General features: G+C 45.4%; 1 protein-coding gene and 1 long non-coding RNA gene across 3 annotated transcripts; one reads left to right on the top strand and one right to left on the bottom strand.

Moving 5' to 3' along the window:
* Positions 1-52,453: 52,453 nt before the first annotated feature.
* Positions 52,454-113,002, bottom strand: LOC149999208 (uncharacterized). Of its 2 annotated transcripts, XR_016513501.1 has the most exons (5): positions 112,911-113,002; positions 112,139-112,306; positions 92,600-92,728; positions 66,918-67,045; positions 52,454-52,530 (listed from the first exon to the last, which is right to left on the bottom strand). It is a non-coding gene; the product is annotated as an uncharacterized LOC149999208 (long non-coding RNA). The 2 variants fall into 2 exon arrangements; XR_016513499.1 differs by lacking the exons at positions 52,454-52,530; positions 66,918-67,045 and adding an exon at positions 88,145-88,403.
* Positions 113,003-117,741: 4,739 nt separating this feature from the next.
* PGRMC2 (progesterone receptor membrane component 2) lies at positions 117,742-133,018 on the top strand. Its single transcript, XM_090288595.1, has 3 exons — positions 117,742-118,184; positions 130,531-130,686; positions 131,827-133,018. Exons 1-3 carry the CDS (start codon positions 117,767-117,769, stop codon positions 131,922-131,924), a joined length of 672 nt encoding a protein of 223 aa, XP_090144721.1. The 5' UTR covers positions 117,742-117,766; the 3' UTR covers positions 131,925-133,018.
* Positions 133,019-144,179: the final 11,161 nt, after the last annotated feature.

Below are 144,179 nucleotides of genomic sequence, written 5' to 3'. Positions count from 1 at the left end.
TGTCATCTGGGTCTCTATAAACGCCAGCAGAGCCCTGCACTGTACAGAGGACACGTGTGAGTCTTGTCCACATCCTGCGGTCACAGCTCCTCCTTGGAATGTCTCCCTTGTAAAATAGTTTAAATAGCTAGCTGCAAGGAGAGGGGGGAGAGGCTGAAAATATGTGTACGAATTCTTGTGTCTCTGACGAACAACAGGCCAAGAGCAGAAACCAGGTTTTCCCTGATCTTAACTCATCCTCCAAAATCGCGCTGCTCATGGGTAACGGAGGGTGTTCGCCACGATGGGCCAGGTGGTTGCTTGTCATCAGCTTCGAAGGTACTGACCACCCCTGAACCCCACCAGAGTTCCCGGAGGATTTTTAACACCAAGACCTGATTTCCAAGTCACTTTGACACTTTAAATCAGGGAAAAGGTTGGAGTGCCAGGGCTACGTTTTCCCCCAAGTACACCTGGCAAGTATAGAAGGGCAGGGGACTGACAATCCCGAGACAAGTGAGGGTCACCCCATGTGCCACGGAGAATTGTGCCTGGAAAAGGGGTGCTGTAATCAATCTCACCTAAAGTAACCTCACAGGGTGAGCTCGCATATTCCTAAGTGGGCAGTCATGGTGGGTAGTCCTGCCCCAGACAGGTTTATTATCTTGCCTTGAGCAAGCCCTGTCCCTGGTTCCTGTGCCTGTAAGTTAACACACCCTTGAAATGCCGAGGTAACGCTCTTTTCCAGACCCCTCGAAGGTGTAACCACCCTCAAGGGAGCGCCTAATCTTGTTAACCATCATATACCTTGCTTTCTCAACCCTTCATGTGGTTTTTGGTGGGGTCCCTCCTTAATCCCAAACGCATAAAAGACACGGCAGCACTACCCTTCTGCGGAGCACTCGAGGCCTTGCTTCCTGGCATTGTTGTCAGTTTGGCTGCAGTCAAGTCATAGAAATTCTCTACAGGTTTGGGCGTCCCTTACACCCACAACATTCACCCGAGGGGCGGCTGGGCTGCTGCAGAGGAACCAGGACACAATGAAAACCACGAAACAAAACAAAAGAAACCATCGAACAAAAACCGTGAGCAGAACTGAAAGGCAAGCGTTGTTCTTACTTTCCCATTTCTGCTAACTTGAAACACAAGGGGCATCTGAAACCAGGGACTTAGGACACGTTTTGATCGTGATGTAGTATTTCCGCAAGTGACGTCCTTGCCTATGTTTTACGATCAGAGAAAAGGTTTCCAAAAGCCAGGTTTTTTTTCCTGTGGTGAAATCTCTAAGGTCTTCATTCTCGGCAATAGGCACCCATTCAATGACGCCTGCTATTGGTCAGGAGTTGAAGTGTTCTCCAAAACATTCAAAGAATTGAAGTAAGTCTCAGGATCAGGTATTAACCCTTCCACCCTCTGCCTCCACTAGGGTAACTCAGTCAAATTATAGTGTGTTAAGGAGACGTTTGGAGAATCAGCTACGTCACTGCCAAGGCCAGCACACTTGGAGTTCTTTCCTTCCCTCGCCCCTCTCCATCACGCGCTAGTTTCCAGGAGGGCCCTGTGTCCCGGTTTTCTACCTCGCAGGCCGTCCTTCCTCTCTCGGATTCCACACCCAACTCCGACAGGTGAGCATTTTCCCCACACCAAGCAATTCTGCCACATCAGCTGCGTGTCCGTCCTACAGTTCAGCTCAATTCCGACCCCATCTCCTTGGAGACAGCAGTGGATTCCATAGGTTAAGAGCTCAGTCCTACAAAAGTGACCCCATCGCCCACGTTCAGATGCCAACAGCAAGTCCAGGCTGTCACCGGGCTCCTTACCAACTATACAGACAGGAGATCCAACTACCCGCTTCTTGGATTTGATTTATTTGCTAAATCAGATCACAGAATTCAGAGGGACATTTTATTATAAATGGACAGAACTCTTTTTGCTTTCTTTTGACTATCTTTGGAAGACACTCAAGATCCTGTGATTGTTTGTCCCAGTGGGAACCTGACAAGATATTTGAAAGGATTTATAGCTTTATGATTTTTTTAAAATGGGGCAAAATTGGAAGCTGATATTCAAAGCCTAAAAGAATATGTCTAGGCTTTCTCCTCCAAGCAAAATATACCCCCATGGAAGGAAAACATCCCAACACAGGTGGACAGATGTGTCAGTCCTTTTGATATCATGTAGGCGGCAACCCAGTTCCTTGAGGATCCTTGTGTTACAAATCAAGTCTTTACAGGACCAGAGGTCTGGTTCCAGAAACTATTCAAAGTCCACTAACTCTTTTTAAAAAAATTGATTTCAGAAAGAGAAATGAAAGGAGAGAGACATTAACTTGTTGGCTGATTCTTGTATGTACCCTGGTGTATTGGATCATACTCTGACCAACTAAGCTGCCAAGCCAGGGCCAAAGTCCACTGATTCTTTCGAGAATTCCAAAGGCTTGCAGGCACTGCAAACATTCTGGCCTTAGGGAACAAAGGTCCTTCTTGGAGGGTTTTGCATTTTTTCTTTCTCCGTGCCAACACTACATGTGCTCTAGATGTGTGGTATTTTCTACCTCTGGATGGTATTGCCAAAATTAACTTGTAAAAAAGCTCTACTTAATTGGCTTAAAGAAAATTAAGTACTTATATAAATTAACTTCTCACAAATTATTATAGACACTAACCCAAATTAATTTCAGGTTCACAAAATCTGGGAAGATATTTGGTATTAAAGCTAGTTTGAGTTTGATGGTTTAATTAAAACAGCCATGTCTTTAGACTTATCAGAATTAAATACAATACTTCTATTCTACTTAGGCTTACTAGTGGTCAAATAAATGCATGTTATCCCTGTTACAAAATTTGTCAGTAAGAAAAATAAGTCAGTATAATGAAATTTTAATAATTTAAGTGTAAGTGTTAAGAACAAGTAAATTAGATAGATGTAAGTAGGATAGAAAGTTTTTAATGAACTTTTTAAATAGTTTCCCAAAATCTTTTTGGTAACCTGAAACCTTAAAGTTTTGCTAAGATTAAGCTAAATGATGGAACTTTATTAAACATCTAGATCATCTATAAAATACTAAAATATCGATTACTGAACATAGATTTATCTACTTTGGCTTCATTTCCCAGAGAAACTAAAGATATTTGGGACTATTAAGCATATTTTGTGCCATGCCAAGAAATTTTCTATGAGCGAGCCCATGATTCTAGAAATTATAAAAAGCACTTAGAAATCTACCAGTTCACAGAATGCTAATGGGAAAGACAGCTCATAATTGCTTATTTCTCAGTTTTCACTAGAAATTAAGTGTTCTTCAGGGTTAAGAATCCTAATATTTGTAATTAAAGCTACCAGCAATAATAATAATTTTAAAACCCTCTGTAGGTAAGGAAAGCGAGATGTGCATCTTTGGTAAAAGAAAACACGGTGCTTCCTGTCTGGGAAGAAAACACCGAATCTCTAGGCTGCATTGGGTCCCCTCCTATATGCTTCCTCTATCATACAGCACATTACAGTAATAGTCATTATTACATTATTATTATTTTGCTCTCTGTTAATTTCTTTGTGTCCCGATTTCCATTGTAAGCATGAGAGAGATACTCAACAAGATGATGAAGGAAGGAAGGAGTGAATCATGGCTCAATCATGGATTAACACACACACTGCTTTTCTTTTTCCAGGTCCAATTTGTTTCACCCCCTCAGGTTGCTCATAGTCCAGCAAGGGAGACAGAAATCTAAGTAGATCATTCTAGTATAAAAATGTCAGAGGATTCATGGACCCCCTTTAGACTTATCCAGGAACCCCATGTTAACAACCAATTAAATAATGAAGAAATGGACACACAGAGAGGATAAATGAAAGGACATCATTATCTGGTGACATGCAGTGTCAGAGTCTCATCAGAGGATTTGCTCTGCTTTATAAACTAAAGGCTGACAAAAGTAGGGCTACGCTTGCCCTGTGTCCTGACAGGAACCCACTAGGCAGCACCTTTGGAGAAAAGTCACTTGACCAGTTTCGAATCCACCCAGTCAAGGGCATGGGGAAGTAAGTGGCACAATGCTTTGCTGTAATCCTTTGCTTTTCTAGGATCTACCAACTTTGTAAATTAAAAAAACATTACATACTAGCTTACTATTCCTCTGGACTTTATCCACATAAAGCGTCAAGAGACTCTTCCTGGGTACTCTGCGCTCTGGCCATTTTCAAAGGGAAGTTTCCATCCGGCTCCCTGATCTTGCCTCCCTCAGTAGGTTTCTTTTTCACTTCCCCAGGTCCTGCTCTCAACAATCGAATTCCCAGGGCACAGCTCCTCGTTTCAAGCCTTCCCTTGACTCCAATCACCACTCTCCCGCATCACAAGCCCCTCCTCCCACGTAAGTGTCCCCAGACCATCACTTCTTCCCCTTCCCCAGACCAGGCCCAACTTCCCACCTTCCCCTCCGCCAGCTTTGGACCTGGGCTCGCCAAGCAGCAGCCTCTTGTCCGACCTCACACATAGTCTGGAAACCCACGTCTATTTCGCATCTATGACCTCTGTCTACGGTAAGAAAGAGTATGACACCAACACACAGCACTGGACCTGGGTATCTACACTCCATTCCTCTTTGCATTCAGCATGACCCCGAGGGAGCTCCCTCGCTCCATGGTTAGGGGCTCTCAAGTTAAGCTTCTGTGAGTGGCAGCGCCCCTTATTCAAATAAAATCTTAGTGCCACCAAACAACACTGAAGATACTGACATGCTCTGGCTGACGTGGGTGTGGAAGTTCCGAGCCCCCTTTGCCTGTCATTCCCATCACCCTGAGGGATTCTGCAGAGCCTCGAGGTGGAAAACCCATTGGGTCAGAGCACATCCTACTGAAGCCTCTGGACCAGGTTGTGCTACAGGCTGTGCCACACCAGGGAAAGCTGCGTGACAGGCTTACGTGGTCTGCTCCGGAGAAGGAGCGCCAGGGATCGGAGCCCCACTCCCCCGTTCACTAGCGTCGGCTCATTGGGCAGTTGACTCAGCCTCTCTGTGCCTCACGTTGTCATCTGAAGACAGGTCTCATAATGGTTCCTGCCGCTTTCCGTTTGCTAAGAGAATTAAATGAGATCATGGGCGGAGAGAGCTGTGAAGAATGGCTGGCTGACCCAGAGAGGTGGTAAATAACTGTTTGCTGCTATTATCTTCCTGAGTCCTACTCTGTTTCCCAAGAAGACCCGGGAGCAAAGTTTAAGTGACATAGCATAGCCCTTCTCCTATCCCAGAACACAGCTTGTGGCCAGAAGTCAGCACCGTCCTCCTTGTGCGTGACCTAGTGCATGACGTAGCAGACTGTCCCTCTGCAAACTGTGACTTGCAGTAGTACATGAAGTGGTAGCTCAGGACCCTAAAACGGGACATTGGCTTCATCGGGTAGAGTGAGTGGCCCCACAGAGGAGTTTACTTCCCGAGGTTGACGGCCGCTTTGGGTCAGGTGAAAGCGCATCCACAGCTCAGCTTTATCGCGGACACGGACTGGGTCACTGCGTTAAACTTGTGAATTTAAGGTTAGTTGGGAGATCAGCACAGCAGGTCTAAGAAATAGGGTCCTTGGAATGTTTCTGAATCTGTCCCCTGTTTATAGCTATAAACATGCCATTAATTTATGATCTTCCTTCTATAGGCTTCACCAGAGTAAGACGAACAGATTTTTCATTAAACCCAGAAGGAATTTGTGAGCAGAACATAAAATTTAAAGAAGGTTATACACTGGGGGGGGGGGGGGGGGGGCGGATAAAGTAAGAATAACGGCAACAGAAAATTAGCTGCTGAATCTCCAGAATAATGCATTTGTAGAAGTTGGTTTTAATAATACTTGCTATATTGTACTTTCATCTGTGGTCCTCCCGGCTAAGCGAAGACCCTCCCAAGGGAAGAAGGGGAGAGTCCTTTCTAAGCAGTGTAAATAGGTCTTTCAAATGAAAAACAAAAACAAAAAAAGCCGGAATGGCCTCTTCCCTGAGTTTGCATTTCCTTTGCCACCTCCGGCTCGCCAACCTCACAGGACCACACCGAGCGCAGACACTGCTGCCTCTCCCCAGCACCTGCTACCACCTGGAATGAGGATGGGGAGCCTGAGTCCCACCCAGCTGGCCAGGGCAGGAGAGGCAGGGGCAGCCCTGTCAGCGTTTCCACGCCCGGGCCTCTGCGCGGAGCAGAAGGCACTGGTGATGGTACAGTCCGCACGCCCATATCCCCAATGCCAAACCTCCAAAGCCCCGCAACTGAAAGCGTTTTCAATAATTACGGCACCAAATTTTGGGTGATAGCAAATGTGACCTTTCTGACATGCCACTGAGTATAGTGGTCATCGCCGGTCTCGCAGAGAGGGACGGTGCACTCACTCTGTGGTGAGAATACGATTGGATGTGCTTACGGGGGGCTGACCTAGGCCCCACCAGAAACAGGGTGTAACATACAGGATATATGCCATTTTAGCTTTCTAAAATCTGAGAAACTTTGGAATCTGAAACTCATCTGGCCCCATTGGTTTCGATAAAGGATGGCGGGCCTGACCCAAGTGTTCTGAGGTAGAAAGAGGTCTGAAAAGAAAGGACACAGTCTGGCTCTGCAGAGGCCACATGACTGGCAGACCTGCAGGGTGGATGGGGACTCAGAGGGAGCTGTCAGGGTTACCTCTGCCTGAGGGGCAGGAAACCAAACCAGCGCAGTGAGTGACAAAGATTAGTCACCAGCCATTGTCAGGGGGGCAGGGAGTTAGGAAACTGGTAAGAGAGGTGAAGGGGTTAACAGGTACTAATTGGTGGCAGTTACAGAAGAGTCACGGGGATGTAAAGTACAGCAAAAGGAATATGGCTGACAATACTGTAATAACTATGTGCGGTGCTGGGGGACCCCTTTGTAAAGTATACAGTTGTCTAACCACCTGAGCCTCATACAAAATACTACTGAATGGAAGTGTCATTGGAAAGTTAAAGTTTGTCACCAGCCACACTCTTTGACTGACTGCCCATCACTACCCAGCAGCCCGGGCGGAGGCCCAGGCAGGCACAGAACAGAGGACAGTGCCACCCCTGCCCGCCGAGGCCCCTCCGCAGGACCTGCTAAGTGCTGCCAGCAGCGCCTCACTGCACCTTTCACGCTCCGTCACCGTCTCTGCACGCAGAGCAGTTCCTCTCCTGGTCTTACAAATTCCATACGACTTGCCGCTCAGAATCCTCTGCTGGCGATGGTAAGTTTATAAAATCTAGAAACACCAAAATTAGTTTCATTTTCATTCTATGTTATTCTGGATTCAGATGGTTGGTTTTAACTTACGGCTCCATCACTGCCTAGTTATAGGGCTGAAGATGAGTTAGCTAATCTCCCGTACCTCAGTTTCCTCATTCCTGCAATAGGGATAATAGAACCTATCTCATCCAGTTGTTGAGAGGATTAAATGAGTTACTACTGCCCCGGCATCTTGAGTGCCCCCTAAATGTAAGCTACTGTTATTTCAGGTGTCTGCAATGTCTTCCAAATGACCTCCATAAGCTGATATTGCAGTTTTTGCCTTATAGGATTCCTCATATCTAAGTCCCTAAAAGGGCACCATTAAGACATTTGCTGGTCAATCATTCACTCGATATGAAGATAAAGGAGAAGACAAAACAAAACAAACAAACAAAAACCAGATGCATAGTCAAGACCTCAGCTACAACCTGCTTTCATGGCATCGATGGCTGCAACCGTCTGGTGGTGTGCCCAGTTTCTCTCCCTTCTCTTCCCTCCTCTTGCTCATTTGTTTTGAAACATAAGAAACGAAATAATAGAATAATAATAAAACATTTGATATACAAATTTCAAAATCAAACCATCAGGCAGGAACAAATCTATAAGTCCTTCATTGATATTCACATTTTTATTTTCAGATTATCCACCCCTTAAACATTAGTGCAGATAATAAACTCATAATGTCCAGCTCAGAATGCACTAAGAACAATTCATTCTGCATTAAATTGAACACCAACTGCTTAAGCGCTGGAACTAGAGAAGAAATCTTTCTAATGCTACATGGTTCCCTGAGGTCTCACAAAGCTGTTCCATCCAGTTGGGCCCAGGAGCAGGCACTCTGTGACCTTCCCCAAGACCTCGAAAGCAACACCTGTCTAAAGTGGCATGTGAGTCAGCCCCACCAGTGGGTTCATAGTCTTCCAGTGCATTTTCAGTGCCCCCCTCCCCAGGACCCATGGTTGCGGCGGGGAGGCTGGGAACCCCATGTACTCCCCCACTCCTCTCTCACCCCCTGCTCTGACCTTGGAACTAATGTTGGGGCCACTATGACTATTTTCCTGTTGTTAGTCCCAACCAGGCCAACCCATATATGTCTCAGTCAAATTCACCTCCACCCTATTTTATTTATCAAAAAAGTATTCACCAGAAAGAATGTCCAACCTAAGGCAGAAAAAAAAGAAATCACAGCTAAATGGGGGCATAAAGCTGAAGAGACTTGGGATTGAAAAACTGCCAGTTCTTACTGCTCACTTACTCACACGATGCGGGCTTACAGCTCCTGAAATCGTGCCAGGGCTTTGAAAATGAAAGCTTGCAGTTAGGGACAGCAGAGATCAGTCATGTGATAGGCCAGGCGATTTCCGTCACTGCCTTCCTCGGTGAGACAGCGCCCGGGCACAGAGGTTAATCAGTCAGAGGGCGTCCACCGCGGCCGAGGGCGGCAGGATCCGGCTGAGGCAATTAATCATTTAATTGCTTTTGATTCACCTTAAATGTCTTTTGAAAAGATAGTCAAGAAGAACATTATTGAACGGACATTTTAGACGATTTAATATAGATCTAATATACCCTTTGTGAACCAGAGACCACATGGATCTCTAGCCAGCTCTGATCAATGTGCTCTTGGCAACACTGACTGATACAGAGGAAGGAGTGACAGGGTCTCTGCTCCGGGCAGGAGAAAAAGCAGGTATTAAGGTATCGTAGGAGAGAACACATGAGTGTGAATGGAAGCAGGTTTTTTGTTTGCTAGGCTGTGGTGTTTTTTGTTTTGTTTTGTTTTGTTGGCTAAAGGATGGGTGACGAGTTGAGAGGGAACCCTAGAAACATGCAAACTGGATTTTCGGGGGCCTTAAGTGCTGAGATGAAAGACCCTGCACCTGATCTTTCAGGCGGCGGGGGCCACGGAAGGGTCCTGGGCAGAGACGGCGTGAGGAGGGAAGGGCATCGCGGTGGGCTCCATCGGCCCTGGGTTATAAACCCAGTGCTGACCCCATTAGCTGGTGTGAGCACGTTACGGCCTTTTTGGAGTCTCCCAAGCTGCACAATGGCAGCAGTCGTACCGTTTCCAGAGTTACTGCAACATGAGAAAACCGCATGTGACACACCCACCGCAGGGCTTAGTGCAGAAGTGCCCGTTAAGTTGGCGGTAGCTGTCACTGCTGTGGTGCCCTGCGCAGGCGCGTCAAAGGGGACGAGCCGGGAGGGCAGCGCAGAGGGGCCGGGACCAGACCGAGGGCCAGCAGGGAGAGGAGCAAGGAGGACACAGGACGGAATGCGAGGGACAGGACGAAGGTGCGGTCCAAGGAATCGGAGCCCAGGAAGGACCAGCTTGTCCAAAGCCATTTGACAGTGACTAGCCATGACCAAGGGGAGAGGAGACGCCAGAGAGACTCCATGAGTGGGCTGAGGAAAGTGGTCACACGAGTCAGAGAGCCACAACCTTCTGTGGGCATTTGAGATAAACAACAGCCCCGCCTGGTGTGGCTCAGGGACCGGCTCAGGGGACCGGCCTGCGAACCAAAGGGTCTCCGGTCCAACTCCCAGGCAGGGCACGCGCCTGGGTTGCGGGCTGGGGGCGCGTGAGAGGCCAGCACGCGCGGATGTTTCTCTCCCTCTCTTTCTCTCTCCCGTCCCCTCTCTCTAAAATAAATAACAAACATAAAACAAATGCTGAACACTGCGCGTAAATATCTACAACGCCTAGGAAAATAACCCAAACCGTATTTGCTGTCTGCACTGATCCCACTGAATTCTCATCCTAAGGGCTCCCCGGAGCACAGTGTTCACACCCGCATGACTGGGGTCATGGCAGTACTCAGCCCCGGACGCCAGGCGGGTCCTCGTCCCACACACCTCCGCTGTGACTCCCCACTCTACGTCCTGCCCCACGGCCGCCCAGCAGGTCCCTCGGCCCCTCCCGCAGGCCAGCAGCTGCCGCGCACTTCCCGACCCACCCAGCACGCCGAGGGCCCGTGCGCTCCCTTCCGCGCCTGCCTCGCGGGCCTGGGGAACCGGTAGAGAACCGCCAGGCACGTCAGGATGGCCGGGCAGCACCTAATAACTCATTGTCCCCGACGCTCTCATCACACACTATGTTAGACGTTTCTTCAGGAAGCAGCCTTAATAAAATTGTCCCACTGCACTCAGTGGGGATAAATATCACCGACTTTCACGTAAGGGGCCGCGGCCCCTCCACCCGGCACAAGCTTCTGTCCTCGTCTGGGTCGCCGCGGTTTTGCCGTGTCACCTCCATCTGATTCACAGCGGAACCAACCCACAGACGCTTTCCAGCCACGCATGTGCCCGCCAGGACAACAGGGGAGCCTTTACAGCCTATATAAATGGACTTTAATATTGCAGTACACCTTTTGGGACGTGTGTCTAATTTGTTAGAACAGGCGGAAAAGCTGACGAGCCACTTTGTGCCTTTTTTGGAGGCCTTGGTTTTGCACCAATGGCCCCGGAGAAGCACAGGATTGCAGTGTCTCCCGCGCGCCCACCCCCGTGCCCCCCACAAGAGTGCCCCCCTCCCCCCCAGAGCTCGCCCGACAGCACTTAGAGCGCCTCCTTACAAGACTACAAGGAGCTGTGCCTGCAGAGCTATCCCATCTTCCACTCGAGCGCTTTGACTTGAACGTCTCTAGGAAAACACTGGCTGTGAGTTAACGTCGTTTTATCATTAACTTCAGGACAAATGTCATGCTCAGCTGTCTCCATTTAGTGACCTTGTACTTCCTGTGCAGCCCGGCCGGCTCCAGGACAACAAAATCAAGGTGTAGTGTTCCGTCAGTAAAAGTACTTTATGCTTTTCAAAGGGCAGCCAGACAGACAACTGGTCCCTCAGGACTCCTCACAGCGTTCTCAACCCGGAAACAGCTGGCACGGGGCACTGAACGGCCCGCTGCGTGGCCGCGTCCCCGACGGCGCGCAAGTGCCTCCCTTTCCCAGCCGTCTTGGCTCAGAGGAGCAGAGACTGCGATCAGAGGTTGAAGATTCTACTCGCCTTTGTATCTCTGGGTCGTCGTCGGCAGCCGTCCGTCTCGAGAGACGATGGTGTAGCTTCTTAAGAGTCTATCTGCACCGCCGAGAATGGCTGTGCAGTCCGACTCGGGAGTGACACGGTATCTGTCTCCTCCCGTGTTGAATCGACATCTTACGATGACGCTGGAGTGTCCTCTCCAGTGAAGCTGAAGCTACAGAGCCTGGGCAGGGTGATATGGAGGGTCTGCTGTTGTCCATGCAGCAGACCCCCCCTCTCTTCGCAGCTGAAGGGTCCAAGGGAAAGACGGAGTCAATACAGCTTGGCTTCAGGTGCGCCGCAGGAGTTGCCGGTGTTGACTACAACGTCGAACCGCCTTAGGGACTCCGGCTCCGGATTTTCTGTCGGGGTTTACTCCCTTAGCCTTTCCCCTGAAGAGGTATGCCGCAAGGCAGCGGAGGTTTTTTGGAGTCAGAGTTTTCCTTCTCTGATGTGCCCTGACTGGAAGATCGAACCAGCGACACTTAGCTCGCAGGCCGACGCTCAATCCACTGAGCCAAACCAGCCAGGGTTGTATCTCTGGGTACCACAGTGGTATCAATGACACATGTCTGCTACTCCTTGAGGGCTACTATGGACTTCCTCCTTGGTCACTACCTGTGAGATGGGGTATCAGTATTAATCCCATTTTATAGATGAATACACTGAGCCTTGGAGAGTTTAGTTAACGGACCCAAGGCCAGACAGCTGGTAACTGGGAAAATCAGAACTCTAATCGAGGTCTCTTATACCAGAGTCAGGGTTAAAGGTCATTATAAACCGCCGGAAGAGTGACATCCACACGTCACTGTTCAGAAACACTCACTGGGCAATTCTAGCTTAATATTCACAGTACAGAAAAACACCTTGCTATGTGCTGCTGTTACTTTGACTCCACACACGCTTATGAGCATATAATGACCTTAACCATTTCAATAAAAAGTATATCAACCCTGATATTTATTGACTCCTTACTCTATAAAAGGCACACACCTAATTAATCACGAAATGGGGCAGCTGAATGTTGAAGAGAGTAGAATGTCCATTTTTCATGGTACCTACAGTTTAACTAGGTAGGGAAGCCCTAAATACATGCAATGTATACATTTAGGTGACATCAGAAAAGGCATCGCAAATCTCGATGAGATTCATTACCAGCTTAACAACACAGAGCAAAAGCGCTAGGGTGAGTCAGGAAAGGAAGACTTCTTTTCAAGCAGAAGTCAGGGAAGGCTTGAGGGGGTAACTGGCGGAGGAGTAGCACATGGCAAGGATGGAGATGGCTGGGAAATGGAAGGGGCACCCTGGAGAACTGAGAAGGAATCTCTGGAGTGGGTGAGCGGTCTCCAAGTCCGGCATCAGCCGCTGACTGACATGTAGCGTGATCCCAGAGGTTAAAGCAGTGACGCACCGTTAGAGACTGAACTGTGCCCTCCTAAAACCCACGTGCTGAAGCCCCAACCCCCAATGTGCCTGCATTTGGAAACAGGGCCTTGAAAGAGGCAATTTTAGGTTACATAAGGTCATAAGGAAGAACCCCTAATCCTAGGTCTTTATAAGAAGAGGAAGCGACACCAGAGATGCTCAGGCGCGGACATGATAAGAAGGGGCCACCTGCGAGCCCAGAACAGAGGCCCCTGGAGAAGCCAAATGTGCCGACGCCCTGATCTTGGACTTCCTGCCTCCAGAAGTGTGAGAGAAGAAATGTCTGTAGTTTAAGCCTCACAGTCTGCGGTATTTGGTCATGGCAGCCAGTAGCCTGATGCACACACCTTCAGCCATTTCACACACAACTGCTCTGCCCCAGCTGGACCTGCCATCCATGCTGCCCTTGGCCCTAACGGTCTCAGAGGGCTTGGATCCTGGAGGGGCAGGCTTCTGACCCAGTGGGCCACTCCCCTTGGTTGTCATGAAGGCCTCTGCTGCAATGCTTGGGCCTTGGAAACGAGCGGAAGGTGACTGAAGGCGCTGTATTTCAAATCCCGTCTGGTGAAGGACCAACTTTCAGATACATGATCCTACTGTGTGTGTTGAGCAGGCGGCAGCAGCCGCAACCGCAAGCGACACACCACGCAAATTTAACAACACCCTGTTCAACAGTATCCCCTGCTGGGGTGCATGGATATGGCAGCTAAGCTGTGTAGTGAATGCTGGGAAGTGTTCAGCACCCAGTTCTTGGGAGCGGGAGGAGTCCCAATTGGAAGATTTGCCCACATGTGTTATAAAAGTACCTCCTATCGTGGGTGATTGCAAGAAACTCACATGAAGTCTGTGAGCCACAGAGGGGGAAAGAAATATCTAGTCGGCTCTCTCTAGCCGGCACCACCCACCTCTAGGACATCACACGGGCAATGTCCAATTACTACAAAGTCTCTAAACACATACTGTTATTTGTTTTTTAATCCTCATCCAAAGATATGCTTATTGATTTGAAAGAGAGGGAGAGAGAAACATCAATCGGTTCCTCCCATATGCACCTCCACCAGGGATCCAACCCACAACCTGGGTATGTGCTTTGACTGGGAATCGAACCCACATCCTTTTTTGTTGTTGAGATTTTATTTATTGATTTTTAGAGAGTGGGAAGGGAGGAAGAAGGAGAGGGAGAGAAACATCAATGTGTGGTTGCCTCTCATGCACCCCCTATCAGGGACCTGGCTGGCAGCCCAGGCATGTGCCCTGACTGGGAATTGAACCAAGCAACCCTTTGGTTGGCAGGCTGGTGCCCAATCCACTGAGCCACACCAGCCGGGGTAAACCCATAAGCCTTTGGTGCATGGGATGATGCTCTAATGAACCGAGCCACCTGGCCAGGGCTCGTTCACTGTTACTTTTGCACCTCCCTCCTTGCAGAAGGCAGATCACACTTTGTATAACACTGACCCAAATTCCGTGAGTGTAAGAGGCCCCAAAGATGGTCCCCCCAAATCCCTTAGCTCACTATTTTATTAGGATAAATTCTGAACTCCCTACATTTCCAAGAAAACATTTTCAGAAGGGGTCTGTTTTACCCAAAATCAGCAATGAAAAATTGGCAGGTGCTCAGTCTTTTTTTTGTTTTAGGTTTTATTTATTTATTTTTAGAGGAGCTCAACTCTTCCCTTATTTCCCTCCTTTTTACTTTCCTCCATCTAGAAGTAGTATCTCAAAGACCTTCTCTCTACCTGCTCTTTTACTTTTCCCCTCCTCTTGTCCTCCCTCTCCTGAAAGGACTGTTCTTCCATTTCCCTCGCCTCTCTCGGGCATCAGAGTCAAGCACAACCTTCCCAATGGCCCACTCTTTCTCCTACCAGGTGGCTTTACTGTGGGAACGGGGTCCTAGTCCTCATTATAAGGAACAATGAGGGGATAAACCCACTTAGGGAACTCAAGGGTAAGACCCAAAGCAGCCAGCAGCTTTAAGGGGCCTGCAGGGTGAAGAGCAACATTAGCCCTCTCTCTCCTTGTTTGCCCAGAACCAATTTGGCTGGTTTCTTCTCCTTTTTTTTCTTTTCAGCACAGAGCCAGCCATTAGCAGAAGAGCCAAAGCCCGTGGCACACAGAAAAGGCATAAACAGCAATTGGAGTGGGAGTGACCAGCACTGAAGTCCAGACAAGAAGTAATTAGGGCTGGCCTTGGGAGGTGGCCATAGGAATAGAAACAAAAACACAGATACAAGCCATAAAACCTTATTGTGAAGTAAAACCAGTAAGACAGGACCACCAGTTAGAGATGGAACAGCAAAGGCAAGGAGGGACGCTGGCGCGAGGTTCTGCACAGCAGCTGCCCAGAGGAGTCACCTGAAGCTCAGGTCCTACGAGTTATTCAAACGAGGAGAAGCCTTTGCTGGCTCCAAGCCCACGGCACATAGACTAGAGTCTAAATTCCTCTGTAAGGACGGCTGTGAATTTATAACAAATTATCAGCAAGCTTGGACTCATTAATTCATTCAACAAACAGTTATTGAATAGCTACTGCATATTATCCTGGGTCAGGCCATCCAAAATGGGAAAAGGGCACAGTTCTTGGCTTTGAGAAGTTCAGAGCCTAAAGGGGGTAACCTTCAAATAAATCAATACACATACGGTCAAGCTCAGGTCACCACGGTCTCTTCACCTGGGAGCCTTGCTGGTTATTGCGTGCCCACCACATGCCAGACACTGCTCTTGGCCCTCGAGACCCAGTCAAGTTACTTCCATTCATTTCTCAATCGGACCCGCAGATCTACTGGTCTGGAACGGTCTGTGTAGACAGCTGAGGCCAAAGGGACCTCCCAGGTGGAGGCTGAAGACAAGGAGAGCCAACACCACTCCCGGAGCAGCCTAGAGCTCAGGGCTAGGAAGCGGGAGAAGAGCCAGAGCGGCCGGAGGAGTAACCAGAGAGGGAAGAGAACAAGTGAGCCACAGAAGCCAGGGCTGGCGAGTTTCAAGAATAAAGGAGAATCTGGAGCGTGCTCGGGGCGGCTGAAAGGCTAAGGGGAAGAGGAATGAGAACGGCACCGCACGGCCACCGATTCCCGGTGACTGATGGCCAAGATTAACGAACAGGCTGAGGGAGGGCAATTCGTGGAGAGGGCAGATTAAGGATGCCTAGCAGGGACTGGGCACAAGTGGAAAGAGGGGCCTTAGAGAGGAGAGCCATTTCTTCCCCCAAGGCCAGAAGAAGGAAAGGACGGACAAACATGCAGAGACACGGGGTAAAGTGAGTCCAGACATCAATCCCATCTTTGAACCTCAACTCTGCCACTTATTCCTGGTATCATAGTTGACAAGTAGCCCAAGCTCTCTGAGCTTAGTTTCCTCGTTTATGGTGGCCATAATAACACCCTTGTCACGTGGTTATAGGAAGGTGCTGAGAAGACAGATGTGCCGCCGTCCCCTTGCCTCACCAGTCTGAGGTGCATACGGGCTCATACAAATAAATTGCACTGGTCCTTGCCCCTATCTGCTCATACAGGACTACGGCCCTTTACAAAGTACCCTTGGAAAAGTGCTCATGAGCGAGCCCACCTCACGGACCCGCCGTGGGTCAGCAGAGCCTCTGCTGTCCCCGAACTGCTGCAGCTGAGCTCCAGTTCTGCTGAAGCAGCCTTTTCAGCTTGAACTAAAGCCCTTACGCAAGCCCGTCCGCCAGCCTCAGCTGGGGCCTGGAGAGAAACCCGAGTGACAAGCACTGGGCTGCTCCTGGCGTTAGCCCTCCTCTGCCCCAGCCAGGCTTGAGTCAGGCCCTGGGGCCTCTCTGTCCTCAGGATGAAGACCTTTCTGGTACACCCACCCCACCGACTTGCTAGATGCCCCCTGGGACGTATCAGTCCCAGCCTAGAGAACAGGAGAGCCTGGCACACAGCAGGGGCTCAAGGCAGCCCCCCTTCTCCCCTCATCCAGCCCCATGGTTTTATCTACACTTCCGGTTTGGAATATCCCTCTTCTCATCCTCGGTCACATCTGGGTGTGACCCAGATACGCAAAGATTAGGTTACACTGTATAGTGGTGAGGTGGTCAGTGCTCAGCCGCCAGCCACCTGGGAGGAAAAGCCGGACTTCTCAGTGTTCGCCAGTTTCCACGGTGTAAACACACCCACCATGGCTGATTTCAGTCTACTCACACGACATCAACTATCTCGCAAAGTTCCTGAATGTTTAACAATCCCTCGGCACACCGCTCGGCAGGTTACCCAGAAGGCTTGGCTGGAGGAGTTCTGAAGCAGCTCTAATGGGTCTGTCTGTCCGTTTAGTGAAACCCCATGCATATCCAGCTGCTGCTCTGTCAAGACAACAGCCCACCCCAAGTGCACTGCCATGGGAATGAATCGCAAAGGCGTCAAGTCTCATTTTGGGATCTTCCCTTACTTTCCCGTGGTCTGGGGAAGGATTGTATTTAAATGGCACTTGGGCATTTTGAGGGAAACAGACACACCCTGACTGGTGAAGTCTCAGGGATGATCAGTGAACAAAAACACTGTCACCAAGTAAGTAAACAGTGACAAGTTTATAAGATGCTGTTGGCAGTAGCTGGATTTCTCAGTGCTGAACACTTGGGTTGGGCATGGTGGGAGCGGCTGGTTAGCCATTTGTCAGGCAAAGTCAAAACAGCCCTACAGCTACAGCACAGAAGGCAGACTGCAGCTTGTCAGCATTTTATTTATGACTCTTAATTAGCAAGCAAAAAAGGAGGGAAGAAGTCCCCAGCTTGGGATATACATACTTAAACATATATATTTTGCCCAGAAATTATCTTTGTCAAAACAATTTAAACCCCCACAACCCTGAGAGGTAGATATTATAATGTATATTTTATAGACAGAAAAATCCATCCTGGAAGGTATGTATAATTATCCTAATTTTACCAGTGAAGGTTCAGAGAGGCCGAGTGATTTTTCCAAGGTAACACAGCCAGCTCGCAGCAGAGCCGGGACTGACCATCTTCAGACGCTCGCGCAGAGGCTCCTTCAGTCACACCACGGGCCCCTCTTATCCGGCATGTCACATAATCCTCCATGGCCTCGTTGACTACCGAACCCCTTACATTTGTGAATAGCTTCCTCGTTCTTATGGTTAGAATTGATTGTCTGGAAGCAGGGGAGTTTCTGAGTGAATGAGGACCGCTGGATGACTGACTGAGGGACATTGCGCCCTGCGTGCTGCTGAAGTCCCTGGGGTCTTACGACTGACAGAGTGCTATCAGGCAGAGGGCAGGGGATAACGAGGGGTCCCCACAGCCCGTGGGTCCCAAGTGACTCTAATCTGTGAAGAAGGAGTCTTTGCACAGCTGGGCCCCGCAGTGACTGAGGTATGGGGAGCGTTAGCAGCGTGAGCAGGCCTGGCGACTACAAACACGTGGGATTGCTCATGTCGACCATCTATTCACAGGCAGCTTTTAGAAAGGGTTGCATTGATTACTTCTGATCACTAATTTGACCAAAAAAGAAAGAAAGAAAGAAACCTGATATTTACTCAGTATAGAAAAAAAACATTTTATGATGTAAGTCATCTTCATGACAGGCTATTTTATTTCTTAATTCCTGTGAAACACAGAGGACCTAGTGTGTCTGTTTATTCTCAAGGGTCCCATGTCTCATGAAGAACGGACTGGAGGCCAGCAACGGCCAGGCTGTCTGCAGGGCATGGCCGCCCCTGCCGAGGGTGCCTGGGAGGATTGTGCTTCTCCAGCCCCTCCCAGTTCAGCATGGACTTACTTTGGCCAATTAAATACAGGCGGACATTTTGTGTGCTCCTCCTGGGTAGAGGAGTTAGTTAAGAGTTAGCCCCAGGTATCCACGCTCCCTTCCCTGCTGTGGAGATCCCAGAGGCTGAGGTGACAGGCTGCCTGCCCAGGGGGTCCCAGAATCACCACTGAGTTCTGGAAGGCGTAGCTACCACACCATAACTTCACCTGTCTAGGAGGGGAGCCAGGGGAGGACGTTAACTAAGGAAAAGTAGAAAGGGAGAAGTCAAAGGCTGAAGACTATGGGAACTTTGAATCCCATTGGAAACCGGGGACTCTGAGTGCCGGAAAACTCGGTTTTCAGAGGACTACGTTCTTCCTGAAGTAAGCAAAAGAAGGTGGAAGCTGGAAAGTTGGTCAAAATGTGTCTGTACCTTCAGGTTTCCAGATGATACAGAGGGTCTGGACTCCTCAGAACCTAAGAGGTAATCTAAACTGAACATGGCATTGAGATCGAGTCAAATCCACGGCAGTATCCACTGAGCACCTGCTCCTTACGTAACACTGTTCACCATTGCAGGAGGTGCTTAGGGGTAGATAAGCCCCTTCTTTCTTCAAGGACCTTACAATCTAATTAATGAGCGCAAGTTTAACACCAGGAAATGTCAAGTAATATATATATTTTTTAAATTCCTGGTATCAGTGATCAATGTAATGCCACAAAGCAGTGCAATTAGAGACCAGACTCACCATACAATAGAGACGTAGAAACACACCAAATAGAAACCCCTACAGATGTGCTGAAGGGGCGCCGTCACCGCTGGAAACCTAAGCACAGTTTGCCGTCAGGGCCTGTGGCAGAGACTGGCCGCAGCGGGAGAGATGGAGGGCTGCGCCGGCTCTCAAGGCCAACCACAGAACTCCGCAGGTTCTTGCTGCTCAGCTGGAAGAAACCAAAGGCAAATACGCTGCCTCGTGGGGCCTGCCTCGCTTTGCCACATGCCCGCAGTGTAATGGTGAAAGGACTCAGGGAAGGCCAAGGCCAAGAAACTGCAGCAGCTATCTGGCCGTCACAGCCCCTGGGCCCCCCACCCCCCCTGCTCCAGATGACTTGGCTCTGACAACCAAGGATGCTGCCAACTCACTGGGCAGCCGGTAAGCTGCTCATCGTTGCATATGTTATGGCACGTAGAGGTAGCACTTGAGAATCTGTCTGTGGATTCAAATATGTCAGCTCTTATTAAGGAAAACTTGATTATTACAAGGAGACCAGTATCTAATCCCACCTCCCCCCTCCCCCAGCCTGGCCTGAACAAGCCTGTGCTGCACAAAACTGCATGACATCATGGTTCAAGTGAAGGTTCTGTTCCCCTACCTCCAAGTGTCTAGGACCGTGGACAGTTGAGTGTAAATTACCACCTTCAAGTGATTCTCCAAGCTGATTGAATTATTGCAAAGGAGAAAAGAGGAAATGCCCATCTCTTCCTAGAGTTTGAGCAACTCAGCAAGGCAGCAGTACCCTGACACCAGGACATACAGCACCATCTAGCCTTTCCTTTGTACGCAGAAAGGGGAGAATGTCGGTCAGTGTCTTCCACGCCCACTGTCCTCCTGAAAGAAATAGCTGTGCCTGCTGTCCAGGCTGGGGAACAGCTGAGCAGGTCTTTCATAAAGGTGGCCGGGACTGCCAGCCATAGTCTGGCTCATCTGCTGGGAGGTCTGGCCTCCAAAGCTCTGTCCAGACACGGACTATGTGGTGATGTGATGAACTCAGCCAGTGAGTATCTCTTCTTCTCCCGCTTCTCTTTCTGGACATTGAATGGGAAGTGCAGGGAGGACCGTCGTTGAGTCACCAGTGGGAGCAGAAGCTGAGAGAACGGCACGGGAAGCACAGGCCACGTAGGAGAGCTCTGGGACAGAGGGTATGCGAGCGCCGGAGTGAGAACGAAGCAGGAGAAGTGAGCGGTGCAAAGGCGCACAAGCCGAGAGCTGTGCCAGGCTGGGGGCGGCAGCTGTGGCGGGCACAGACCCCCAGTCCCTGGGAGCCGGGTGCTAGAAGGGGCTGCCACAGCTGAGCTGCACTAGACCCGCGGGGCCCAGCTTGCTCGCGGCCTCCCAAAGCCTGGTCTCCCACAACAGTGCTGCCTCCGCAGCCTGCCAGTCGGCGGGGCTGCTCAGTGTCCCGCTCTTGGCCTCGAACCGCCTCGCGCTCATGCAGAGGGCCGGGCTCTGCAGATTCCCGGACCTTGGCCACCAGCCCTGGGGCTCCCTCAGCCACCTCGCCAGGTGCTTTTCCTCCCAGGCATTCGACACTTAGCCTGTCAGGCGAGATCCTTACCTATCTGTGCAGCTTTTGATGCTGCTTTCTCGACAGCTATTTATTCTGTGGGGTATTTTTAGCCTGCGATGGGGGAGGGGGCGGGAGAAGGACTGAGGAAGAAGATAACGGTTCTAGGTGGGGACAGCGTCACATTTTTGGTGCATTAAATGCCTTGCAAACATCCATGCTCCAAAAAATGACTGCTGCTGCTGCTGTCATAATCCACCTTCCTGTGTTTATAAAGACAAGTACAGGCAATTGGAAATGAAGTCCCAGGGGATCCCAGCAATTGAAACTCTTCCTCTCTCAGAAAGCGAACCAGGCAACATGTAAGTGTTCCCATGCAGTCTTCACAGAAAGATGCCACACAGGGCAGATTTCGATAGAGAGAGAGGGAGGGAGGGAGAGAGAGGTTTTCAAATCCATTTAAAAGGTGAAAGATTTATAGGCTGCGAAGAGCACCCAGAGTATGAAAACAATCCGCGCAGCTGTTTCCTGAACTCTCCGGAAGGACCGAGACGCAGAACGCGGCGCCACCACTCCATCGCTCCCCACCCCCGCCCCGCGCGCTGGCCTTCAGGTGACGCAATGCTGAGACCTCTGCAGTGAGCTCCGTCTGCAGGGACGCAGGCGGCCCACGGCGCGGGGGGTGCTGCCACCTCTTGGCTGTTGGGAGCCACAGCAAGCCTCCGGCCCGGAAAGGAAGCCGTTCGGTGGTATTATGAAATGTTAACGGGCAATCTGTTCTGAAATAATCGCTCAGTGTGTTGGCCTCCTTTTCCATTTCAGAATTTCAAAGGCATCACAGGCCGGAAGCAGTGCCGGCCTGTTAGTGGTACCTACACTGAGTAAACCTAGCCCATCACAACCGCAGCTACACAAAAGCTTTTTCTCAATTAATCAAATGCAATTAATCGTATCATTGGAAAACTCCTGCTCCTTTAATTTAGAGCTGTTTAGAGCTGCAATTTACAGTTGTGTGCAAATTTTAGGGTATGCATGTTTTTTAGCTGATATGATTAACAGTTCCTAATTTCGGGGATACACCCACATTTCTGTAGGGAGAAAAGAATGCTGACCAGAAACATACACAATCGCAATAATGACGGCTTCCTTCCCCTTCCTGTCCTACACACACGCACATGCGTGCGCACATGGGCTCACACACGTGCCACCCAGTTCAGTTCCAGTTACCCAGTGGCCACACTGTCTCCCTCGACTGTGGAAAACCTGATCCATTCACGCTGAAGATAATCTAGGATGCTCTGAAGTAGGATACAAATTCTAAGGCCTTAATTGCATGATGGTCCTTTTGAAATATTCATATTGATCGGCCCAGTTCCTGAGAGGAAATAGGTTGTTTCTCTTATTCTCCCAGGTATAGGTCATTTGAGCAGTTGGGCTGTCGTTTTGAAATCTCTGCATTTCCCGAAGGATAAGGAGGGGATGATTTAAACAGCAACATTAGCTGCTTTAGGCTAGATTTTCAAAGCTACACCAGGGGAGTTAAAAGCACAAATCCTGTTATTGTTACAGGATTAATGCACAGAAGTCCCAGAATACCACTTTGGACATGTAGCCCAGGAATATCTTTTTACTGTATGTTATTTTTAGACCCAGCAACAGACCAATTATCAGCTGGCGAATCAAAAATGAGACGAGACAGATAGCTGTCTTTAATCCAAAATCCTAATGAGGATTTTGGTGTTTGTGTTCTCTCAGCACTCAGAAATCTGGATATTTGGAAGAAAAAAGTAAAAAGCCTACAGCAGCTACCTCCTACCTGCTCTGTTGCTACTTAGCATACTGGTTCTACAGAATATTTTAGCATAGTTTTTTGGTTTTTTTTTTTCCCCTAGGAGAGGCAGGTAGGATGAAGAAGAGGTATTGAATCATGGGGACCTCTTGACCACACCATAAAAAGCTGCAGATCAACCATAACATACTCATGATGCCCAGGCAGTAAGTCGGGGTTCCTGCCATCAGTCATTTCTCTTTCTGCTTTTACACATCTTAGACTGTTGTTCAGAAAAAACTATCTGTAAAAGGTCTCCCAGTGGAGTAACTTTGCCTCCAAGTTGCCCTGTGGGCACCAACCAATATTTATTGCTTCTCTCTAGATTCTTGCTGTGCGGTTTCATTAAACTGGGCTTGTCTTTCTGTTTGGCCTCTGAGTAACTGCACAGATCAGAGATGACCACATCGCTGTCTCTAGGCTACATCTGGTCTGATAGATGATGGCCCGCAGAAGAGCTCCTTCTCTTCCCTACTCAGGAAATACTCTACATCAGGATTTCCTCTCACTAACTCTCAAACCCCAAAGCACGTGCTGTTATCTCAAAAGCTGTTGTACAATATCTTTCCAAGAAGGACGACCATGCTAGTACAATCTGTTTCTGTTGGGGGGTGCGGCGGTGGGGCTGACCCCACGTCAGTAAACTCTGGGATTTCACTGGGTCAGTAGGAGGGCCTCGCTCAGAACTCGCCCTCTCTTGGGCCACCAAACACTCCCAGTCCCCCGAGCCAGCTCAGCAAACCGAACGGGAACCCCTTTCACACCACCTGTGGCCTCCGGCTCTGACCTTGCCTTTCCGATCCGCTGTGAGGGGGACTAAACAAGCGACACTCGAAGGAGCAGTTAGCACAGCTCTTGGCACATGGCAGGCTCCCCCGAGGAAAGGAAGCAGCAGCACCAATGTTTCCTAAGTCCGTCTTCTGTGTTTATGCACATTTTCAATTTAGAAAATTATCTTCGCACATTATCTCCTCAACAATACCGAGCTGCGGGGGGTGCTTGATGTGAGTCTAATGTGCAGCTAACTCAAGCGGCATGACGGCTTTTCCCATGTAGTTTGTACATAGAGGTTGGGCTATAAATAGGACCGAAATGAAAGTCTCCATTTCAGTTTCTAGGGCATTGTTCATAACAAAACCACTATTCATTTGTTTTTCTTCATCTCCGAAATGGAAGTAATTGGATCCCAGACACTAAGAAACCAGAAGAGTACTCCCACTTGTATATTTGAAAATCTTAAAAATAGATTAATACTTCTTATGAATATTTACTCTTAATATAACACAATAAACTAGGCACTATTTTACACATATGCATGTATATATATATATATATACACACACACGCACACATATATACACACACACATATTTTATGAATAGTTCCTCCTCTCAAAGAGCGCTTGTGTAAGTGCATACATATTTACATATTTTATCAAGAATAAAAAGTTATAAGCACCTATCACAATATTATCAAATTATCTAATTATCTTATAATTCCACGTATTCATGGATTAAATGCATAAATGAATGAGCATTATGAGTCACTGAAGAATTTCAGTGTCAGTAGGTGTAAGCAGAAGAGCCTAAGAACCTGTCCTCCCATCTGTGAAATGGGAGGACTAGCCCTGTGTGGGAGAACCCTTGTAAGGACAAGCGAGACAGTGTATGTGTGGGACTGCAGCGGGCAGCCCTCCACAGCAGCGCCATGGACCGCACCTCCTGCTTGTTAAGTCCTGTGAAATCCCCTGCCCGTAAGTGTGAACTGGTGACATGCTCTAACGAACGAAATGCGGCAGATGTGATGGGATGTCACGTCCGTGATTAGTCACAAAAGACAGTGCCTCCCACCTCGCAGCACTCTCTCCTTCCCTCTCACCTGTGAGATGCTCACTTGTCAAGGGTCTGAGGCAGACCCCCTACCAACAACTTGTGAGGAACTGGGGCCTTAGTTCAGCAGCCCATGGGGAACCGAATCCTGCCCAGACCGCAGAAGTGAAAGCAATTTCCCCTCCAGAAGCTTTGAGCTGACTGCAGCCCTGAGTAACACCTGGACTGTAGCCTTGCCAGAGCTCTTGAAGCTGAGGACCCGGTCAAGTCACACCAAGACTGCTGACCCACAGAAACTCGGAGATAATAAATGCTATTTTAAAGCAATTTTGGTATGGGGGGGTAAGTTGTTACGCTGCAGCAACAGGTAACTAATACAAGGACCTCCTGCACCACGGCCATTTCAGAGTATGCAATATACGTACAGAAGCCATTTTATTTTATGGTGGAGTTGTAAGTTAGAGGGGGCTTATCTATAAGACTAGAGTTTTTAAAGCTAGCAAAGAGAAATAGAGAGTCACTCTGACTATGGAGAAGAGCCAACTAGTTAGTCCGTGGAAAGGAAGGACTGGGGTCCATTCTGCTGGTAATCTCTCTCACCCAATAGCAGGGGCTAATCCTTATGACAACTAGGATCAAAGAGCAATGACGAAGAAACATCTTCAGTGACACAACTGGTGGGCAAAGGAGCAGTTGAACCCATCACTTCTGGGCAGGGGTTGAAATGACAGCAGTCTCCCAGAACCACTTTCGTAAACCATGAGGACATGTCATATTTAGCATGAACCCTGGCCCTGCAGAAATTAAACGGTTCCCTCAGCAGTCCTATTTTGAACGGTTCTCGTCGCCTGCTGTAGACAGTTGGCTCTTAATCCATTTTATAGAAGCACTTTCTGTTCCTTGGATAAAAGGAAGTACATAAATTTCAAGTGCCATATTACCATACATGCATGGTTCTGTTTGGGCACAAGCACATCGTTCTTGTCATAAATTCTGACTCAGAATGGGAGCTGGGGATTTACCATCTCACTCTTTATAGTTACAGGATTGACTAAACTGATTACAAGAAGAAATATGTAAGCTTTGAAACTGTTCACACCAGTGATGTGGTTCAGTAGCTTATAAAAGTGGCAAATAACAGAAAGGCAGAAGAAGGAAATTTCAGGAAAGACACGACTCTTAAAGATATAAGGGTGGTCAAGTAAGAACCCACTGTCCGTTGCTGGACTGTGGTCCTTGGAAACAGGCTCACCCCCCTGCAGCCTGCTCTCCATCACACCAAGAGTTTCTGGAACCCCGCTCTGAAGGGTGGTACCGCCTCTGAGGGGCAGTTGCTCTGGGTAATAGAATTTTTTCAAATCCCTAAATTTTTATCCATAGATAGTTTGTGTGTGTGTGTGTGTGGCTTGATTTGGTTTTGTCGTTTTAGCCAATCAAGAGGGGTCTTGAACCCCATGACAGGCTTCTTTTTGCCCTTACCCGGCACATGAGGCAGGGCAGTACGGGCCCTGAGATGGAAGGCTGTGTATGCAAACCACAGGATATGAGCCCCAGCCTCACTGTTCACTGACGTGAAGGCTTGAATGAGTTATTTAAGGTCTCTTAGCCTCAGTGCCCTCATACGGAAAAGAGATATATTACCTCCCCCCTAAAGCTGAGGTGAAGACTAAATGCGATAATCCATATAGAGAGTTTAGCATTGGGCCTGACACATAGGAAGCACAATGTAAATGTTCATGTTTATAGTGTTATTGGTTTTTATGTTGTTAATCCTTTTTTCATGTCAAAATGTTAGCTCCTTGAGGATAAAGAATGTTAGAGTTTCAGACATGGATTTTTAGACAGTTGGATGTTCTGGAGCAATTTTTCAGTGAGCTTACCTAGGCTGAAAAAGAAATACCTGCCTGGCGGCTCTGAGCATGTCCTCTTTTCTACTTACTTGACACTCCCTTCCTTGGTGATCTCACCCCCTTCTGAATTTAAGTGCCATCTGCTTGCTGACAACTCCCAGATGTATATTTGCAGTCCAGATTGCTTCTTGAACCCCAGATCCTGGTCTCTAACTGCCTACATGACATATTCATTAGGATAGCTAAGGGGGTTTTCAAACTCAACACATCCAAAGTGGAATGCTTGCTTTTCCCCCCAAAACATGTCCCACCGAAGTCTGTATATCAGCTGGTGGTGATTCTATTCACTCAGGTCCTCAAACCAAAAACCTTGGTGTCATTCTTGCATTCTGTTTTAATTTCATAACCTACGTCAAATTTGTTAGAAAGTCCCATTGGTTCTACCTTCAAAATATATCTAGACTTCGATCATTTCCATCCATTGCCACCATCACCTCCCTGGTCACAGTCATCATCATCTCTCACCTCCAACAGCCTTCTTTTAGAAATAAAGCTATTTTGAAATTATTTTAACTATTTATTCTAAACCTTTTGAGAGTAAGTCTTATCCTCCTGAAGGACTCTCTAATGTATAGTTCCAAAAATCAAGAACATTCTCCTATACATACATTCTCCTATACATCCACACACAACTCTTCAAATTAAAAAAATCAACATCAATGTAATACCAGTCTCCTTCAAATTTGGCTAATTTCCCCCAATGATGTCTCCTTCTCCTCCGTAGTCCAGGATACTCTCAAGAACACATGTAGTATTTAGCTGCCATGACTCTTTCAAGACCTTTAATCCAGAACACTTTGTCAGCCTCTCCCATCTTGCAGGTACTAGACACTCTGTAGGATGTGTTACATTCTGTAGGATAACCTCTGCCTTAGTCCCTTCTGGCTGCTATTACAAAATACCACAGACTGGGTAGCTTAAAAACCACGAATATTTATTTCTCGTAGCTCTGGAGGCTGGGAAGTCCAAGATCAGAGTGCCAGCCTGGTCCTGTTTGGGGAACGGCTCTCTTCCTGGCTCATAGCTGTGGCCTTCTCACTGTGTCCCACACGGCAGAAGGGGCCAGGGGTCTCTCTGGAGCCTCATTCATAAGGAAGGAATCCGATTTCCGAGGGCTCCACCCTCACAGCTGAAACACCTTCCCGAGGTCCCAACTTCTAATGCCGTTTACACTGGGTGTTAGAACTTCAGATGTGAGTCTTGGGGTCACATGGACACTCGGATCATAGTAATCTCCAGCAGGAGGTGTCTGATGTTTCCTGGTGACCAGACACGGGCGATTCATGCTTGGCAAGAGTTCCATAGAAACAAGGCCTCGCTCCTCTCGGTGCGTCACACCCAAACGTAGACAAAGTCAAGCCTTCCCACAATGATAACTGTTAAACTTCACTGCCTGGCCACGTTGATGTCTGCCGGTTTTCCCCACTGAAATGCACAATTTTTTCCTTTGCAGCTGATTAACATTTTATGGACATTTATTCCTAGATGTCAAAGTACCCTGCTCCTCATGAAATCTTTACTCATCAACCTTAGCTGATTGGCGACTTCAACCAAAATCAACCACACCTGTGAAGGTTGCCAAATGGCAGTTCTCTATTTCCACTATTCCTTATCCATGTATTGGTTGGCATTCTAAGCTAAGAACAAGCTTTCTCTTTTCATTGATTTACATCAGTATGGATTCCTATTGCATTTAATGGGTTGTAATCCACTATTATCATTTTTTATGCTAAGAGAGTCCCTCATTTGGCTAGTGGGAGGCCCCGAGTCCTTTTAAAATGTCCCCATCATTCACTGGGCATTTCCTTATTTTCCAGCACAAAATGCTCCAGGTTCATCTCATACTTTCCATGCCCCCACCCTGGAATCAGCCATTGGCTGTTTCTTCAAGGACCCCTGGCTTCTTTTAGTGCAGTATGCTATTTAGAAACCAATATCTGGGTGCTCACTGTACTCATTGCTGTCAGGTTGCCACTGCTCCTAAGCCCTCTCAGTGGACAGGGCTGGGAGATACATATATGAACACATACGCAGCATCTGGGGCATTTGTTGTGTCATGACTGCTATTCATCCGTGTTTCTTCATCTCTGAAATAAAGTGATTAGATCCTACACACTCAAAAATCAAAAGAATGATCCAGTTATATATTTGAAAAATGTGAAAAGATTAACTAATAAATCTTATGGATGTTTATTATTGAAATAATACAATATATTAGGCACTATTATACATATGTGTGTGTATGTGTGTATATATATGTATATATGTATATACATATATACATATATATACAGCTTATGAATAGTTTCTCCCCTCAAGGAACACTCATTTAAGAACTACTAATATATCTGTATTTTAAGAATTAAATATAGGAAATATTAATACAAATATGTAAATATTAAATACAGGAATATAATTATAAAAATTTACCAGCACTGAGAACATCAGGACACCTAACGCCTTATAATTTCACACGTTCGTGATATAAATAAACAAACACTATAACTCCCTGCAGATGAATTTCTGTGTCAGTAGGTGCCAGTAGAAGAGTCTGAGAGCTTGTTGCCTCTGAGAGTAGCTAGATCGTCTGCCTCAGATGAGATGGTAAAGGGCGAGATACCTTCAAAACAAAATGACTTTCATTTCTTAAACCTTAAGAGTTATTGTGACCTATACAACACCTGAATAGGATATGAGAAAACCAAATGTAAAGAATTAACCAGCAAAGGACTGAAATTCAGTGATATCTAAACAACACCAGCAGAATTTGAAATGTCTGCAACTCTGTTTTTAAGAACGAGACAAGCCAATCTCCTTATAGTTCTAACAGCAGTTTCGAAGAATCCCCTGAACACTGAACTCCCGGTTTAGACCCCAGTTCCCTGACAATTTTTATTTAAATGTCCCAATATGAAGCAGTAATTTCCCCCAAACCATGGCTGCTGCTAAATATCAAGAGTTCTGCAATTCTAAACTCTAAACCTCTGCAGAAACCTTAGCAACCAAACCTCTCCTCCAATCCTGTAATAACTTATAAGAAGGGAAAAAACTGGATAAGGGAAAGGAATTCCAATATCGAATAGGAAGGATTATACGAACGATACGATCAGCAGCAGCCTTCACTGTCTGTGCAGCTGCCTCTGCTCAGCCCGCTGCTGGGGCCCGCGGAGCTGCAGGGACCGTGGAGAGAAACCTGCTGGGCAGCTCGGGGCACCCGAGCCTCCAGTTGTGGGACTGCATCCGTGGGCAGCGGTCTGGTGTACAAGGAACGTGTTAGAATGCGGCACTCAGACTACAACGGGGCGGAAAAAGGAAGAAAAGCTGTGGAGGAAGAGGAATTCCAGCTAGGGGGGTCCCAGCTGGCCAAGGAATGTCCTGGTTGTTAGCACAGAAGGTTCCACACCCCAGAAACCTTACCATCGCGGGCAAACCAGACAGGCTGGTCACCTGGCTACTTGATTGGACAAAGATGAGCGTTTTGGGATTTCCATACAAATTAAAAGCTTTAATTAACTAAGCCTCATGAACCCCTTGCCAGGGAGGCAACTAATCACCTCACTTTGAACTAAGGGCACTGATTTCTGTCCCTGCCACCCAGCTCTCTTTCAGCACATTCTCACTACCCCTCACTCTAGGGCTGGACCCGTGGGCTCTTCTGATTGGAGACCAGAAGCAGCACTGCATGATTAAATCTTGGGTCCTACTGAAAATGTTTGAGAAAAAAGCTGATTCTTCCCTTTACTAACTGTAAATGTCAAGCCCTCCAGGAGAAAGGCCCCTCTTTGGTGGGCTCTCTGGATATATAAGAAACGTATTCCTGAAATTCTAAAAAGCTCAGAGATCCATATGGCTCAATTTTTGATGAGCACTCCCTTCGGGAAGCATAATCAATGCCCAACTTATTTAATAGTCAGTCCTGTTACTGATTGCTTCTTTTTTGAAAGGGAATAAGGGGTATCCAACCACATGATCACAACACCTTCTCTTCCTCTTTGCCCTGCTTCCTCCCACCTGTTTCCTTCTGATGTCTGAGGTCTACCTCCCCCACACTCTGTGACCCCCAGAAAACCTCCTCCTCCACCCCCAGTCTTTGTGTTTTTTTCCTTCTCTCCCTACCCTCAGCATAGCAGCCTCTCTCCCAGAAAGACAGAGCTTCTTCATAAGGCGGTGGGCGGAGGAGAGAAATTGGGTTGGTAGTTACAGGACTCCCTTTGGCAGGCTAGGAAAGAACATTCTCAAATTTTAGTTCCATGACACCTAATGTTGTAAGTGTCTGACGTGGATACCAATCGCATGCTGGTGCTGAAAAGGACCCTAGTGTTCATGAGACATTAAATAATTTGTCCAAGGTCCCCCAGTTTCCTTTCCATTTATTGCTCTCTGTTATATGTGCTTAAATCCTGGGACTTGTGGTTACCAAAAGGCTTAATAATTTCCAATGCTCACCAGCCAGAGACGGCCAGAAAGCCATGCATGGCTGGATAGGTCGGGATTACTGCATGTGCAGCAAGGAAGAACATACAGCGTGAGCAACCATTGCATGTCGTAAGGAAGCGTTGAGGACTTTTTATAGAATTGGGACTCTGCTAGATCATTTGGGGGGGGGGTGTTAAAGAAGTGGGCTTTGCTCTGGATTGGATGCTACCGGGAAGTGTGGGTATTTCTATGACTGAGGATTCTGATAAATCTTACCCAGAAAGGGGAGGACTAGAGCCACACCAACACTGTAATAGATAATCAGAGTCGCACATATTGGCCAGAATTAACAAATGTTTGGTCACGTTTGAGGCTGGAACAGTGTCCACATTTTGCACGTGTCTAAACATGGTTATGCAGTGGTGTGGGTTTGTGTGTGTGTGTGTGTGTGTGTGTGTGTGTCTTCACCCTCCATGGACGCAGAGTGGTCTTGTTTGATGTTGATGTTTGGTGCAGTTGCTTGTTTAGTAGGAAAGCACCAGGACCTCTGTCACCCAACCCCCAGACATTGGGGACTGCTTTTCTCTTCCCCGTTCTAACAGAACTACCATCTAATGAGCACTCTTAATGTGCCAGGGAAGTTGTGACTTCCATCACCAACCCGGGAGGCAGGTCCCATTGTCATTCTAACTCTCACAGGAAGAAAGGAAGGCTTGGTGAGGCTGGCCTAGGTCACAGAGCCTCCAACGCAGGCAGGCTTTCAGGGCCGCACGCTGCTCTGCTCTGTGGTGCTGCGGGTGTCAAAGGGCCCATTGAGGGGGAGGCGGCAGCCAATCTGTGGAGATGGGGTGGGGGGGGCGGACGTGCCGCAGGCACAGGGTGACAACAGTGTCAGGAAATGCAGGCTGCACTGAATGGCTGGGTCAGGAGACGCTCACGTGGAAGAAGAGAAAATGGGGAAAAAACCAGCTGTGACATTTTGACCATAAAACCTTTTTTGGAAATAGCCTAATAAAAGGAAGGCTGACTTACTGTTTCATAACTGCAGAATGACTTTTATGCTGTAGAATATTATTTTAAACGTCACTCTCTGTTTTCAGTAAGAATTTAAATCTACCAGCAAGAGGAGGAAAGATCAGCAGTAACTCCTCTGACATCGTCAGTCAGCATCTCATGTAGTCAAATGGTAAAGCAAATTGTTCCGGGCTGCGTGAGGAAGCTGCAGGCACTTGGCAGTGCCGACGACTTAATCATAAGGATTAGGGGAGAAACACGGTTATTAATAGCCTTATAGATTCATTATTCAGTTCATTCCTCAGAATCACCTTATGGAGGGAGATGACAGAATGAAACTCGAATTAACAAAGGCCCCCATTCCACTGTTCCCCCACTCACCCCAGCTCCTCCTGACGTCGGTGGGTGCTCTGAGCACAGAGAAAGAACAGAGCAGGACACTGACCTATTTCTAGTCTGAGAAAGAAGTCTTCTCTCTGTAAAGTCCAAGGCCGCAGAGGTCCGACAGTCACGGCAGCGCTGCATCCTGTGCTCGCCTGGGTAGCCCCAGGTAACAGCACCGAGGGACCGTCCACGCTCCATTCCCAAACCGGAGGGAACCGGAGTTTCTTTGGGGATGGGGCCGGAGGCGCTGTGGAGGTGGTTTGATAAAAGGCAAGAAAGACGGGGGTGGAAAAGGTTGCTCTCCAGCCGGGGCAGTTTTTTCGCTCATCTGTTATCATGACGCGTTCACTTTTAGGTGTCACTCAGCTACCTCGCGCCTCTCCTGTGTGACAGGCACTGGGCTAGGTTCTGGGAATAACAAGCTGATTAAGACTTGGTCCCCCCTCAGAACTTCTCGGAGGTTATGTCTCTAGTTTTTCTTTGCCCGATCCTTGCACGGTGCTTGAGAGATGTTTGCTGCTGGTGACAGTTACATTGATGGTACTGATAATGGTACAGTGAACTGCACATCTGTCCACAAGTTTAAGAGGAAACTATAAAAAGAGGCTGTCCAAAAGAAACTTGTATTCATCCAGGAAGTATTTATTGATCAACTGCTTTGTGGTTAAGGCACTGCCCTTGGCTCTGTGAGAGGTACAGAAAGGGTTTCCACTCCCATGAGGCCCTGGGGCTCCTGTAAGGTCTGGAAGGGTTACGAGTGCCCACCCAGGCCAGCCTTTGGTCTCTCCAGACCTCAGAACGACTGATGGGACTGTTGGGACTTGGCCTTGCTGCCTCAGTTTCCATCACCCTTCTAAGGTTGGGTAAAAACTGGCCCAGGGAAGAAACATATGGGACAAGTAATAGCAAGTTAGGGACAGTCTGCTCACCCTTGAGTTCTCCCCATTCCCTGGGCAGCGGTGGCAGGGACAGCACTGTACAGCCACACTTCCCACGGCTACGCGCTCAAGGCACGGCTGTTCTGCTGCCCAGAGCAGGGCAGCAGCCTGTGAAAGCCACATGAGCTCATGCCCACAACTCACCTTCTCCAGCACAAGGCCTTAATAAAGATGCGTCTGTGTGGAAAATCGCTAGACTGTGCCATTCATCGGGACAGCTGGTTTCATGTCAGTGTCTGTGAGCACCGTGCGGGCACAGAGCAGCAAGGTTAAGTGACAAGAACACGGATGATTTCCCAGACGTTTTCCAGAAAGAGTAATCACCGGCTTTGGGACAGGTCCTTTGCAGATGCACGTAGCTGTCTCTGCCCTGGTAAGAACGACCATACCCCTGCCTGCCTCCCCACCCCGCACTTCCCTTCCCCACCACCACATTCTTGCAAAAACACCTGCTTTTCTGGATTTCCAGACACCACACCCCACGCAAACTTCCCAGCACCCTTAGCGAAGCCCTGGCTTCTACAGCGGCCCCACCCCTCTCCACTCCAGCTGAGCACCACGTCATCACACATGCCATCCTGATCACTGCTGAGCCACAGAGATGCGGGCGGATGAGGATCATGCTACACTTCTCTGCAGAGCAGACAGAAGGGGTGCTTCTGGATTAAACTGAGGTTTCTTAACCCAAATAATAAAAAAGCAGATGAATCTTCGTTGATGGGGATCTGAACCTCAAGAATCTCCTTAGCAAACTTCTTCTATCAATCAAAAGCAGCAAATAAGGAAAGGAATTAATATTTATTGAGTACTTAAATACTCTGGCCCTCTGTTAGGTGCTTAATATTATCTATTTATCTTCATATCAGACTGGCAAGTTTGACATAATTATACTCAATAAATTCTACAAAACATTGCAGAGGCTGAAAGAAGGTAAAGAGTATGGCCAAGGTCATCCAGGTATTACATAGAAGAACTGATCTTGGAACCAGAGTTTGTCTGATGCCACAGTTGTCACTGTATCCCTTACTGTTCATGCCGACAATGTACCACAGAGCCGGGGGGACGTGAGGGTCATGGGGGTGAGAGATCCTCCCTCGGGATCACAGCGCATAAGGTCATACCTACCCGTACACCTGCCACAGGAGCAAATGGATTCTAACCTCTTAGATTACCCAAATACATCGGTGATTGTTATTAAAGCAAAATAACAATTATACACTTGAAATATTTATAAAATAAGTCAACTACATTTGAGGGAAAATGTAAAAGCACTGCAATTAAGCAGATCTGCACACACTGCAGGGCGTTTTACTCACAAAGGGAGTAAGGAATAATGCTGCTAATAAAAACAATGATGATCCTGTTTAACCGTTCTAATAACTCTTTTAGCACTGTTCTGAGTGGAACTGTAGATTAGCAATTTCAAATAAAGTCTTTGATGGAAGATTAATATATCCTTTTCTCATTCTCCTCTGCAAAGCTAGTGATTCAAGTGGGCTAATTTGTTCCCTTTCTTCCGGCAACATCTTTTAAGTGATCTGTAAATGTTTTTCTCCTATTCCTATTGTAAGAGGAACCAAGTGAATAACAATGAATAACAATAAGGAGTCACACTGATGCATTAGGAAGTAAACGGTGCCCCCATCGTCACCAGCAACACACGCACACACACTCACACCTGATTTCTCATTTGGGTTTCTAATAAGAAACAGGCAGATCTCACATCTCAAAATAAAAATTCTTTCAGGACACTACATTAAACAGAAACTAACCAAAAACAATTGTCTGGCCACCTTTGAATAAATTATCATGCTGATTAATAAAGAAAAGGATTTTGTTTTGTTTTCAGAAAGGGGAGAGTCTAAAAGTATACCAAATAATATATATTTAGCTCTTCTGGCAGAAATAAAGATGGGCTGAGTGAATTCTGAACTGAAAAAATTCTCTTTGACATTTGAAACTTAACAATTACAGTACCTGCAGCACTTCACAGCCTGTGTGGGAGACCGGGCCAATGCATTTTAGTTTCTTTTGGGACGTAGGGCACACAGTGATAGATCAAAACAATACGTACTGTGGACTGTTTCACCTAAATGAACAAACCTACACTTAGCCAACATACCAGATTGATCATTTCAATAGCACAATATTAGATACAAAGACCTTTGGCTGTGGAGCTGCACTAAAGTTCTCCAATGCAAAGCAGAACGGCCATAGTACTAATCACACCTTCTACAGGTAATTCTCTGCCTCCACAGCTACCATGGGCCGCTTGGAGGAAGACAGCACCTCATTCTTTCTTATTATCTCAGTTCTTAGTAGAAGGCATTCAATAAATATTGGTTGCATGGAATGAGGGTATCCATCAATTAACATTCAGTCTGAACTAATTTCTACATGGGTATGCATACTTCAAAGGTTTTCTTCATCAGATATAATGTGAAAACATCTTAATTTTGGAAAAAATCTTGCTTCTGAAATCCACAAAGCCAGTTATGACCTAGAACATGTCGATTCATTCCCCACCCCTTCCCCCATGAGCATCAAGGTAGATCACCTTTTCCTCTGTGGAGAAGATTCAAGTCTGTCCAGAAGAAACCTCAGGGCCCCGCCCAATCCCATTTCAGCCCAGGGATGCAAAATCCATGAGGAAGAAAACCACAGTGAAGAGAAGCACAAGGACCCCAGGTAGCCTACGTGCTCCAAGTTAAGGTGAAATGAAAACCTAAACTCCTCAAAGAGCTACGAGCACATTTGGAGGTACAACATTCCTCATGACCAAGGTGTTGAGGAAGCCCCACAGAAGAGCCATGCCTCTTACTGGGCAATGAAGCCAACTAAAGACCCCAGCCCTTCAAAGCAAAAAGGGTGTTCTTTGGGGAGGCATGAGAGGCATAAATTTAGGCCGCCTCCTGATAAAAGGGACTTGTTGATTTCACGCGGTTTCTGGAACTAGATCAGGACTTTTCTCCTGCCCCCGACTTCCATGCCTACGTGTCCCAAGACCTGCCTTAGTCTCTTTCCACCTGCAGCCCTTCCTCCTGGAGTCACTTGGCCTGAGTCTTGACCACAACCCTGACACTGACTCCCACACCTTCATCTAAGTCGGGCCAGACTCCCAGTCCATTTCAGATTAGAGACCTCATCCTCAGAGCTCAACCCCAAAAAGAACACACCACCAAAGACAGGGCTGAGAGAAGGTGTCATGTGGTTGATCCAAGAACAGAAATAGAAAGTGGTTTGATACTTCCTCCAGGAGCTTATGATACCTGTAAACACCTAGCTTTGCAATTTGACATCCTTCACTACAGTTTTATACGACAGGAAGGGTGGGAACATCAATAACCTCATCTTATAAAAAGAGTAGTCAAGAGATTATGTCAATAGTTAATTAAGCAAGAAAGAGAAGGTTAAGCACATTATTCTGAGTTACAAGTAACCCTTAGAAGAACCAAAAATCATGGTATAAGTATATTACAAAAAGGAAGAAAGATGAGGGCGATGAATGAACTAAAGTCTCACTCACGAGAGCAGGAGACCAACCTAAAGTGTCGGTGGATGAACCAGGAACTGATAGTAGGCATAGTTTTAAAGATATGGGGGTAAGTAAGCACTAAAAGAATAAATGTTAAACTTGGGGACTTCTGAGAAATGAGGAATGGGACAGAGTAATGATACTTTTCAAAATCAGTGCTTCCTCCACTATTTAATTTTTTAAGCCATGTTCATGGATTACTTACATTTAAAAAACATTGTTCTTAAAATAATACGTGAGCGGTTTAGAAAAACCTGTTACTAATTTCTAGGATCTCCTGTAAGTCCACACTAGCCTGCACAGGATAGGAGGCTGGTGGAAACTGATCTCATGTCTTTCCACCTCACACAGTACTTAGAATGTGACACCCATTCAACAACTATCTCTTGAAAAAATAGATAAATGCATGAATGACCCCTCCGTTTCCGACATTAAGTCTCCATGGCAGTCTTCGCATGTAAATGAAGGAATTTAGGTGGAGGCAGTAGAATGGATGATGGTAGAGTGGACGTGGCAGGATCTTTCCAATCTGAGAGCGCTGAGGTCGGCATCGTTTCCAGTTCTCTCCCGGGGATCCCCAGCAGCCTTCTGGCAGCTCCGCTCAGCACTGGCGGCAGGGACTTCATCCTTCCTGCACTCAGACAGTACTCTAGCTCCACAAAAGAGCATCCAAGCACAGAGGGGGAATGTTCCCCTCTGTACCTCTTAGGTGTCCTTTCCAGCCTCCCCACCACCAAAAGGAGGCTTGGAATGAGTTTTCTAAGCAGCACGAAAACGTTGTTTTGTGCTGAGCTTGCTTTTAAATACTGTGGCTCACTGTTTAATAATTAATCTGGCTTTGAGTTTCTTTGCTGCCAAAAAAATTTCGAAGGTAGGCCTCCATAGCTGAAATGAACCGCTCAGACAGCCAAGTCGAGAGATAGAACACTGCATCCAAATTCAGAACAGAGTGGATTAATTTTCCAGGTCTAGCTGGCTCTTGAATGTATAACTTTGCTTAAGAATATTCCCCAGCCTCTGTTTTTGTTTCCTCTTCTGTGTAAGGACAAGCACAGGGGGAGAAGCTATGCCATCTGTCTTGAAAGTAACTAATTCATCCCTTTTAATGCGAGGTGGAAACCACCATTTTATAAGTCACAGAAGAAAGCTTTGGAAAGAACCGATGAAATAATTTTAAATATAACTTCGCTTGAATTTTACCTTGAATTTTTTTTTTTTTACTCCTAAATGCAACACCGTCAGTTTGAATTTAATATGCTCGGTATACCTGAAAGAAAATGTAAGACCTGAGTTTCCACAGAGGAAGCCAGTTTTTAAAATTGATTGTGAGAGATGACAAGGTTTTGCCAGGTAGAGTCTGGAATGGAAAGTCATTTCAAGAAAAGAAGAATGTTGAAGCCTTAAAATAAATAAATGAAAAGTAATTCCTGACGGCAATGTCAGAAGGTCGCTTCTGAAGCAAAACGACGTGACCACGAAAGACTCTGCTCAAACAGCTGCCCCTCTCCTGGAGCCTCTGACCACGCGCGCTCCCCGCCGCTGTCCTCTCCCCATCGCTGACCCCACTCCTGAAACAGCTGGGCCACATCAGCCTGGAAAATGGGACTCCAAGACAGGGTGCCCAGCTCGACAGCGGCAACACTAGCCCTCTAGGGCTAGACTCAAAAGGTCTGCCGTGTGAGTCTTTACGTCACATAATGAAAAACGATCCTGCCCCCACATTTGGCTGCTGCAGTTAAACACTGCACTCCCACCTGTGCTCTCCTGTGTAATTAGTCCATCTGGCCTCTGTGCATATATTTCATGGGTGACGCACATATAAGCTAAGTGATAGGCAACCAAATCACAAGGCTATAAATACAGCAAGTGTTGCCTGGGAAAAGAGCCCGAGTGGTTTATGAAGTCAGCAATATTCCGACAACTGATCCTTACGACAGGGCTGAGTTTTCTTTTCCTCCCTCCGTCCTCCTCCTCACTTAGGTAATTTGATATTATATATGTCTCTGAGTATAAATCATAGTGAATTATTGGGAAAAGGTAACTTGGGCCTGAAAATTTTAATTATACCAACATTTTCTATTCATAAGAAGTCTTAGCTGGATGGTCTCCAAATCACGTACATCTATTCAGAACATTTGGAAACAGGAGCGAACTCTTAGGATGGGAAGGAAATCTGGCCGTGCACCTCCTGACCTCTCCCAGGGTCACCATTTTGGGGTTTTTTTTTTTTTTTTTTTCTGTCCAAGTGGGGTTAGCTACTGAATCCTAGAAAGAAATCCATCCACTGGGTAGGCGTTCTCAAAAAAAAAAAAAAAAAAGGTAATACGGGTTTTATGTACCAAAAGGACCAAAATTGATAAGAATCATCATAAAAACAGAATGGAAACTGACGGTTAACATTGGCCAGTTTCCACTCTCTATTTTACCTTCCACACCAATATCAAAGCTATTTTTATTTAAAAAATTTTAAATTGACCATCTCTTGCCTAAAAACTAACAGTAGCATGAAAACTAAGCATTCGGTCTGAACCCCACCTCTGTCATCATTTCTCATGAGGTAGTACTGGCTCCTCCTGGCTCCTCCTTCAATCAAGAACCGCGTTTCACTCATCCTCGTACTCCAAGCACCTGCTCCAGAGCCTCACAGAAATCAGTGCCGATCAAACTAAGCCTTAGGAAACAGGAGGCCGCACCTGTGTGTGTGAACGTGCAATATCTCTATAAAGCTTTCTGGGGCTTCTGGTCAGATGGCGGCCAGCGTAGCCAGACATGGCTCGCCTCTTTGCACAACCACGTCAAAATTAAACTAAAACATAGAACAACCATCACTCAGAATGGTCAGAAATCGAATCGAACGGAAGTCTGACAACTACGGCATTAAAGAAAGCACATCCATCCAGGCTGGTAGGAGGGGCGCAGACATGGAACAGGCTGGTCCCTCTCCCATGTGGGGTGGATAAAAACTCAGGAGGGATGTCTCAGGAGCAAGGGGTACCAGCCCCACACCAGGACCCCCAGCCCAGGGTTCCAGTGCCAGGAAGATAAGTCCCCACAACTCCTGGCTGCAAAAACCAGTGGGAATTGAGTCAGTGGAAGAAACGGCAGTAGCCCCAAGCTGTTCCTCTTAAAGAACCCACACACAGACTCACCTGTTCAGACTCACTCCCTCTGAGCCCCAGCACCAGAGTAGCAGCGTGAAAGGCACTGGTGGCATACAGGGAGGAACTGAACTGTCTGGCATCAAGGCGAGCAGAGGCCATTGTCCCTTTTCTAAACTCTCCTCCCAAAGAGACGGCAAGATGGTGCCATATCTGAGACTCCATCAACCTGGCTAACACTGTTTGACCCACTTGGAGATTCCCAGAGGCTCTGCCCCACCCAAGCTTCTTTTCCATATGAATGGCTGATCTCGGCTTCATGACTTCCTAAATCCTCTCAAACAAGCAACAGCCGGCCTCAGTGAGCCCCAGGCCCGGCACTAGCAGCAGCCAGCTTAGGTTCACAGCTTGGCTTCACCTGGGGATCTCCAAGCCCAGCACAAGTAGCAGCCATCTGAGATTGCTTTATAGCTCAGGCAGGGTACCCTGGGCAAAACACAGGTGGGGCTGACCTTGACCTGCACCACCCAGGAAACCCCTTGGCCACTGCACCCAGTGGACAGCTACAGACCACACTGCAGCACCATCATCCTGCCCCGGCACAGCTCCTTTCACAAGGGCGGAGGCTGGTAGTCAGTGGTCACTGCCAATCCTTGCAGCTGATGGGCCTAAGTAAGTCCCTCCCATTGATCTGCCAGCAGCAACCAAGGCTCAACTACAAGAGGAGGGTGTAATCAGCCCACATGAAGGGCACAGCTCGAGTACCCATCTTGGGTGATAGGGGAGGCTGTGCCACTGGACCCTACAGGACACCTACTACATTAGGCCATGCTACCAAGACATGGATCAAAGCAGCTCCACCCAATACACAGAAACACACACAGGGAGGATGCCAAATTGGGGAGGCAAGGGAACATGGCCCAAATGAACAGAACAAAACTCCAGAAAAAGAGCTAAACAAAATGGAGATAAGAAATCTATCAGATGCAGAGTTCAAAACACTGGTTATAAGGATGCTCAAGGAACTTAGTAAGGAACTCAACAGCATAAAAAAGATCCAGTCAGAAATGAAGGATACACTAACTGAAATAAAGAACAATTTACAGGGAAACATCAATAGTGTGGATGAAGCCAAGAATCAAATCAATGATTTGGAACATAAGGAAACAAAAACAACCAATCAGAACAACAAGAAGAAAAAAGAACCCCACAAATGAGGATAGTATAAGCAGCCTTTGGGACAACTCCAAGAGGTCCAACATTCATATCATAAGGGTGCCAGAAGGAGAACACGAAGGCAAGAAATTGGAAATTTATTTGAAAAAATAATGAAAGAAAATTTCCCTAATTTGGTGAAGGAAATAGACATGCAAGTCCGGAAACCACAGAGTATCCCAAACAAGATGGATGCAAACAGGGCCTTTCTAAGACACACCATAATTAAAATGTCAAAGGTTAAAGATGAGGAGAGAATCTTAAAAGCAGCAAGAGAAAAGCAGTTAGTTACCTACAGGGGAGTTCCTATAAGACTGTCAGCTGATTTCTCAAAAGAAACTTTGCAGACTAGAAGGGATTGGCAAGAAATATTCAAAGTCATGAAAAGCAGGGACCTACAGCCAAGATTGCTCTACCCAGCAAAGCTATCATTTAGAATCGAAGGGTAGACAAAGAGCTTCCCAGACAAGGAAACACTAACGGAGTTCATCATCACCAAACCATTATTATATGAAATGTTAAAGGGACTTATTTAAGAAAAAGAAGATCAAAACTATGAACAATAAAATGGCAATTCTTTACCAACAATTGAATCTAATAAACAAACTAATCAAACAAGAAGAACAGAGACATAATCATGGATACAGAGAGCATTTTGATGGGAGGGGGTGTGGGGGATGGGTGAAGAGGTGAGGGGATCAAGAAGTACAAATAGGTAGTTACTGAATAGTGATGGGAATGTAAAGTACAGTATAGGAACTGGAGAAGCCAAAGAAGTTAAATGCATGACCCACGGACATGAACAATGATGGAGGGATTGCCTGAGGGAGTGGGGGTGCTGGGTGGAGGTGGGGTAAAGGGAGAAAACTCAGGACAACTATAATAGCATAATCAATAAAATATAATAAATAAATAAAAAGCTTTCTGTAAGATTCCTGCTAATTACAGCTTAAAATATAATCTCAATGTGACATACGAGACTTTTCTCAATCTGACTAGTCTTCCCACCTGACATCACCTGCGCCTCTACCTCAGCACGATACCTGGGCTCCCAGTCTCCGACGTCAGGGCAAAGATTGGCTCTCCTCTTATGCGCATTGCCTAGACAGTTATGGGATGGTGATCCCACCTAACGAAACTGGAGTCTTGAGGCATTCCCCTCCAGGGCAGAGCAGAGACTGGAGTGAGTCCTGGATTACAGGGAACGAAACACAGGAAACAAAGGCATGGTAAAAGAGTAAGAGCAGAGACTTAGTCTTAATATTTTTCTTCTAAAGACTAGAGCTTGACTGTGGGTAACGCTTACATCTCCAAAGGAAAAGAAGGGATGGATTTTATTTTGAGACATAAAGAATTAGAGAATCGGTCGCAAGTATAATGTAACATCAAATAGAACAGAAATAATTTCACAAATACAGGGGTGGGCAAATGTAGGTTTACAGTTGTAATACAAGTAACTAATACAATAATTAATAAAAAGGAACACAAGAATAAACTCTGTCAACCTACTTTTGCCCTCCCCTGTATATGCATAGTCCCTTCCACAGTATCTCATGAAGTGAGTTATTTTATTGGTGATGAGTCACCAGTAATGTCAACACCATTGTCCCCTCCTCCATGCTGCTATCACCTCTGTCACAAAGAGTCTCACTTGAGATTTTTATCAGATAGGACAAGAACCGAAGGGGGTGGGGGGTGGGTCTCTTGCTCAGGCCAACTGCAGGCTTCCAACCAGCGCAGGCTCTTGGCACACCAAGGTCCCAGCACGGCTAGAAGCAGCTCAGACCACTGACGGGGCCAGAAAATGAGGCTCAACCAGCAGGGTGAAGGGCTGCAAGACCCCTGGCAGACTCACAGACAGGTGAGAGGCCAAGAAACCTTCCTTCCTGAAGCTGAATGAGATCATCAGGAATCAATATTTATAGGGAAATATACCGATGATTCTTCAAGCCTTAACATAAGCAACTGCCCCAGTGGAAAAGAAGCCTAAAAGGGCCACGTGACTTGGGGGCAACCTGTGGCAAATCAGTGGGAAAAAGACATGTCCCTTATCTCATGTAGTGTGTCATCCTCCAAGCCATATGTCTCTCCTTTTAAACATGCCCTTGCTCTATGGATTAAAATATTGTCTTGGAAACATGGAATGGTACACTTCCCAACTGAGGAACATTCTCATTTCTCTGGACTGTCCTCTCTTAAACCTTTCCTTGTGAAAGTCATAATAAACTCCTCTTTATCAGTAAGTTGGACTGGGCGATGAGATTGGCTGCCACAAAGGAATGCTCTCTGCTGACAGCAGAGGCCCTGCTGCAGAATCAAGACCAAAGGAAAAGTGAGATGACAACCTTGTGCTCCATTTCTTCGGAGGCAAACTGCAGTTTTCTCTCTAGCTGCACCTAAAAGTTGCAGGGGTGGGGAGGGGAATGGCACAAACATGTCCAGAGGGCCGTGGAAGTTTTTAGCTAAATGATGAAACTGAGGCCCAGACAGGCGGCACGAGTTGCCTGAGACAACACAGCAAGTCATTAGCAGAACTCAGAGCGGAACTTGGGAGTCCTATCGCCTGACTTATTACAACAGAGGGCAGAGCACAGTGTGGTGTCTGAAGCCAGACTCCTGGCCTGAATGCTCCTTCTGTGGTGGACCAGCTGTGTGACCTTGGGTAGGACTCTTAAAGTCTGTATTCTGTTTCCACACCTGCAAAATAGGGGTGACTGATCTCCCCATGAAGTTTTCGTGAGGTTTAAATGAGTGACTATGTGATTAGTGCTTAGAACACATTTGTTGGAACTTATAAAGCAAATATTGTTAGCTTCATGTTAGCTTAGGATCCTTTCCAATCTTTTCAGACCAAAAAACTGAATGCAGAAGTGGGAAAGCCAGGGAGCTGAAAAATGCGTTCTGCATATAAAGCTGTGGCTGTCCAAGTCTCCTACCTGCCCCGCGACCCTTTAAGGCAGCCTGTAGCATCTCTTCCTACATCTAGCTCTTTGCAAACTAGAGCTGGACACTTATTTTTTTCCCCAAAACTACGATCCTAGGATGTATTACTGGTCATGCCAGTCTGTACAAAACTATCTTTTACTCAGTGTGGTGAGGAATCATCCCTGAAGTCACACGGTTCCTCTCCATCATCTCACCAAGCCTGTCCACCTCAGCGGTGACCAGACTTGTGGTCAGTCGTGTGCCCCGAGCGGACTTTGGACCAGGAGAGGAAACAGAGAGCCGCTGCGCGTGGGACAGCGAGCAAATGAGGACGAGGAGCGCCCCCCCCCCCCCGAGAGGCCCCCTCATCACAGAGTAGGACCCCCGAGAAGGCACACCTGTGAACAAACACGGCCTGAGAAGGGGACGGCGCGCTCCTGCAGCGGCCTCAGGAAGTAGGTGTCTGGGTGTTGCGCACGTTGTCTGTTGGGGGTTTTGGGGTGGGTACCGGCATAAATCTGAGAAACGCTACAGAGTAAATGAAAGAAATAGGAGAAGGGGAGGCAAAATGAACAAAATGCTAGACCCGTCCGTGTGCCAACGAGGAAGACGTGAGAAGGTGAGGTGTGAGGGGAAGTCTGTCACAGAGGCCAACAAACCGTGAGGGCCAACCGTTTGGCTCGAATAACAAAATCTGCTCCCTGCAGCGGGTTTGGCAGTGAGTCAGCAAATCCAGCCACAGAATTTCTTTTTCAGGAGCTCAGACAGTCCAATTACATGCTCACACACATACGCCCACACACTCTCACGGAGATCTACCCTCATCATCATTTCTTATAGGTCCAAAACCATATACAGCTTCAAAAATTATCAGGATCCATTTGCCAAAAAAATCAAAAGATTTATTTAAGCATCACTTTGAATAATCTACTAAGATTATGTATGCCACATGTCTTATGGCAATTTCTTCCATCCCTTCTTTTTGTAAAAAAAAAAAAAAACCAAAACACAGGAAATAAACAAAATGTTAACAGTGGCTACATCTGAGTTGTGAGATTACAAGGTTCTTTTCCTTTTCCTTTTCTTTGTTGTTTATATGTATTTTCTAATTTGTCTTCAATAAGCATGTATTTTTTTAATATTTAAAAGACATGTTAAAAGATAGCAGACTGAGCAAAAGCAAGACATTGCCAGTGAGCAGGCTTGCTGTTTGCTGACGTACTCTAAATGACACCCGACTGCAGCAGCAGGAGTCACCTGCAATATCCCATAGAAAGGGCACGGCCGCCTGGGGCAGGGCAACGGGCATTCAGAGCCCAAGGGGAATCACACAGAGGATGCCGGAGTCTTGCAGGAACGCTGAGGCCCGCCTAGTGACTGTTACAGATACACTTTAACGCCCTGAGAAGTCTCAAGGGGACGTCAGTACACACCAGGCCTCCGAGCAGCAGAAGACCCCAGACCATCGCGGGTCCCAGGTAGGGCCCGGGCGACAGCTGGAGCTGCCGTTCTGCAAGGACACTCGCAGTTTTCACACGGCACGTGAGTGTAAGAGCTGATGTGTATGGGTCTGTGTGATTGAAGTGAGTGCTGTCTGATGATGCCGTTTTCCAGACAAAGGCCGTTCGGTTCTAGGTATCGGGCAGGCTACAAAACAACCGTGCACGCCAAGGTCCTTTCTGCCCCATTAATGAGAGAATAGCCTCCAAGGTCCACTGGAGAAGCTCATTTCGATTTCAAGTAGCATCTTCCTCACCTCCACCTGAGACCCTTGAAATGGAGGGAACCACACCATCGGAAGCCCTTTAAAAAGTACAGTTGGTACCGAACACACCTTCCTAGGGTTGGCTCTGACTGCTGACATGCAATGCTCCCACACATCCTGGGTATTTCACACAGACCTGGGCTCAGTCAGCTGCAGCTGGCACATGTTCTTCAGTGTGGGAGCACCTCTTGGTGACCGGCAACCTCATCTTGCGCAGTACTTTGAACAGACGTGTCCCCAACCCAAGGCTGCTGGGGGCAAGTGGAAGTAGCAGGGATTCAGGCAGGAGAAGGGCTGGTCCTGGGAGAGAAATGGAGGTTGGGCCGCGAGACCACAGTCCGATGGGCAGGATTTAAAATGAAAAAGGCACATTTAGGCTCATGTTGGGTGTCACACCTCAGGGGTCAGGTCTCATGAACAGACAGAGGATATTCGGTAGAGGATTACCTGTGACAAATCCCAACCTGCCTCTCAGTTCCTGTAGCTGGATCTGGGGCTTAATCACCTCCCTTCATTCAGGTTATTCAAGTTCCTCTAAGCCCTTCATCACCTTTGCAGGGTTTATAGTTACACTCAGGCGCCCCCAGCCCCGGCCCCCTTATGCTGCAGGGCAGCTTTGGTCCTGACTCTCAGCTTTTCTCCGAGACTCTGTGTTATTACCGCTCCATTACGTGTGGCCACGGGGTAAGGGAAAGGCACCTGCACCTGTGCTCGAGCCCCCAAATCAGCTGTGTGACCTTGGGTGATTACTTCTGCATAAAACGGGAACAACAAAAGTTTCTTCGTCGTAGGATTGTTGTGTGGACAAATGAGATAGTGAATGCAAAGTAGAGTAAATGCTCGATAAACTTTAGTGATGACGATGATACAGCAGGATGAGGAAATCACGGAGGGTGGAACTCCACCTCACACTGTGAGACCTTGCTGGGTGCGTCAGCTGGGGGCGGGGGAGGGCAGGGGGGAAGCATTGGGGGTGTACTACTGACACCTAGTGAGTAGAAGCCGACCTACAATGCCCAGCACAGTCCCTCCCACAACAAAAAATTATCTAACTGGTCCAGAATGTCAGGAAGTGCCAAGGCTGAGAAACCCTTCCTACCAGTACCAGCATCTCCAGACGTCCTTTAGCCCCTGCGCTCACTGTGCACCAGTTGGTGGCTGTGGCTGGTCTCTGAGACCTGACCCCTCCCAGGACCAGCTCTGAGCCGCCACTCTCTGGGATTCTTTCTTTGCCAGATGGCCACCAGGCTTCACTGGCCTGACCTGAGTCCACGACAGCAGGGATGGGGAGAGCGAGCGGGCCTTCCCTCCGACCAGCAACAGGCGAGAAGCTGCTCCCAGCAGGGCTGTGGGAGAGAGCCACGTGCGAACACGCGCAGCAGCCAGCAAGCGTTCCTCCCAAGCTGGCTCCACACCAGGCCCAGCCCATGAGTCACCACCACGTGGGGCTGCCTCTCGCCCGTGACCTTTCTTTATCCCTTCATTAGCTGTAAATCTTCGGGAGCAAAACAGCAGAGAACAGACTGGGAAGGCCCTGGCAGAATACTGGTCCTGGCAAATGCCCAAATCAAAATCCGGAGTTAAGTACCTGGGCCCTGAATGAATGCCAATCACAGCGCACCAAGGCTTCCCAGAACCATTCCTGTGAACCAGGGAAGTGGACAAATGGAACCTCTCTCTTGACATAATTTAAATCACGTGGCAGCATTGGAGCATCCTCTTCAGGAGACAAACCAGATGTGTTTAGCAGTACCCGGATGGCTGGGGACAAACTGAAGGACCTATGTAATGTCTGCCCATAATTATAATTCATGCTTCTTCCAAACCACATTGCACCCCTAAAAATTTTTCCTTGTGTTCCTGGTTCCTCTAGTGCCAAGTGGAATTAATACTGCCCCCCCGTGTGGTGTTGTGAGGGACAATTAACACAGGCTGTTAAGTAGTGGTCTGGCTCAAAAGGAAGCAAAGCTGGCTTTTCCGTTCCTGCCTTTTGGAAGCAAACCATCATGCTGGAAAAGGCCGGTGGACGGGGCAGCTGCCTGCTGCCGGGGAGGTGACTGCCCAGGCCCACGAGCGTCTTCTTTCTGAAAGTACAGTCTTCCGAGCACCTGCAGCAGGAGCACCGAGAAAGCCCGGAGAGCAGCAGACTCCTGGGACGCCTCGACCACCTCCTGAACTGGAAATCCTGGGGACGGGGCACTGGGAGGGGCCGTCTGAACAAGTTCCCCACTTGAACTTACACGCACTGCAGACCGAGAGTCTTGTTACAGTGAGTGAACCCCGGGCAGCCCAGCCACCATCCCGGTTTCCAGCAGTAAGAAGGAAGGCTGGGTCCTCCGCTCCTGCTGATGTCACCCCATCGTGTGCAAGTGGAACTCCTGGACGAGACGGGGCACATCCAGGATGACTCATCTCACTCAAGTGTCCACCCTCACACTTATGTTTTTTATACCAACAGCAACAAATTGCCATTTGCCCTTCTTAGTTTTGTAATTTGTCAACAATCTTGAAGTTTTAAAAAAATTGCGTGTTTCCCTTTTGCTCTTGGAGGCCTATTGCTCCGAGCAAAGTCCCGTCTCTGTAAGCTCGTTACCAGGGCAATAATCATAAACAGATCTGACCCACAATCAACCAATCCCTCTCCCACCCCCACACACTATTGTTTTGAGTATCTGGTATGCATTCCAAACATTTATATCCATTGTCTTTATGATATTCTTGTGAGGAATCAACTCTATTTTACAGAAGAGGGAACGAAACCACCAAGAGGTTACATGAGTAATAGAATTGGAATTTGACTGCTCTGTGACTCCAAACCCAATGCTCTTAGCAGCTGAAATTGAATAAACCCAATGCTCTAAGCTACTTTGCCTCCTACCATCTCTAGGAAATTACACTTCTAAGGAGCTGCCAGTCGAGAATATTTATCCAGAGTTTCAAATCCTCTAACCATATCATTAGCACGCACAGACATGCAGACCAAAGGCAGTGGCCGTAGTCACTGAGTACTAGACCATTCAGTTCTAAGCCGACAGCAACAGCTACCATTTGTTAAGTAAGCATTTACCACTGTGAAGAACTGTTCTAAGTGCATAACTGTTCTTCTTCACTGAATCCTTCCCACCGATCTTTGAGACTGGTACTAGCACTTCTCTCTTCACAGCTGAGGAAACTGGAGCACCAACACGTTTATGTCTCGTACGGTGCCTAAGGCCGCATGGCTAGTAACTGACAAGGCTGGGGACGTGCCCGGATGATAAGGGTCCAGAACCGAGACCTTACCGTTATAACCCACCTTACGGGGCGTTCCAGCACTGACACACAGAGAGCCACAACAACGCACACAATGCTTCTCCTCAAGATCTTTTTAACACCCTAGAGAATCCATTTTGTTTTGAACCGCGGTTTCTGAAATGCTATTTAGAAAACAGAGACCCATAAAACCTGGGGCAGCGCTGGCAGACAGAAGCTCTAAAACGGTGTGGGGTCCTGTCGTGAATAAGGCCCCGGGAAGGTTCCAGGCCCACAAAGTGCTTTCATATAGAGGCAGGGAGGAGCTTCGTTATGACTAGTACAATCTAATTGAAAGCTGAGCCGGGCTGGAGGGAAAAAAGAAATTGAAAATAAACTCCCTACTAAAGCTGTCAGCCTGGCTGTGGCCTCCAACTGTTTCAGTCACTAAAACCTTGTATTTAATGGTCACTTTTATAACAAACACTAAGAAAAAAATTACAAAGCTCTAAATCAGAGTTTATTTCTAAAGAATGGAAAGAAGTGTGCTGGGGTCTAAGACGGCCTCAGAGACACGGTGCCGCCATGTTGCCCTTCACGGTGGCGATGTGACATGAGCATCAAGCAAGACCTCCAGTGTCAGCTGTAGTCCAACAACCTTACTCCCGCTTGGGGGGGATCCCCACTGACCGTGCAGAGTTCACATCATTCCCAGCATCCCCAGTGACAGCACCTCCCAGCAACAGCCTGGACTTAGAGCTTCTACACGGACTCTGCAGAATGATCATCTCTCCCAGTGAATACATGCTCAGCACGTGTTTTATACGGTGTCATCACCACAGGAGGTAAATACTGGGTGGCCCAAGCGAAAGTCTTCCATAAACCTCATCATCGAAGTACCAGAGCATGTACCTGCTAAGCCTGAAGGATGTGGTTTGTCTCTGACTATGTATGACTTCTTTTAAATTCTTCAGCTCAGAACATTCCAGAGATGCTACTACGGTCTGTCACTAACTACAGAACCAAAAGACCAAATGCTAAGACCATATTTGGCCAGAAGATGTTGTTTAATATTTATGAGGCAGTGTGGTCAGGCTCAAATCTGGTAACTTACCCCAGCACATGAGCAAATGCTTCCCTGTGCTTAAATCCCAGCTCCAGTGTCCTCTTTCCTGACTCTCCCAGGTCCAGTTAGCTGGGTCCTCTCCTGGGTTCCCACGACATTCTGCTCAGACCTCAGTCACAGCACTGAACATGCTGTTTTGTAATGGGCCTTTTTCCACGTATCTTCTTTACCGTCTCTGTACTACAGTTCCTGGAGGGCAGGGGCTGGTGCCTTATCATCTTAGTGTTCTCACACTTAGCAAATTGGCAAGTAGGCACTCAATTAATATTCATGGAAGAAAAGAATGTGATCTAAAATGAGAGGGGAAAACCCAGCACTTCAACTTACAAGGATCACATTAATTAATTAACCCCACGGTACCAGGTCATCGTTTCTGTGGCTCAATTTTCTGACATGGCTTAGCTCTCATTCTGCTTCTCTCCAACTGTGATCCTGACATCAGAGTCTGGACCAGGCACCGTAAAGACGATGTAACGATACATATGCATCGAGGCTCACCATAAACTGGCATAGCATTTACTGGATCTCTCGGAGCAAGAAAATAACTAGTGAATAGATGTCCCCGCTTTCCATTAGCAAAGTGGGTATAATGAAGCTGTGACTGTGTCCTCTCTCTCAGTCCAGCCAGAGGCCAGACAAGCCTGGTGGCCATTCCCACGCAGTCCGCAGAAGACCAAGAGTAGAATGGGGCATTCGTTCCTGTCATTATCCCCTGACTCCAAGCCAGTATCTTCAGCCCCATCCAACACAAGGGGATTGCAGCTCTACTCCCAGGTTACAGGTGCCATCAAGTCCCTTATCCTGGGGCCAAAGAAGCTTGGGTAGTGGCAGGACCAGAGGAACAAAGCTCTGACGTGCCTTGAGTGTCTTCCTGAGGTAGAGCCACATTCCAGAGTTCTCTCCCCTTCGACCACACAGCATTAATCACCCTCTATTTCCTGGGTGACAGGGAAGATTTATTAACATGTGAGGATTCTCTCACCCACCCACAAGCAGAGAATTGTCTTTGTCAGCCTACTTCATAAATCTCCTATGACACAGAATCAGAGAACGAGTAACGGGGAAGAAGTCTAGAGGTGTGAGGACGCAGGGAGACTCTAGGGGAAGCCTGGACAGTCTCCGTGATAAACAGCTGGAGGGTAGGGTACAAGAGGGAGTACACGTGCTTTTCGGTGGGGATGCTGGGAGCTTATGAGTGAGAGCGGGAAAAGGGAAAGCAGTAAGATGTTATGATATGTTGCTGACAGGTGAGGACACGTTGTCCTGTAATGTGCTTGGAGGGAGTCAAGTGAAGACTGAAATCGCATTAAAATTATTTTTGGTCTAGGCTGGGCTTATTATCAGGGAATTCCATGCCAAAATTGGACACTTTGGGCTGCCAGCTTGTTCTGAAGCTATACATACTACTGTCTAATGCAGTAACCTTTCCAGTTTGGGAAACTTATCTACGGCAGGGATCACTTTACCACCTCCTTCCTAACAGAAGCCACGAGGGACTAACTTAAATCCACAAAGGATGATTAGACTTGTTTACTAGGAAGATATAAAACTTTCAGGTTACATATCTACTTTTGGCCAGGCAGTGTGAAAACTGCTTTAAATTAAATGGGCTTGATCCTTTTCTTAGTAATCAATTTTTTTATCCTGTTTTGTTCAGAAGGGCTAAGTAGCAGTTTAGAGGAGTGTTTAAAACATGACAACATAGGTGAAAAGTGAAAACAAATGTAGAAAACAGTGGCAAGTGTGTAAATAGACTGTGTAGGAGGCCAGAGCTGCATGTCATCATGATGGGTGCCCATTTGACACTGATGGGCCATGCACCTGACTTCAGGCTTTTTAGCAATTAGTGCAAAGAAGAAAAGACCGTCAGTTATACAAACCCCCCAAGTCCATACGATTAACGCACAACAAGAATAGAAACTGTTCTTGGTATTAAGACCAAACAGAAATGTCTTCGATGGGGAGAAACACCGCCTGACAGACCAAATGACTTCCTCTACGACACCCTTAAACAGAATTTCAAATACAGGATTCCAACACTATTTCTCCTATTGACATTGATCATGAGCTGACAGCTTTATAACCAACTGAAGCAGGTCTGCACTGAGCAGGGTTATTTCATAACCCTGTGAAGTATTACTCTCCAGCCTTGTAGGTAAGGACACCAAAGGGGTTAACTCATTCGTCCACCAAACAACCAACGAACGAGGCACACACCCAGGTTTCGGGGCTTTATACAGCGTCGTCTGATCCAAGGTCCCGTCTTCTACTCCGGCAATGGCCACATAACGAAAGGCCTCCTCTTTATCAAAGATTATTCTCCTTTGAAGTCGTCATGATACACATGTATTTCCTTCCCCAAATCATGGAAAACGTTCTCTCAGGAGGCAGTTTTACTGTAAGCCTCTTTGTAAGACAAAGGCCGTCCTCAGCTTCGGAACATCTCTATTCCAGTGTCAGTGATGACTGACGTGTTTTAGTGCAACTGAGTCAGGCGGCACCCGTCATCGATGTCCCGGCCTGCAGAAGAGGCTAGCCCCTGTGGGCGGTAACCAGGGTCTTCTGTTGCAGGTACCATCCCAGGTGTCATCCCAGGAGCAGCAGCTGAAGGCATCTCTGGGAACATTTCCTCCCTCTGCAGCATGGGGTGACAGGAAGGGATGCCCATGAGAAGAGGAACAAGAAGAGGTGGACGGGACAGAGGCCTGGCCACCCTGAAGGGATATCAGTGGCAGGTTCTTGTTGCCCAGGCAGCAGAGAACCTACAGGCCTGAGAGGCCAGAGGAGCAAGAGGAAATGGCTGGGACAGCTGGGCAGCAGGCCTCACATCCGAGTGACCCAAGAGCTCTTCACCATCCCATTCCCAGACCTGCCCCAGATACAGACTGAGAAGCCCAGGGCCACTGACCTCGGTGACTCTCAAGGGCAGAAAAGCTGAAAACCTGTGAGTTAGGACTTGAAGTGAAGATCAGTTCTTTAAAATCACAAATATTTATTGTGGGCTTTGTATGTGCCAGACTTTAAGCAAGTCACAGAGAAGAGGAATGAGCAGGAAACAAGACCCGGTCCTCAGAGCTTATAGTTCAACAGAGGAAACAGACGTGAGATAAATAAACACACACTTACAAAAATCTACGCCTTTATCTCCCCTAGAATCAAGTCTCTCGGCTCATACCTGGATATCCTGAGTTTCCCAGGGCCCAGAAACTTGGATCTAAAAAGTACAGGGAGCTGCATTTCAAAAAGTCATCACCTGAAAGGAGGAAAGCACCCTCTTGTGGCCCTCTGGGTGGCGGCACCTAAAAGAACCTCAGCCCTAGCAGGTAGGCGTCGGCACTGACGAGCAGGCTCCCTGAGGCAGGGCCAGGGGTGTCAGTGGGGCCCTGCTGGCTTCCGTCATAAATCTCTCTTTGCAGTGGCGACCGGCCACTTCGGGAGAAGGTTTTCCCTGCGTCGATTGCTAAGTGGTTTTCCTTCTGGGCACCTGGGCTATTTGGTGTGGAGTCAAGTGACGTTCTACAGTCACAGCCTCGATCCAATCCGTGCCCGCTCTCCCCACAAGCCTGACACTCAGCAGGGCCTGGAACAGAGAGGTTATTCAATAAGGGTGCAGGGAAGAAATAAATGAACCTCACTCCCCCACCGGCTGGCCGTTGCCTGCTCCGTGGGATCTTGGGAAGACTGGACAAATAATCGCAGGGGATGAAGCCCTGAATGTTCTGAAAATAAACGACTTCTTAAAACGTAAAATGCCACCTATGTCCCTCCTGAGAGTCCCTATGACAATGATAATATTCACAAGGGATACACTTTGTGCTTGGAGCTCAGCCTGGTTCGGCTTAATCTGCAGTAAGTAACATGTAAATTTATGATGATAAAGTATGTTATTTAAATGAAATTATAAAAGTAGGAGTTGCTCCCTCGTCTTCAGCTTCCATGAACGCTGGTACCTCTTGAACAATGTGAAGGTCTGGTCTGCATTTGGCCCCGAATGCCAGCGGGAACCACGAGGGCCCAGGGACTGCCGGGTTCAGGTATGCAGAGCGGAAGCCTGGTCCGACACTTGGCATTTCCTGCATGTCTCCACGCAAGAAGCCACGAGGACATCTGCTCAGCGCGGCGCCCTGGGGACAAGATGGCGCCGACACAATCACTCAGCACCGTTTCTGAGGTCGCTGGGGAGAGGGCCCAAACAAGGAGGAGAAGGGAGCACATGCGAGGGCGCGAGGGAACATTTAGGAGGGCAGAGAGAGAGCGCGAGAAGCTCGGAATGAAAAAGAAATTCAAGGGACTATTTGCTGCAGTACGTAAGCCACAGAATCCGACGGTAAACAAACGAGTCTGCAGCCTCCAAAGGACGAAATTGATTTTGAGACATGTTGATTATGCCTCTAGCTCTGAAGCTTGTGAAATACGCCACTAAATTAAGAAATACCAGAGGCTGAGAAGTGCTTCTGGCCAAGGGTTTAATCCATCTGGGCTGAAAAGACCACAGCACGCAAGAGGAGAGGTGGGTGCCTAACGGCCCATCACCCACCACCGCCTCCCGGCCCAGGATTCTACTTCTGGAGCTGGGCCCCCTTCGTCCCCCACATCTGCCGGAGCTCAAGGCATCAGATATAACACCTCTACCTGTTTGCAAGGGAGCTAAGGCTGTCCAGAGAAACAGCTTTAGTCACCTCCAAATAAGTCACATAAAATCCTCATCAGTAATGATAATTTGGGAATCCAATCTCTCTGAGGCTTGCTGCATGCAGAAGTCCCATCTTACTCTCAACCACCAGCCCCATAAAATAGATGGGAGGAGCGGATAAAGCTATTAGCTTTAAAATCAGAGACTCAAGGGTTTGAACTGTGGGTTTGTCAAGAGTAGCTGTGCAAACTTGAGCAAGTTTAGTGACCTCTCTGATTTCATTTCCTCAGAATTAACTATAGATTATAATAGCATCTACCTCATAGGATTATAAAAATGAGATGTCATGTGTAAATCTCTTAACAAATGCATAGAAAACAATAAGCTTTCAATAGTTTTTGTTTAATGTTTTACCTGAGTTCAGAGACATCACATGACTTGCCTTAGGTGATAGAGATGTAACCCAGCACCGTTTGCTCTTCATTAGCACGATGGGTTTTAATGGCTTCTTATATCACATATTATTTAACCCTTCACCTAGTCTACTAGGAAATGTGCTAAAATTTAAAAGGAGTCTGTTTCATCTCTTCTAAACATTCAACCTCTTTGGAGAAATGGTTATTAATCACCATTCTCTGTTCATAACCATTCAGTTAGGCTCACATCCAAATGTCAAGTGTTCAGACCTATAAACCCTGAAATAATTTTGCCAGTTAAACTTCACAAGTTTCCTCATTAACTGTTTCAATTAACTCCATTTCGCTAGATGTGATCTTAATCCGTAAAACAGCTAGTGGTGTTTTGGTTTTCTCTTCAATCACAATTAAGACATCCTTGAGGACAGAAGAGGGGCTTGTACTTCCTGCATCCCCCACCCAATACTCAGCGGGGTAGGAAGCCTAAGAGTAGGGTGAACATCTGTCTGAGGCCATTACACACAACTATGATAACCTGCAGTTCAGGAGAAGGATACAGACTGAGTCTTGGTCTCAAACTAAAGTCCAGGGCTTACAATACCATAAAGAAAGTTTAACGAAGTCATCTCAGCTACTTGGAGGGCAATGTGACAGCTTCAGACCATGCAGAGCGAGCCGGCCCCCGGGAGTTCCTGGAGCCATGGTTCTCGCCCGTCTGGACAGTGAGGAGAGAACCTTGATGCTGGGGGAAACAACGTGATCTCCATCCCATCAGCCTCTGGGTCCACATGAGACATCACTGACAACAGCGTCTCTCCTTCCACTCAATGGGTGTCAAGAGTGAAGGACCTAAACACCACCACCCTTCCCCGAACTTTCTGGTTACATGGGAGCCACCACTCGGGTGATCGTGGACAGTCCTTCTGTGACCCTCGCTCTGTCCGCCCTTCACACGACACTTAAAGTCACAGAACACAGCCGCTGGCCAGTCTGTGGAAACCCTAACTCATTGCCTAGAATTCTGTGCCTGATGTCCACGAACCTACAAACCTATCAGCTGCCAGACCAGTACCCTGTTCCCCTCAGTCTCACTGACCACAGCCCACAGCAGTCCTGCAGCACGTAGGAGCAAATGCCATAGATCTGGGTGTCCTCACTTACCACGTCCACATACGTCGCAACATGTGTCTAGACACATGGCCTCCAGAGTCAGACCACCTCGGGGGGAATCCTAGCTCCCTTACTTACTAACTCTGTGAACACTGGGTAAATTACTGAACCTGTCGGAGCCTCAGTTGCCTTATCTATCCATGAAATAGGGATAATGCTATTATCCCAAAGGCTTATTATAAGGAGTGAATGAGATACCATATGTAAAGGAGCAATATATTCTCGCACAGAGTAAACACTCAATACAGGCTCACTACTGTTATTCCTGAGGATGGATCACTAGAGAATTATTTAGTGACTGGTCGCCATATCAAGCAGGGAAACTCTGAAAGTAAATCCTTTTTTTTTTTTGCCGGGCATTATTCTGGGTCAAATCGCATAACTTATTATTCACAATAACTTATTCTCATAATTTTTACAGGCTCATGGAAGTTATTTGCCTGAAGTTAATTTGGCTACATAAAATAATAGCCAGCAGTGGTCCAAAGCCCCCCTTTCCTGCACTAAGTCATGATGCCTCTCATGCTTCAGGAGACTTGAGATCTTTTCTTTGGTGTCAGTTACGTCAAAATGAACAACTTACTCAGAGGCTTTATCGACAGCCCAGAAAGCTGCCTGACGCCTGCCTGCTTCAGCTTCTGTTCACAGCTCGTAAAGACACAGATCTCTATATAACCACTGGGTTATCACCCGTGAAGTTTTATTTATTTTGAAGGCAACAAAGGTGTGTCTTTTCAAAAGCAACCGTTTATGACCCTCAGGTACTGATGGCCTCCCAGGGGTAACCCCGTGGTTGGTTCATTTAAAAGACTTTGAACCCATGGCTTTTCCAAGCCTCTCCACAAGGAAAGACTCTAAATCAGTGACTCCTTTCTGAGACACTGACTTCCCGAACTGGGGTGGGAGCCCCCTTGTTTGAAGGACAGAGGGAAGGGCCCTGGACGAGGTCTGAGGGGCTTCCTTCAGCCTCCGGGACTCTCACTGGGGCTGAGCACGGAGAATGCAGGCCATCCCTGAAGGTCCTGCCTCCTCTCAGCTCTGTACTCAATTATCACTCGCCTCTGCACCGTCTTCTGAGTCCTCACCCATCAGGAAGTGCCACCCTTGCTGCTTCAGGAGGCTGACCCCAGCACGACCTTCCCGCTCAACAGAACAACACGTTGGGACGTTGCTCTGAGGGACCCCTTCAGAACCCTGTCTTCCGGCGTCTGCACTGCCCTAAGGGCAAGGTACCAAGTTTCCAGCCATTCTCATTTCTGACGTCAGAATGTATCATACAATAAAGGAGCACATTTGAAGTGGATGCATCTCCTTTTCTTCTCTCAAAAATTATTACTACGATGATGCATCAACATTTGCAAACTTAGAATTCAATAAATGCCAAATAAAGACAATATGTTCCTTGGAGTCCCCTTGGTATTGTATGTTCCCCTATTATTACTTTTAAAACCATTTGCTTTCACATCTGTCTCCCCTACTAGTAGGTAAATGCCTTAAAGTATAGACCTTGGTTTTGTTCATCTTTGTAGCCTCAGCAAAATTCTTAGTTCCTAAAATATAGATCAACATATGCTTGGATGGATGGATGGATGGATGGACGGATGGGTGGACGGATGGATGGACGGATGGGTCGACAGACAAACAGATAGATAGAATCCTTCCAGACTTTGGGAAGAAGCAGGTGTTTGAGCGAATCTAAGCTGAATTCTCCTCTTTTACGGTGTCATCTTTTCACTGAACTACAAGCGTAGAATTACAAAGGTAACAGTACCATCAGTCGCAGCAACAACAGCCATCTGCCTTCACCTGTAACAAGTGCGGCAGGGACTGTCACTCCCGAGTCGGACTGCACAGCCATTCTCGGCGGTGCAGATAGACTCTCAGGAAGCTACACCATCGTCTCTCGAGACGGACGGCTGCCGATGACGATGATGAGTACCATCAGCCAACTTCTCCCACTCCTTTTCCCTCTGTGGTTCTAGTCCCAGGCTCTCCATCCCACCATTTTCTCTTCATATTAGCAAGTTTCTTCAAAAGGATATCTGTTTAGTCACCTTCAACTTTAGGGGCTTTTTAAGTGTCATCTCAGGCCCTGGGCGGGTAGCTCAGTTGGTTACAGTGTCTTCCCAATACAAGGTTGTAGTTTTGATTCTCAGTCAGGACACATACGAGAACCACCCAATGAATGCCTAAGTAAGTGAAACAACAGATGTCTCTCTTTCTCTCTCTCCCTCTTCCTCTTTCTCTCTCTCAAGTCAGTACATTTAAAAATAAAGAAACAAATGCCATCTCATTTCTCTCTTGGAGACTCTAGCCTTGCAGACCATTGTAATGCTGATGGTAACCATAATGAAAACAGCTGGTACTTACTGAGTGGTACTCCATACCAGGCTCTACATTATGGCTTCATACACACTGTCTCATTGAATCCTCACGATGGCCTTATGAGGTTCAGACAGGTTAAGCTGCCAGCCAAGATGGCACAGCTATTAAGTGGCTGAGCCAGGATTTGAACTCAGACTGTCTAAATTCAGAGTTCTACTTGTTTAATCTAATCTCTCTGATAGTATCACCCACATTTTTCTTATGCACCTATTTTGAAGGTTTTATTCTTAATGATCAACTGTTTTCATTCTATTATAGATGTGAAATATTTCAAATATATTGATTCAAATTATAAACTAGGACATATTTAGGAAACAGTTTTACTCCTAAGTTAGCCCCAGGAAGTGGGACGGTCTTGTATCATGAAGAGTCTTTGAACGGAGAGCCAGGTGGGACGGAACAAGCAGGCACACGGTCGCCCGAGGCGCTCACTGTCCTCGCGGCTGCACTGGCCAGCAGCCGCCCTCAGAGGGGGCAGTGACGTCGTGGGAGCCTGTCCACTCCGTGTAAGGTAACACGTCTCGATTAAAGTTTTAAAAGGAAGAAAAGGAAAGTGTAGCCTGTGTACTGCCTACTTGAAGGTTACTTACTATATGTGCAAGAGGCTGATGTTTTCTCTCACTGGCTGTCCAAACGTATCACATAACTTGCGCCTACTGAGGAATCAAGTTTGGGAAGGGCCTTCCTAGCTATGAATTCCTGGAAGCTGGCTTTATTAACAACTTGGGACATTAAGGTTGCCTCTAACCTAATTATTAGCGCTATTTCCAACCACAGATTGTGTCATCACCAACTCAGTTCAAAGACTTAAAAAAACCAATCCTAGGAAAACCCTAGTGGCGTGCTCATCAAAGAGTGATATGACCTTCAAAAGCCTGACAGAAATGCTTGCTCGAAGGCCAGGCATTCTCTGCTCCTCACATGCACAACCATATTCTCAGCTCAGACTATATTTGCAATCTCAAATTCTCTACTCACCCCCACCTACTTGGCAAAAGACTTTCCCCACTGGAACCTGCCACAACTTGTAGAAAGAACTACAAGTTGTTCTTGTAGAAATATTGCTTTGACAGTGGTCATGAATAAGTGTTGCCAGGTGGTCACATGTCATGAATACCAGTCATGTTTGGTTATTTATAATGCAAAGTCAGGTCAACAGAGTACTGACTCTTAACGGCTGCTACTCTGCTACTCTGGTCTCAACAAGGCATTTTAATTCACATCACAGGCTAATGCAACACACTTAAAACTATAACCTTTAGCTCAAAATTTCAGGAGGGAGAGAAAGAAGGAATAGAAAATGTATTGAATACCTGCAAAGGCCAGGCCTCGTGCTGGGAGCTTTACTTATGTTACCTCTTAATTCCCACCACAGTCATAGGAAGGAGGTATTATTGTCCCCATCTCACAGATAAGGAAACATAACCTCTGAAGGATTGAATATCCTGCCCAGGTAAGTGGTAAAGCCAGGATGGGAACCAGGACTGTGTGAATCCCAATTCCATGTTTGTTTTCACTACCAGACCCAAACTCCCCTCACACTGCCGAGCAGGAGCAGAAGCATAACAATGATGGTTTAAATGGCGCAGAGTCTGCAGCCGGGCTTGCTGGGCACTTACTCCGCTCATCCCTTCCTAGGGGTCCGACCTCATCAACTTATTTAACCTCTTTAAACTTCAGTTTCTTCATCTTTAAAAAACAGAGATCATTATAAACTACCTTATAAATTTTAAATATTTAACAATAATTATGACTATAATCATTTTTGTTTCCACAGTCTTTTCACCTGTTAAGCAGAAGTAAAGCTAATACCTACTAAACACTTACTACAGACCAGGCCCTATGCTGAGGGTTTTACATTAATTATCACGTTTAATTTTAACAATAATCCAATGAAGTAACAGATCTGTTCTAAACCCTCCAATCACACTAACTAGCAAGTAACTGAGGCCGGGGATATTGTGGTACCAATTTTACAAATAAGAAAATGGAAGCTCAGAGAGGGTAAGTAAATCTCCTATTGTCACAGAGCTGGGAAAAGATGAAGCCATGCTAAGAACTCAGGCAGCCACACTTAGGAATTCACAGTCTTAACCTGGACTGCGTTCCTGGGCCTGGCCTGGGCCCCAGAAGAAACGTCTCCCATAGGACCTGCACTTAAAGAGCTCCCAAACGTACTGAAGCTGTAAGACCTACACACTTAACAAATGAGAACGTGGTAATATTCTGTAGCCAAATATTCCAACTATGAAAAAACCCAGTAGGGGCCTTGGAAGATAAATGAGGGGGGACAGGGCCCCAGGGAAGCCTTCCTAGCGCACAAGTGGCTTTCGCCGAGCCCGTGGGATCGGGCAGGGCAGAGTGGGGCCCGAGAAGTAGACCAGGACCAGAGACTCAGCCCGCGCGGAGGTGGGGACGCGAGGGGACGGACCTGATGAAGAATAAGTCTCATGTTGGAAAACAGAAATAAAATGAAACGCGAAGGACAGATCACGGAAAACCCTTGACGACAGTCTCCAAAAACAGGCCGTCTCGTGTACACGAGGCAACAGAAAGCATTAGGTGCTTGAGGAGGAGAGGCACCTGACACGAGGGAGCTGTGCCGCCCAGCTTGGGGTGGGAGGCTGAGGGAGACCGGAGGAGGCCTCAGCCGGCACCCCCGCGCCAGGAAGTGACAGCCCTTCCTGACAGAAGGGACAGCAGCAGGAGACAGAGGAAGGGCCCACGCAGAGACACCGTGAGGACAGAGTCAGTGGGGCTTAGTGCCACACCGATGCAGGAGACATTTAGAGAACAGGATGGGATTCCAGGATCTGAGCCTGGCTCAGGTGATATCGCATCCCCACACCAGACCCTGTTAATGGCTGACTGATACATCGTGAATGCTGAAAACACGTTTCCGCCCTGGCTGGGTAGCTCAGGTGGTTGTAGTGTCTGGCTGGGGTGTCACCACACACACCAAAAGGTTGCGAGTTCGATTCCCACACAGGGCAGAAATCTACCGATTGATGTTTCTCTCTCACATCAATGTTTCTCTCTCTATGTATCTAATCAATTAACATATCATCAAGTGAACATTTAAAAACAAAAAACAAAAAACATGTTGGTCAAATAAAGAGTGAGTCATCTAGCTTCCAGCCCAAGCTCTTCATTCTGAACATGAGAAGACAGATCCTGAGGGTTACGTGAATTAACCAAAATCATGTAAAGGTGAATGGCAGAATCTACACTAGATCCCAAATCCTGACAACGAGTCCGGAGTTTTTTCTGCTTAACTTGTTCTCGGTGTGGACTATCTTGGGGACCAATAACGTTGGTATCAGTAATAGAAATTGAGATTTGGGGAGAGATTCCTGGGGTTCTTGGATAGTATTAATGAGGCTTTGGGTATGTAAACACTGGTGTGATGACAGCAGTTTCCTCAGAAATGTCCTGTAAGAGATTTCCAGTCAGGAACTGGAGTAAAAGTGAGAACAAACGACTAGAGATAGAGATTTGAGCATCATCAACATCAAACTATTCGTTAAAAGCATGACAAACAATAAAGTCACGAGAAACATGTTTCTGTAATATCCTGAGTAGGAAATGGCTTTGGGTCCCCATTGCTCTAACTGAACCTTTTTTAGCCTGTTGGAGGACTGATGAAGAAGCAGTGTACTTAGCGGCGGTCAGGATGTAAATGTCGTGAAAGTCACCTCACTCGCTCTCGGGCTGCCCACGCACACAGCGGCCCGGGCTGCTGGGCTGGCCAGGCTGTCTCGGTGCCCTCTGCAAGCGCTGCCGGCACTCTGCCCCTGTCTCTGTGACCGTCTTTATTCCGCACTTCAGCTACATCTTGCCAACTATTATTTCCAAAGGCAAAGCAAAAAATCTTCAGCCTTTTCTGACGGACTTTTACAGAATGCTCCCACGCCCTAAATGAAGCAGAGGCCTTGGATGTTCTTGATGCCTCCTCGCTTATGAGCCAGCCCACACGTGCCCTTACCTGAGAAGTCGGACTTACGCTGAGCCTGCCACCCCTGGGTGCACCCCACGAAGCTGCCGGTCATTGCTGTCCCTCCATGCCATCACCACTCTGAACATACCACAGTTATAGTAGGTGGCATGTTGTTTCATGACTGCTTCTGTATATATCTCTTCAACTAGTCAAGGTGTGTCCATAAAAGTAAGCCTCCTAATCATCCCCGGTTTTTTGACATCAGTGCTGGCACATGGCAGAAATTCATTTTGGTTGAAATTTTTTAACATCTGAGCACCTGAAGAGTCAGGGCAATCAAAGTTGATAGGTGTCCAAGGGGAGAAGAAACCATGTCCACACAAATTCATTCCAGCAAGAGGGAGAAAGTCTTTCCCAAACACGGAAACCCATAGAAGAGCAAAGAGCTAGGGGGCAGAAATGAGTAGAGGGTATGTAGAGGGAGGAACCCCATCTCACTGGAGCAGGAGAGCAGAAGCTGGATAAGAGAGAGAGAGAACAGTGGGTAGGTTGGGTGGGATCAGATTGTAGAGGCCTATCGGGGTACAAATGAGACTCGGTGTTTTAGTTTCCTATTGCTACTGTAACAAATTATGACAAACTTGGTGGCTTCAAACAACACATTTATTATCTTAATAGTTCTGGACACAGAGGTCGGAAATGGGTCCTGCTAGACTAAAACCAAGGCTGCCTTCCTTTCCGGAGGCTTCAGTGGAGAGGCCACTTTCTGGCCTTTTCCAGTTTCTAGAGGCTGCCCGCACCCTTTGGTTCATGACCATGTTCCAACCAAAGCCAGCAGTGGTTGGTCTTTCTCATATCAACACACTCTGACACTTTCTTTGACCTCCCTCTTTCACCGTTAAGGACACTGTGATTACCTCGGCCCTCAGATAATCCAGGATAATCTTCCCATTGTAAGGTCAGCTAGTTAGCAATATTAATTTCATGTGAAACTAAATTCCCCTTTGCTATATAATCTAACATATTCACAGGTTCCACGGATTAGGGCACGGCACCTCTGGGGGCCACTGTTCTGCCTACTGCACTCAGTATGGAATAGGAAGTCTCTGTCTCTTAAATTGCAAATGCTGTGACGAAAGCATGGAGCTCCAGACTGAGCAGCTCTAAACTGTCCTCTACAAAACTTTGCACAACTGAGTCACGATGGGGATTTCTTCTTGTCGTCTTTGTGTACAAAAACTGTTTTCGTTTTAAAAAGCAGGTATACATTAGGTGCTTTGTCCATGTATCCATGTAGATACGTAACGAGAACATTTGAATCCTTCTCTGTGTACAGCGGGCCCTAAGCAATGGCCTGGTTGTCATACTGTGGGATGCCCACGCACATAATATTTTGAATGATTTCAGGTCATTGAATGGAATCTGAGTTCCAGTTAAGCTGGTGGCGGTGAGATTGCCATGACATTGATAGGGCTGTGTGAGTCTTTCCTCTTTGCTTAACACTCAGCAGCAATGACAACTCTCACGAATGTCATCATCGTCCTTCTCTGAGCTCCGAGTGTCACAGGAGTTACCCTTTTTCTCTCAGAAGTGTGCCTGTGGGGTTAGCAGCTGCAGTGTCACCATTTGAAATTAAAATAAGAAGGGTTTTCTAGCATCAGTGAAGGACATAAGGACATTTATAAATACAACGCTCTGATTTTAAAAAATAGTCAAACTGGTGGTTATCATATATGCAACCTGTAAATTCAGGACCGCTGCCGTGAGGGCTGCCGGAGGGGCTGCCTGGACTCGCAAAGCGCAGTGAGCACGTCCGCACTCAGCCACGCGCCCTTTCAACGGTTTCACGCAAATGCCCAGGCGCCGGGTGCCATTCTAGCGGGGGGTGTCCTCAAGGAGCTTACTGTTAGTCAGAGACAGACCACACCCTTTAAAAAACTATGTTAACAGAGAAGTCATCTTGCAGGTAATGAAAAGTAGTCTGAATTAAAAGAGAAAAAAAAAACAGCACAGGGTAGAAAGAAAAAGAGAAGGAGCGCTCTTGTCGTTAGGGTGGTCATGGAGGGTCTCAGCAGGTATTGGGTAAATGTGAGAACACGTGAAAAGGGCGAGCATGCCAACTGGATTCAAGGAACAAATACTAATTAAGCATGGACCATTGGCCAGGAGTTGTTTTGGTGCTGGGGATGAGACAAGTATAAAGACCTTATCAGGGGTAGGACAGGCCTGAAGAGTTCAAGAACCAAGAACAAAAAGTATATGTACCACAAAATATGAGCTTTTTAAATAGATGGCTTTTCCCAAACACACTTACCTTCTATTTGGCAAATGAAGTATAAAATCCTAAGAGTAGAGATCAATCTAACGACTCCCCTTCCTAGATCTATGGTTTTTAAATTTCTTGCAATAGGATCATTTGTTTCAACCAAGTCTTATGTGGAATTCCAACATAGCAAACAAATAAAAATGACCTGTCTGTTGAAGGATTTGTCCCATAGCCCTCCCCAGTCTGCCTTCCCTCAAAAGTCTGCACCTTGTTTTGTAGTGAGGCTAATTTCTTAGTTTGGGTCATTGTTCCATGGTTGTGTAAAATGTGAATATTAGGAGAAGCTGGGTGAAAGATGTATGGGAAATCTATGCAGAGTCATCCCTCTGTACCCAAAGGTTCAAGATCTGAGGATTCAACCAAACACAGAGGAGAATATTCGGGGGTGGCGGGGAGTTAAGTTGTTGCTGACATATACCATGCAGTTAGGCCTGTGATCGATGCTACTGTACTGAACATGTATGTACTTTTTTCTTGTCACTATGGCCAACACATTACAACACCTACTGACATGGCATTTACATTATTGTTACGCGTTCTAAGTAATACAGAAGTGATTTACAGCACACAGGAAGACGTGAATAGGTTCTCTGCAGACACTGAACCGTTCATATAAGGAATGTGAGCACCTGTGGGCACCAAGGGGTGACTGTGCTAGTTCTGCCACTCTAGGTCTAAAATTATTTCAGCCTAAAGATTAAAAGAAAAAAAATCCTCCTGCCCTCACTACCAGCAGCCCACTTAGGGTACTGGTGTCAGGGGTTCCTGTGAGGCCATTAACCCTGCCCATTAGCCTTGCCTTGATGACTCAGTCCACTTACATGAGACCTTTGGAAAAGGGGATTCCTATCCGGGTAGCCTGTCCTGGCTTTTCACATCCTCAACACCAGAAAAGTCTTTCTTATGACTCTTTAAACCTTCCATGCTCTAGGAAAAACCCACATTTTCAAGCGTTATCATCCATAGAGAATTAAACTGCCTTCTACGAAATGATACTTAATGATATATTTATAGATCACATACTTTTCCACCAACTTTCTTTCTACAACTTAAGAACAATGCCTTTGCCTTTTCTCACAGGCCTCCTTTTTCCATTTTGAATCATTCAGGGGACTCTCCACTTTTAAGTTCCTTCTGACCTTCTTAAACAGCGGTGTCCACAGCTTATCAATGGACTTTTTAAAATAAGTTAATTAAATAAACAGAAATAAAATGAAAAGAGGTTCCAGTCAGTGTCAAATATTATACCCTGGGCGAGGGGTGAATTATCGCTCAGCCTTCACAGACAATATTCCTGTGTAGCTATCATTGCCGCAAGAACCTCCCGACATCACCATATTTGTTTTCTCTTACACAGTCTTCCGCGCCGCCTATGGCAGTCGTCAGGCCAAGCGCGCCAGGAATGCGCTCCTAGACAATGAGCAGCCAGACTGGGAGCTTTGAGTCCTAGCCAGTCACAAGCGCCGAAAAGGCTCTATTCCCAAGAGACATGCTCCCAGAATTAAATAAGGTAGAAATTCATTCTGAAAGCATTCACCTGATATCACTCAACGGTAAGATAAGGGAACTGACTGGATGTGTGACCTTGTTTGCTGGGCTTCCCACGCTTTAGCCGCCTGAACGAAAACGTGAGGATAAGCATGATCCAGCTCGGTGCTAGTGTTGCAGGAGCTGACGAACGCTCATAAGGCACCGTCTGATCGGAGGCCCTGTGGCCGCACCACCCACGTCATCGCAGGCTGTAGAATGCCTGGGCCTCTCAAGGGCACTCCCCTTGAAGCTCGGCACCATGGCTGTGGAGGACTTGCTGTGGCCCATCACTAGCGTGTGACGCAACCATATTTTCAGACATGCACACCGAGTGCCAGGAGGCTATCACCAGAGCTGAAAAGCGGTGTTTCTAATGCTGCAGGCTCATGTGCAAGGCACCAAAATAGCACTAGAAATACTACACCCATATTGCTTTATCCGAGACATCTGACACTTGTAAAGCTGATGCCAAATTTCTTGTCACATATGTGTCTGGAAGCCTTCATGCTGAGAGGCATTTCTTATCTTCTGACATTTCAGAGAGAGCTGCATGAAGCTAGGGAAGCACAGACCCTCCTTCAAAAAGGCAGGAGGCAAAGGCAAGGATTCTTTCTAGGTGACTGACCTCGGTGGCCTCAGTGGAGAAGATCTGAGACACCCTTCAGCACATCTGTAATCCTCAGGACGTTCCAAAGGTTTCAATGTGCTTCTTCCAGTGAGTAAGTGCCGAACAGCCAGGCCCTCCAAGGTCATCTGGAAATGATATGCCCATTAGCCAAATGAGGAAACGCGACTGCAGGCAAACCGACCATGAGATCGAACGATCCTCGGGGGTGCGGGGGCCCAAATACTCTGGCTCTTTTGACACAAGCCATGTCTAGCTATTAAAATCAGGCTTCAGTTGACTCTAATTACACAGTCTCCCATGCAGAAGCTAGCTAGGGTTTTTGCACATGATACTACTGTAGATAATTTCTAGTGATTCCCTTCTTTTCTGATCTTGCCTACACAACCCGCCTGACTGAGTAGGGGCCACGCAAACTCCATCCCCAGCCATGAAGAAACAGGGGTTTCCAGTGGGAGAGTCCTGAAAATAGCACATGTCCGAATAAACTGGTTTTACATGCAAATTCCTGGGCCCTATTCCAGAGCTTTCAATCAGAACTCTGGCAAGTGAGATCCAAGAATTCGCATTTTTTAATAAATTTCCCATATGACCTTTTTTCAACTTTTTATTTTCCCAGATTATTTTTCTGCATAATTAATGTTTTTAAAGCCTGACAAAATTTTCAATTAAATTAAAACACCAACCCTCAGCTTGTTGGGAGAGTTTCTGGCCACGGGCCTATACTTAGTGGTCATTGAGTCATCCCCTCTAAACCCACCCACAAGAAAACTCCAACTGCACTCAAGAGGGGGAGCCACTGCATGACGCCTCCCTTCTGCGCGCCTCACTGTCCACGCCCCTCGTTTGGAAGCGTGAGACTGCCATATGATGCTTCTGGTATCAATTCCCCTGTATTATTAAACTTTTTGTATTAGTTTTCCATTGCTGCCAGAAATGTGGCACAAATTTAGTGTCTTACAGCTGCATAGCTTAGAGCGCCAATACAGATCTCACGGGGCTGAAATCAAGGTGTGAGCAGGGCTGCTTCCTCTCTGGAATTTCCAGGGGAGAATCCATTCCTGTGCCTTCTCTGGCTTCCAGAGGCCACCCACAATTCTCAGCTCATGGCCTCTTTTTCCATCTTCAAAGCCGGTAACACTGCATCTCTCTGACTACACTTCGCATTTCCTTCTGACTCCCCTCTTCTGCTTCCTCCTTTCACTTTGAAGGGCCCTTGTGGTTCACTGGGGCCACTCAGATAATCTTCCCATCTCAAGGTCCTACAGCCATGGTTAAATCTGCAAAGTCCCTTTTGCCATGTAAGGTAACAAGAGGAGGACATCTTTGGGGGGCAATTATTCTGTACACCACATTTTTCACATGTAATATAAAGAATGTCTTTGTTGGGGTTCTCCCCAAGGCAGACCTGAGAGCAGGATTTGAGTACAAGTCCCAAAAAGCCAAGGACAGGAGTGGGGAAGTCGCACAGCAAGGGAGGAAAGTGGGTCGGTGAGTTCCTGAGAAGGACACCACTACAGGCAAGGGACGGGGCTCCCCCGAGGACCTGGGAGAATACACCTCCCCACGGAACAAACAGATTGGGGCATTTATCTACTAATTCCCTTCATTTATTAGTTAGGGGTCACATAAGCTCCCTGGCACGTCCAGGGCTTCCTGCCTCCCTGATTGTGGAAGGGATGCACAGCTAGAGAATGGTCTTGGCCAAGACACACAGGAGGCCACAAGCTAGTCCCATCTGAGGGGCCTCAGGGTGGACCATAGGCATAAAGGCGTCTGCATCAAGGGGCATGGTTTTTGAGGGAAGTGTGGCATTGAGCTTCAAAAGCTTAAACGCTCATACATTTTGACCCAGCAATTCCACCTCCAGAGAATTTATGATAAGATGCAATGATTGTTTAATTGAAAACAATTTAAATTTCCATTAATAGGGGATTAGTTACATAAAGTATAACAATATAATTGAATACTCTGCTATAGTTAAATATAATGATGTCCATCTACATTTACTGAGAGAGAAACCAGATCCTGACATACTTCTGAGTGGAAAAAAAAGCAGATTACAATTAGTGAGTGTATTATAAATCCTTTATGTAAAATTATGTATGTATATGTGTGTGTATATGCACAGCAAGATGGCTAGAAGGATGTTCATCAAAACCCTTAACAGTTTCTAGGAAACAGAATTTCTCATCCTTATACTTTCTCCTTCATATTTCTATGTATTACAAAAAATATGGACAATACATAATGTATTATTTATCCACTATTAATTTTTACAAATATATTTTCATTTATTTTTTCTTTTTATTTTATTTTAAATTGAGAAACAGTCATTTCTTTTTTTTATTTTTTAGTTATTTTTATTTTTAGAGAGAAGGGAAGGCAGGCAGAGAGAGAGAGAGAGAGAGAGAAACATCAGTGTGTGGTTGCCTCTCACACGCCCCCAACTGGGGACCCTGCCCACAACCCAGGCCTGGGCCCTGATTGGGAATCAAATCAGCGACCCTTTGTTTTGCAGGCTGGCGCTCAATCCACTGAGCCACACCAGCCAGGGCAAAGATATTTTCTATTAAAAAAAAAAAAAAAAAAAGAATTGCAATTTGTCCTAAAAGGTAAGCTTCCTTTTAGGTTTAATATAAAATTGTTCAATGTGTTTATATATACTTCTCCATTTTAAAATTGCATGAGGCTAGGGACCATGCATTACCCAGAATACTCAGGGCACAGTTTGAACACAGCAGGTAGGTAATAAATATTTACTCTTTAATTGATTTTCATCAGTATGATATGCAGGACAAACTGGGTCACAGTGAAATTTTCGCACTGCATGGAAATGACTTCCCGGGGAGCCGAAAGGGCCGGCTGCAGCAAACAAAGGCAGGCCTGTCACTGCACAGACACACCTGAGGTCCACTCCCCCCAGGTGGAAACGAAAAACAATGGGAGTACAGCCTTAGAATTTTACAGCACAAAACACGGGACCAGCGGAATCCCCGTCCATCTGTGAGAAAGCGATTTGACAGTTTCCTCCTGAAACCCCTGGCCTCCCTCAGAAACAGCAGTGAACTTCCAGGGGTGCGTGAGGGCAGAGAGGAGCCAGGGGGAGGAGGAGCCATGGTGTGCCCACAGGGAGTGGCAGTTAAGTGGGAGACTTCACAGCCCTCTCTCCAGCCCCAGGTCCCGCTTTTATATCAAAATGAAAAATTTCTTTACCTGCCCACGTTGCTCTGGGACTCCCCTTTTTTTGCTCAGAATCTGAATAATGAGCAGATAGAGAGAAAACAGAAAAATGGACACATCCCAGTGATTATATATTAAAGCGCTCAGAGATGTGCAAGAAAAGGAAGGAGAATCCTATAAAATGGATGCCAGGGAGGTTTTCAGAGGTGTCCGTTGGAGCTTTGGAGCTTTCGGGAGCACCTGATGTCCATGTGAAAGGGGACAAGGATGACAGTAAAGTACTTTTTCTGTATCAGGAATGCATGACCCTGGCCTGGCTGGTGCGGCTCAGAGGATTGGGCAGCGTCCTGCAAACTGAAAGGTCGCCAGTCCTGGTCAGGGCACAGGCCTGGCTTGCCGGTCAGGTCCCCCAGCTGGGGGCATGCGAGAAGTAACCAATCAATGTTTCTCTTTTCCTCCCTATCTCCCTCCCTTCTCTCTCTCTAAAAAAATAAATAAATAAAATATATATTCTTAAAAAGAATGAATACCCCATACTAAAATCTATTGAACTGTGGGCTTTAAATGGGTGCATTGTCTGGTATGTGAGATATATCTCAATAAAGGTGTTTGTTTGTTTTTTCTTTTTCTTTAAAAGAATACCCCCCAGAAAGATAAAAAAAAGCAAACCCTACTTTGGCAGTTTATTGAGAAACTAAAGTAATATTTTAAGAACCCTAATTACTTCTTGGGTACCACACAGCTCCTTTGACTTCATTCTTACACAGAGACTGAGCTATGTGGCACTTAAATTGTTTGGGTAATAACAGGTTAGAGAAAGGTCCTTAAAGACCCTCCAGGCCAAGCTCTCATTTCAAAGGTGAGGCGATGAAGTTGGGAACGTGAAGTCCATTTTCGCTGTCACAGCATAGCAAAGCCGGGGACTGTGGAGGTCTGGATCCAGATCTTTAGAAAACGACTACCAGACCCCCATTCAGTGCTCTTCCAGCTATTGTTTACAGAAGGAAACAATTCAAGGATCAACATAATTGGAACATGTAGTTATTATGCTCAGTCCAGGTTTTCTGGCCTTCAGAACAAATCGGTTCGACTGGCGTCAATCCAATCAGCTGCACCGCCCTGCCTAGCCAAAAGCACAGGCCATGGCGACTCAGCCTTCCTGAGCCTAAAGAATAAACAGGCGTCACAATGACAATGTTGCCGTCATCCCCTTTCGAAGAGCATCAGGGCAGTAACAATAGCTACCATTTACTGGGCACTTATTCATGCATCAAGTCAGGCAGGGCAGTCAGAGCCCCATGACAATGAAGATGGAGAGCTCAATTTTTAAATAAGAACTTTAAAGTTACTAGATGTCACTAATGTAAATAACACCCATCTGTGAACCGCATCCGAAATGTACAGAGTTAATTATGGGATCGCATCGCTGATGCTCTCCACGTGCCTGTCTGGACATTTTACATACGGAATCTCTTTTAATCCCCACAGCAATTCTATTACATGGGTATTAATCACCCCCCAGTTTGCAAATCACAAAAAGTAAAAAACGACAGGAGAAGGACAAAACTAATAAGAGACAAGCTCTGATGTCCATACAACACCCTAGGGCTCACTGAGGGTAGTCTTCACAATGTGACCCAAGGCTGTACAAGAGTCCCCTTTTGTCCCAGAAAACTCACCCTGGTGCCTATCATTCCATCATTAGCTTCATTAATTTGCGACTTAACTGCCTTAAATAGTCACCTAGGGAATTAAAAATGACTTAAGCATCGGTCAGAGTGGACAATGCTATGAGAAGAATAACTGGAATCTCAGTGGCCTGACATAACAGAAGCATATCTCACTCAGGCAAAGTCTGATGCAGACATTTGGAGTCCTTTCAGGGGACCAGGGATGGTAAGGAGGGCGTGGAGGGCGGTGCAGGATGTCTTAGATTCACAGCGTGCAGATCATTCCGGCCTACAGTGGAGTACTGTACATCCTTTCCATCCTCAATCTGCCGGCCACCTACCCACTCAGGAGGCTGGGAAATGCAGGGCAGCAGGGGGCGGGGGGAGATGACCATGCCCGCCACGCCACTAAAGGAATTGCAGCTTTGGTTCTTATCTGTCAGCACGTTAGTTAACTAATGAAGAACTAGTAACAACGACAAAGTCATATGTAAGGAGTCTCTCCTTCAGGGCAGGACCAGAAAGGAAGAGGGGCAGCGACAGAGACAAATGTACATACTTGACAATTCTGCTGGGTTTTGCCTGACTTCAAAGATCTGTCTATGAACCCTTACTTTCTCTCCAGCCCATTGTTCGTGCTCCTGAAGGCTTCGGTTGTGTGATGAATTAGCCCTTTTCTTGTGCAAGTACAACTTCTCCCAGAAATATCAGAAATAAAGCTGTTTTTGTTTGTTTAATTCATAGAGGCAAATAGGTACTTTGGGAGAAACAACTAAATAAATAAATACTTTCCTGACAAGTTGACTGTAACAGACCTCAATAAATTGACATATTTTTTTCTATTTATTTCCACCATAAAACTCAACAACAAAACAATGAATTGGCCCCAAAAAAGTAACAATAAATCAAACTTAAGGATGCATAAAATTTTTAAATCATATATTTAAAGAAAAAATACAATTTATCAAGACATTAATAATGATGATTAATACATGACCCAATTAAGCCAGAAACTTGGCTTGAAACCCTCACTCAGTCTAGTCACCAACTGCATTTGATTTTATCTCCAAAATGTCTCTGTCAAGTTCATCACCTGCCCTTCATTCTTCTATCCCTTTTGTCCCTGCCTCCGACTTTCCCACCTGGAATATCACACCACCTCCGAGAGGAGCTCCTGAATGTGGTCTTGCTTACTCCTTCCAGCCCACCCCAGGCAGCAGTGGGCTTGAAAGTGCAGGGAGCAAGGGAATCATTTGGAAGCGAGCTGAACGTGCTGATTCCTGCCTTCCCCTGGCTCCCCAGAATGCCTTGTGCACTGCCTTCCTGATGAGCCAGCACATACCTTCCACACTGAGCTCCGTGAGTCATTTCCTTTGTTAATTTCCTCTACTACGCCCCACTGGCAGAGTTAACATGGTGCTCTCCTCTCAGCCCCTGCCTGCCCCTGACCTTTGTACATACTTCTATGACTCTTCCTCCCATTCTCTGTCTGCTCTTCATCCCATTGTCTTGCTTCATCTCTGTGCCTCGCATATAGAAGCCACTAAACAGACATCATTGAGCTAAAGGTAAACAGAAGAGTTGAGCTCCTTAGGGGACAGCAACGATAAAGATTCCCCTTTGGATTCTTCTCTTATAGGTATAGAGAGGAAGACGCCTTACAAATGGAGATTCCCCTTGTAAATTAAATGTCTGTTACAAAAAGGCACATGAAAGCAATCTATTCTTAAGGAGCTGCTACATCTCAGTCATGTTTACTTTGAACATCCACAGTACTGAACACCATCTGATTCCATGTAGACTCAGTATGCAGAGCAACTTCCAGCCAAGATGGAGGTGTAGGTAAACATGCTTTGCCTCCATGCACAACTACAGCAAAAATTACAACGACAAAACAAACATCACCCAGATTTGTCAGAAGATCTGACTGTATGGAAGTCCAACAACCAAGGATTTAAAGAAGCCATGTTCATCCAGATGGGCAGGAGTGGAGACACAAAGGCGCAGAGTGGTGCAGAGAGGCACTGGAACAGGCAGTCCCACATCCACACGTGGTGGATAAAAATTGGAAGGGATACCTCAGGAACAAGCTATCTCAGTCCCAGACCAGACCACCCGGCCCAGGGTTCCAGCACCAGGAAGATAACTCCCCATAACTTCTGGCTGCAAGAACCAGCAGGGGTGGAGGCAGCAGAAGAAACTGTGAGATTCTCAAGAGACTTCTCTTAAAAGGCCTGCAATGGACTTAGGACTCATGCAGACCCACCCCAGTCTGAGATTCAGCACCAAGGCAACAGCTGGAAGGGTACCAGTAGCATACGGGGAGAAGGGGAGAAAGTGAGGTGACTGGCAAGGAGGCAAGTGCCGGGGAGACAGCTTCCTCTTGGACAATCTCCAAAAGCTAGGCAGCAACACTGTCCTTTCTCTGAGCCTTCCCCCACACAGAGCCACAAAGTAGTGAAATGGGCTGTCCCACCCTGGTGATTACCTAGGGCTCTGCCCCACTCAATTTACAGGTGCCTTTTCTACAAGAGACTATGCTACTAAGACAGGGAGTCAAAGCAGCTCTACCTAACACACAGAAACAAACACAGGGATGCTGCCAAATTGAGGAGAAAAAGAAATATGGCCCAAATGAAAGAACAGAACAAAACTCCAGGAAAAGGACTAAATAAATGGAGATAAGCAACCTACCAGATGCAGAGTTCAAAACACTGGTTATCAGGATGCTCAAAGAAATCATTGGGTACTACAACAGCATAAAAAAGACCCAGGCAGAAATAAAGATTTCATTAAATGAAATAAAGAAAAACCCACAGGTAACCAGTAGTGGAGGGGATGAAGCCAAGATCAAATCAATAATTTGGAACATAAGGGAGAAAAAAGCTTTCAATCAGAACTGCAAGAAGAAAAAATAATTGAAAAAAAAAAAAAAAAGGATAGAATAAGCAGCCTCTGGTACATCTCCAAACGTACCAATATCTGAATCATAAGGGTGCCAGAATGAGAAAAGGAAGAGCAAGAAATTGAAAACGTAAGTGAAAAAATAATGAAAGAAAAACTTCCCTAATTTGGTGAAGGAAATAGACGTACAAGTCCAGGAAGCACAGAGTCCCAAACAAGTTGGACCCAAAGAGGACCACACCAAGACACACCATCATTAAAATACCAAAGGTTCAAGATAAAGAGAGAATCTTAAAAGCAGCAAGAGAAAAGCAGAGCGTTACCTACAATGGAGTTCCCATAAGACTGTCAGCTGATTTCTCAGAAGATACTTTGCAGGCAAGTATTCAAAGTGATGACAAGGAAGGACCTACAACCTAGATTACTCTATCCAGCAAAGCTATCACTTAGAATTGAAGGGCAGATAAAGTGCTTTCCAGACAAGGTAAAGCTAAAGGAGCTCATCACCAAACCATTATTATATGAAATGTTAAAGGGAACTATATAAGAAAAAGAAGATCAAAACTATGAACATTAAAATGGCAACAAATGCACAACTATCAACAAATGACTCTAAAAAACAAACTAAGCAAACAAGCAGAACAAAAACAGAATTATAGATACAGAGATCATTTGGAGGGTTATCAGCTGGGAGGGGGAAGGGGAAGAATGGGTGGGGAGGAGGTGCAGGGATTAAGAAGTACAAATCGATAGGTACAAAATAGACAGGGGAGATGTTAAGAACAGTATAGGAAATGGAGGATCCAAAGAACTTATATGAATGACCTATAAACATGACTAAGGGGGGGATTGCTGGAGGGCAGTGGGGTACCAGGCAGAGGGGGCAAAGAAGGAAAAAATTGAGACAACTGTAAAGCAAAATCAATAAAATATATTTTAAAAAAGATTCCCCTTTGGATAGCTGGTCCTTTCTGTTAAATATTTTAGTTCAGTTTAGTTTATAGCATTTTCTCTTTCCTATTTATTCAAATTAATTCCAAAAAGACTTTTTAAAGCCTACTATGCATGTCATTGTGTTGTACAATAGTGCTTCCTAGAATCCTATGTTTATATGCTAAAACCTATAGATATGGGCTTTCTTTGCCTTTTATTCTCTTATTTAACTAACAGTTTCTGTCCCAGTTAGGTAAGCTGTCGGCACTTTGAAGACTGTCTGATATCCTTTGAGACGCTTTATACTAATAATGAGTGTTTCCCTTTCTAATAGAGCTCATTTCTTTCCTTCCATATAATATAGTATCAGATAGTGTTAAAATGATTCCCATACATTTGTACTTCTGCCTAATGGGCTTCTTTAGGTAAGTGCATGAGAAAGTTAATAGCAGCCTAATACTTAACCCACATCCCTAATCAATCAATAATTTTTGAGTGTGTGTTTGTGTGTGTGTGTGTGTGTGTGATTTAAATGCATGACCTAAGAACCTAACTCACATCCTGAGGAAGACTGTAACTAACAGGAAGAACGGACCACTATCTCTCTATATTTATCTCTGAGTCTTTGTACCTAACTCAAAGACCTCCTCTGGACTCTGGAAGCAATCTGTAACAGTTGAAAATGTGGTATAAATATTATAGCCTTAATCTACCCTTTGGTGAACTAAAAACCTCTTGTGTATACCTATTCAACAGTTCAGGTCATGAAGGCAAGCCTGTACATAACAATGTATTTAAATATTGCTGCTTTTATACAATTCCTCATATATCTTATTATGTAAATCTGTCTCTCAAAGGAGAAAATGCTATCATAAAACAGACAGCAAAACTCAAACTTGTCAAAATACTGCAGTCTAAAATAATTCTCTAACAGAGAAAGACACTGCTTCTTTTTAGCAGAAGAGTGGAGCTATTACAAGTGTACTCTTTCTGACATCAAAACAGTAAGAATGATTACTCATCCTATATTTGTATGGCTTAGAGTTACTTGGATATGGTAAAAATATATTCACTCGAGCCATAAACCTGTAAATCTTCCCTCCAAAGATGAAAACTGCGCATAGCAATTGAAAGAAACACCCCAAGTCTGACACTCCCAGACACCCAAACAACACAGTACCGGGCGATCGGAGAGCACTGTTAGCATTAACCAGGAAGGTACACAGAGCACCACACTCTCTCTGACCAAAGATCAGATGCTCTTAATGAAGCACCGGACCAAAACGCAAAACTGTCCCAGAAGATACACAATGTAAAGCCATAAGCAAGCTCCATGGGTGGAAAAGAATTTATAATAAAGTTTAAAATCATTCATAGGGTAGCTATACTTTTAAAAAACAACAACAAAGTGGGTGTTGACAAGGATATGGAGAAATTGGAACTCTCATACATTGCTGGTGGAAATGCAAAATGGTAATGATTTTTGGCCGTTCCTCAATAAGTCAGAAGTAGAATTACCAAATGGCCCAGTGAGTTCACTCCCATGTATATACCTCACAGAGTCAAAAACAAGTTCTCAAGCAGATACTTATCCACAAATGTATCCATAGCAGCACTATAGTATATACACACAGTGGAATGTGAGTTGGCCTTATCGGGGAACAGCACTGACGAACCTAGAAAACATTATGCTAAGTAAAGGAAGCCAGACACAAAAGGCCACATATGGTATGATTTCACTGACATGAAATATTCAGAATAAGCAAATTTATAGAGACAGAAAACAGATTGGCCGTTGTTGGGGGAGGTGGGGCGGGGAGAATGGGAGTGTCTGCTTCCTTTAGGGGCAACGAAGATGTCTGGTGCGGGATAATGGTGATAGTTTCATGACATTGGGAATATCTTAAAGGGCACTGGATCGTACCCTTTAAAATAGTGTAAATGTTACCACATTAAAAAAAAATCACTTGCAACTAAATAATTTTTAAAGATACAATGCAATTCTGAGATATTCCACAGGAAAAAAAAATACTTTTGATTAAAGAATACTTATCAATACAAGCATCTGTCAGTTGCTTGAATAATGAAAAGTCAGCCTCGGTGTAACTGTTCCATTTCTGAGTAAATTTACCATTGCAGTAGAATTTCAAACAATCTTGAAAATAGAAGTTGTTTGGTGAATATTTGTTATATTGAATTGAAAAGTCATAAGGCTGCAAAGTCATTTAACACAAACCCCAAATTCATAACTTTGGTAATGTAAGATGATTACAGATCCACAGCAAAATACATAGAAGACCACAAACTCTAAAGTCTGAGAAAAACCCTAATGTTCCATTTTGAAAATGAATAAACTCAGCATTCCAAAGAACGACTGGCCTATAGCATTACTCAGCGTTATGTAAAGATATAAAGATTCATCAACAAAATTTATGCTGAGTGCTTATTAGACGCCAGGCATGATTCTAGGCACTGGAAACATGAAAGTTATGAAGGCAAGGTTCTTGCCCTAAAGGATCTTATGAATAACATGGAAGCCATGCATGTTTTACATACTGCAATTTTATGTATGCCAATAATGCCACCCAGGAATAGCAGAGGGATGAACAGTCAACCGGAGTCGACAGTACGTACAGATAAGTAACTTCTTGCTGTTGCCTTCCTACGTGATATTTAAGGCAAAGCACCAATAAATCAGTAGCATCATGTTATCCAGACAACGGCTGAGAAATACCGTGCTGGATATATGATATGGCAATCACATTCCCCTAAACTCATAAGCTCTGTTTTATTCATGTTCCATCTCCCTAATCAATCAGAATTGGGGAACGTCTCATTGTAAGCTGTTACTGCTAAGAAAGAAATGCATCACACACAGAACCCTGCACCTGGCATTATGAATGACTGAGTTCATGGACGGCATTCCTACCTTAGTGTATTTTGCCATCTGACTGTGTAGGTAAAATGTTCATCAGGACTATCTAAGAGATATTGGAGAGTGACCTAAGATCTAAACATGTATGAGTCAACAGAGTATAAATCAAGCTTCCAAGTACGCGAGAATGGGAAGAATGAGCTGCTTACCTGATGCCCACTGGCCTTCTGACACAGCATAAGCTATGCTCCAAGAGACAAGCTCTAACCTTGAACTATTTTCTTCATATCACACGTAGGGGTTGCGGAGAGAAAATCTAAGACGTACTATATTGCCAGGCACTTTAGTAGCCATTTTTATATAAAACTTCACAAAAACCCAAGCTAGTTTATCATTATCACCATCGATCCCTTTTAGTTCACACGGCAACTAAAAGTGACAGCTGGGGAAGAGTCATTGGACCCAGGTTTAATTTCAAAGACTATTTTTCTATGCAATTTTGCTCCATGAGGCCACACTCCTTAGGCCATTCTCTAAAAGTTTCCCTAAAATAATGACTCTTATCCAAAGATGCTTCTCAGAATTACCCCAAGAGGTTTTGTTTTTCTTTTCCCAAAATACACATACTGCGAGCCGTACCCCAGATATATCATTCAGAAATTCTAGGGCTGAGACCTGGATATGTATATCTTAAAAATTCTTCCAAGTAATTTTATACGCTTATCTGGTTATGAAGCTCTGCCTTCAAGAACACCTCACACTGAAGAACATGAATTTCCAGATTAAAAGGGCTCAACACACGCCTGGCCTGACTGAGGATGACAGACCCACACTAAGGCACAGCATTATGAAATGTCCCAGCGATGAGAACATGAACTCTGAAGAGCTTTCTTTAAAGTCACACATGAAGACTATGGAATGAGAGTAGCTTCAGACATCTTACAACAAGAAGCTAGAAGATAAGCAATGGCTTAAAAATCAGAAGAAAATTATCTCCAGTCTAGAATTTCACACCCAGCCTAAGTGCTAGTCACATATGAAGGTAAGATAAAAAGCATCTTCAGACATGCAGGGTCTCAAGAACATGACTCCTCACACACCCTTTTTCAGGAAGCATAAGATTGTGTTCCATGAAAATGAAAGAGTAAAAGAAAGTATTTTTAGAAAAAATAAGACATGAGGTCCTTTCTTAACAAAGGCTCCAACCCAGAAGAGAGCCACACTGATAGCTGTGCTAACTCGGCTGTTGGGGGCTGAAAGCAGATGTAAACAACATGTAAACAAATGGGTGTGGCTGTCTCAAAGCCATGTACTTATTAAGAGGCAGCAGGCTGCATTTGGCACATGAGCCATGGTTTGCTGACTCCTGACATAAGCACAGAAAAAGCTCAACAAAGTTATAAACATGGAAATTACACATTCCAAGGAAAACAAAAAGTTGTGTAGAGAAGTAAATGTTATCCTGGCTCAGATAAATGAGAACAACATTTATGTAATCATGATGATGTAACTACTGGATACTGATCCTACTAAAATAACGATATGACTATGCTAGGAGAATGGAAGGAAGGGAAATGTGTAAATATGTGATAGGTGCAGGGGAGAGGAGTGGGAGAAAGTTAAACCCTCATGTTTCGTAGTAGGAAATAACATCTAAAATGAAAAATATCCAGAAGTAGCTAAGATGACGAACTTCTCAGCCCTACCTGAGGCCAAACCTTGCAGAGTCAATGAAGTGGGAGAGTGGGAATGAAGTGAGGAAACGCTAATGTGCCAACACACGGTGGCCCAGGAGACGTTAAAGCTGTTGCTCAAGGTGCCATTTGGCAATGCCCACATGAGGAACTCCAAGAAAAAAGAGGCTGACACCAAAGAAAGCGCTGGTACTTCTCTCTCATCCACACAGTGGGACAGAAAGATCTGATCCCTAAGAAAGAATCTAACGGCTAAGAAGGACACAGACACTGAGACCAAAGCCACCAGAAGGAGCAGCCTGGCGGTGCACACCCCTCGCCAGCTCCCGCAGAAGATTACAGAGAGAGGCACAGCATCCCACAGACACCAGCCGACAAAGGCTCAGTGCTGACGGCTAGGGTTAGAGCAAGTGCACAAGAGCAGACTCACTAATAAAGGACTCAGGGTTTAGAAGAGACTTTCCCAGGCCAGCCACGTGGAGCAAGAGAACGGGATCCTGACCTAAATCCTTCTTACACCGCACAAGCTGTGGCTTCTTACCACCTTCCTACTGATGCCAGAACCCCTGGAGCGCCTCTACAATCGGCTTTGGATAACCTAGGTTCAGTTGCTCCTGCAATTACTTTCGACATCCTCATAAAACCTCAAGGTAAGGAGTACTACTAGGTATTGTTATATTGAAATACATAATAAAATAGTATCTTAGAATAGCAGCCTTTGTGGCTTCTTTTTATATTCGGCACTGACTTGGACTCCATCCTAGTCCGTCAGAGGCACAGACATTGCCTCGCGGAGAAGTAGGGCAGTTACAGCAAAAATTAAGAAAACAAGGTGTGGACTTTACGCCACAATAGTAGCTTGGCGAGAGAATAGGGAAAGGCAAATTACCCTTTCTCCCTCTGCCAGGTTAGCTGAGGATCCCTTGGGCCAGGATTGAGAGGAAAAGGGTGGCGGGTGACGTTTTTGGATAAATGAGGAATGAACATGGAGGAACTATGTGGTAACTAATACCAGGGAACTGCATGGAAGCTGAGTCAATACTCATAACCGTGCAATACCATGCTAATGAGGACTGCATATTGGCCAAGGTAAGGAGCTACGGAGTAAGAGCACCATTGACAAAGGCCTACACGTAAGCCTTGACGCGTCTAACAGATGGACGCTTACCCAAAACCTCTCTGAATCCCACATGAACTGCCCCTGGAGGACATTCAGGATGACCATAAACCCATGACACCCAGAGAAGCAGTGAGTCATGGAAGGGGAATGCTTGGCATCACGTGACCTTGAACAGGACTAGAAAGCAGTGAAATCAGACACTTGGACTGGGTAGGATTTACTTGACTAGTGTTACCCAAGTAGGCACTCTTTAAGGACTTCAGTATTGGTAAAATTTATTTTCATCTATATATTTTAAAAGTTCATGCCATCTGTGTGAAAATACGCATTCCCCAAATTTCCGCTTTCCTATGTAAAATATATCAAGAGGTAAATGCGTCGCCTAAGAAACAAGCTATGAATTTGGAAGTCTTGGTTCATCTCTGAGTTGAATGAAGGGTTCATTAACTAGAGTCCCCATTGGAACTCCATAAATGCCCAGATTAGAGACTTACTAACTCCTGACAGTGATCCAAGCATCTTAAACACCAATAAAAAAAAAAAAAAAAAGGAGTAATACTCCCTTTTGGGTACTGGCACCTCTGAATATTTATGTCCTATTCTCATTTTTAAAAGTGCTTTTTTTAGAAAATGGAGTTAACACCATTGCATGTATAAGCAAAGGCTAAATGTTTCCCAGGCTTTGCTTCTTGCTCAGTCTTTACCTATACTTTATAGCCAGTACTTACATTGTCCAGTTAAAGCTATGATGTCCTTGTTGAACTCTACCACCCACTATTTAATAAATTTATAGGAATCTGAGGTCAAGAATCCCACACATATTAAGGAATTCACTCAGAAAGGAGAAATAATGTAGTAGCCTTTTTAAAACAGAACAGGAAATGCTCTGTCAATAAATCTGCTGACTCAGGAATGTAAAAGCGCAGACCTTTTCCAACAGCAAGTGCGGGAGGCCAATCTGACAAGACACCTGCTAACTCTGCAATGTTTATGCTAGGTCCATGTGTCCACGTAGCGTTAGGTAAGAAAGACGGTTCCAGGCGATGGCCTAGAGGTGAAAGGGCAGACACAGTCACCAAGTCCTGGGCTGTTGTGGCTCAGCAGGGAATGCAGTGGGGGCGGGAGTATGTGGGTTGTAGACACGAACGATAGGGCGGACAGGCTGATTTGTGTCTAAGGCAGCTCCCAATAAATTTCTGGGTACCCTTTACAGCCTTACCAAACTGGCTGTTTCAAACACAGCGGTTGAGTGATCTGACTTAGAGACTAAGTTATTGAATGTTAACAACTGAGGAAGAGTTGCTGCCATGATAACAAGCTATGGAACACAATCCAAATGTTGGTAAAGGCTTCACGTGTGTGCTGGGAGGCCACTGGAACACAGGGTAAGAACTCAGAAGGAAGCTGAATGGAAGCCATAATGAGGAAGAGATGGTATTTTCATCAATGCCTCCAAGGTCCGAAAAGGAATTACAGACTTTAGGGCTGGAAAGGAAAAAATCAATATATAAGGATGCATCCAGGCAATACAATACAGTCTTAGACTGGGTTCCTTCTAGCAAGCAGAAGCCAAGGGCTTGCATGCAGATAGTCTATTTTGAGAGGTGAATCCAGGGAATCGTAGTGAGGACCCAGAAAGAATGGAACAAGAAGAGAAATCCAATATAAGTGTACATTATCAAACCAGGAACTAAGGGAAACCAGACCTTGAGCTGACCGGGGGCCTCTGAGGAAGCATGCACAATGTGCCCCTCTGAACTGTTGGCCTACGTGACAGAATCAGGGAGCATTTATCCACTGGCTCTTCTCACCAGTTGGCCAAGGGCTTTCCCGTGAGGATTAACATCCTCACACTTCCAAGTCTGCCCATGCTCAAGTGCCAAATGGGTCCCCACAGGTGCCCCATACAGGGTGTGAAAAGCCCCAGGGCAGAAACCGGGAAATGCATGGTGTAGCTAAGGCAGGTCCATGTAAGGTGACACCTGTGCAATGCCTGGAGGGAAACTGGGGCTGAGAGGACGTGAGGTGTGGGAGCTGGAGGTGTCTGATGCCATGTGCCACAAAAGTGACGACGCAGTCTGTCTACTGACATGGAAGACGTCCGCTATTGATGAGCGAATAACAGAGTTATTATAGCAAGTTACAAGATGCCATATGTAGTACAACCACATTCCTTTCAGTTAGTTAGCCCTAGTTTCTACTAACAGAGCCCCTCAAGGTAGCTTTTAAAGTGAAGAGGGTGGTTTAGTGGAAGAATCAATGGAGCAACACAGGAAACAGACCCCAGCGGAGCCACGGTAAAACGCAGACAGCCCTCGGGGAAATGGGAAGCCACCAAACAGAGACCATCTGGGTACTAAGTACTCTCTTCGCCTCTCCCGCTCTCACTCGTGACCTAGTTCTGATCCTCTCCCACTCCTGACTGGCTCCCTCACCCTAGTCTGTGTGTCTTTGAATCTCTGGTTGCTCATATAAGACATGGTTTCCGCTTCTTCATAACCTTTATGTTCTGCCACGATTGTACAGGGTGTTTGCAGTTGAACTCCGCTCTGATTGGCAGACGAATGGGTCTACATCATGTGATAAATATACTTAGTGTCCATTGTGCATACACACGTGCCCACGTATGAGTACGCACACATACACAGGCATTAGGTATTTACGGAGAGGGGCAGAGACGGGGGGAGGAAACGGAGACAAAATCACAGGAGGGAAGGAGAACCGTAGCCAGTGGCGGAAACTAACCGTCGTCACTGCACACACACGTGTACAGCGGCTGTACACACCAGCAACGCACACACGGGAACGGCCTTCCGCCCGGCACCAGACCCAGCCTTCTCCTCGGAGTCTGCACTAGACCGCGGTTAGGAGAAAGAAGGCAGCGCTGGAAGAGCTTGTCCTCCCCGTCTCCAGAGAACGCGCGTCTCCCCGACAAAGGGGAGAAAACGGCTCACAAGCACGTCCTTCCACCGTGTGCCACAGCGGCCAGGCACTCGGACCCTCCTAACTCAGCACAGGAGGGAAACACAGAGCCCTCGCGGCAGCGTCGACCTGAAGAAAGCCGAGGGCACCGTTCACCTCCCCTCTCCGTCCCAGCACGCAGCGAACAGCCGAGGTCAGTCAGTATCCTGTGAACACGCCAAGTACTTTAATTCGGTATCACCTGTAGCTGATCTCTGCTGTCTGGGTCCCTCTATTCCTGATGAATCTCCTCACAGGGGCCACTTTCCCACCAATTTCAAGCCATGTGGTTTGAACAGCTTGTTCCCAGGCTCAAATCCAGGGTGAGCCATGACTGGACTAAGTTCATCAGCAGACTCGATCCTCTTACCCGAAGTACTTGATGCGAGGACGGGCACACGACCCAGTTCAGCCACTGAGAACCAGCCTGGGGCTTCTGATCAGGTGCTGAGGGGGAGAGGTCTCCTCCTCCCCCACCGACGTGCAGTCTTGGGGGGCTGCAGCCTTCTGTCAGCCATGGGGGGGGGGGTCTGTCTAAGAAGGGAGCCTGCACGTGGAAGGGAGACAGGTGAGGTGGGACCAGCCCTGGAGATGCTCCCGAGGACCTGTGTCAGGCAGCCGTTAAGCCAGTGCCCCACTGAACTTGCCAGTTTTAAAGGCAGTAAATCCCCTTTTTTATCAAATCTATTTGGATTGAGCTTTCTTTACTTTCAACCAAAAAACCTTAATGGATATACTGTTTGTAACATATAGATGCTGACTTGCTTCTATGATTTCTCCCAAAAATAAATATGGAACAGACCCAGTCAGAAATAAAACTTGCCAATAAAGTACTCCCTAAAGGGGTCTTCTTACCTGGCTTTGAACTCTCTTCACCCCTAAATCTTGAGTTTGATGAATTAAACTGGATCTTCACAATATCGCTGTTTATTTATAAAAAGACCTTACAGATTCTTAATTTCAAAGCAGACTGTTGAGAATGATAACCTATCTTATGGAATGAGAACCATTAACAAAAAAAGGAGAACTATAAAAAGACCGACTAAATTTGGCTTCCAAAACGGTCCCTATTTTTGTCCAGATGTCTTCTGCTTTCATTGCCCAGGCCAGTCCTCTGCCTTCAGACTGGCTCGGGGCTGGCACGTTACTTCTGGGCAGCGGGGCCCTACTTCAGGCCCACTGCCGTTATTTGCCGCTCTGTTTACACTGCCTTCCAATTCTTTTTAAAATTCCAAGTCCTCCTTAATATCACTCCTAAAGAGGTCTCACCAGGCCCTCCTTGTACTTCAGACAATTTTTAGATCCATGGTTCTTCCCAATTTAAAAACAACATGAATTTCACAAACAGAATTGAAATGTCAAATTTTACTACCATCTGGATTTAAAGACTGCAAGGAAAACTAGGTTTGGGTCGTTTTATTTTTGTAGCCAAAGTGAATGTATTACAGTGCGTTTGTTTTCAGACCATTTACCTCTCTGTCCTGCATTTCACTCTGGGAGAGTAAGGTATGCAAGCGAAAAAGAGGAGACCATCCAGGAAATTCTAAGAGGGAGCCTATAAAATTCAGTAGTTGTGTTTGATATAGTGGAAGAAAAATCTTCTTCCTGCTCCTCTTCATCACCGTCCTGAAGATAAACCAATCTGCTCACTGCACTGAATTTAGAACCGTGAATGTGAGTTAACGACTTGGCTCTTCTCCTCTGGGGGCTTACAATCTGATGTATGTACAGACATAAAAGCTACACAGGCAGCTTCACAAAGGCTCGATGGTCCGTCCATTTAAAGCACCAGGCAGCTCTCGTGCCGGCAGGGGAGCAGAAAGAGGGGCCGCGCTGAGAGACACGGGTGGGACAGAGCAGACACGGAGGGGAGGCAGCAGTGCGGGGGTGAGTTAAGCTGCCCCCGGCATGGGCACCAAAGACATCGCCTCGCGGAAGAGCCCAGGCCGGGGACCCACATAAAAGGTGGCTGCGTGACCCCTTGGCCTGAGAGTCCCCGCAGAGTGCGCCACGTGACGCTCTGGGGAGCCCTTGAGAAGCTGGTCAAGGACGAGCCGCCACAGTTTAGAGAGATGGAAACAAGACCTACTCTGCCTCCAGGTCCTGAGGCAGAGGAGGGATGAAAGGAAGGATCCCCCATCTGAGAGAGGCAGCCAGGATTCCACTGGAGGAAGAAGGGAGCCAACAGTCAGAGAGGGGCGGGAGACAGGAGGGTCTGGGGGCGGGCGGCAGCGCGGGGGTCCCAGAGAGCGCCTGGAGGGCTATGGCCGGCCAGGGGCGCGCCGGGAACGGCATCAGGTCAGGGAAGGCGGGAGGCAGTGCTGAGCAGGCAGCACACGATGATGACCGGGAGGTTCGCACTCCTCGTGCTGACTGAGGGTTAACTGGCATCTGGGGTGTGCTGGGAGGAGTCCTGGGAAGCTGGGGCGGGGGTCTAACCAGAGTCTAGCTGGGAGGTGTGGGGTGGTTCTTTACTTCTGAGTCTGCCCAGTGGTGTCCGGCCCTCGGAAATGGAGGCCGCTGTCCTTAGGGAACAGCTCATCAGTGCCAGGTGCTGGCTGGGGCGGAGGTGCCTCACTGGGGACCAAAGGGACAGAGTCTATCTTAGGCAGATGTTTTCATGGCAATAGAAAAATTAGGACAGGTCAGGACTTGGAGCCACGAGGCTCTCTTCTTCTGGGGAAATAAAGGAGATGAGAATTGTTTTCTTGTCCCCTGGAATTCTAGCCTTTAACCAACAAGTTTCCTTTGCTCCACTTTCTCCCTCATTACCCTGAATATGTCTCTTTGGACTCCAAAAAAGTCCTCTTCTTCCTTGACCATTATTTCAATAAATGATACAAGATGTGTAAAATTGACCTGCCTTCAGGCAACATTTCCGACAAACTCCAATGGTGTTTGAGACTTCAGCTAATTACTGCTCCCTTTTCACCCTTTCTTCTCATTCCCATCAAGACGAAACAAAAGTAAGTAGACAAAGACACAGGGCAGACAGATGATTGCTAGATAGATAGATGATAGGTAATAGGAAGATAATAAGACTTACAGATGGATAGGAAGATGGACAGACTTACAGATGGATAGGTAGATGGGAGACAGATAATAGGTAAATGAGGAAAAGGAAGGGGATGGAGGGGAAAGGAAAGGAAGAAAAGAGAGAAGAGGGGATAGCAGAGAAGAGGAGGGGAGAGCAGAGGAGGGGAGGGAGGGAGAAAAGATAGGTAAAATCTAAGTAACCCTCTGACAGCTGAAAAAATGTCTCGGTATTCTTTGGAGTAATCCAGCCTACAATCTTGTGAAAAGGATAATCTTATTTAGACTCTAATTAGCAAAATTGAAGCTGGTTTCCTAATTCCCCAACTTCTACATCCAAAAAAGTACAGCTCCCAGACAAACGTGGACCTGAAGCGGGACAGGCCTGAAGGAAGCGTTAGAAGGCAGCTCTGGAGCCGTCTTCCAGACCTCTGACTCAGAACTGATTTTACAGTCCCCGGGGTAAAAGAATCAGATCAGAGGCAAAGCCAGAGCTCTAGCCCAAAGACCTGCTATAAATAGAACCTGAACTCTGCTCTTGCCAGGAAAACCGGAGGCTTAAATCAGGGTTAATCTCTCCATAATGGCGTTGTCTCTCAAGAAGGATCTGCAGCTCAAGAAGGAAGTCAGGAGCAGAGTTTCCAGGGCCACAGCCTACAGAATCCTCACTTAAAATCCGCAGTGAGTTTACTCCTCAGTGGCCCACAAGACTTTCCCTATTCTCCCTTTAAATAAGCACCGTGGTTTTGTTCTTGGTTATAGAACCTATAAGACATTCCAGAGACTCAGATGAGAAAGCAGGTATACCCTAGACCATACATTCTCAACCTTTAATGCACACTGGAAGAGCTCCCAGCACCCAACCCTCAGAGCCAATGATTTCAAATACCATCAGCCCACTGCACTTGATCCTCCTGTGCAATCTCTGCGGAAGATGCTGTTTTCGTTCCCATTTTCCAAACAAAGAAACTGAAGCTGAAGCCTGTTAAGCGGCTTCACCAAGCCACTCCTTTAATCCACAGTAAGGCTGGTCTTACACGCAAGGCATCCGATGCCTCATCTCGTGCTGCGTCCACTCCGTGAACACGACCCTGTCCACTTAACAGGAGGGTTCTGCAATTCAGAAGGACTTATTTTAAAAGTTGGCTTCTCTGGGGAACTTCTCTGCACTTTTTAAAGATGGCGTGGCAGTTACCCAAGCAAGAGGGAACTTGTTTTTAAAAATTCTATAGCATTTCAAAGAAAGTAAAATTATCCAAAAAAGTGCCAGTAACAATTCCTCCAGAGCACATAATTGCTTACATAGCTACTACAACTTCTGAAACAATGTTGATGTGTCGTGACATCTGTTCCATTAAAAAAGAGAGGAAGAAAGAGAACTCTCCTGACCTTTTCAGGTCCGTCATTTGATTAGTCAATCCAAAGTAAGTATTCCAGGCATCATTGTACAAGAGCTCCATTCTGTATTCCAAAATATTTATATGGTATGACACACTCGAGCTATATTTACTTATGGTAGTTAGCTCTAAAACCACTTTAAGGCACACACGGACCTGTAATCCAGCCAGCAATCCAATTAGGCTTTTTCAGAACTCCCTATCCCTTCCCGCTTCCTCGTAACTGTGTTTCTCTTATCCCTCTTCCTCTCCTTCCTTCTATCCCCAACGTGTTTCTATCCCCAACATGTTCATCCCAGTCCAAATGGATTCTAGCTATTGACCATTTTATTTCACTTAATCAACTTCTTTAATACAACTTCTAGATTTCCCTTCTCATGTGAATAGGCATTCTTTATACTTTCCTCACACATCTCTCACACTGATAGTCCTGTATTCCAAAAGCTTTATATAATTAATGTCTCCTCATTTCAGGTGAAGACCGTCTGATTTCCCCGCTGTCTTCCATCCCTCCTCATAGCTATGCGTGGACCTGAAGCATCCTCCCCAGCTGCTTTAGAACCAGGCTCTGTGTCTTCCCCCACACCCAGGCCTCCGCCAGTATCTCTGGATCTTCCTCTGCACTTGGAATCCTCCATCATTTTGGGGAAGATCCATCCATACCTCCTGAAAACCTTGACACTGACCTCCCTCCTCTTCAGTCCCAGAAAACTTTATCTTCACTCCATCTCAGTCTCCTCCCAATACAATTAAACCTTAGCTTAAAAAAAAAAAAAAAAAATACCTACTGCCCTCTTTGTAAGACCTTAATCCAAAGTTCAGTTCACCCTCCAGGACCATGAGCTGCCATCTTCCCAGCTTTCCCTTTCTTTCATCCCACTGCCTTTGACCTCTACAACAGCCCATGGTCTGTCTCAGTTTAGCTTCACTTGCTTCCCAGTCAAGCCGGGCCCAGGGGTCAGACACGTCACTACCTCCCTAGAACCTTCTGCCCTCAGACTCCTCCCTGTCCCACTGTGTCGGTCTCTGTCTCCCTTTCCTGTTTACCAAACCATCTCTGTCTGTGGCGCCCATTGTTTCACCCACATATGTCTTAATTCCGTGAAATCCGGCTTCTATGCATGCTGCTATGCTGACGCTACACACTTTCTCTCCGTGTTTCTGTAATTCATCTGACCACTCACAACCAACTTACGAGACTTTCGCTCAGTTTTCGGTTCCTTGCTTGTTCTGCGGTACTTGACATGGTTGGCTGCATAAACGTTTCTTCCTTCTAATTTCATCTCTCTCTGCTCTTCTGAGACGTGATCGATAGTGATTTTCTCCTTCCTTTCCCCGCACCTTAGCTGTCTTCTTGTGGGCCTCTCTCTCCTTCCCCTAACTCTCCAAAGATCAGTGTTTCCCAACATTGTATCCTCATCCTATTTTCACCCTATAGGTTTTTACTTACGGATCTAATCCCTCTCTCATTTCCTCATGCAGAAATGTTACAGAAACAGGGGAGTCCAAAAACAAACCCCAGAGTGTGCGGCTGGGAGATAGGGAGCAGGAAGCAGCTTTCAGGATGCCCTTGCATGCCTGGAGCGAGTGGCTGGATACATTGTTGCAAAGACCCGCTTTACTTCCAAGACTCAGAAAGATGGGAGGGATCTTGGACTGTGGGCTGGTACGGAAGAAGCAGACAGAGCCTACGGAGGGTTCTGTGAATGGTCAGAACTGTTTGCAACACCCACTGCGTGAGAGGACGCAGGGAGAGAGAGGAGGCAGGGAGGAGGAGAGAAGCAGCTGCGGACATTTTGGGCTGGCTCTGGCTCTAGGAGGCTCGCTCTCAGGCTCTCTCTCTGGCCCTCACGCCCTCACTCTCTGGCTCCTGTGGGCTCCCTCCATCTGGCTTGGAGCAGGGGTCTCCAGGAGGCTTTAAGAAGAGGCTCTTGCCAGGCGGTTTTGAGAAGGAGAGGAGATCCATGCGGTTTGCAGGAAGAAGGCAGTTTGCAAGGAGGCTGAGAATCCAGGCGGTCCTGCATTGAGAGCTGGCGGGCACCACAGCACAGAAAGGGCCTCCCCAATCAGAACTGAGTGATTGGCAGCTGCTGGTAAGGCTGAACTGTGCCTAGGAAGTAGGGAAACGGTGTGTCTGACCTTCCTAAGACTGGCCAGGTCTGGGGGGGGGGGCAGGACTTTGTGTAAATAAACAATTCTTTTCCTTTTCACCAAACTCTGGTATTCAGAGTTATGATTCTGGCGGCGGGCAATCGGACCCCTAACTAAACAGCCCGTGGGTTCTGTTTCAATCGGAGCAGCCCAGGGGTTCTCTTACAGAAAGACTTAAAGTTTGAAGACAGATCTGACCCAACTTTTGCCATTTACTAGAACAGGATCTGGCACACAGTAGGTCCTCAGTAGGTGATGAGATAAATGAACGGTGAGAACATGAGCAAATCAATCAACCTCTCTAGGCTTCGGTTCCATAGTGTTGTTATATGGACTGACTACTAGCACAACATATAAAGAAAATTACCTAGGAAGCAGAAAATAGCAGGGAGACAGTATAATAAACAGTTACCCTATTCCCTATTTCCTGTGCAAATGACTCCCAAACCTAAATCTGAGCTACACTCACACAAGAACCCTAGACCCAAATGTACACATCTCCTCCAACAGCCAGTTAGCCCCTTGATCCCACCAGTTTGAAACTATACCATCTTCCGTCCCAAACCAGTCCCTCTCCCTCTCTCCCCTCTCTCTGTAATAACATTACCATTTTCCATTGTTGAGGCTCCAGACCACAGAAACAACCTTTAATGTTTTGTAATCCCCTCCCTACAGCCTGCTACCAGGGCCACAGATGACTTCCACACCCCATCAATGTTACTTGTACTCCCCCTGCCAGGCCTCCTGTGCTGCCCGGCACCAGCTCTCGCTGGAAGTCCCACAGTGGCCTCTTCAGAGGTCTCTGCACCATCAGTCTCTTCCCACTTCCACCCCGCCAGGTCCGTCTTCCTAAACACATCCCAGATCGTGACACTTCTCTGGTCAGTAGCCTGTAATAGATCCCACGTGCCTACCAAATGGAGCAGACCCCCTGGCCTGGCAATCAGGGCCCTGCACATATGACCAAACTTGCTACTACATGTTCCTTGGTGCATTTTTCCTAACGCCCGTGTTTGCTCATGCACTTTCCTTGGCCTGCGAGCTTTCATCCCCAACCACAGTCACTGAAATCGGACCAGTAGGCAAAGTCCTGCTCAAATCTTCTGGAACGTCTTCCCTGATCCTCTGAGTTCAATTTAACTGTTCTTTTTCGAGTACTTCATCAATAGTTTTATTTTTATAACTCTTACTTTATTCTATTGTAATTAAAGAATTATACTGGTGTATCTGCCTTCTCTACTATATAATAGCTCTTTGAAAACAGGGATCGTGTCTTAATTCCAACCACACCCCCCCACCAAAAAAGCAACATTTTTTGCACATAAAAGGTCACCTGTAAATATCTGTTAAATTTATGTGTGTATCTTTAAGAAATCACACACTGAAATTTAGTGTTTTTGAAACTGCTTATTATAATCATTCGTCTATGTAGACAAAATGTAGCTTTCAAGGCATCTTGGTGGCATGTCTCTTAGGAAGTGACAGAAGGGCCTTAGAAGACAGATAATGTATCATAGCTGTGAAATGTCCCCCCACCCCCCACCCTTTGGCCATCCCTTAAATCATAGAGCTGAGCGGACGAATAAAATGATCAACTTAGAAAAAAAAATGACTGTTGTAATCTTCTTTCCTGGTTAAAAAGGCAAGACAATATGTCTCTCTCTGAAGAGCTCAGTGTATGAGATATGAAAATGTATCAATTCAGAAAGAGCAGTGGCAGGAATAATTTGTCAAGGCTTCAGAATGCTTTGTAAAACTCACCATGGACTTTCAGCCCTTGCAGTTAGCACGTCCCAGGAGGTACACGGTGCAGAGAAGGACTCTGGGCTCATCCCAGGCTACGAGACTCTTGCCAAAGTCACCACTCGCTTTTGGCCTCCATTTTCCCATCTGTAAAATAAGGAAGTGCTCAAAAAGCAAAATGATGGAACACATCAAAGAGATTTAAGAACCACCTAAAACAGCTCCCAAAGGACAAAGCTGGAACAATTTGAGCAACAAAATAAATGACAAAATATTGGATTATAACCCAAAGTATAAAATAAATATCCATGAGTCCTCACTGATGCAAATAAATGATTAAATAAATGAATGAGAAGAGACCAGTCTCCCTTTCAGAAGAACTCCAAATGATTTACGTAGATACTCTCCCCTCCAATAGGGAGAGCTGAACTTTCTACCAGCTTACCCCCTTTAGATAGGGTGGGCATGGTGACTAGCTTCCAAAGAGTAGAGTATGGAAAAGGAGGAAAAAGCACCTTGACAGTGGAGAAACCTGACTACCCTGGCCAGGTAGTCAAGGTTAACATCCGCATGATAAGTTATGTCGATAGTATGTAACCTTAATATGATGTAATGACAATGGCACTACATCTCTGCAGTCTTCCTCTCCCAAACCCAAGACCTCTAACTACAAGAAAAACACTGAAGAAATCCAAATTGAGAGACATTCTGTAAAAAAACCTAACTCATGCTTTGAAAACTGTCAAGGTCATCAGAGATAAGGAAAGTCTGAAAACCTGTCACACACCAGAGGAGGTTGGGGAGGGAGACATTATGACTAAATGTAACGTGTTGTCCTAGGTGGGATCCCAGGACAAAGTCAAGGACATTAGAGGAAAACTGGTGAAATCTAAAAAAGGTAGTAAGGTTAATTAATAATAATGTACCAATATTTATTTCTAACTTGTAACAACTGTACATAGTGATGTAGGATTTTAACAGTAGGGGCAGCTGGGTGAGGAGTATATGTGAGTTCTCTGTATTATCTTTGCAACTTTACTAGAAATCTAAAACTCTTATAAAATTGTAAAATTACTTTTAATAGACCAGTTCATATTCTAAGGAAAGCCCCACTATGAAGAATTATGTGGTTTCATCCATTTCAAAAACAACACTTAAAAAAAGATATTTTATGTATTTTATATATTTTCCATATAAAGTAACAAACAGCTTAGCATCATCTGTCTGGACACCCTTTCCCAGTATAATTGCGTGTTAGTTGTGCCGTAACATTTGATTGACCTACTTAGAATTTCGGTTCTTCCGACCGTTCATTACACCCACAAACTAAATCAGTGGTTGCTCTTACATGTCTTGGCAGAACAAATTAATACTATCTGAACAAATTGATGACCTTGGCTCCCAACTCCTATAATTTTGGCAGGTTATCCTTTCAGTTTCTAAAGCCAGTACACAGGGGAATCTTTAGGCAGAGACCTGTTCTCCTATCAGTGCATGGACTTACCCCTAATGAGTGTCAGAAGAACGCCCCAGAGGAAGTGCAGGCCTCCTCACACCTTCTTGGCAAAGCAGGGAGAGGTTGGCCCCGGGCCCTAGTAAGAGACTCAGACGGAAACATGAAACACACATCCTCACTGTAAGGACACAACTCATTCACTCAACACTTTTCTTAACGCCTGAACTAAGAAGAGAGAAATGATAGACACTGAAGGGTTTCCATTCTTACTTCATGGGCAAAATAGCAAACTGTTGTTAAACAGGAGGTGAAGAGATGGAAACAGATGAAAATGAGCTGCTGAAATATGCAACTGGGCATTCAGCTAGCCCGCTGGAAGCAGTGAGCAGCAGGAGTAAACATGCATTTCAGGAATAAACACTGATAAGGTGCCTCCCATTGATGGCCCCTTCTGGGCCCAGCAGAGGATGCAGAAAGGATTAAGCCACAGTCTATGCCCTCAAGGCCCTTGCTGTCTGGTAACTGGAATAAGGGAAGCACACCATTAGTGGCAAGCACAAAGAAGTTAATATGTGTCCCCAAGAAAAGCACAAAGTGTTCCTGGAGGTTAAAGATAAAGAGGCTGAGTCTAGTTAAGGATAGGGAAGAAGATAACATTTTGAGAGAGGCTTCAGTCGTGGTCCCAACTAAACAGGTTTGGATGGGATTATTATCCAGTCAAAGGGACAGCCTCAGCAGAATCACTACCTAGGACATATGTAAATAAGTCTTGGGAGATGTGGCTTTAAAAAGGAACACACGCATATGCACCCATACCACGCTAAGTCGGGGGGAAAGTGAGGTCAGGAGCATGGTATTTACATGTTCTTAATGTGTCGCCCTCAGTCTGCTTATCATTTGGGAGCGGGAAATAGGAACTGTGCTGTGGAAAAGCCACTTTCATCAGCGATCAGTATCAACATGACCAGTGAGGAGCAGGTGGACAGCATGTGGCTCCAGATGCCATACCCGAGAAGGACATGACCTTCCTTTTGTAGTTTTCTAGCCAGATGTCTAACCATGAAGAAATCTGAATTGAATCATGAAGAAACATCATACAAACCCACACAGAGGAACATAATATAAAATAACTGATGCATGTTCTTCATATCTGTGAATATCATAAAAGACTAAAGAAAAACAGACTTCTTCCAGATTAAAGGAAACCAAAGAGACAACATGAAATGCAATATAGGATCTTGGGCTGGATCCTGAACTGGAGAAATGCTACAATAGGACAATATTGGGACAACTAACAGAACTGGCACATAGACTGAATATAGACCGTATATTTTTTAAAGTATTATATTCATGTAAAATTTCCTGAATTTAGTAATTCCATGGTGTTACATAAGAGAATATCCCAGTTCTTAGGAAAGATGCACTGAAGAATTAGGAAGGAAATGACATGATCTTTGCCACCTACTCTCAAATGATTTGGACAAAATAGATGTATATACGGAAAGTGAGAAAGCAAATGATAGAACAAATGTGGCCAAATGTTAAAAATTGGTGACAAGATAAATGAAGTCAGAGGGAGTTCTCAGAATCATTCTTGCAACCTTTCTATACAGTTTAAAATTATTACAAAATAAAAACATTCTCAATAAAGACCTTATAAAACATTAAAATCAAAATTATTTTCATGCATAACAGTTTTATAACCTAGTTCTATTATGGTATAAATATTTTTACATAGCTGTAAATTACTATTTATGGAGTACCTGAAACTTCAGGATCTTCTTTTTCACTTAATATTGTCTTATTTAAGTATTTCCATGTTATCAATTCGGTCATACAGCAATCATTTTTAGTAACCATACAGTTCTCTACCATGTAATCATTCTTCTATTATTGAACATTTCTGTTATTTCCAATTTTCACAATTACAGTATCACTGCTATGAAGATATCTATAAAAATCATTTATTTCCTTTTCGGAATACCTCCTAGGGGTTTTAGGATAATTCTGTGTAACAAGTCCCGTAGAAAGGGGACTGTACTGTACTGTTCTGTACTGTCCAAGTCATATGATTAAGGTTCACCCGCGCCAGAGAATATTCTCCATACTTGTAAATATGGAGTCGGCTTTGAAAACGGTCCATCGGCACATGGGTACCATTGCCAGACGGCAGCTCTCGGACACACACACAGACGCACACCATTCACCGCGCCCTGGGAGCAGACCAGATGCGGGAAGAGAAGGGTGTGCAGGAGCCCAGCTGACAGACTATGGCTGTGTGGACTCACCGCTCCCATAGCGGGAGCGCTTTCCTAGCTAACGCAGAGCACAGCAGACGGAAGTTGTCTGGGCTCAGGTGCCCCGGTTTTGGTAAACACATCTTACTCTTACAGAAGTTCCAAAATTTTAATATAGGAACTCATTGGTTAAAGGGAAAACAAGACATGTGTAACGCTTTGACTATAAATGTGTCTGGGGAGCTGGGGCATCAAACGACTGAAGAACAGTTTTGTATGGAATGATAACTGTGTCAGGCTGAAGACCAATCAAGTGAACGGCTGTACACAAGGAATACCCATGAGCAATTTCAGTGATTAGGGACTGGTTCGTAAAGGATAAGACGAGCATGGGACTTGGTGAAAACCCTATTTCTATCTTTTTTAAAAAAATTGATTAATTAATTAATTTATTTATTTACTTTTAGAGAGAGGGGAAAGGAGACAGAGAGGGAGAGAAACATCACTGTGTGGTTGCCGCTCACCCGCGCTCCCAACTGGGGACCTGACTTGCAACCTAGTCATGCGCCCTGACTGGGAATCGAACCAGCGACACTTGGCTCGCAGGCCGAGGCTCAATCCACTGAGCCACAGCAGTCAGGTCCTATTTCTATCTTGAAGTATCCACACGCTAAGGTGTCTCTTCGCTGAGAACCGTAAAATGTGTGGATACATATGAAATGCAAGCACAGAATTCTTACAAATACACATAAACGAACAAAGGCAGCATTTCCAAAAAGGTGCCTAGTCCAAGGAAATGTTCAGGAGTCACGGAAATTACCTATGTCTTGGCTTTGAAATCAGTTCCACGTGTACACTCATTTATTGAAACCTCCAAACTGCTCACTCAAGATCCGTACGTTTTACCCCATGTAAGATACGTCTCAAAAAACGGAGCAGAAAGTACACAGCACTGGGCATCAGCAGACCCACTCTGTCACAAACCAGTTCTGTGAGGAAGTCAGTGAGCCACAGTTTCCTCATCTGAACAAAGGGATCTTGTGACATGATCTCTAGGTTCCTCACTAGCTTTAAGATTCTTATGGAAAAAGTCTTTAAAGTAGCAGTGAGTTTATGGAAATTAATAATCTGACTTAGGACCGACAATTTTGACTTACAGTTTCAGCTGCATTAAGTAATTCATGAACATACCATTATGAATAGAAACTCAAGTGATATAGATAGGGCAAAATTTCTCTTTGGCCCCCTTGCCATAGTCCTAGAGGGGACCTGTCCCGCCAGGTCGCAGACTATTGTTACGGGTGTGTGTCTGCTGGGAAGGCAGCCTGGCTCTGTAACCGAGTGTGACGACCGTGATAAATGCCACCCAGGCCCACAGCCCAGCAGCACCACCAGCCAGCGCAGAACTTCAGTTCAGTTTGCCCGTCTCGGGACGGCCACAGAGATGGCAAGCATTCATGACGCTGCTGTGAGCACTAGAACAATATACGCACAACACTTTGAATGGAGGCTAGCTCCCAGAAAGCATCAGTTATTACTGATAAACTTTTCACGATTTCATAATGACATATCTATGCTTGCTTCTTCCAATACAGTTGAAGAATAAATAATTGAAAACACTCTAATGCAAAGGAGTCACTCAAAGCGCTACATAAAATTAAAGGCCCTCAGGAAAATGTCTTCTGGAGTATTTAAGTCATTGATCTTGAGCCAAAGGGGCCCTTCAATGTCATCCCGTGCCCCTCACAGATAAGGGATTAGGCCCATCACATTTCTGTTGCCAACATTTCAGATTTCTTTTTAATATGAGAAGGATAAGTGTGTGGGGGAGGGGTGCAGAATAAAATTCAAGACAGCAACGTCCAGCCCGTCACTGTAGGCCTGTCCCTTCACTGAGCAGTCATAATACCTAAGGACCCAAGGACAGCAGAAAGAAGACCATGTCACCACACAGCTTGATGAATGACTCAAGTTTGTATCTTGGCCTAGGGGCGAGGGTACAATGGGCTTGCTCTGTCATTCATTCTGCATCTACTCTACAAAAGATTTTTATTTCCTAATGCAGAATCCTTTAATGAAGAAAAAAGCCTGCCTGGTTGGATCTAGGATTTGTTAATTAATTCAATGACACAGACTAAACTTCCAATGGACACGAGGCATAACAAAGTGCCACATTTTCTTTCAATCAATTTTTTACCTTTACACAGTGATAAGAGCCTGTGCCAAAGGTTCTTGATTCTGTCTACGTGAAAGGGCTGTAACTGACACCCACTTAGTCAACTAGTTAACAGCCTTAAATAATGAAAACGTGAGGACCCTGACTGTGGGTTTGTGCAGCTCCTGGCTCTGCAGGGGGTGGATGATGTCTCTGCTGGGAGGCCCTCCCCACCCCCCACCCCCCACCCCCGCACTGACAGGGGACCCATTTGTTCCCATGACAACCCACCCTGCAGAGAGCGCACTCAGGTAACTTGCCCTGCTGGAGATCAGGGACACAAAGAGGGTGGGGAGGAAGACCTGGAATCGCCCTTTAACCAGACTCCACCGCATTTCCCTGGCCTTCTTGGCCACATCAACATGTTTCTAAGGTCAACAGCTGACCTCAGGTAGCAGAGTGAACTATGGCCCTTGTGGTGTGATTTAAAGATCCCTGTACCCAAGATTTCCCCTCACTCTCCTTTGAAACTGCCTGGTGTCCTGTATGTGAGACTGTTCCTTTAGCTTATGTCTTATAACATCAACGTCCTTGGGACAGCTTGTTAATGCAGCAAGTCTCCAACCAGTCATTGCCCGGTGGCTGAGTTTATTTCACACACTCCCTTCTCTCTGCCGGCTGGCTGAAGTCCCCACATCTAGAAGATAAGAGTTACTGGGTTATGATTTATTGTTGTTATTCTTTTTATCTTTGACACCATAAAAATACTTAAAAGGGAGGGCAAGATGATTCTGGAGCATGGGGCACTGCTTTGGAAAGGGGGCGGTGAACAGAGGGTGTGGGCTGCAGGAGGACAGCAGGAGGGCCCTGAATCCACCACCCCACCCCCGTGAAGGGAGGGATCCAGGAAGTGCATGTTAACCCAGAATAAGCCCCATTATTTCCCAACTTTGGGACTGCTTACTTCAGGGAATACTACTCCCGATCTGGGCAATGACCTAGAGTTGCATAAACTCTGCTTGTCTTTCAAATGAAAAGCACTGGGATTAATCAGGGAGTACTTTTTCAGTGCACAAACTAAATTAAAAATAACCCGACAACCACATAAGAAAACATAAGGGAAAATTCTAAATGCGCGCGCGCACACACACACAGAGACACACACCCTCTGATGTCCATCGTTTCAGTGAGGAACAGAACTCCAAAGCTGCAAGTGACACAGGGACAACAACCCCCCCGCTGTATCCCTCCCTCTCCTGGCAGGCACACTGATGGCGGTGGGAGTCCGCCTAGGATGCCGTTGGGCAGGGCAGGGCAGATCTTCCCACGCCAACCGGACCCCTGCCCTGCGCCACCTCTCGGAGCCGAGGCCAGAGTCCCACTTGGAGCGAGACAAGGACAGGGCCCGCGCAGCTGCTGGTCTCCGGAGGGTGGACTTGCTGGCCGCCTCTCTTCAGAAGTGGGCTGAGTAAATGTGTGAGCCGGCAGCTATAAACTGGCTTCAAAGAAACTAGTTTTTGCCAAATCTGCGTAGACGGTAAAAATGACCAGGATGTCTGTTGAAACTAGCCCGTCCCTCAGAATTCTAATTCAATAGGTCTGGGAAAAGCCCAGGAAACTGTGTTTTTCACCGGCATTTCAGATGATTTTTGTAATCAGGCAAGTTCTATAAACAGTAAGATAGGAAACCTGCAATTTCAGAAAGAAAACTAGGAAGAGGGAGAGGCTGGAGGGAGTTGTTCCTCCCTCTCCCGAGTTTGGGAATGTGTGTTGCTGCCCCTTTTGGAGGGTCAGGTAGATCATTTCCTCAGCTGGTCCACTGCCTATCTGAAGCTGAGAACTTTCCGTGATGTCAACAGAACACAGTAAGTGAAGATAAGGGAGGAATTATTTAGCTCTCCTGTGTAGAGGCCCATTAATACCCACAAACTCACTACATACGAGGAAAATCTAGTGCCATGCAGCTATTCTCCCATGTTCCAGCGGTCAAGTCATAGCCCCCGCACCTCACACCAAAAATAGCAACACTGTAATGGTCGGCCATAGTTTTGATACTAGGCTAAAGCTGGTTAATGCAGCAAGTCAAAACGTGGCCACTGCCCGGGCTGGTGTGGCTCAGTGGACTGAGCGCCAGCCTGCAAACCAAAAGGCTGCCAGTTTGATTCCTAGTCAGAGCACATGCCTGGGTTGTGGGCCCTGTGAGAGGCAACCGATCGATGTAGCTCTTGCACATTGATGTTTCTCTCCCTCTCTTCACCTCTCTCTAAAAGTAAAATAAAAATAAAATCTCAAAAAAAAAAAAAAAAATAAAAAGAGTGGGCACTACTAAGAGCTAGCGGAGGTACAATCGTCAAATGGAATACAATTCTTCACAAGAATTCCTCTACCACAGAAGCACCTTAGGATCCCCACCCAGCAGCTTCCTAAGTACATACAGAGCCTAGGCCCAGAAGAGAACACAATAAAATAAAAACAATCATTATCTGGAATGGTAGAATTATAAGTGTAATTTTCCAATATTTATTTCCTTTACTGATCTTTTAATATGGATGTGATAAATAAGAAAATTTTTTAAATTTTTATTTCTTAAATTGTTGTTTTATTACAGTTGTCCCAATTTTTCTCCCATTGCTCCCCACTACCCTGCCCGCCCTCAACTCCCACAGTCAGTCCCCACCCCGCTGTCCATGTCCGTGGGTCATTTATACATGTTCCTTGACTAGACCCTTCCCCTTCTTGCCCTCCTTCTTCCCCTCCCTGATAAATAAGAACTTAACAATTGTTAATGCATTACTTGCTATTCACCCATCACTATTTTGTCAAAAAGCAAATCAAAATATTCCTCAATGACAACTGAGTCAGTTTATTAATTACTTCTGTTAATAAAGATATTATATTTCACCAATATATCTCTTTGTCATATACTTCATTTTCAGACATAAATAGGAGGCATTAAGAGTAATATCCCAGACTTCCTGTCAAGATGGTAGCCAGCATCGGCAGACATGGCTCGCCTCTTTGCACAACCACATCAAAATTACAACTAAAATATAGAATAACCATCACTCAGAACCATCAGAAATCGAACTGAATGGAAGTCTGACAACTACGAAATTAAAGAAACCACACCCATCTGGACTCGTAGGAGGGGTGCAGATGCTGAACAGGCTGGTCCCACAACTGCATGTGGTGGGTAAAAATTCGGGAGGGATATCTTGGGAGCAAGGAATCCAAGCCCACACCAGGCCCCCCAGCCTAGGGTTCCAGTGCCAGGAAGATAAGTGCCCACAACTCCTGGCTGCAAAAACCAGCAGGGATTGAGTCAGTGCAAGAAACTTCTGAAGCCCCAGGCAGTCCCTCTTAAAGAACCCACACACGGACTCACCTACTCATACTTACACCCTCTGAGCCCCAGCACTGGTGTAAAAGCCTGAAAGGCACTGGTGGCATACAGGGAGAACCTGAAGTGTCTGGCTTCAAGGTGAGCAGAGGCCATTGTCCCTTTTCTAAACCCTCCTCCCAAAGACCTGGCAAGATGGTGCCATATCTGAGACTCCATCAACCTGGCTAACACTGTTTGACCCACTTGGAGATCCCCAGAGATTTTACTCTACCAATCTTACTGGCCCATCTAAGTTGCTTTTCCATATGAATGGCTGGTCTTGGCTTCACAACTTCCTAAATTCTCTCAAACAAGCAACAGCTGGCCTCAGTGAGCCCCAGGCCAACACTACCAGCATCTAGCTTAGTTTCATAGCTTGGCTTCACCTGGGAATCTCCAAGCCCAGCACAAGTAGCAGCCATCTCAGATTGCTTTATAGGTCAGGCAGGGTGCCCTGGGCAAAACACAGGTCGGGGCTGATCTTGGCCTGCACCACCCAGGAAACCCCTTGACCAGTGCACCCAGTGGACAGTTACAGACCATGTTGGAGCACCATCATCCTGTCCCTGCACAGCTGATCCCCCTCAGAGGGTGCACTTGGTGGTCAGTGGTCACAGCCAGTCCTTGCAGCTGACTGGCCTGGGTAAATCCCTCCCATTGACCTGCCAACAGCAACCAAGGCTCAACTACAAGAGGAGGGTGAACTCAGCCCCCACAAAAGGCACCTTGAGTACCAGCTTGGGTGGAAGGGGAGGCTGTGTGACTAGACCCTGTAAGGCACCTACTACCTGAGGCAACACTGACAAGACATGGAGTCAAGGCAGCTCTGCCTGATACATAGAAACACACACAGGGAGGCTGCCAAAATGAGGAGACAAAGAAACATGGCCCAAATGAAAGAACAGACGAAAACTCCAGAAAAAGAGCTAAGCAAAATGGAGATAAGCAATCTTATCAGATGCAGAGTTCAAAACACTGGTTGTAAGGATGCTCAAGGAGCTTAGTGAGGACCTCAACAGCATAAAAAAGATCCAGTCAGAAATGAAGGATACATTGATTGAAATAAAAAAAAAAACAATTTGCAAGGAAACGACAGTAGAGTGGATGAAGCCAAGAATCAAATCAATGATTTGGAACATAAGGAAGCAAAAAACAACCAATCAGAACAAGAAGATAGAAGAACGCCCCCCAAATGAGGACAGTGTAAGCAGCCTCTGGGACAATTTCAAGAGGTTCAACATTCGCATCATAGGGGTGCCAGGAGGAGAACAGGAAGAGCAAGAACTTGGAAATCTAGTTGAAAATAATAATGAAAGAAAGAACTTCCCTAATTTGGTGAAGGAAATAGACATGCAAGTTCCAGAAGCACAGAGAGTCCCAAACAGATGAATGCAAATAAGACCAACTCCAAGACACATCATAATTAAAATGCCAAAGGTTAAAAATGAAGAGAGAATCTTAAAAGCAGCAAGAGAAAAGCAGTTAGTTACCTACAGGGGAGTTCCTATAAGATTGTCAACTGATTTCTCAAAAGAAACTTTGCAGGCTAGAAGGGATTGGCAAGAAATATTCAAAGTCATGAAAAGTAGGGACCTACAGCCAAGATTGCTCTACCCAGCAAAGCTATCATTTAGAATTGAAGGGCAGATAAAGAGCTTCCCAGACAAGAAAAAGCAAAAGGAGTTCATCATCACCAAACCATTATTATAGAAATGTTAAAGGGACTTAAGAAAAAGAAGATCAAAACTATAAACAATAAAATGGGAATAAATGTGTATCTTTCAATAAATGAATCTAATAAACTAATTATCAAGAAGAACAGAGACGGAATCATGGACACAGAGATCATTTGATGGTTGCCAGATGGGAGGAGTTTTGGGGGGAATAGGTGGAGATGTGAGGGGATTAAGAAGCACAAATAGGTAGTTACAGAATAGCATGGGGGTGTAAAGTGCAGTACAGGAAATGGAGCAGCCAAAGAACTTACACGCATGACCCATGGACATGAACAATGGTGGGGGGAGTGCCTGAGGGAGTGTGCTGGGTAGAGGGGAGCAAAGAGGGGAAAATCAGGACAACTGCAATAGCATAATCAATAAGATACAATTTTTAAAAAGTCACATCCCAGTATGAGAACAAGTACTTTATACAGTATGAAAACAGAATGAAATGTTTATTAAAACAGCGCTGGACATTCTGAGAAACATAAGTTATGCAACAGAAGTCGAGGCACAGAGAAGGGAGAGGTTAAAGCTGAGGACGTGAGGATGAGAGAGGGGAGTGGACAGGACATGTGGCGCAGGAACGCACTGTGTGCAGGTGGCCAGGGGCTTTGCCATCATCTTCACTGCCTAAGACTGCAGTGCCTGGGCCTCCAGAAAGTGACCTGTGCTTGGTCCCTTCTCCGCGAACAGCAGGGCTCCCCACCAGGACTTGACAGCTGGAACATCCCACCTGGGCCTCATGATCCTTTCACACTCTGATTAAGGTAGAATGGGGAGAATTAGGACAAAGAAGACCCCAGGCTCTGGAAAGAGACTGGGGGCCTATGAATGAGGGGGAACTGGTGTCAGAGTGGGGGGCTAGAGACCTGCCCTGGGACAGTGGGGAGAATCATGGCCAAGAGAGGTAAATGGCAGAGACAGGAAAGCAGACCCCAAAGAGAAACCGTGAAGCCTTGCAGCATTGATGCCCGCAGACAGACAGACAGACAGCAGACACTGCTGCCAGAGGGGCCTCGGGCTTGGCTGAGCACACACTGCCCTGTCTGGCACACTCAGGAGGATTTTCCTGTTCCATCCCAGCCGACTAAAGGACCTTTGCCTCCACAGCATTTGTTAATGGAGATGTGACCGTCCAAATGAAAGACAGGTGCTTGAGTCCAGGCCAAAGGGAAAACTGAACTTACATACCTCTCCCAAAGTTTCAAAATATGATGTCTGAAATTTGTAGTAAAATTCAAAGTGGTTTATTGTGTTGTTTTTACTTGATTTCCCAAGAGGGCAGAAATCTTAGATGATAACTTTTGTGATTAATATTTTCACTAAAAAGAATTAAGTTGGAATCAATCTGAAAACTCTCTTTGTATATTTTGGTTTGAAGTTTGATGGTCTCTTTATCTGGAGCATAACGATTAGGTTTTACCTTTACATCTAGAGAAAAAAGAAGAGAATAAAATCTAGTTTAATTATAGAAGTTACTCGTAATCAAGAGTCAGTCAGATTTCTCCAAACTCTCACCCAGAACATGTCCTTCGTTCTTAAATGAGAGACTCTTGACATCTACAGGTAAGGTTGTTTCATGACATCATGACAAGTTAGCTCAAATATCATCTCCCTGGTTGTATTCCCTATAGCTGCCTTAGTACTGTCAGCAGCAATTTTAGAGATAGAGACATTGTAGAAGAGACGAGGAAGGCTAGACAAGTGGTTAATATTTGAGGAGATAAGCAGAATCTATACAAAGTCCGTGAACTTGAAGTCCATTCTATTTGAAGGTGTAGAATGCTTTCACGTTGTTATACATCATAAAATAACAGCTCTCCTGTTTTGAGTGCTTGTAATGTTCTAAATCTATCTGTGTAAGTATTCTGTTGTACCTACATATAACATACAACATACCATACCATACCTGTGAACTTGATAGTATCTCACACTTATGGGAACTAAGGCCTAGAGAAATCAGATCAAGACCCAAGGCCACAGAGCTAGTAAGCGGTGGATCCAGGATTTGTACGTCCCTGACTCCCGAGCCTATTTGTTCTGTTACCAACCCCTCCTCATCAGTGTGATATACTAAATGTTCTGGATTCATCTCTTCCAAGGGACCTTCCCAGCCAGCGTGTCCAGCCCACCTCCTCTGCTCCGAACTGCATCCTAGCCTTTGTGTTTTCAGAGCCCCTGATCAGTTCCTTGAAGCCAGGTCCAAGGCTCATTTATTTTTATAGACCCAGTACCTATAAGGGAGTCTGACAGAGAGTAAGACTTTATGGGGTATTGAAAGAAGAGGTATCCAGGGAAGATGCCAGAATTAAACATTTACGATGATGATGAATCTAATATATTAGTACTTTTATTTTATCTAATCGACATTGTTAGAATGATTCTATTATAATATGATATTGACAGTTGATAGAGATGAGTTGATTCTATTTTCAACTAATTCTGCTAGAGCTTCTTGGCTACAGTTGGCAGCTATAACATTTAAGATATCAACAGTGGCCAAATGAATGAAAAAAAGGGAAATATACGTGTATATTAAGTAAAATAGAAACAAATGCTACCTGCTGATTAAGGATGAAGGCCACACTGCAAACAACCATGAATATTCTGAGAGCTCCCATTTTCACAGATTATGTTCTCCTTCCCCTACAGGAACAGGTAATGTGCTTTGCTCAGACCCCACTGAAGGGAAGAGCTCCTATCACCTTCTCTTCCAGATTCCTTGTTAAGCCAGACTTTCTCTTTTGAAAGTACTCTTAACCCTTAATTTCAGGAAGTCCCTCGCTCAACAGTCATGACCTACAGAAAATGTGTGCTAGCAGAGACCTCACTGAAAGAGCTAAAAGAAGTTAGAATTTGAGCTCCTGAGCAGAAGAACATAATGATAAATCTTGGCCCCACAACTACGAGCTGTTGATCTTGAACCAGTGACTTACCTTAAGACTCAGTTTCCTCATATGCAAATAGAGATGAAAGAGCCCTACCTCATAAGGCTGTGGGGAAAGCTGTGGGGAGGATTTGTTGAGATAAGGTTTGTGAAACACTTCCCGCCTTACCTGGCACAGAGTAAGTGCTCAGTGAACATCAGCCGTGGTAGTCGAGGGGCCTGCTGAGTGATAACAGAACTGGCTTGTGGGCCAACTTCAGCACAGGTGCCAGCACCGGAGAACCTCGATCCTCAGCTGAGCCCTGCACTGACATGTCAGAGGAGCCATAGGGTATAGACTGCCTGGATGCCCGTGCCTGGCAGAGGTGCTTAACCTCACGCCTCAGTCTTCTCAGGTATAAAGTGGTGATAAAAATACTGCATATATTACTGTGAGGACTAAGTGAGTCTGTATCAGTTAGATGTTATTACTCCTGGCCACTTTGGCCTTCACTTGCAGCACCTCTGTGCTGAAGGAAACAGGGAAATGACCATCTACGTAGTCACTGAGGGAAACTTAAAGATCTCTTCCTACATTTTCCAATCATCTGAGAAATACTTTGCACTCCACATTTCTATTGAAGAAGTTGAAGACCAGCATATCAATAAGCCCCTTTCTGCTTCTTAAACTATTCTTAAACTAGAAAACAGTCTTATACAGTATGAGACAATTTGCAAGAATGTACAGTCCTATAAGCCTGGTTCTCCTGCCTCTAAGTGTTCTGCTGGAAGGTGGGGAGGGGAGGGAGGAGAGAAAAAAATCTGCCTGTCTCAGAACAATTTTGTGACGTAAAAATGGCCAAAGAAGCCTTTACAACTCTCAATTGATTAGTTCTCCTGAAGAAAAATAGTGAAAATGGATCTAAGGACTTTAAATAAAATGTTCGTTACATGCAAAGATAATGGCACAAGCTACACACGCGACTGTGTAGTGTAGTTTCCTAACTAAGTCACGTAAAGCAAGGAAGCGTCCGAGGGGAGCTGAAACACGCCCTCCCCCCAGGTGACCGGCTACCCCCAGTAAAGGGCTCTCATGAAAGCCGGTCCTGGGCTAAGTGGGCTCCTGGCGGAAGGCACCTTCTCCACTTCCTTCCACCAGTACCCACGGCAGGTGCGGCGCCGGCTGCCTCTCTCTGCGCCTCTCTCCCTTTCGTGTCTCGGCCTCTGTCCCTCTCCCTTTCCCTGTCCCTCTCTGCAAAACGGCTGTATGTTCAGCTGGACGCGGAGGACCCCTGAGGACCCCTAAATCCTAGCTCCCCTGAGAAGGCATGTTGTCCATCGCCCGAATCTGCCACATCTCAGAAGGGCACTGCTTTGGCAGCTTTTCAGCGGTCTGCGTAAAGTGAGTCAGGACGCCCAATCCGGTTCCAGACAACAGCGGTCCAGGTCGCAGGTCACCCTGGGCACAGCTCTGGGCTCGAAGTGTCCCCTTGAGGCTTAGTGCGTGGCAAGACAAGCTGGAACAGAGAGACCCAGAGCCCAGGAACAGAGCTGGTGCTGGAGAAGGCTCTCGGAACAGGCGGCTGGTCTGGGGATTCTCACGGAGCAAAAGGAAGCGGATCCAGGAGGGGGCCAGCTGAGGCTTGGTCACAGGTCCTAGTCAGTGACGTAAGCCCATCGCGTCCTTCCAAGAATTCATGGTGGTTTGGATGAACAAATACACATACATACTTAAAACTATAGATGGCAGAAAAACTCTAATTTAGAAATTATAAGATTGGCTATCTAGTCTCACACTCACCGCTTACAAACTGTGTGACCCTAGGCAAACCCCGTCAGCCTCACACCGCATACGGGCAGGTCTGAATGGAGACCACACCTGCCACACCTGTTGCACAAGGTTGTAAGGACCGGAGGAAAGGACTGGGGTGACAGCGGGTTATGAAGACTTGGCTGCGGGCTCCAGGACTGTGACACTGGCTTCTTGTTTCTTTTGCTGCCCCCTGGGGGAAGCCCTTTCACCCTGGAGGGAGGCAGGCAAGCACCTGGGTGGGAAAGTACCGGAATCTGGGCAGCCAGACCCTAATGCCCCACCGCCTCTCTCTCTCTCTCTCACACACACACGCACACACACACACACACACACCCAGTCTGACAGTGCTGCCAATCACCCCATCGTCCTAGATGTGCCTATTGCAGTTGAAACTGGAGGCCTGGAGCCACGTGGCCCACAGATGTGCTCTCTTTGGCCTACAGCGTGGCCTGTGCAGGGTACCTCCCCCCAAATCATATATATATCCTCTTCATTGTTAATACTTAAAAATCAGTAAACTCCCGTAAAAATTTAGTGTTCTAGCTTCTCTTGAAAAATGAAAAGATCTAGCAGCACCAGGTCCAAATTTCCGTGAAGCACCACTTACTTCAGGGAGCATCAGAAGCCCAGGGAAAGGCTGTTAAAACACGGGCTGCAGAACCCCATGCCCAGGGTTTCTGATTCAGTGCGTCTGGGATGGGCCGAAAACCTTCATTTCTAACAAGATTTTAGGCGAATCCGCTGCTGCTGGCCCAGGGGCCACGCTTTGCTAGATCGCTACACAGCTGCTCCTGTCAAACGGGGTGCTCACTCCCTTTGCCACAACCGCCCCCCCTCCGCCTCCCACTGCCAGGGATGTGGTATCGTCGTCATCTGTCATGCTCATTCTGACATGTGCAAAGCCACGAAACGTGCCTGGTCTCCTAGACATCTGAGTGAGCACCTCTGCTCCTCGAGCACAAGAACTCTGCCTTTCTTCTTCACCCCCTTTCCCTCTGCCCGACTTCCGCCTCCCAGGACACACGCACTCCACACCCCACACAGTATCACACACAGCATCCAAGCATGTTCGCTGATTTGAATTCCTGCGGAAAATCTGGCCCCTTCAGGGCCTGAGCATGAAGGACAGCAAGACTTTGATGCTGGGAGCTGGTTTAACCGCCCTCTCGCTTGTCTGCGGGGCCGGACTAAGAGCGGGTCCATGCTGCCTTAGGGGTCCAGCGGGAGGCAAAGGAGAGGTGGGTCATCGCACAGGGTCAGGTGTAAGTTCTCCTGAGGCCCACGTCTCCCGGGTAGCCTCTCAGCCCCCAAACCCCCTACAATGAGTTACCATCTAGGAATACCAACAAAGGAACAATCAACAAACTGCCTTCACTAATTGGTTTCGGGACCACCGGTTTGAGGGCAGGGCACAGGCCTGGTTGGTAACTCTAGGTCCCTTCTAACCTTCCTTTCAATGAGCCCATGAATGAAGACTTGGAACAAATTCTGCACACATTTTGAAATCAGCCAAATGCGGACCAAACTCCTCCTTCGTGTCCGCCCCCACCCACGCATGCTCTAACTTGGATCCTTGGTCCCACGCCACGGTTTGTGTAAAATAAACTCAAATTTAATTTCCACTGAGAGTTTGCTGGGTTCTCTTTTCAATAATGAAACAGGGGCAGTTTGTTCTGGAGACTCTGTAAAGCATTCTAATCTTTAAAGCCAAAAAGTGTTTATCCTTCTTTTACGGGCTGACAGCAATGAAAAGTTTGTTTTGCTACAAGGAGTACCAAGGTAGTTTGTGAAGGCCTGACCTCATTAAGATATCCTTGAAAGGTAACCAAAAAGAAACTTCTAAATTAACTGTTTCACTTCCATTTTATGGAAAAGGGCCCTGAGGCTTGGCACAGCCTCCTCGGGTTTACACACCGTCAGAGAGCTAAACACTCTCAAGCCCAGAACCTCCCAGTCACCAATTTTACCGTCACCATCCCCAGTTCTTGTACCAAATGCGTGTCTTCCCTCTGAGCTGCCTCGCAGAAGCTTCAGAACTCAGAGGCTGAAGATGACCCAAAACTTAAAACAGAAAATAGAAGACCCTATGGGGATTGCTTCTTAGAGTCAGGAAAGAAACAAGAAAATGAGCACATTGCATATCAGAACAGAGATGTGCAAACACACTTCCATAAATGACAAGTGACGCTCAAGCCGGGAAGGCTTTGCTTGAATGTAGTAACAAATACCGAGAAAGAAGAGTCCTCGGAAGCAGCAAAGGTAAAAGAGCCTTAGACAGAAGGTATCAGAGCCCATCCAGCGCCCTCTAAGGACAGTGGTGGCTGGCTGTCTAATCCTTAATTCTAAGAAACCCAGAAGCCATGAAGAAAAGACCAACAGATACACCACATAAAAATTAAGCATTTTCCCCTGGCTGGTGTGGCTCAGAGGATTGAGTGCTGACCTGTGAACCAAAAGGGTGCCAGTTTGATTCCTGGTCAGGGCACGTGCCTGAGTTGCAGGCCAGGTTCCCAATTTGGGGGTGTGCGAGAGGCAACTGATCGATGTTTCTCTTTCTCTCTCCTTTCCCCTCTCTCTAAAATAAAATAAAAGTAAATAAAGTATTTTTTAAAAAATTAGGCATTTCTATAAAGGATGCCTTTAAAAAATCAAAAGGTGAATGAACATTTGAACACATCAGAAAAAAGGGTTACCATTACTACTACTATAAACACCCTCCCCAAATAATCAAAGACAAAACCCAACAGAGAATAATAAGCAGGAGAGGAAATAGACAAATCATGGAAAAGGAAATACAAATATCCCTAAAACATACACAAAAACTTTCAACCTCACCTGTAGTCAGGAAACATGCAAATTAAATCAAAGGTGCAGTTTTTACTGACCACAGTGTCAACCGCGCCCTCCCCCCGCCCCCCAAAATATCAGTATCATGAAGACTAGTGAAGGTAAGGGAAACAGATACTGTCCTCCATTTCTTGGTGTATAAGAATGCTACATAATCCTTGCAACATAACCTGGCCATGTATAATAAAATAAATATGCCCTCTGATCTCAAACCCCACTTTGGAGAATTACATACTGAAGCATTTTAAGTAGTGACAAAAAAAAAGAAAAAATAAAAAACCCTCAACATTCATCAATAGGAGAATGCTGAATTAATTCTGGACATCCAAGTGAATATTGTGCAGTTATTTAAAAGAACACAAATAGCATTATCACCAGCTGTGCGACCTTTGGCAAGTTTATCACATCTCAGTTCCTCGTCCACCCGGTGGGGCCAAGTGTACCCACCTCACATGGAGTCATGTGGTAAATGAGATAAAGTTAGTGCCTGGCGTCTAGCAGGTACTGGAATGATGTCCGTGATACTGGCTGGGAGGAAGAGGGGGAGAACCATACACATTGTACAGTGCAGACCTATTGTAGTTAAAATAATAAATATTTTAAAGCACACTGTGTGTCTGTGTGTGGTGGTAAGAGGAAAGAAAAAGGTTTTAACTTTTTCTTTGTACATCTCTAAAGAACATGTATTACTTTAGTAGTTTGAAAGAATAATCCAGTAACACATTTTTGGACGTGGGGTGGGTGAGGTTGCTAGCAGGAGTGGGGGTTACAAAATATGCTTTTTAAATTTATGTGGGGAAGTAGAATGGAAATACAAATCCAAGGGGAAAAAAGGATAATGTAAAATTTCTGTAAAAATTGATGATGGTGAGTATTCAATTTCTATGGGGTTTAATTTCATGAAATGCATTTTAAGTGGCATAGCCCTTTTCGTTTTAAAATATTCACATTTATATTACACCAGAAATCTTTTGCAACTAAATTTAAGACAAAAAAGTTTTACATTAATTCAGAAATTATTTGGGGAAGGTATGCCAGCAAAAACATAGGAAGCTTAGAGCCTTAATTCTTTCAGCTTACCTGCTGAAATCAGCCTGGGATGAGGTACCCCTCTTGGGTAAGAAGTCAGGAGTCAAGTAGGGCTGTCCTGCTCTCCTCTTCAGAAGGCCACTTCTGCAATACTGATTTCACCCCTTTTGTGGGTTCTCCTGGGGCCACTGGAAAAGCAGATTTTGTTCCCAGAATGCCCTGAATGAGTCATAACAATACAGCAATGAAATCAACTCTAATGCCATTCAGAACCCAAGGCTATATGTAATCCACAACCTGTCCTATTGCTATCCCAAATTATGTTCCACTACCGTATTTAATATAATCAGAAGTTCTAAAAGAAGTTCAAATGATAACATAAAAATACAATTAAAATTAAGAGCCGAAAAGATGACCTCAATTTGACTATGAATCCCTCCCAACATGAATTTTTCAGGGAGAAATGAAAAGTCCAGAGATTAAATTATCTTGTTCTAAATTACATACAGCCTGATATAATCAGTTCCAACATGTGTTAAAGTCCAAAATTATCAATGTCCAACACTGAACTCTCTTGCTCTTGTGAATTAAAGTTCAAACAAGAGGTTTTGTCACTCCCTGGCAGTGAACTTAGCTCCTAAAACTGAAGCTCCCCTTCCCCTAGAAGATCTATCTTTTAAGCTTATCCCAGGCCTCCCTTGGCACGGGCAGGCCCCCGTCAAACTGGCGGTATGAAGCAGAAAGCACACTGTCTGTGAGTGGCCTGGCTCCCAAGAGAAAGGAGAGAGGACGAAAGAAGGTGGGCTGCTCGTGCCGAACTTACACATCAGGAAACCCGCTAGTAGCACTGGAACAGAGTATCAAGGGTTACGTTAGTGGTACCCCCTCCGTACTTCAGGAGACATCTGATGTGGGAAAGGTTTTCCCCTAAAATAGGGAAATAGAACAGAATTACAAGAAACAATTTCTCTTTCTTGAGAAATACTGAGTTCAAATTTCTGAGCTAGATGTGCTGGGAGACTCATAAGTGAATCAGAGCTGATGCCGCCTACCAACCAACCACTATCATTTGTAACACAGCCATATATGCGGATGTGAGATGTTTTAGGTTTTCTGTTACAGCAGTGCTTTACGTCTGGTACCAATTTTCGTATTAGTATAGATTAGGCTTTGTTTGCTACCAAACAACCCCAAATATCTCAATGACTTAGAGCGGCATAGATGTAGTTCTCATTCATACCGCCGCATGTGCTAGCCGAGGGCTCTTTTCTGCTTTTCCTGACTCTTAGGAAGAAAGGAGCCACCATTTGAGATATTGGTGGTATGATCGAAAGGGCCACAAATTCTTTGTCTTCTTTGTCACTCTTCTCCCCAGTTTTCATCAAAAGGTTTTTTTATGTCCCCTCCCCCGGAAGGAGAAAGGCTTGGCCATACTAGCATCCCAGTTGAGCCTTCAAATTACTCCATCCCCAGACAAAACCTGGCTGGAACCACAGGAGAGACCCCAAGCAAAATTAGACAACTGCCCATGAGCCTCCTCAGCCTATAAAATCATCAGAGGCAATAAAATGGTTATTTTAAGTTACTAAGATTTGGGGTGGTTTGTTATACAGCAATAGATAACTAAAACATTCCATTGTGTCAAAAGGAGAGACTGAGAAACTGCACAGTGGTTCTTAAAGCTTATGCTTGGAAGTGACACCTTCGTTGGCCATGCTGAGTTCAGAGGGACAGGGCAATGCAAGTAAGTCTACCATGTGTGTGGGAAAACAAATGAAAATATGACCAGCATTTATATTTCCCAGAGGGAGGTCAGGGCTGGAGAGGTATATCTCCCATAAAGATGGTAAGTAAATCAGTAAGATGGAAACTCAATGGAAGATGAGTAACAAGAGGAGAAAAGAATGTAAACGAAAACAGATGCTTGTTGATGACTTCCTGCCAAGGGGGGATGGATCTAAGCAGGAAAAGGAAGGTGGAAGAGCCAGAAAAGAACCATCCACAGAGGCAAGAACTGAAATCCTAGGATCCAAAGAAGCACATAAAATAAAAGGCTAAAACTGGTGGTATAGGAAAGGAACACATAGAAATTCAAAGAATTTCGAGAAGGGACTGAAGGCAACAGAATTTGGCTTGTTGGAGAGAGAAGGGCACTCTCAGTGAGGAAACAGCATGAGTGAATTTTTGGAATGGGGAACGAACTTAGCAGTTGAGGGGAACAGGACTAGGTGTTGTAAAGGGAACTATACCACTGCAGTAGAGGGTGTGTCAGGAGTAACAAAGAGTGGATTAGGTCAGCTGTGGCAGGAGAGGGCAGGGAAGCAGCCATTTGTGGATTTATGGAGGCCTTTGAGTGCCAACTGAGATTTCTGAGTTCTTTCCTTTAAATAGCTGAGCATCACCGGAGATACGTGTCTGAGTAAAGGAAATCAGCAGCCAGGACTAGTTCCTTCACATGGGCAGGAAGGAGGGCAAGACAGAGCAGGCCACCGGTCAGCCAGGGACTGCAGTATTCAAAGGAATATCCTACTGCAGGAGACCAGATCAAGGGGCCTAGAATGAGAATAAGTTGCTCAGGGGATGGAAAAAATAAAAAAGGGTTTCAAGTGTGGAGAAGCTGAGATATGTATTTTATCAAGGGTGTAAAAGAAAATATTTTTATTCCCATGGCAGACAATGTTGGTTATGTACCCAACAGTCCCCACCCTACTTAGTTGACAACAGAAGCTCAATACTGCTCAATTCCTCTCTTCCCTCCAAGCCAATCAGGGAAAAACAAAAAAACAAAACACTACACACTCATAATTCAGCTCCAAGGTCAATCCTGCTCAGTCCGAGCCAGTGGTTCTCAACCTGTATCAACTCTTTAGTGAGTATGTGTGGGGTGGAGGGGAAGAGGGTTTTTTTGTTTTGTTTTTTGGTGCCACAATGCCTGGAGTGCGCCCCTGATATTTAGTGGAAAGGAACTAATGATGCTAAAGGTTGGGTAATGCACGCCACAGTCCTGCGTAAAAACTGTCAAAAGCTGGGTAAACACTAACCAGTCATGGCAGTCCTATTTTTTGTCAGTTACTGCTTCATGAAATTGCTAGTGACCCTGTTCTGGTCAGTAAGATTAAGGTGTGACCTGTTATGAGGGGGGACCCCCCCAAAAAATGGAATTATTTTCTGGAGGGCAGGCCCCTGGTCATACAGGCTCACCCCACTAGGTGAATGTACCAGCTGGTAGTGTTGTGAGAGGCTGCCTTCAGCTTCAGTGATTTTTCTTTCTTTTTTTTTTTTTTTGAACTTTTTCAAGGTGTTTGCCAATTTCATGATGGGTGATTTATGAGCACACTTGGCACAGTGCTGACACTGCGCTAAGTGCTCAGCAGTTTTTGACCAAAAATGATCTTGTTCCAAGTGACTTTTTTTGTTGTTTCCCCAATGAAAAGTGTCCTCAAAGGGAAATAAATGTTTTGCCAATGTGTAAGAAGTGAAACAAAAAAAAGGCAGAAGCACTAAATGGCATCAAAATTGATGAGTTCAAAACTGTTTTGAGCAGCGGAAAGAATGTCTCAATTGGTGTATTGCATCCATTGGAGAATACTCTGAAGGCCACCGGAGTTTAAACATGTAGGAACACACAATTTTTTTATAAATTCTGACTTGGGGGGGTGTCCTCCCTCATATATAGCCTCTGGGGTGGTTTCCGCCGGTCGATGTTGTCCCAACTGTATGACACCTGGAACGGCTACAGCCATCTCCTCCCCAAAACCAGTTTCTTCCCAGTCTCCCTGTTTCCGTCACTGGCACCTCCACCTCTTGTTACCAGGTCCTCCCCCGTAACCTTAAGATGACCACTCATTCAATTTGCCTGGGAAAGCAATGTGATCTTACTCCTGTTCTTCCACTGTGGTTAATAGTGCCCTCTTTCACTTCCAAAATTATAACTGATGGGAGGGCAGATTTTATGGTCATTTTCCTTATTCCCAATTCAAACTAGTTCCCTCTGCCTCAAGAAAATACCTCTAAAGCAAGAATCAGCAAACTATGGCCTGTGGGCTGTTTTTGCACCTTCAGGGAGGGATAAAAATGGTTGTTACATGTTTCAATGGTCGGGAAGGAAGTCAATAGAATGGTATTTCACGATACCCAAAATTGTATTAAATGAAAACGTGAGGGTCCACAAATAGTTTCACGGGAGCCCACGGGGCAGAAGGGACAGACGCACCCGCAAGGCTCCCGCGCGCCCCTTGCTGAAGGGCTGGCAGCCGCCCTGCCCCGACGCCTGCCTCGCTTGTGGCACAGACGCGGCCGCGCACTCACTGGCGTCCCGCTGCTGCCCCGACCCCAGTGCTCCGCACGCCGGTGCCTCTCGGGATCTTCGGCGGCTCCCCCAAAGCCGGCCATGCCCAGCCCGAACCCATCCCTGACCCTGCCGGCCACCACCTAGCGCCCCAGACTTCGCTGCTCTTCCCCCAGCCCCCCGCGTGCGCTCCCCTAAGGAGCCCTCTTGAGCCCCCACCGTGCGCCCGGGTCTCCGCGCCACCGCGGCGGCTGCTCAGCCAAAGGCAGGCTGCTACTCCCCTGACACACCGCCACTCGTCCACCGCACCGGAAGTGCCCAGCGGGCAGTTGTGCGGCCGGGGCGCGTGCGACTCGGCGACACAAAGACCACAGACTGGGGCCGGGGACCGCACGGCAGACGAGCGGACTGCCTGGGGTGAGGGGCCCCCAGTGAGGCTTCAGAGGGGCCGCTCAGGCCGGAACTTCAAGGACTCGAGGGGACCAGAGTCTAGAAGCGCCACTTCACCCGCGCACTCCTCCACCACCTTCGGTGTGATTGAAGGAGCAACGACACCTGTGACATAACACCCGAGGGGGAATTCTGCACCGGGAGCCGGGGCCCAGACCACCGGGAGTGGCCGCGCGGGGCCAGCGCCGACGGCCCGTGGGTCCCGGACGCCAAACGGCCCCGCCGCGGACTCCGGGCACTCTCCGTGCCAGGGAGACCGGCTCGTCGCCGAAAACTTCTGGGCGCCAGCGGGGTCTGCGCGCCCACGTTCCCGGCCTCCGGGGGAGAGACGCCCCTCGCCGGTTTGTGCCGGCAGATGACACTGTCGCGGCCTCCCACAAGCCACCAGCCGGCGGGGCCCCACCTCCGCCGCGGCCTCGGAGCACTTGAAGCTCCCGGGCGCAGCGCCCGCAAACAGGCGGGAGCTCGAGGACGCGTACCTAAGGGCTGGGAAGGGAAGCGACTCCGGGGCGCACGCGCACAGTGAGGGGACGGAGCGAGCGTGCCTCCTGGAGGGGTTACGGGGAAAGGAGAGCGCGTGGCGCTCCGGAACCCGCGCACGCGCCGTGGCCTCGCCCCGCCCATGCGCGCGCGCGCGGCCCGCACAGCGTTTTCTTTTCAGTCGCGCCCGGCTCTTCTCCAGAGAGCCGAGGCCAGGAATGAGAGCAGGGAAGTGTGGGGCGAGGTGGGCGGGGCGTCGCTCGGGAGCGCGGCCAGCGAAAAAGGGGCGGGGGAGGGAGATCCTAGACAACGTTACCCCGTCAACACCCAATCCGGGGCCGGCATGACCCCGCCCCCTCCCTTTACGTTATTGGCTGGGACGCTCCCAGGTGGGCGGGGCTGGGCGTGGGGTTGGGGAGGGCAGGGGGCGGGGACGAGGAGGAAGGTGCTGGCGGGCAGTGATGGCGGCGGGTGATGGGGACGTGAAGCCAGGCACCCTGGGGAGTGGCAGTGAGAGCAGCAGCGACGGCAGCAGCGGCAGCCCGGGCAGCGCGGGAGCGACCGCAGAAGAGGGCGGTTGGGTGGCAGCGGCTTTGACGCTTCTGACGGGGGGCGGGGAGATGTTGCTGAACGTGGCGCTGGTGGCGCTGGTGCTGCTGGGGGCCTACCGGCTGTGGGTGCGCTGGGGACGACGGGGTCTGGGCGCCGGGGCAGGGTCGGGCGAGGAGAGCCCAGCCGCCGCTCTGCCGCGCATGAAGAAGCGAGACTTCAGCTTGGAGCAGCTGCGCCAGTACGACGGGTCGCGCACCCCGCGCATCCTGCTCGCGGTCAATGGGAAAGTCTTCGACGTGACCAAAGGCAGCAAGTTCTACGGCCCCGGTAAGGAGGAGCTGGAAGAGGAGGGGAAGGACCCCCCGCGGCTCCAGCGCTGCCCCCTCTGGATGCGGAGGCCCCTGGGCCCCGGGTTAGTCGGCCCAGCCTCCTCCAAGTGTGGACCTCCGTGCCTGGGCTGCTGCACCTGGGACGGCCCGCCCCGCACACACCCCCAGCCGCAGATTCCGGACGGAATCCAGCCCCCTACGGTCGGGGGCCCAGTGTCGCCCCAGGAAGCAGCTCTCAGCTTACATCCCAGTCCCATCCCATTTCTCCTTGCAGCCTTTTCTCGGGCTGAATTTTTCAAAATCCTCTTGGTTGTCGCCAGTGACGCCTGGCCCCGCCAGCTCTCCCGAGCTGCCTGATTCCTGGGATGGGTGGGGACCGGGGAGCTCTCTAAAGGAGGGACCTCAAGTTCTAGGCCCCGCAATTTAGTTTTCCTTTCTCTCCTCTTTTCGCCACACATCTCTCTTTCTCACTGCTGTTTCCCGTAAGGCCACGTTTTAGTACACGTCGTCCCAAGACCCAACGCTCTAGCCTGTGAAGTCTGGGCATCTGTGCAACACCTCCGACTTTTTTGTTTAAACCAGTTTTTGTAGGGAGATGCTTTCCAAGATTAACAATGTATGTGGGATGAGGACAGACCAGAATGCAGATCTGAAGAAAGACTAGCAAGGGTAGTGGCCCAGAGTTTTGGGGGTGGAGCTCATACACCCAGCAGGCATGTCAGTCTCATCTGGTCTCTTATCTTGTAGTAGGAAGGCAAGTATTCAAATACACGCTTATAATGACTTACTGTGTTCTCACAGAGGAGAAGGAACTTTCAACAGCTGTACATTCGTTCTCCCACGCAGCAGTTCTGCAAGTTAACCAGAGTTAGACCTTGGCTTTCAGGGAACTGTGTGTAGGGTAGTTGGTGCAGGAGCCCTTCTGTTTCTGTGCAGTTACAGCATACATTTCCCATCATGCTAATAAGCTTCAGTTCAAACTCATGGATCCTGCTGGTGTACCATAAAATTGAGCAATATTGTACACCCTGGTTGTGTTGTAACTAATGCTAAGCATTAAAAAAGTGACTCCAGTAAAAAAATAAGTAATGAAATTAGAGACCTAGAGTGAGTTATTCAAGAAGAGTACATCCAAGCCTTGGAGTCAAGGGGGTTGGCAGGTCTTAAAGACAAGTTGGTTTCCTCTTCGATTCAGTCAGTTGGTGCATGAGTCGTTGACAGTTGCAAATACGTACTTCTGATTTGAGTGCGTGGTGGCTGGAAACTAGTTTAGAAGTGCTTTGGTGTGTTCATTAGAACAGAGAAAAGAAATTGGAGATTTTATGTATTGAACTGTTTCTTAGCTGCGTGTTTTTTTGTGTGTGTATGTCTACATTCAACCTTAGTTGTAAGATAGCTTATAAAGTATTTGCTTCTAGTTATAGGAATATGAAAAACAGATGGCTTATATCAGCTGAAATGGTTAATACGTGTTTGTTTATTTAAGAGCATGTGAGACAAGAAAATAGGGCCAAAGTACAGTGTTTAGACCCACAGACCAAATTAAAAAGTTACTTTTTTTTTTTTAGTAAGGATCTATACAGTATTTTGTGCCTAAAAATTTTCCCCATTGATATCAAAATGTGTTCAGTGACTAGAAATTTAGGTTTTTTAATTATAGGGCTTACCCAACTAAAAGATCTGCCTTTGTCACCCCGGTCTAAGCTGACAGTGAAGCAAACAAAGTTTAGTGCAAAGAAGCAGATTGGCCCTTACATGTTATGCCTTGCCACTATCTGAAAATAGCTAGGAGAGAGTCATAGGCACAGTTTGGCAGCCTCCAGTGGCAAATGTTCTGCCACAGAAATTAAAAATTAAGATACGAGTCATAGGTGTAATGTAGATAGCCTTTGTGTGGCTTGAGCAGTGAGGGGACTCCTCAGATAACAACAGAGAAGTCAGTTTTAGGTTAGCTTCCACCAATTCCCGTGTCCTGATAAACAGCCTGAGAGTGATAGTCAATATTTTATTCTAGGTATTTACTGATCACCAACCTAATAGAGATATTTAGAATATTTTACTATTGAAAGGAACCTTAAAGGTAGCTAGATCATTTTTATGGACTTGGAATATGTAAAAGATGTAGCACTTTGCATAAGTCTTGAAGCCAGTTTTCTGGCTATGAAACAAATACAACATCAGTTTCTGTTTTAATTTTTATTTTCATCCTCCAATCAGTTAAGCAGTTCAGTGGCAGAATAATTCAGAAGCAGTAATTTTTATTTGAGAATCTTAGTAGCTTGAAAGAATGAACTAAAGGCAACAGAAAACCTCCTTTCTATGCCTAGCCAGTATCTACTCCCAGTTTACAATAATGGTTTCAGATTGTTTTCTGAGGGTTTGTTCTTTCTCTCTCCCTCCCTCCCTTCCTTCCTTCCTTCCTTCCTTCCTTCCTTCCTTTCCTTCCTTTCTTTATGTTTCCTTCCTTCCTTTCTTTTTTCTATGTTAAAGGTACTTCTTTGGGTCATTTTTAAATTTCAGGATCTTAAAAAAATGAAATATTGACAATTAGTGGATAATCACATGTTGGCAAACGATTGACATTAACTGCATTTGTCAGTATTAAATTTAGTAACAGTTCGTGCACTTGGTCAGCATGTGAGGGAAAGTGGTCATGTGAGAAACAATGAATGTGGGAGAAGGAAAACCAGTTTGTTAAGCACCTCCAGTTCAGTACATCAGATCCATTAATTTGTCATCTGCATGATGCCTCAGTGACAGTAGTAGGTGTTCCTGCCCCTCAGGGGGGAGTCTGAGGTTTTGGTAAATTGGCTTGGCTCACACAGACATGGCATTCACATCCAGATATATTTGACCACAAATGCTATCTACACTATTTCAGGTAAACTGCTTTTTGGGATAAACTGGTAGAGTCTATCTTACTGCTGTGTTTTTATACCCTCTTCTGGTTCCCATGAGCGTTTAAAGCCTCAGAAGAAACACACTTTCGTCGCCTTATCTTTGGCTGTCCAGTACAGTAGCCACACACTTTTTAAATTAATTAGACTAAATATAATTGCAAAGAGAGTTAGTCACACTAGCCACATTTCAGTGCTCAGTAGCCACACGGCTGCCATATTGAACAATGCACTCTTTAGGGTATTTCCGTCTCTGAAGATGTTCTCATTTTACAAATGTGGAAATAAACTTGGAGAGGTTTTGCCCAAAGTTACATATTTAGTAAGTGGCAAAGCTAGAAATCAAACCCAGTGTAACTGGCTTTGCAAGCCATCCCGTCACATTGTATCATAATGTAACTTCAAGGGTTCCAGAGTCAATAGATTAGGAAGATTCAAACAGATAGTATAATTTTACTTATTTAGTTAGCTTTATATATTTATTTAAAGTATATTTTATTGATTATGCTGTTAACAGTTGTCCCAATTTCCCCCCCTTTGCTCCCCTCCACCTGGTACCCCCTTTCCTTCTAGCAGTCCCCCCCTTAGTTCATGTCCGTGGGCTGTGTGTGTGTGTTCTTTGGCTTCTGCTTTGCCTGTACTGTTCTTAACATCCCCCGTCTATTGTGTTCCTACCAATTATGCCTCTTGATCCTTGCAGTGTTTCCCTATTTCTCCCTCTTCCCCCTCCCAGCTGGTAACCCTCCAAATGATCTCCATACCTATGATTCTGTTCCTGTTCTGGTTGTTTGCTTAGTTTTTGCTGTTCTTTTTAATTTAGATTCCTTTTTGATAGTTGTGAATTTTCTGTCATTTTAATGTTCATAGTTTTGATTTTCTTTTTCTTAAATGAGTCCCATTAACATTTCATATAATCATGGCTTGGTGATGATGAACTCCTTTAGCTTTACCTTGTATGGGAAGCACTTCATCTGCCCTTCCATTCTAAATGACAGCCTTGCTGGATAGAGTAATCTTGGTTGTAGGTCCTCGCTTTTCATCACCTTGAATACTTCTTGCCAGTCCCTTCTTGCCTGCAGAGTGTCTTTTGACAAGTCAGCTGATAATCTTATAGGCATCCCTTTGTAGGTAACTCTCTGCTTTTCTCTTGCTGCTTTTAAGATACTCTCTTTATCTTTCACCTTTGGCATTTTAATTTTGATGTGTCTTGGTGTGGTCCTCTTTGGGTCTAGCTTGTTTGGGACTCTGTGCTTCCTGGATTAGTATGTCTCTTTCCTTCACCAAATTAGGGAAGTTTTCTTTCATTATTTTTTCAAGTAAGCTTTCAATTTCTTGCTCTTCCTCTTCTCCTCTGGCACCCCTATGATTTGATTGTTGGCACGTTTAAAGTTGTCTCAGAAGTTCCTAAGCCTCTCCTCATTTTTTTTGGAATACTTGTTTCTTCTCTCTGTTCTTGTTGAATGTTTGTTTCTTCCTTTTTTTCCAAATTGTTGATTTGAACCTTGGCTTCCTCCCTTCCCTGTTGGTTCCCTGTATATTTTTCTTTATTTCACTTCGTGTAACCTTTATTTCTTTGCCGTACTCTGAGTTCTCTGGGCATTCTCATTATCAATGTTTTGATCTCCGCATCTTATAGGTTGGCTGTCTCCATTTTGTTTAGTTTTTTTCCTGGGGTTTTGTTCTGTTCTTCATTTGGGCCATATTTCTTTGTCTCCTCAATTTGGCAGCCTCCCTGTGTATGTTCCTGTGTATTAGGTAGAGCTGCTTTTACTCCCTTAGTAGCCTGGACTATTTAGCAGAGGCACTTGTAAATTGTGTGGGGCAGAGCCTTAGGTAATTGCCAGAGTGGGGCCACCCGCTTCACCGCTTTGTGGCTCTGTTTGTGGTGGGAGAGGGGACGATTCTGGTTGTTACTTGTTTTTGAGATCTGATTATAATTCTGTGGTTGTGCAAGGAGGCAAAGCGTGTTTACCTAGACCTCCATCTTGACTGGAAGCCCCAGGTAGTATAATTTTCAATAATTTGATTTAATATTACTGCAGTGGAACTCTACTAAAACCACTTTTTTTTTTTTTTTAATTCTTTAAGGTGGCAAAAGATAATGTACAATTTACATATCTAATTGTTTATCCCGTGTTTCTGAAATTTAGATATATTATTTCCCCATTAATCTATGTAGAGTATTTTGATATATACTGAAGCTGTATTTTCTTCAACTTAACTTTAATCTTTTTTTTAATTTATTGATTAGAGAGAAACATTGATTTGTTGTTCCACTTATTTCTGCATTTATTGGTTGATTCTTGTATGTGCCCTGACAGAGATCAAACCCCAACCTTGGCATATGGACAGTGGTGTAACCAACTGAGCTACTGGGCCAGGGTTCAACTTAACTTTTAAATTACACTGGAAAGAAAAATAAATCATAATGAGAAGTACCTGATGAGATGTCTAGTATTTGGGAGGTTGGTGAAGGGAACACATGTATGTTTCAAGTGTTTTTCCTTTTCTTTTTGTTTAACATTATCTTTAATATGTTCACTTACAATTTGCAAAATTGTAATTGAAGCAAGAATTGTAACATACAGACCAGGCCCAACTTGACCTACTCCTTCATGGATGTCCTATGTACAGTACCCAGCTCTCATCCCAGCTTCTTGCCAGCCAACTGGGTCTGTTGTTAGAGCTTAATGCCCATTCACATCCATTGCCTACCAGTAAGATAAAAGGGCCAGCTTGGCTTTCTGGTGAGTTTTAATAGTCTGCTCAAGAGTATACTAGTTTTTTCTACAATACCTACTTGGTTGGTTCCTCTGAGTTCAACATTATTCTATTGTTTTTAATCTTTGAGGAAATTATATTTGTGTTAAATACTGTTGCACAGTATAAAAGGATAGCTTAAAGCATGTTTGAGGGCAGAAGATGTTATTAAAGCTGGAAGAAGGGTAGAGTTAGCCATTCACATTCTTTTAATAGTTCTTTCTGTCTATGACCCGCTGCCTGCCCCCTCCCCATACCCATGACAGACATCACTGCATGCTGAGAACCTGCGTCTTGTCTCAGGATCTTTGCTATGGGATTTCAGATCCATTTTTAAATACAGTGATACCTCGGCTAACAAAGATAATTTGTTCCAGAATCACATTCGTTAGCCAAAATCTTTGTTAGCCGAAATGTGATTTTCCGTAGGTTTCTATAGAAAACCATTTAATTCGTTCTGGATGCTTCCCACTATTTAAAGATAAGTTTTATAAAATAAAAAAGCACACTCTACAAGGGCAAAAACTTACCAAAAGTTGAGATGAACAGCTACCCAAATGGATGAAGGAGAATGAAAAGTAGAATGCAAAACTGACGATCTTTACACCATGACAGCACATCGTCATCAGATCCGGGGCAGCTTACGTTATCAGGCATCTCACTTCTGTCTCGACGTAAACAACTCAGTCAGGTTGGTGGGTCTCTCCTGTGTGATGCGGTCGGCTCATGTCTTTGTCACACACACACAGACGGAAAAGATAAACTCCTGGAGTGGCCTGACCGTTCATGTTTGCTGCTTTACGGTAGTGCGCACATCCACTAAAACCTTCCATAGCCACATCTGAAAACAGCGAAAAAAACCTTCGTTAGCCGAAAAGTTCGTTAGCAGGGTCACTCGTTAGCCGAGGTATCACTGTATTAAGAAGGAGTTGCGGGGATTTCATTACAGTGCTACTTCCTTGTTTCCAGATTTGACTTCAACCTTTGTTTGATTAGTAGTACCTCTGTGTTTCTTTTTCCATCCTTTTACTTTCAACCAATCTGTTATGTCTTATTTTTACATCCGTCAATTGGTTGCCTCTCTCACGCCCCCAGTTGGGGACCTGGACCACAACGCAAGCATGTGTCCTGATGGGGAATTGAACCAGCGACCTTTCGGTTCACAGGCGGGCGCTTATTCCACTGAGCCACACCAGGCAGGGCAGCATAGTTCTTCATTAACTGCTGTTTCTTTCATCTTACTCCTTTGTTCAGGGTTCAGTTTTCATTTTAGTGAGGTACATCCTATGGTTTTCCATCGGTAGAAAAAAATTCTGATTCTGTCTTCCCTCATTCAGGAATAATAGTATAGTTTTAGGATATAAAACTGTAGATTGTTATTGTACCTAAAATTGTCAGTGATATGATGCTGTTGTCTTCTGCTTTAAGTCTTTAGGTTTTTCATTCTTTTGATTAATATGTTTTTCCCCTTTGGTTGTATAGCAGGTCCTCAAATAACCGATTTGTTCAATGTTATTTTTTTACAACGTAGATGAGAAAAAAAAATTGATTCCCAGCTGGGGCCACTCTCTGCGGAGTTGGCATGTTCCCCCCATGTCTGGGGACTTGCTTTCCTTCCACACCCCAAAGTTGTGCACGGTAGGTGAATGGGATGTTGACAGTGCCCCGGTCTGAGTGAGTGTGGGTGTTGAGCTGCCCCTGTGATGGACGGTGTCCTGTCCAGAGGGGGTCCCTTCTTGCACTGGGGCCCGGGATAAATGCTGGGACCACCCTGATCCACAACTGGAGAATACACGGGTTGGAAAGAATTCTCGTTTTCATTCATCTTTCCTCAGTTACGTTTATCGAGTTCACATTTATTTTAGTGCTCAATATTACAAGTCATTTGAGTCTTTAGAGGTTTGGAGAGTTTTTTGTGACCAGAAATATGCTATAGGAACTTAAATCTTGCCTCTATCAGTTACCTGTGGTAAAATTGGCTTTGTGGTACCTCATTCATTAATGTTGCAGTTTCCAAGAATCTATCAAGAACATGTAATTGAGAACTTCCTTGTTGTTGAGACTTTTTTCCCTTTGCGTTTGGAGTTCTCTTTTACTAGGATTTGTCCAGTCAGGGTTTTATTTTTTTAACACGTTCCCGACTCTGCTGAAATGTAAAGATGTGTGCTATTCACTTATTTTAGAAAACATGAACCCGTTACTTCTTCAGTTATTGCCTCCCCATTCTCTTGACCCTTCCCTCTGGAGCTCAGGTACACTTCAGCTTTTCGAACTGCCTATCATGTTTCTCAATCTTTCCTTATGTTCCGTCTCTTAATTTCTTAGTAATTTTAAGCAAACATACGATAGTTCTTTAAGCTGCTTCTGTTATCTTATTCTTGGGATGCTGGTTGTCGCGTTTGTCAGCTACACTCCCCCGGGGCGGTTTGTTTCTTCAGGTCGTTTATAATTTTCATTGCAAACTTACCTTCAGCAATTACTATCTTTCTGTTCCTTGGCGCATTTCCTGTGGTGTGCTGCGAGCCCTGGGTTGTGGAAGTTTAACTGTAGAGTGATGTGGAGTATGTTCCAAAATAGCACCTAATGGAAAACAAAACACCTTTTTTTATTAGGTAATACATGCTCACGCTAGAGAACACTTCAAAGGATACATAGTGACAAGTAAGTTGCCTTCCCCAACGCAGGCACCAGGGTCCCCTCCCTAGAGGTGAGGAACCAGTCTGAGGATTGTTCCAGAGCTTTCTCTGCAGGTGCAAGCGTGTGGGTGTGTACTCTCCTTCCCCACACTAATTGAAGCATACTATACGAACCTTTAACCATATTTTAATATCTTGAGAGCCTTTCATTCTTTTGAATATATGCATTGTTCTATTTTATGACTATATTATAACTTAACAGCCTACTTATTAATGAACATCTAAATTGTTTCTAGTCTCTTGTTTTGCATGGTACTATGATAAATATTCCTGTACATGGCATTTTACACATGTGAGTGAAATTATAATTATCTATAAAATAAATTCCTAGAAGCAAGATTACTATGTTTTAGGGTATGTGCTCACACATTTTTAATTTGGGTACTTTTTTCTAAATTGCCCACCAGAGAAGTTGGACCAATTTACAGGCCCATGAAAATGCCTATTTTTCATCCCCTTGTCAAAAATGTGATATTAAACTTCTTGGTCTTTGTCAGTCTGAGTTTACATTTCTCTTTTTCTTAGTGAGGTTGGACTCTTCAAAATTTTGAGTCATTTATGTTTTCTTTCCTGCAATTAGGTTTATTTATTCTTTGCCACAGTTTTTCAATCATAATATTGGTCTTTTCTTATAGATTTTAGGTATTCTTTAAAAAATAGATCAACCTTTGCTGCACGTGTCTTTCAGAATTATTTCTTTTTAGTTTATGGTGTTTTACAAACCACACAAAAAATTTTAGTTTTATGTATTGAAATTTATCTTCTTTTCGTGGCTGCTGTGTTTTGTATCATACTTAAGATTTCTTGCACTTGGGGATTTTTTCTTCCTCCAACACTTAGTATTTTTACTGTTTACTGTATTCCACTAGATAGTAAGTAAATCTATGCTGTTTTTTCACCTTAGAATTCTCATTCTACATGGGCTGTATAAACTAATTACTAACATACTGGGACCAGGAACATGTAAGGTAACATGTAAGGGATAGTGGAATGGGGTAGGATTGCTGACCTCTCAGTATGCTTCTGGTTGTACTATGAACGCAGAGAAATGGACTTTAATCAGACCTCAACTCCTCCTTTTTCTGATCAACCTGTCCAGTTCCAACTCCAGTTCTTAATGTTATGTTTTTTATGGTCTTACAGGAAAGAGTAAAGAAAACTTAACAAAAACATCTTTTCGGAAGCTAAATGTTTCCTGAGGGAAATTTTAAACTTATGGAGAAGACAGCTTAATATAGTTTGGAGAGTGGGGAACTAAGTTAATCACTAAATAATTCTTTTCTGTTACAAGTTAGCAAAACGTTTTGTGTAGATTGAGGCTTGAGTTAATAATTGTTGACTCACGTTTATTCTTACTAAGTTAGCCATCTAAAAACATGTTCTGTGAAGTTTTGTCTTTACATTCATTTCATTGTTGAGGCTTCCTTAGGGAAGCCGACAGAGAATTTTACTAGAGAAGATATTGGTATATATTAACATGCTCAAAGATGAAGGGTTTTCCGATTGTTATATTTCTGATGCTCATCTGTTCTTTTCTTTTTACAATTGAGATGTATTTTACGGTTTAGACTCTGAAGTCCCCGAAGTAGACTGAACTGTGGGCCAGGGAGGGAAATCCTACAACAGAATGCTAAGAAAAGCTGCTGGTGGCTGTAGCCTTTCTTGTTTAATTCTCTCCCATTTTAATTTAATAGAATGATTAAATAAATTCATTAGGAAATACAGAATCATTAAATGATCATTGTAACAGTCACTTAATATTAAGTAGCAATATGGAAAATACTTAAGAATGGGAAAAGCAGGATAAAAAATATAATACTGTACTAGAAGTAATATGTTTATTTTCTTATTAATGTGTTAATATATAATAATGCTACTTTTAAATTTTATTGTTCATGCCTCTTCTGGTTGCGTGCAGTACATTTTGCAGACTGTGAGTTTCTTACATTTGGTGAGCTTTATGGTGCAGTACTTCCTGTAAATCAGATTAATGTTCATAAATGTTTAGATTTTTGTCTAAATTTTTGAATTCTACTCTGAAAAGTACAATTGTTTTCTGACCCATAACCTTTAATTTCCTAAATGTTACAAACATTAAAAATCAAGGAATTTCCAGTTTTTTCTACTTTAGTTCTCTTTAGAAAATACTTCATTCGGTTAGCTGGGCAGTAGCTCTTACTGACTGCTCTGTTGCTCAATTAAACTAATAATTCTTGTTCTAAAATTATTTTCTCTAAATTAACCTTTGTTATGTATGGATAGCTTTCAGACTCAAGATAGATATTTTTTCTTTTAAAACATTATATATCGCTCTGGCTGATGTGGCTCAGTGGTTTTAGCACCGGCCTGGGAACCAAAGGGTCGCTGGTTCAGTTCCCAGTCAGGGCACATGCCTGGGTTGCGGGCCAGGTCCCCAGTTGGGGGCATGTGAGAGGCAGCCACACACATCAATGTTTCTCTTCCTCTCTTTCTCCCTTTCCTTTCCCTCTCTCTAAAAATAAATAAAATCTTTAAAAAAATTATATATCTATTAGCATGTAATTCTTAAGACATTTTAAATGGAAACATCTACATGCTCTGTAGCCTAACATGAAGACAGAATGAACTCTTAAAAGGTTATTATAAAAATCATTTTTTTCAGTAGCCAGACTTTACCAATTATATGAAGTAAAAACTTCCCCTCTATCCCCCAGAAACATTGCCACTGTTAAGTGTTTGGTCTGTATTCTTCCTGGTGTTTTTCATGCATATACAGTGTAAAATGTACATACATGTATATCCTTTAATTCAAAGTGAATCATCATATATGTATATATATAGACATATACATGTATGTCTGAATTGCTTTTTCCAGTTAACATATAATAGACTTTTTTTATGTCTACATATAGTTACCTCATTCTTTTTGATAGCTATATACTATTCCATTAAATTAACATACTCTAATTTGTTTAACCAATTTCTTGATGTAGAAAATTAGGGTGTTTCAATTTTCAGCAACTGAAGGGTCTTTTTAACCTGTATTTCGGTGGAGCTTTTAGTTACCATAAGTGAATCTGTGTAAAGGGTCAGAGTCTAACTAGTTTCTCTTTATTTGGAACTGCAGCTAATTCATTTGGAAGAAATGTATTATGCTCCCACTTCATAGGCATGTAGGCACTGTGCTAGGCCTGGATGGTGCAGGGACTCTGTCAGCACATGAATCATGCCAGTCCTCCTAGAGAGGGTGGTTCGTGATTCCTTGGACAGAATGCTAATAATTTTTTGTCACTGAGAATAACTGTTCTTTGTAAGCTAGTTCTCAAAAGTAGTGACAAATGAACACCATTATGTTATTTAATAACTTCTCATAGTTTATATAGATAATTGTGAGTATATTATGGTAATCAGGTGAGTTGTTTTGAAGATGGGTCATACTTCTGATCAAACCATTTATTCCGCAAAGACCTGTTGCCCATCACTGGGCTGGGCACCTGCAGCAGTCACTGAGCACAGAGGTGATTCCGTTTCGGCCCTCACAGAATGCATCCTGCACCGGACAGGAGGAAAAAAAGTTTTAGATCCACAGTTCGCTTGAGTCTTTACATAGTACTTACCCAGTGGCTGTTCTGTCAGTTATCTTTATATGCCACAATTAATCAACAGCAATCAGTAAAGCATCATTTGGAAGCAAACTGGCTTCCAAACTTAATGGCTCAAATTTCCGGTTCTCCCTAATACCTCACAGTCTTCATCTTTGAAGACAATTCTTGGGGTATTTGAAATAATTGAAATTTAAGGTTTTAATTTTCAGTGAAAAGCTTTACTTTAGCCAAAAAGCACATTTCCAAGAAATTTTTTCTCATTATCTCATGTAGTATCTGTGCATGTTTTGAAATTAAGGTTGTGTACCATATATGAGTCATTATGAGGTTTCTTTTATTTGACTTTTTCCTTTGAGACATTCTAAAGTTTTGTTGGGTAATCTAAATAATTTCTTTTCTCCCCCCAGCGGGTCCATATGGAATATTTGCTGGTAGGGACGCCTCCAGAGGACTGGCAACATTTTGCCTAGATAAAGACGCACTTAAAGAGGAATATGACGATCTCTCAGATTTGAATGCTGTACAAATGGAGAGTGTTCGAGAATGGGAAATGCAGTTTAAAGGTACCTTCATTTTGTTGGGTTCTTTGTAAATACTAAATTTATGGCCAAAAAAAAGGGAATGCTAGTTCACATTCTTTTAAGAGCCCAAGGATGCTGTATGTTTTTATCGCCATCATTATTTGATATAGCAATATAATTGTTATATAGGATTTATAAAATCCAAATTTAAATTGACTTCTTACAAACTATAAGACTAACAAAAATTGTGATACCTTTACTGGTATAAGGCTTGTTTATTAGGGTATAATTTTTTTAAATGCAGTTTTATATTTAAGACTGAACTGGTTACTAATGTGATAGTATAATTATAATTTATTCTAAGTGCTTTTATTGATTTTACCCTTGTGACCTCAGTTATCACCTTTGTGACATGCTGGCCCTGTGTGACCTCCAGATCCTTCTAGCTTCTTGGCACTTGTCCTGATTCTACAGTAGAAAATCCTCCTGTCTTCTCCTCTTGGCTTGTCAATTAATCCCATTAACCTAGGTTCAGATTCCTGACCAAGAAATAGCTGAAAGTGTATCAGCCTGGACATAGCAATGTCCTACATTAAGTACCTGGTGACATAAAAACAGGCAGTGTAACAGGACTAAGAAAATTTGATAGAGGAAAGAATAGTACATTTTATTTCATCTCTGTTCTGTATAAAGCTCAATATATTTATAGGTTTTAAATGGCTTAAAAATGCCCTATGTTGCCACCTTGTTTCTTTACTTGTAATACTTTGGGCTATTAAGATTTAGGGACCTAGTCTGAGACTCACAGTGCACAACAGAGACCAGTTTCAGATTACGTCTCCAGACCTAACCCAAGAGCCTGCGATAAGTAGCTCTGAGATGTGTCCTGGACATTCACGGGTTTTTAAAAAGACGCCTAAGTGACTCGGATGCAGTGCCCTTGACTGCTTGGTAGTATGGAACACTGTCCTGCAAAGCACAGTTCCCAAGCTGTGTAAGCTCCCTAACCCTGTTTTCTTTTGTTCAAGCCTTACATGAGTACAAAGACCAACCAAGGTGAGCAGCAGGAAAAATTTAGCTTATGCTCTGTGATTCCAGAAGGGGCAGATGCCTTCCCTGCTGCATAATGGAATAGTGAAACAGATGTGATCACTACTGATTTTCTTTTGATGTGTCTTTCAGAAAAATATGATTATGTAGGCAGACTGCTAAAACCAGGAGAAGAACCATCAGAATATACAGACGAAGAAGATACCAAGGACCACAATAAACAGGATTGAACTTTGTAAACAACCAAAGTCAGGGGCCTTCAGAACTGCAATTCTTACTCCTTTTCACAGAATGTCCAGTGTCTTTGGATTTGGTTTACCTGCTGCAAAAAACATTCAACAGATTGTGTACAAGCTAAACGAGTCTAAGAAGATTGGAAGACTAGACATTATTTATGCTGCCAAACTCATTCGTTGCAGTTGTGTGTAATGTCTGGTTGGGGCTTCATCATCCTGAAAAGAAGGAGACAGGGGTTACTTTTTTTAAGAGCAAGAAAGTTACGAGGTGACTTGTTCTTTTGGGTGGGGAAGGACGCCCGGATGCGTGTTTGCCGCGTCAGCGTACAGACTGCGGACAGCGGGGCTCCTGTGCCCGTGCTGCCCCGCGTTAGTGCTGTGGGGGTGGGGTCTGGGGACGAGAGGCGGGCGCACCCCAGTGGGAGTAGTTTAGGCTGCTGGAACGTTAAAGCGTGAATCCCAAAGTTCTCTTGTTGGGTTTTGTCAGGGAAAAGGAAAAAAACTTTATTTCTAAGAAACCTTTGGATATTAGCAGACAGGATTTCAAGTGGATTTCAGTCACCCCAACAGTAAGATCATTTGCAATAGTTTCCATTCCGTCCCTTCCACTAGATCAGATCAATATTAATTGTGCCTTATTTCACTTACATAGACTTGAATTATTTTTAGGGAAAGCCCCTATATGAGTTCAGAAGTCACTACAAGCAGCATTGAGACCGAAGTTGGAATATTCTGTTGACCGCAAAACCTTGATGTCACTCTGTGTATAGAGAATGTAAAAGGAACATTCAGTGTTACTGCCACGTATGTTAATACACACAAACTTAATTCGCATTGTAATGGCCAAACGCATTCCCCTGTGCTTTTCTCTTTTCAGAAAAATTGAAAACCAAATCAACAACTCTGTCCCCCAACAGCTGCCTAATTTTAGGAGTCTGACCCTCACAGCTCACTAGAGTGGGTGCATGGAGCCGTAGTGTGAATGTCGTATGGGTGCGTGTGAGTGTATGAGCGCCTCGGAAGGGACTCTGCAGATACTGTAAATACCAGTACCGTTTTAATAAAGCATGTGTAATAAACCAAAATAAGCTCGAGTTGGACTTTATATACAAACTGTAAGCCAGTGCATTATGCTATGGTATTAAAGATCGTGCTCTTGATTCAAGATAAGGAAGAGTCTTGGAAATGAAAGAGCAGGCGCTGGTTAACCAAGTTGTACCCATTGTACCACAGTCACTGTGACTTTAGGAAGAAATCCCACTTGGTGGAGCACTTGAAGAGATCTGAGGTTATTCAGGTAAGAATTGATACATAAAAATGTACATATTTTTACTTTATATTTTGATGCCAACTGATTATATTAGAAGTAATAGCACTTTAGGTGGTAATTATTGGGCACAAAAACAATAAAGGATATTATACCAACAGGTACTAAATTCTTCTGTTGTTGGAAAAAAACCTTATGTCAGTTATCCGATTTCATCATGACTATTTGGTTCTTAGTTGGGACAAGTTACACCAAAAAAGACATTACATTTATAAGTCATCAGTTCAAGTCTCCTGCTTTATGAGTATAATATATGCGGAAGCCATCCAAGAAAGGAGAAATTTTAACTGCAATAAGCTTAAGTATGTGAAATACAGCAGGTCCTCAGATGACATCATTTTGTTGAATGCCATTTCATTATAAGATTGAAGAGATGCCATAGGAACCTAACTCTCGTTTCTGTCACTTAGCCTGTGTGAAACTGGTTTCGTCGGCTGTCATTTAAAGTTGCAGAACCTGTCGAGGATGTTAAGTCGAGGACTTGCTGTACTGCATTCTACTGTACTCCGTCTTGGAATGTTTTGTAGAAAGGGATGAACTTCAGCCAAATCTTAGCTGAAGACGGGTTGTAACGACAAAAGTGTTAGTAAATGCTTTCTGTGTTTTTATGTAAAATATTTTCTAAACAAATTTGTTATAAGTATGTGTCCTCTATTAAACTGATACATATATATATATATATATATATATGAATCATTTGAGCCTACAGTTCAGAAATAAACATGCACTTGTGAATACAGAAACCCTAAATGTTCATGCAGTAAAAATTGCGCAGCGTGTTAAGGAAAATGAGTAATTCTGTGTTTGGACTTGCAATAAACCGTGTTCTGTAGACCACTGCTCCCTTTCAGTTGAGTGTTTCCCATCCTCAGGCAGGATGTCGGGCAGGTGTGGAGGAAGGTCATGGGAGGCGGGTACTGCTCTTCTCCCCCTCAGCCACTGTTTCCTTGACTTGCCTGATGGTCTGAATGCCTGGGGTGCTAAAAACACAAAGCCTTGTCCCCAGTCAAAACCTACACCCAGGGAGCCAGACTAGAAAGAGAGTGGGTCCTAGACCATCTGTAAGAAGTGCTTTGGGTAATTCTTATGGCTGGGCATGTTTGAGAAACACCGCGCTAATCTCTTCAGATTATATTGTCCCTCTTTGTCATCCACTTAAAAGAGGCATGGACATGGAATTTACTCTTGGATAATTTGGGTTGGATTCTGTTATTTCGTTTTGTATCATTCCCTAAACTTCTTTTCTGAGTTACAGATAAGTTACACATAAAAATCTGATTAAAAGTAAATTTTTATTCAGATTTTTATGTTTTGATAGCATCTCCAAATTGGCATGTTTCCCAAATAAAATCGACACTGTATTGTACTAGCTGGTTTCTCTCTACAAGGGAATGAACCCATTCAGATCCAGATCCAGATCCAGATCCAGTTTTTAAAACCTTGAGAGGTGCTAAGGCTGCTTGTGTTTTCCTGACAGTAATTCTACATGCCTTTTCATAAATCTGGATAATCTGACATACATACCTCTACTCAAAACCTAGAAAGCCAAACTTAATTTATTGAACCAGTACTGGAGAAAGTTGTTCTCTAGAAAATGTGACATTGAATCAGACTCCTTATCCAACTATTCCATTTCCCTCTTGGTAACTGAAGAGTACAGCAAATTGCTGGAAATACATGCCATTGTTATGTTAACAGTGTATAATGTCAGAGCCATTATGGGTCAGAATAAACTGGTAATGCCACAGTAAGGAATTTATAAAATGTTTAAGTTGCTTTGAGCATAGTGGAAATAAGAGTCATAGAATATTGTAGTGATGGTTCTTTGTTCTCTAATGAATTAAAAGCAAATGCTCAAAGATAGCTTTTGAATATGTATGTTTCATTAAGGTCAGCTATCAAATTTGTAGGTGGTGATAATCACAGATTATGACGTATTTGTTGTAGCCAGAAAGTTCAGATGAAGACCACCCAACCTTTCTTTGCTGTTCTAGAGAAGACTCACCATCCCCCGGCAATGGCAGGAAAGCCCGTGTCTCCTCACCACACTCCCGTGAGTCAGGCATTGAAACCCTGGGCTAGATTTCCGCTTTGCGTTTGTCCTGCCGTCACTAGTGACAGAGCACTTGGTTGCCTCTGATTACTCCACTCGAGAGAGCACTTGAAGTGCTGTGAACACTGGTTTCATTTCCAGAGATTGTTTTTCTATCTTGCTGTATCTGCATAGGACCCAACTACTCCAAATCCTGAACTTTGATGTAAGAAGGCTGGTAAATATTTGCTTATTTCTTTTGAAAGCATGATTTTCATGACTGCACAGTATTGATCTCATATATAATTTTTAGTGAAATGCAGGAAATTCCATATAGGGTATGGTGTGCCAATTTGGTTTAAAGAAAATTGGGGGAAAGCAAACTTTGGAAGAAAAATCAACAGAAGTTAAAAACTAAAATAACTGCTTTTGCCTCGTTATAAAAGTAATGCATGCTCAGTGCAGAGAAAAGAATTAAGAAAGTAAGCATCACTCAGAAATCATGAGTGAAGCAAAGTTAACCTTTTCCCACCTCTCTCTCCATTCCCTTTTTTGGACACAGGACCAGAGTGTGCTCTCCAAGGATTCAGACTTGAGCTATCCTTCCAGTCACGCTGGCCATCTCTACCTGGAACCTCCAAATGAACGCATCATGTTCCCCTGAACTTTGGTCCTGCTCTTGATACTCTGTCAGAGGGCTATAGGTAAGTCTTCCTACCTCTTTGTTGTCAGCAAATTCATAGTCCCTGCTGGCAATCTCAAACATAAACTTGGCCTTGTTGATCTTAAAGGCCTTGAGTGGCCCCCTATTTCCTGCAGAATCCAGGTGAGCTGTCGGCCCTCTTCTCACTTCCCACTGTATTATCTGCTGCATAAAACGTGTACTTTTCCGAATGTACCCCTAGCTACTTACCCACTCCATTCTTCAGTCTGGATTCTACTCTTCCCCATACCTTCCCAGGTTAACCGCCCCCCGAGCTCATTTGCTCAGTTTCAGAGACCCAGGCTCACAGTGACTCCAGGCTGCCATAAAGTCACAGGTACCGTTGTTTCACTGGATTGACTGTTTGCTGTCATCATGCGTCTCCCAGTAAGTCAGGGACCAGAACATAGTCCTGTTTTAGCCCAGTGTTTTTCCCAAGCTTAGCACAGTGCTAGATACCTAGTATTTGCACAGAATGTTTTTGTTAAGTTTATAAAATGCAAGGGGTAGATTAATATTGACAGCTTCTATATGGGGCTGCACAGAAACATAAAGGACTGGGAAGGGAGCCTGGGAGCAGTGTAAGAGCAGCTCTTGTTTGTTCGATTTGCAAGTAAGAACTTGTAGGGTGTTAAAAATATAATTAACATTTATATTGAATCATTGTTGCTCAGGTAAAGAATTTATCTGCAAACTAAAATTTTAGCCCAAGTCTTTTTTTAAATTAAACCATTTTAAGGAATTTGAAAAGGTTTTGTGCTACAAAAAAAGAAAAAAGAAAAAAAAGTTGGAAAGCCACTGCGCTACGTAATTTCTAGTACCCTTTCAGGTTATGAATACAATTCAAGGGTAGAACCATGCCATCTTACACATGCCATGTGACTGCCAGGTACCACGTAACTGCAAAGTACAGGGTTGTCTTCATGACACACCCGCATGATGTACAGCCCTGACGCAAGTGCCTGCCTGAGTGCAATCGTTTTGCAGCAGCGACAGCTTACAGCCTCTCTGGGGTCGTGAAAGGAACGGAGGAGAGGAGAGGAAGGACTCCCAGATTCGTCTGTCATAACTAACACATCAGTGCCTTTGGAGTCCCACCCAGGGAGTCCTTCGCTCCCTCCCACTATGTCCCCATGCTCTGTCCCCAGCACTGCTATCACTGAGGCACTCACCGCACTTCCTAGTCTATTCCCGTGGTAATTTAGAAAAAGAAGTTGAAGTGAGAAGCAAGTGTTAAGTTTGATCTTGCCAAACTGCAGTGTAATCAAAGTATAATGAAAAAGTCCAACCAGCTGCACTTGCCTGGGAAGAAATGCCTGACTTGGGGTGGGGGGGCGGGGAGGGGGAAGACCTTTGCCCTCGCAACTGTGCTGTTGGGTTGACCAAAAAGTTTGTTTACTTTTTTCCAAACAATGGCTCTAGTAGTGCTTAGTTGTCTTTGACTTCATTTCTAATGATGATGTTGGGTTGTAGTGTGTCAGCTGTCCTATCAGCGAGCATTTAAAAAGACTTATCAGAATTGGTAATTTTTGTGTGCAGCCATTTTAATACTGAAGATAGAAGAAGATACACAATATTTTTAGTGTATTATGCTTTATTATTTCTAGAAAGGTAAAAATGCAACTGAAATGGAAAAAAAGATTTGTGCCATGTATGGAGAAAGTGCTGTGATTGATTGAACATGTCAAAAGTGGTTTGCAAAGTTTCATGTACTGTTGACATTTTGGCCAAATACTTCTTTGCTGTGGGACTGTCTTATGCACTGGAAGATGTTTAGTAGCACCCCTGACCTCTGCCCCCTAGAAGCCAATAGTGGGAGACAGCCGACATACTAAAAATACCCAAGTCAATAAAGGTATTGGTGAAAATGAGAAATGTGTCTCTTATTTTATGGAAAAAACCATACGGACTTTTTGGCCCACCCAAAAGGAAAAAAACAAGAGGAATACATCGTCTTCCTTCTGTGTTTCAGCTGTGTCTGCAGTGGAAAGAGTTTAAGCCTTGAAGGGGGTCCACCACCCTGGAAAGGGACCAACAACATCTATCTCACGGGTGAGAAGCACGATAAGCGCCGTCACCTTCGTGGCATATACTGTGCCCTGTTCCCTCCTCTACTTTGCAGTGGTAGAAAGACTTTTTAAGTAACTTTTTAGGTGGTATGTAATTTTCTAATTTAAAGTCACAGTCAGAATAACCTTTTGTTAAACTGATAGTCCTAAATCTGAAAAGTGTTTTCTAGCTTTCACACAGTTTATCAGGAACAAAGTACTGATATACTTAGGAACAGCATCAATGCCATATTAAAGTTCTGCTAATATCTGAGGAGTCAGAGATCTCTTTCATTAATACTCTCACATGCCCAACGCGGGGGTTACCCTGCAGCAGCTGCATGACTTAACCGCTGCATGAGATGTCGGAGACGGACCCGTGTGACTGTACTAAACTGAAACCCCCGCGCCACTGAGCATCTTCACTGCGGAACAGTAAGCACACTTGTGCGTGACCACGTTGCAGCAGTGAATTCAGTGCCATCTCACAGATGTCTGCCTTGTTTCAGTTCACTTTGTTTCAGCTGCCATGAATTTATTCTGAATCATCTCATAACCCCACTTCTATGAAGCAAAACGAGTGAAGAGAATAGCTGAATCTATTGCAAATGTACTATTCAAAGATTTTCCCCACATGACTCTTAAAGCTAGTTAAAACTGGTGTCACCCTGAATGAAAAAAGTCACCAGACTCAGATATCTAACATTCTTGAGCAGTCAGAAGTCAGTTAAAATTGGAATTTACTCATGATGGCTAATGATGTGTCAGCTGGGCTGTTCCATGATGCCCAGTTGTTCGCTCAAACACTAGATTATTGCTGTGAAGGTACTTGTACTTGTGATTAACATTTACAATCAGCAGAACAAATTACCCTTCATAATGGGGGTGATTCTCATCCAATCGGTTGAATAGAAGAGCAAAGACTGAGGTTTCCCCCCCAAAGAAGCAATTCTACCTCAAGACTGCAGCAGAACTGCTGCCTGAGTTTTCAGCCTGCTGGCCAGTCTTACAAATTTCAGTCTTGGGAGCCCCCACAATTGTGTGAGCATCTCCTGAAAATATTCCTATCTATCCTCCAGAGAGTTAGATCTAGCTTCAAAAATTTAGATGTATCTATATTCATATCTATGCTTATGTTCAAAGATTTAGATCTACCTAATGCATTGGTCTGTGTCTCTGGAGAACCCTAATATACTATTATTTCCCCATTGTTAGTACATATTATAGTTTTAGTTCATTTTTATAATTGAAAAATTCCGTATTCCTTCAGTACTTAATACTTGATCTGATATAGCCACCTGGGCTTCAGTTTCTGAACTCTGACATTTCAGCCATGAAATGTAATACTTTTACCAATATGCCTCCCATTGTTCCTGATAAAATCTGAGATAACTTTTCATCTACTCTCTGAAATGAGATTTCATCAGAGGTCATGAGACTGCCCAGAGGAGAGAGAAACAAGCCTGCTCACAATACTAAAGTCAATGTAAAATTAGTAGTTTTAATCAAAATCACTTAAATTTAACCCAAGATGGACTTTTAAAATACTTTTAGATTGTAAAGTCAACAGAAATAGCATAAAATCACTCTCTTTGTCGGGGGAAACCCCAAATCCTGGTTCCTCTCCAACAACCATGATTTTCAGTTTAGGGCGCATCTTCCTTACCTTTTTTCGAAGTACTTATGTTCATATAGCTGTACCTATGAAAACAGTGCAATGTTAAGTCCGAAATCTGTAGACACACTTACGGGTTTAAATCCTAGCTGTGTTACTTCAGGCAAGACTTGACTTCTCGTGCCCCAGTGCTCATATCTGTAAGAGAGAATGGTAGTACCCAATTCACTGAATTATTCTGAGGATCAAATGGATTCATTTCTGCGAAGCACCTGAAACAGCGCCTGGCACATAGCAAACACTGTCAAGTATCAGCTGTTATCATTTCCCCTTCCCTCTTTAAAAACATAAATGGCATCCTGCTGTATGTTGTTTTACAAATTTCTTAAAGTCATTCATGTACTTTGGAACCATTTCCATATTAAAAATAAAATTACCTTTTAAAAACTATTTTCATTTTCCATACAATGATTTCAAGCAGCTCCTGAGAATATCTACATATTTACCTAAATAATTTACCTCTTTCTATATGACTCACTGAATTAAAGTATGGGGGGCTGGGCTTGATAAACTGAAAAGCAGAGAACTACTGGCACAGAGGTCTCCACCCGGCATCAGTGAGTTACTGCCTCACCGCCTTGAATGAATCGAAGCTGAGTGTGTGTGTGAAGACGAAGGGAGACAAAATGATTGGCCTAGTTGAAGGTGATGTTTACATTGCAGACCTGCTTCCTTTTGAAATTCTCTTTGCAGTGCACTAGTTAGTTTGACCCCAGAAAGGATTAGGACTGCTGCCCAGAGGACAAAGTGAAAGGCCAGCCAGGGAGAGGGGGCGGGAGGAGGAGGGAGGGAGCTTCTCTGATCTTCCCAGCATTACCCTCCGGCGGTTCCTGAAGTGCAGGCCCTGCACCTGCACAGGGAGGGCCTGGCAAGCCACAGGCATTCAGCAAATGCTTCCTGATTAAATAAATGAATGGATTAAACCTTTACTTTCCACACCAGGGCAAAATGTATTTCACATTTTAAAAAGGTGGGGGAACGGTTTCTGTATTATCAACATCTACTTCTCTGTCTCCATTCCCTCCCTTAGGTCCTCACCCTATTGCATGAGCTCCTAGGACTAGAAATGGAATCTTTGTGTATCTAGGCCTAGACAGTATCTGCTCATAAATATGAATGAATATCGCTGAAACCCTGGCTGGTGTGGCTCAGCGGATTGAGCACCAGCCTGCAAACCAAGGGGTCACGGTTTGATTCCCAGTCAGGGCACATGCCTGGGTTGTGGCCAGGTCCCCAGTTGGGGGTGCACGAGAGGCAACCACACATTGATGTTTCTCTTCCTCTCTTACTCCCTTCCTTCCCCTCTCTCTAAAAATAAATAAAATCTTTTCTTTTTTTAAAAAAGAATACAGCTGAATTAGGTCTGTTCTAAAGGCATATGATCTGAGGTGAGGGTCACTCCAGCTTCCTCCAGGGCAAAACCACTTTTAGGAGGCTTGGCCAGATCTAGACCGCTTGAAAATCTTTTAGGAACTGGAGACCAAGGCAGATGTGTCTGGGGCATTTGGGCACTTTGCCATCCCCCAAGCTGGGAAGTACTTAACCAGATGGTCGTTGAGCTGATGCAATTGTGTTCCAGAGGTCATAAGAGAAAAGTTGATGGCAATTGCATCTGGAAGAGCCAATGCCTTGTTTCTATTTATGTGGGAAAGGTTTTCACAACAGTCTGCCTCCTCAAGAAGTGTACACACAGCTTGCCTGGCCAGGCCCCGGTGGCAGCCAGAGCCTGAGCCGTGGTCAGGCAGGAGTCACGTTGGCACTGGGAGAATACTAACATCACCGTCGGCACGCTCAACAGGGTGCTCAGAAAATGACAGGCAAACAACACCTTACAAGAAAGAAGTCCCAAGTCCTGGTGAGAGTTTTCAGATGGATCCCAGGACTAAATGAATGGTGCGTTTCTTCGTGCCAACGTGGCTAGTAAAGTTACAGGGTGGTGCATTGCAGCGGGCCCAGCAAGGACACTGAGCGTTGTCACCTTTACAAATGGTACTGTGTGTTGGTGAATTCAGGATGGAAGTTAAAACAGTGTACTTACTATCAGGTGATTGCTTCCTCTGCTTACGACACCTTGCGGTGCTCACGTGTTGAACTCCGTTAACAGAAAGGTCAGCAGCACATGATGGGACCCAAGTCCATCCCTACCTCCAGATCTGAGTTCCAGGGCAGTCTGGGGAAGACAGGGCTGATCTGTTGGGCCAAAGCAAGGCAACTCTAGAAGGGCAAAGGGGACACGCGCATTTTTCAAAATGAGGAATCCTTTTCCTGCTTTCACTCTAAAGAGCACAGACTGACTTTCCCAGTAAGATGACAAAAACTAAGTGTGCTAACTCCAAAGTCTTAGGCGTTGATTCTTCAGAGGTTACCAACTCCAGCCGTACCCTGCCCATTTCACTCTGCATGCTGTGTTTAAAACCAGGGCATGCACAAGGCTCCCCCACACCAGCTTCCTTTCTGAGCGTGAATGGCAGAGGCAGCGGGGCTTCCCGTGCAGCTCAGTTCAGCAGACGCCTTATCCTGCTGACACATGTTGTGTACCCTGACTTCACATAAAGAAGGGACAATGTCAGAAATGTCTTACCCACTTAGGACTCAGGTAAATTACGGCCCTAGTTAAAGTCATACTCTTCATAGGTCTCTTCATACAAAGCAGGGCCTAAGTTTATGGGGCTCTAAAATGCCTTTCTCACCTGGGTATTCACCAGGATGTTGTGGCAACCAAGTAACCTACTGGAAAGTCCGGCAGACCCCGTCCCGGGAAGCTCTCCATCCCTTTGTAACAGCCCTCACAAGGACCTAAAATTTTTGTTCAACACAGTCCCTTTGTGACCGTTTGGAGCAGGTGCGTATTCAAACCACGTACTTAAGAATACAGTACACAACTTGTTCCCTTTCCTTGTATCCCAACTTGATCGCTTCTGAACTTGCATTTCCCTTGGCCTTGGGTGTAAAATGGCCCCAGATTGTTTGTAGCCCCTCACATCGAGAGGTGAAATCTATTTCCCCACCTCTTGAATCTGTGACTTGCTTTCTGAATTACTCGCGAAGTGCCATGGGACTTCCAAGCCCGGCCTCAACAGGCCTCACAGCCTTTGTTCTTATCCGCTTGGAAAGCTCCCACCATCGTGAGGCGGGCGATGAGAGAGAGGCCCAGCCCAGCCATCCGCCTGAGGCACCCGGCAGGTGAGCGCGGCGGTCTGGGGTGGTCCAGCCCAGGCCATCCGAGCTAAGCCCTGGCCGGTGCTAACCCACGGGAACTAGGCAAGTGAAGGGTGGTCATGGTACAACAGCAGGGTAATGAAGGATGTAAGGAGACCCCACTGGCGTGCTGTATTGGAAATAGCTCTTCAGAAGGGGACCAGAATCAGGGTCTAGTTCCACCTCTACCCTGGAAAGCAGAGGTCCTTAACGAGGGGCCTACCTCTGCCAGGCTCCGTTCACTTCTTTCACTAACTGAGCCATGAAATGAAGACTAGGCCCCTGCACCGCATACCCCACTGACTGACAGCGCGTGTGGCAGTCCTTGGTGTTCAGGGACGCTGTTCACCTAAATGACTACCGTCAGCCACTCACCAGAGCTATGAAACTGGACCGTTGGCTTGGTCAGGTCCTGGAGAGCTTTCAAGTAGGTTTTCTGGTCACAAAAGTCCAGATGCTCCCAGGGTCATCAGGAAGGGTTTGCCCACTTTTAGTGGGCCGCTCTTTAGCCCATCACTTTTCATGTCAACTACCAAGAGGAAGCTGTGCTCTGCAAGACTGCTTCAGCCCGTCTAGTCACGCAGGCAAGGGTGAGGACCCTGTGGGAGATGGAACTCCCAGGCATCTGGAAAAAATCTTGTTCTAGCTCCTGAACATGAAAGGAAATGCACTATTGGGTATTCATTTATAAGAGTGCCTTTGGGGAAACAGCAAGGGCTACTCAGAACAGGAGACCTTCCAAAAAAAAAAAAAAAACAGCAAAGCCCTCCCCATGAGCTGTTGGTTTTACTTGGAATTGCCAGGACTCTGGCAGCAAGTCATTTGGGGGCCGTCCTGACTAGATTCACACGCGATGCACAGAAGGCAGAGCAAACTCGCCTCATCTCTGCATGTTAATTAAGGAGGACAGATGGCCCCGTGATTATTCAGCCATATGTAGGTCAAGACTAAATGAATTAATAAGCAACTTAATTCTCAGCTGCCTCCAGGAGCTTCTGGGGCATCTATGAGCAAACGGTTGCCACAGGATCCTGGGAAACACGAGATGGGAGCAGGGAGAGATCAAATCTCCCTCACTGCACAGGGAGTTCACAGCCTGGGAAGGAGCACCCCAGTCCCTGTGCCACACACTGTCTTCTGTATTGTATTCGGGATGTTAAAATGAGTCAAAGGTTATCTTAGTTTCCAAAGGTTATATAAACGGTGTAAGTGCGACCACAGGGTCCCAGCCTCTCTCCCTCAGAGTCAAGCTTTCCTTAATTGATC

The sequence above is a fragment of the Furipterus horrens genome, unplaced genomic scaffold, assembly GCF_987537825.1.
Source record: "Furipterus horrens unplaced genomic scaffold, mFurHor1.1.pri manual_scaffold_10, whole genome shotgun sequence".
NCBI lineage: Eukaryota > Metazoa > Chordata > Mammalia > Chiroptera > Furipteridae > Furipterus > Furipterus horrens.
This window is presented reverse-complemented; position numbering and strand designations above follow the sequence as displayed.

What these genes read in the sequence shown, in the direction of transcription:
- PGRMC2 (XM_090288595.1), top strand. Translation starts at nt 117,767, where the DNA reads ATGGCGGCGGGTGATGGGGACGTGAAGCCAGGCACCCTGGGGAGTGGC. An exon ending in CAGCAAGTTCTACGGCCCCG is followed by an intron (nt 118,185 to 130,530) that starts GTAAGGAGGAGC and finishes TTCTCCCCCCAG; the next exon opens with CGGGTCCATATGGAATATTT. An exon ending in ATGGGAAATGCAGTTTAAAG is followed by an intron (nt 130,687 to 131,826) that starts GTACCTTCATTT and finishes TGTGTCTTTCAG; the next exon opens with AAAAATATGATTATGTAGGC.